The following is a 144,179-nucleotide window of genomic DNA, read 5'->3' on the forward strand; positions in this document are numbered from 1 at the left end:
CTCTCCTCTCATCAGGCAATGGGTTAGGGCCATCCTGCACCTATGTCTGGACCTCACTCTCCCTTCCACAGGTCCCCTATGACCTGAGCTCCCCACGGACCCCCAGGCCCTCCCTCCTTCTGGTCAGTCACTTGTCTGGGCATTACCTCCAGGGACCATCTCTCCAGACAGAGACCCGCTCACTGCCCACAACTGCTGGGCCTCCAGCGGCTCCTGCAGACTCTACAGAAAGCCCCTGAGTTTCTGAGCCCAGTTGGAAGTATTCTCCCAAACCTGGGCCCTTCCTCCTGGTCGTTTCTCCTACTTTGCTCAGCACCCCAAATTTACATCAGTGATACAGGACAGCTGGGGACCATGGCCCAGAGTGGCATTTTTATTTGGCACTTTTGCTTTTCATTTTTCTTCCCTTCTCACTAGGGGGAGAACACTAGAATTCTTTTTTCTGCCTTATCTCCTGGCTAACTGTTTATACTCTGCAGGGCCCAGTGGGGCTCCCGGACACAAGGGCTTTCTGTCTCCCCCGTTTCTTTATTAGGAAACAGTCTTCATTTAGCCTCCATGGCCTTCCCTGGGTTCCAATGGACAGACTCAAGCAGTTGTTAATTAGGGAAGGGAAAGTCAAAGTGTTAGTTGCTCAGTCGTGTCCGACTGTGAACCCATGGACAGTAACCCACCAGGCTCCCTCTGTCCATGGGATTCTCCAGGCAAGAATACTGGAGTTTTCTCCAGGGGATCCCTTCTCAAAATCCCTTCCTTGTCCTTCATTCCCTTCTCCAGGGGATCTTCCTGACCCAGGGATCAAACCTGGGTTTCCTGTATTGCAGGCAGATTCTTTACTGTCTGAGCCACCAGGGAAGCCCAATTAGGGAAGGGAGGGAAAGTGAAACCAGGGAGGAACAGTCCAGAGCACCCCTGGGGCAGGGTCTTATTTCCCCATCAATGGATACACACAACAACATCTTTGGGCTGTTTTGCAGATACACAAAACCCTTCCAGGTGGGAGCTGTCAGTGATTAATGATGACATGCTGCCCACAAGCAGGTAGACTCCAGACCAGTTAAACCTGAAGGCTGATGACGCTGACCCCTACTTACCTCACCACCAACCATCAGAAGAATGTTCACGAGCTGATCACGCCCTCGTTTACTGTTAATATAAAACTTATCACTATCTTCCCCAAGTGGGGACGCTTGGTATCGAGGGCATTAGCCCTCTGTGTTCCCCCCTTTGCCTGACATAGTAATAAAGCTCTCCTTTTCTACTTCACCCAAAACTCTGTCTCTGAGATTCGGTTCAGCAGTGGTGCGCAGTGAAGCTGAGCTTTCGGCATCAATTTCATCTTTCTAGACCAAGTGTAAGGCCAGTCTGCAGGAAGCCCTCTTAGCCCTTCCCCCAATACAAACTGGCAGGAGAGCTGTCTCTGGGCTCCCAGAACCCAGTGAGCATGGTCAGCTCTGAATGTCTGCCCGCCCACCCATCTCCCTCCCTCGTCTGGGGTGACTTGTGGTTCCCAGGTGGGCAGACGCAGCCCTTCACGGGGTGTGGGCACTGGGCAAGGCGAGCTGAAGGGCAGCCTGTTTCTCCTCGACCCCCAAACCCTGCCCCCAGGCCAGGGCTGTGCCCTCAGCCTCCTCCGCTTGATGCCAGGCTCAGCTCCTCCTGGGGGCCTCCACTGGTCTTCCAGATGAGGACTGCGGTTATCAGCTCCTTCACGACAGTGGAGAGAACCCAGACCTCCCTCGGCCCCTCAGAAGACACAAGTGCCCGTCTTCATCAGGGGGCCCACCTCCCGGGAGGTCAGAGTTCACCAGAGCCCTCAGCTTAAAGAGAAAGCACAGTGGGGCTTTAACAGGATCGGGCCACAGGCTACACAGACCCAGCTTTAGACTTCTGGGAGCAAATATGCATATCCATAAGCAAAAGTCAGTCGTCTAGAACGCTGACAGCCCCCCGGGACTCCTCTGGGTGACAGCGGTCCCAGACCCCACGTGTCCCCAGCCTGAGCCGGTGGGACCAGGGCAGGGCTGTTACGGCCAGAGTGGGAGCAGAGCTGGGTCAGCAGCCCGGGTCGGAGCCAAGCTGTGGGGACCTTTCCACGTGCTCCACATTCCTTCTTAGAGATCATCCACCTCTCAGTAAGGCATTGGCTTCCCAGGTGGCTCAGTGGTAAAGAATCCGTCGGCAAGTCTAGGAGAAGCAGGCGACATGGGTTGGATCCCTGGGTCAGGAAGATTCCCTGGAGAAGGACATGGCAACCCACTCCAGTATTCCTGCCTGGAGAATCCCATGGACAGAGGAGCCTGGTGGGCTACAGTCCATGGGGTGGCAAAGAGTCAGACATGACCGAGCATATGCACACACACACACACACACACACACATTAAAACAAACATTTAATTATTAGCTTCAAGTGGTGGTGGGGCAGAATGAGGTGTTTCAAACTTAACCTAACCTGAAACTTAATAATGGGTTTTCAAGGAAAAAAAACAAAACCGTTAATTAAGAAAGTAAGATGACAGATGAGAGAAACGCAATCAAGCAAGTCACCCTTCAGAGCCTCTTTTATTACCGTGTCCTCTCCAGATGCAGCCTGGAGCAGAGCTGCTGATGGGTGTGAATGGAAGGCTTGCTCAGCGTTGACCAGCACACAGCCCCCCAGCCCCAGCCTGGTCACTCCCGGGACCCCACCCAGCAACCTGCTGGAAGGGCAGTCAGGTGAGGAAGGGCAGCTGGTTGTCAGAAGTGGAGGGGCGGGGAGGGGAGCCGCCCCGGATGAACGAACAGAGGTGTGTTCACAGGAGTGGGAGAGGGGCAAGCTCTGCGCCCAGGGAGTATTTCTGCTCACTCAGACACCACACTCCCTAAGACAGGTTTATCTCAGGGGCCGTCAGCCGTGCTGAGAAAGATCCTGAGGCTGAATCAAGGCCGAGGACAAAGCGCCGACTGTAAGCAGAGGTTCCAGCCAGAGTGTGGGGTGGGGCGAGCGGCCAGGCAGATGCTGTGTTTGCGCCCTCTCTCAGTACAGAGTGTGCGCAGTGACAGCTATCCCACACACCCCCCGCGTGTCAGGGAACATCAGCGTTTTCTCACTGGTTCCTGAAACAACCTCATGATGTAGGCAGGACAGGCAGCATCAACCCCATTTTTCAGGTGAGGGAGCAGCATTTTAGAAGGTAACAGGATCTGACACATCGCTCCCACTTTTATGCGATTTTCTCGCTGCTGCCAGGAAGACAGTCGAACACCTGGTGACCAGGTTAAAACGTGGGCGATGCAACAATATTTATAACATTGCTCTCGGGAAACACAATCAATGCTCCCTAAAGAATAGCAAGCTATCCTGTCCATTCGTGTTAAGACTTGAGACAAAACATAACTAGAGGGTGAAAATTATGAATGATCATGAATATGAACTTCTTTGCAAATGGAATAGTATTTGAACTTATATACAGGTTTTTTTTTTTCAGTAAATATGTATTACAGTACTACACAATCCATGGCTGGTTGAATTCACTGACGTAGAACTGTGTATACAAAGGGCCGACTGCAAAGTCATATGTGAATTTTTTTACTGCACTGGGGGCCGATGCCCCTAACCCCCGCATTATTCAAAGGTCAATTGTAGGGCTGATTTATGTTGACGTTTGACAGAAAAAGTCTGTAAAGCAATTACCCTTCAATTAAATAAATAAATAAAGGTCAGCTGTAGCTGATGCCCCAACATAAAAGGAAATGTAAAAGAGATTGAAAATCCTCACTGCTAATTTCTATGCATGCCCAAAAACAAGGCAGGAAAAGAACCGTTTAACTAAATTAAGGGCATATATTTGAGTCACATGCTAAATGCATAGAATATACTAGAATACAATCTAGTATGGGTTAGATTAACGTATGCATGCATATGTGCTAAGTCGCTTCAGTCGTGTCTGACTCTGAGATCCTATGGGCTTCAGCCCGCCAGGTTCCTCTGTCCATAAGATTCAGGCAAGAACACTGGAATGGGTGGCCATTCCCTCCTCCAGGTGATCTTCCCAACCTCGGGATCAAACCTACATCTCCTGTGGCTCCTAAATTGCAGGTGGATTCTTTACCACTGAGCCTCCAGGGAAGCCCATTAGATTAAAGTATAAATAACTAAAATCTAAGACAGGATATGATACTTGCCATTGGAGAGACACAAAGAAAATACCATGGGAGATCACTGAGTCAGGAAATTTGGATGTAAATGTTCGGCATGATTACTGAAAGAATTTTTATAAGTATATAAAACTTACTTTCAAATTTAAGAAACCAAAAAAAGAGAATCTCTCTCTCAGTTTTAAGGATTAACTCTGACTCTCTGTGGTTTTCTTTTTCCTGGATGAGGAGGTGGGTATGAACAAGTCCAGTCTATAATGTATTCATGTCCATTTCCTGAAACCTTCCTAGGATTATATATAATGAGCATTTGATAATAAACCAATTTAGCTTGGGACTCATGGCGTGGATTTTAATTTCTGCTTATAAATTTTCAAAGGTTAGTAAAACAGCAAATAGAGCTTCTACAAATGAACACAGAAATCAAGAATTTGATGTAATTCCTTCCACCGTTAAATAGAACTGTTTTTAAACTATCCAACGGGGACTACGGCCCGTCTTATTCCTTAACTCTCCTGGAAATGAGAGACCCTCTGCTTGTCTGGAGGCCGAACTAGTCCACTCCAGGCAGAGGTGAGGGTCTTCTGCGTTATTAATTCCTAAAGTCTCTGACCATGGACACTCTTAGGAGTGACATCTCCTCCATCTGCTATGCCTTGGTGCTCAGGTCCCTGTGGGCAAAAGGGAAAAGGTCACAACTTGTTTGACTTTCACCCCATCAAGGGACTGAGACTGTGTCCTTTCCTCTCAAGTCAGGGCAGGCTTGCGATGGCTTCGGCCAAGCAGTATGTGGAAGGGACCCTGTGTCTTCTGGAACAAGGTCTTAAAAGCCAAGCTGCTACCATATGGTCCCCCGAAGCCAGTCCCAGTGAGAAGCCCAGGCAGGGGGAGAAGCCACCTGTGGACACACCGCTCAACCGTCCCGGGGAGCCCATCCTTCAAGCCATCAGCCCAGGTAACATTTGTCTGGGTGAGGAAGCAACCAAACAGTTCCAACCCCCAGCCTCGGGCCAGCCCAGATGTTCAAGTCTTTCCGAATGCGACCCCAGGCCTCCTTTCTGTGCTCCATACAGTTTCCTGACCATTTGTGAACATAGGAACGATTGCTGTCTTACCCCCACAAAGCCTGGGGTCGTTTGTTCTGCAGCGTTCAGCCAGAACACGCCCACCATTACTTCTGCCCATGTCGCTCAAACTTGTCCTGAGTCCCACCTCTCAGTCTACTTCTATCCTGACTACAGGCTTCCCAGCTGGCTCAGGGGTAAAGAATCCCCCTGCCAATGCAGGAGACACAGTAAACGTGGGTTCGATTCCTGGGTCAGGGAGATCCCCTGGAGGAGGAAACGGCAACCCCCTCCAGTATTCTTGCCTGGAGAATCCCATGGAGCCTGGAGGGCTACAGTCTGTAGGGCTGCGAAGAGTCAGACATGACTGAGCACGCATGCAAATATATACATACACACAACCCGACTATGAGTTCTCTGCCAATCCCAATACAAACTTTCCATCTTAACACACACCCAACTTTACACTAATGTTATTCTCATCGTAATATTTTCTTGTATTTATTTCCAAAATGTATTTGTAAAACCATTTTACTATCATGGGATATTTCCATTCTTTTCCATTATAAATACGCCATCATAAACATCTTCGTATGTGATTTTATGCTTGAGTTTCAGGTTCGTTTTGAAGGGTAGATTTTCAGAAGTTCAATTACTGGGTTAAAGAGGATTAACGACTTTAGGCTCTGGAGACATACTGGCAAATTTATTTTCAGAGTTATAACAATTTAGGGTGACATCAATAATCTATGAGCATGCCTGTGCTGCTCTGCCCTCTCCAGTTAAATTAAGCTTTATAATTAAGAAAAAACACTAATTTGAAGCGTAAAATTCACGGTTTTGTTTATCTCACAAATTTATGTAGAGGTGGGATGACAAGGACAGCTAGAATCGTAGGTACATCACAGCACGAGATACAAAAACAGACAGAATCTGGTTTAGAAGAGAAAAAGCAAAAGGAAGGATTGTTGAGCCCAAGGTGGGGCAGAGAGAGAGAAAGATGGTACAAAAGGAGATGGAAGAAGGTAGCAGAAGGGACCCTCAGACCATGGCAAGGCCAGATGCATGAAGAAAGAGGAAACCACAAAGAAGGATAAATTCCAAGCAGCTGTGTGGGTCACTGTGCTGAGTAAAACTCTGAGGCTCTGTCAGAGCTCCCCGGGGTCAGGTAGCGGACAGGTCTCCACGGGGTTTTCAGCTGTGTCTGAGAATCAGACCAAGGTATTGGAGAGACCCAAATACAGAGTATTTCAGAGAATAAGAAAAAAAGTTTTGATCAGCAGTGTCGTTATGATAAAATGTCCACCTTGTTTACCACCCCACGGTTTCATCAGAGAGAAGCAAGAGGACAGAACACTAGCTTTAGATAAACAGCAATAGGAAAAATATTTTCAATATTCAAAATATTCCAAATGATATTTGGAATGGGAGTGCATTTGATTCAAATACCCTTACTGTTATTTTCTGAAACAACTAACAATCCATCATCTCTCAGTTAAATGTAGCTCTCCTTGAACTAAGAAATGAATAAGAAAATTCCAAAGTCTTTTCAGACGGTGTATTTTTTGAAATCCTGCTGTTTAACGGTCAGCTTGTTGCACTGTTTTATTTATTTCTTCCCAGATACCAAGGCTGGTGATAAAAACATCTGGTGTGGGTGAGCCTGTTTTTGGCAGCAGGATATTATGTAAATAAATATCTGCTTAAAAATGCATCACACAATTGCAACTGATATCATCAGCTACCCAGTTTTCTACAAACAATATGAGATAAACCACAATTAAGTCTTCTAAACAAGAAGAGAGTGACAGTTAAAACAGTCGGTTTCATTTAAACTCTGCTCTGGACTAGCATCAGGACCCGTGTAACTCTGCAGGCTGTTGGACTTGCAGAAAGAAACAGGCTTCCCCCAGACCACACTCAAGGGCTTGGCACACACACCTCACATGTGCAAGCAGATCAATATTTTATTTCCTGCTGAGCCAGGAAACAGGCAAACGAAACACTCTACTTCATAGTATAAGTGATATTTACACATCAGGTGTGATCACTTACCTTTGTACACTGACCTGCAATATGCTAAGGTGATTCCCTTGTTATATCCCATTACATTATCATAGCAATTCTAACAAAAAGCTATTAGCATCCCCATGTTTTTTTCAAAAATAAATCCAACCACTTGCCTACATGTGGGGAGCTCAGTGCTGAGGGGAGAAGCTATACAATTGCCATTTGATGCAACTTAAAACCAATGTTTTCCTATTGTACCTGGACCTCAGACCCCACCACACCTGGGTGTTCAGACCCCACCACACCTGGACCTCAGACCCCCCACCTGGGCCCTCAGACCTCATCACACCTGGGCCCTCAGACCTCATCACACCTGGACCTCAGATCCCACACCTGGACCTCAGACCTCACCACACCTGACTCCCCAGACCCCACTGCACTTGGACCTCAGACCTCATCACACATGGGCCCTCAGACCACCCGCACACGCCGACCTCACCTCCCACCTCAGAGGGGGTCTGGGCCGAGCCTGAGGACCCCCAGGTGCCGGCTGCCCGGCCCTACCCTGCACCACTCGCTCTGCGTGACTCATCTCCAACTCTGCGTGACTGCACGGACTATGACCCGCCAGGCTCCTCTGTCCAGGAGACTCTCCCGGCGCGAATCCTGGAGTGGGCTGCCGTTTCCCTCACGCACGGTCCACAGTTACCAGGCGCTCCGCTCCCCCATGAACTCTACCACCTGCGTTTCCAGGAGCGGACCTACCACAGGCCAGTGAAGAGCAGAAGGCCCCGTGTCTGCAGGGTCTCTGGGTCCGGGGGCCTCCTGGAACACCACTCTCTGGAGAAGCCCCCCGCCCCCGCTTACACCAGCACTCCACAGGAGCAGCAAGGCCCCTCTCTCATGCCCAGAGGCGCTTGGCAGAGAGAACTGCTGTTTTCCAACCTGCTTTCCCTCCATGCGGCTGACACCCCCTCTCGGGAGACGAGGGTTTCTCCTGAGGGCCTTGGGAAAGCCCAGCAGGTGGCTTTTCTCATGCTTCGGGGCGTTGCTTGTAGGGCGGGGGCCCGGGGCGGCCCCCAGGGGACCAGTCTCTGCAGCTCAGTTAAGCTTCACAAACGAGGCTGGAGAATGGGATGCGGCAGGAAGGGGGCAGCCGGACCCAGGCCAGCGGGCAGTGTGGCTCCATCCTGGGGTCTTCGGCTGGGAGCGTGCGGCCTTCAGCGATGCTCCCGGTCAGCAGGGTCCGCAGGAGCAGACCCGAGACGAGGAACAGGGGCCTGTGATGGGACGGGGTGTGGGCGGGAAATGAATGGGGTGAGGTCCTAGCTGGAGGAGAAGCAGGAAGCCACGAGGCGGGCGTGCCTCCAGCCTGATCCCGAGGCCCCCGGGTGTGAGTTACCCCTCAGTGCAGCTCCAGCCCGGAGCCAGGAAGCTCCAGACCCGGAACCTGGCCACGTCTCCAGGGTCATGGTGATTCGGGGGAGGGTTGGCAGGACCTCACCTCTGGGCACTTCCTGTCTGTGCAGGTGAAGGAGGGGTCAAGGTCAGCAGCCCACAGACGAGCCACAGCTCTACTGGGGAGGTGGACGCAAAGGCAGGAGGGGCCTGAGAGCTTTGGAATCAAGCTCCAGCATCGCCCTCCACCGGTAACAGGAGTTTAATTGCTTAATACTTGGGCTTCCCTGGTCGCTCAGGCGGTAAGAATCCACCTGCAATGCAGGACACCTGGGTTCGATCCCTGGGCTGGGAAGATTCCCCTGGAGGAGGGCATGGCAACCCACTCCAGTACTCTTGCCTGGAGAATCCCATGGACAGAGGAGCCTGGAAGGCTAGAGTCCATGAGGTCACAAAGAGTCAGACATGACTGAGTGAACTGCACTCATAGGCAGGAGCAACCATGCACGTTTAACTCCATTGTCTCAGACCTCGGCGTGAGGGCACCCACTCCATCCTATTTCACAGGATGTAACCAACCAGCGCCCACGTTACACTTGTGTGTGTGCGTTAAGTCGCCTCAGTCATGCCCGACTCTGCAACCCTATGGACTATAGCGTGTGCTCTGCACTGGTTTGGCCCAGGAGCCCAGTCCAGCAAGCCCTGGTCCAGGCAGCGAGATCCTCGGTGGCTTGTTTCGTGTTTGAACCCCGGGTTCATGCCGGGTCAGTGCACCTGGGGAAATACGTGGCCAGGGTCCTGAGAGCCTCTCACCAACACGACTTTGTCAGCAGATTGAAACCAGACCTGCATTGTGTGTGCTTCTGTTTAAATATATGGTTGAGTTATTAACATTGAACTCAAGCCACCATCTCTGGAGCTCGTGTCTGAGTGAAGCTCAGCTAACACATGTATTTTCATAACCTCTTGTTCTTAGGATCCTGGGCAGCATTTCAGCATGATGCCTGAGGGAAATTTTAAACAGTAAAGTTATCAACCAGAAGCCTAAAAATGGGGAAAATGTGTCACTAAACAGACTGAAAAGGCCGCTTGTTTAGTGTGACAGCCGAGACCAGGAGGGAGAGTGCCTTTGTTCCCCCTCCGCTGGGACCGTGTGTGTCAGGAACTCATTCCCCACTGCCCTGGGTTACGCAGATAAATGCATAAAAGCGCTGAGACTCTTCACCTGGGGCCACAGATAAATGCTAGCACATAGGTGAATGTACAAACACAGAATCTGCAGCTACTGAGGACAGGCTGTGTGTGACGTCGGTCACCAGGTCACCTTCACGACAAGAGATGTCGTATTGGAAAAGCTCCGTGACTGTCACGCTGACATCACCCATGAGAACGGACGCTGGTCCTACAGAACCGATGCTCTGACCCTGAACATCCGCAGGAAACACCTGTGCTTCTACCAGTCGCATGCCAGCTTCCACCCAGAGCAGGGCTGGTGGACGGCTGGTGCTGGCCAGGCCCTGCCCGCACCCTCTGCCGGCGTCGCTGGTGGGGATCCACAGGTCTGCAGACCAGAGGTTTATGACACGGTGCTCAGAGAAACAGCATATAAGTAGCTGTGTCATCCACAGAACTGGGATCCTAAAAGCCCTGCCCAGGCTGGCACCATGACCCGGGTCCATGCAATGCTTGTGAAGCCTGGTGCTGGCCCAGGGCCCAAGGGGGGAACCCCATAAACGTCAACACATTGAGTGACCAAGCCTGGGCCCCCAAAGCCTGGTGTCCTGGGTAAGTGACCGTGGTTCTAGGGTGATGTGACCGTGGGCAGGCTACTTAGCCTCCCTGTGCCTCAATTTCCTGACCTAAGGCACCCACCCCACAGGCAGAAAGGGAGAACCAGAGATCCCCCAGCCTCCAGGCGGTGCGTGGAACACAGGGAGGTGGGAGATGTTGTCTGTCACCTTTTGCTGTTACAGCCCAAGTGCTTCCTCTCTTCCCATTCTGTAAAATCCCGATTAAATGAACTGTGTCTGCCATTCCTGATCTCCATCTTGTTACATTTCACACTCGGAAACCAAACATGGAGCAGTTTGTTCAGTTACGGAACGCAAGCTGAGGAGATGCCGTCCACGACAATACGCGTGCACCCAGAGGACATTGCATTCAATGCACTAAGGCAGACACAGAAAAACAAATATCATGTGGCATCCCTGATATTGAGAACCTAAAGAGGTCAAATTCATGGAGACCGAGAGTAGGTAGCTGGCTGCCAGGGGCTGGGGGAAGCAAGAAATGGGGAGAAATTGATCAAAAGGTACAAAGTTTCAGTTATACAATGAATGAGTCCTAGTGATCCTCTGCATGGCATAGCTGGCTAGAGTTAGCACTACTGTACTATGTACTTAGAAATGTGCCGAGAGGATAGATCTTATGTTAAGTGCTTTTATCACACACAGACAAATTATATTAGGAAGGAGGAGGAGAAGGGTAAGAGGAGAAGAGCAGAGCAGACTTTGGGAGGTGATGGATATCTTTGCGCACAGATGACAGTGATGGTTCCATGGGTGTTTGTACACCCAAACTCATCAAGTTGTGTACACTAAATATGTACAGCTGTTTTCATGTCAGTTTTTGTTGTTCAGTTGCTCAGTCGTGTCCGACTCCTCGTGACCCCATCTCTGTCCTCCACTATCTCCCAGAGCTTGCTCAAATTCATGTCGGTGATGCTATCCAGCCATCTCATCCTCTGCCTCCTCATTTTCCTTTTGCCTTCAGTCTTTCCCAGCATCTGGGACTCTGTGATGGGGTTAGTGTCCTTCAAAGAAGAGACCCCAGACCTCGCTTCCTGTCTCTCTCACTTTCTCTGCCACGTGAGGACACAGCAAGAAGACCACCATCTGCAAACCAGGAAGGAAGTGACCCTTGCCCAGTCTGCAGACACCCTGATCTCTGGGACTGGGAGAAATTAAGGTCTGTACCTAAGCTGCCCAGGCTGTGGTTGCAAAGGAGCAAACGACACAGGCAGTCTTGGGGCCTGTGTCCCGTACGGCACCGGCACGTAATCCTTTCCTCAGGCTCTGCCTTCTGGGAACACAGGGTTGCTTTTGAGTATTCAGATGGAGATTAAAAGATCTATCTTGCATGCTGTTGTGAGCACGAAATCAAACATGTGGAGAATGAAATCACACCCACCTGCCTAATCATTTATTGGGCATTAACCATCGACAGATATTGTCCTAAGACTCACAGTCACAACCTCTGGTCCTCAAACAACCTATGAGAGAAGCCCTGTGGACCCCTGTTACCCAGATGAGGAGAGGGCGACAGAGAGATTTGAAGAGGTTTATCCCAGGTCAACATTACAGTGAGGTCAGGAACTGTGGAGGACTTCGTACTTGGAGATCTGGCCTGGGGATGGCACCTCCTTACCCCCTCTGCATGGTAGTGACATTAGGAAGACAGACCAGCACAGGGAAGGGGTTTACAGATAACAGCTGCTCTTGCCCTTCATCTGTCTTTACAATCATCGTGTAACATAAGCTGTCATTATTTCACCATAGTTTTGTAACATGTGGTAACCCCCAAATGCATGTTTCCAGCTGTGGGGAGAATTATTCCTGTGACATCCCCTACAAGCGCTTGGACCACACTGGGAACTGAGGTTTGGAAGGAACAAAATGAATGGGCTATAGAGCATACACCATAACATTATTCTGCAAGATCCTTAAAAATGCATGAGCACCCATCCTGATAATCACTTATCCTTGGAAGTTGGTGGTTGTTTCTGAAACCCTTGCAGCATTTTGATTTGTGTTACAAAACTGAAAAGTTATTCAACTGTGTTGTATTGGGTTCTTTGTGATGGTGATTTTGCAAGCAACTTTCTGATCCCCACCGCCTCCGCAAAAAAGAAAAAAGAAAAACCAGATGAAAGTTGGCTTTGAGGATGGCACCACACTTGAGTTTGGAGCCCCTCACCTGTTTCCCATAAGGTTCATGTGCAGCAGAAGGACCGCACGAAGTGTGCAGTCCACCAACCACTTTCTTGTTCAGCATTAGAGGACGCTATCTTCACCAAAGAAAGCCAGCCATGGGGTGCGTCTTGCAGAAAATTTGGAACTGTTACTGGAGAAAGCGGTGCCCTACTCAGGTCCTGGGCCTCCCCCGGCACACACCTGGGGCACAATCCAGCTGATGCTTCAGGAGAGCAGCAGGTCCGGGAGGGAAGCAGGTGAGGGTCTCCAGGCCAGAGCTGGGGGGCCGAGTGCGGGGTCTGGGGCAGGGCAGGAGACAGCCTCCTCGGGGCAGGGAGAGAAGAAAGCGGCAGAGAGGGCACACTTCAGCAGTGGATTGGGAATCTTAGTGCTTGTCCAAGAGACAGAGGGGGAAGGGACTCCCTGGGTGATAAAGCTGGATGGAGCACGCCCAGCAGGGCGTTTAGGACAGGTGAGCGGGGATGGGAGCTGGAAGGACGAGGCTGGAGATGCAATGGGCAAGTGACATAGCCTTCCCTGGGCCCCCCAGTCATCCAGAGTGACAGGTAAACCAGAGCAGGTGATGGAGGAGGCAGACAAATAACACATGCATGATCCAGGTCCAGAATGAGGCTGCGGGCTCCCTGAAGAGCAGCTCTGAGGCTGGGGTGTCAGCCCCACTGGGGGCCCATCTGTGCCTCTGAAGAGGCGGAGGGGGCACAGGGTGGGAGCATGGGCATCCCCGCCCAGCAGTCAGCAGGGTAGGTGGGAGTGGGGAGCGGACATCAGGGTCTGCAGGAAGGCCCTGATGAGGGCAGCCTCCTGCTCAAGCCCCCGCCTCAGGCTTCTGCTCTGCAGCCTGCATCCTCTCCCAGTTTGGAAGCCGTGGATGCAAGACAATCCCACCCCCTCTGATACATTGAGGATCTCAGGCTGCTGCTGAGACCCAAGGTGGGATCCTAGGGTCTGTACCACACACCACATAAGAGACAGAGGGTCCCGTGGTTTCAGACAACCACATAACTACAGAAAGGGTTAGAGAAGGGACAGAGAAGCAGAAGGCTTAGTACACCCGAGGAAGTGGGGTGGGGGTGGGGCTGCCTCCTTCCAGGATTGTGTGGTCCTACGGGTGTGGTCCAGGAGGGGTGGACAAAGCCCCCTGCTCCCTTCACTCTGGGGTCCCAGTCACACTCAAGCAGTTAATCCCACAGTGACTCTGAGAAGCTGACCTTCACCCACTGCTGAGTTCACACTGGAGCCCTCAACAGCGTAACAGTCAGCAGAAAGAGGCACATTTTGATTAAAAAGCCCACAACCCCCTGGAGAACAGATTGTGGTTTAACAATTTCGCACCTGACCACTATTTTTCACGGGGGAAATAATGAACAGGCACATCAGGAAGAATTATCTGATGAGCACTCAGCGCCCTGTTCTAGGGAATCTGGATTCAGAAATATGAATGTCCTTGTCCCCAAACATGCCAGCTGGCAGACACCCCCATCCATCACTTCAGGAATGTTTCCTTCCAAATAAACGACCTTTCACCCTGGGCCACCTGCTTCCTCTGACTCAGGCTGTGGGGCTGGAGTGGAGGGAAATACAATCGGGGCTTAGTCTGGGTTCTCCAGAGACACACAGTGTAGGACACATTTGTCATGGAACGTGGTTCTGAGTCTCTGGAAGACCATGCTATGCTGATGGATGGATGATGGATGGAGAGATCAGTAGGATTATAAATATGATCTCTCTCTTTTTGTATGTTTATATATATATATATTTCTGGATATATAGATATATGTATAGATCTCTGTATCAAATATCTATATATGCAAGCATGCGTGTTAAGTTGCTTCACTCATGTCTGACTCCTTGCGAACCTTTGAATGTAACCCACCAGGCTCCTCTGTGCATGGGATTCACCTTGCAAGGATAGCGGAGTGGGTTCCCTTGCCGTCCTCCAGGGGCTCTTCCCAAACCAAGGATCGAACCCGTATCTCTTATGTCTCCTGCATTGGCAGGCAGGTTTTGTTTTTTTGTTTTTTTTACCACTAGCGCCGCCTGAAGTGACTTAGCAGCAGCAGCAGGGCCGCCTGGGAAGCCCCATCCACACATATCTCTGTATAATCTGTGGGAATCCCTGGTGGCTCAGCGGTAAAGAATCTACCTGCAATGCAAGAGATGCAGGTTTGGTCCCTGGGTCAGGAAGATCCCCTGGAGAAGGAAATGGCAACCCACTCCAGTATCTTGCCTGGAGAATATCGGGGACAGAGGAGACTGACCGGTACAGTCCTTGGGGTTGCAAGAGTCAGACACGCCTAGGCGACTAAACCACCACTGTATGTATCCATACCTCTCTGTGTATATTTGATCTTTGCTACTATTCTCTTCATTTCTTTTTCATTTATTCCTGCTCTGATATTTATGGTTCCTTTCCTTCTACTAAATTTGGGTGTTTTTTGTCACTGTTGCTTTTCATTGTTCTTTTTCTAATTGCTTTATGTATAAAGTTAGGTTGTTCATTTGAGAATTCTCTTGTTTCTTGAGGTGGGATTGTATTCCTGCAAATTTTTTTATTAGAACTGCTTTTGCTGTGTCCCATAGATTTGGGTCACCATGTTTTCACTGCCATTTGTTTCCAGGTTTTTTTTATTTCCTCTTTGATTTCTTCAGTGGTCTCTTGGTTATTTAGCCAAGAGAACGGCATTGCTTAGCCTTCATGTCTATGTATTTTTTAGTTTTTTTTTTCCTTAATTGATTGATACCTAATCTCTTACTGTTGTGGTCAGAAAAGATGCTTGATATGGGTTCAATTCTCTTCATCTCTGGGTATAGATATAGCTATATAGAGACAAGGATTTATTTTAAGGAGCTGTCTCATGTGATTATGGGGCCAGGAAGTCTGAAGACCACGGAGCAGGCTGGGAGTTCAGGTAAGAGCTAACACTACAATCTCCAGGCTGAATCCCCCAGGGCCACCAGCTGGAACATAAGGAAGAGTTTCTAACACTGTCTTGAGGCAGAATTGCTTCTTGTTTGGGAAATTTCAGGCTTTGGTCTTGGGTTGGACTTTAGGTCTTTCAGACTTTCAGGTCTTGGGAACTTTGACTGATTGGCTGAGGCCTACCCACACTATTAGGTTTTGGATGAGGCCTACCCAGACTATTAAGTGTAATCACCATAAAGTCAATTAATCACAGATGTTAATCACATCTAGAAAGGACCTTCACAGCAACACGAGGACTGATGCTTGATCAAAGAACAGGGCAGCAGAGCCGGGCCACACCGACACCGAAAGCTAACAGTCCCAGACGACATCAGTTTCCTTCTTCCTGGAACGTCCTTGGGATGAACAGTCATCTTTTCCCAGAGGCCAGCTGTGCTCTTGGATCTTGGACCTGGCTGTCCATGGGCCAGAGAGAACTGGGGTGACGGGAGATCACAGAGGGAGGAGCAGAAGGAGTTGGTTGCTCTGTGATGTTCTCAAGATCAGCTTTTGTCTCCTCTAGAAATTTCCTTGTGAAGGCAAATTTAGGCACCAGGTCTGTTCTCTCTAGGCATGGCAAAATGCCCCAAATTCACACAGGTAAGATGTTTTTGAATATAATTTACACACATTGATGTGCTCAGGCATCAGGTGAACTATTCGACAAGGTTTCTATGAACATTATGAAGGCACAGAACACCTTCAGCAGCAGCCACACCCCCTTCTCAGCGCCCCTCCCACCCAGAAACCGTGGGCCTCTGTGGCTTATTCGTGACTGTTGTACCTATTGAATTACGTAATATGTATGTCTGTGTTTGGTTTCTCCCAGTCAGTCTATTACTCTGAGACATATCTATTGCTTGTCTATCAGTAATTGATTCCATTTTTTTTTTGTATGAACAAGCACAGTTCAGTTCAGTTCAGTCACTCAATCGTGTCCGACTCTTTGCGACCCCATGAATCGCAGCACACCAGGCCTCCCTGTCCATCACCAACTCCCGGAGTTTACCCAAACTCATGTCCATCGAGTCGGTGATGCCATCCAGCCATCTCATCCTCTGTTGTCCCCTTCTCCTCCCGCCTTCAATCTTTCCCAGCATCAGGGTCTTTTCCAATCAGTCAGCTCCTCACATCAGTTGGCCAAAGTATTGAAGTTTCAGCTTCAACATCAGTCCTTCCAATGAACACTCAGGACTAATCTCCCATAGGATGGACTGGTTGGATCTCCTTGCAGTCCAAGGGACTCTCAAGAGTCTTCTCCAACACCACAGTTCAAAAATATCAGTTCTTTGGTGCTCAGCTTTCTTTATAGTCCAACTCTCACATCCATACATGACTACTGGAAAAACCAGAGCTTTGACTAGACAGACCTTCATTGGCAAAGTAATGTTTCTGCTTTATAATATGCTGTCTAGGTTGGTCATAGTTTTTCTTCCAAGGAGTAAGCATCTTTTAATTTCACGGCTGAAGTCACCATCTCCAGTGATTTTGGAGCCCAAGGAAATAAATCCTCTCACTGTTTCCATTGTTTCCCCATCTATTTGCCATGGAGTGATGGGACCAGTTGCCATGATCTTAGTTTTCTGAATGCTGAGTTTTAAGCCAGCTTTTTCACTCTCCTCTTTCACTTTCATCAAGATGCTCTTCAGTTCCTCTTTGCTTTCTGCCATAAGGGTGGTGTCATCTGGGTATCTGAGGTTATTGATATTTCTCCTGGCAGTCTTGATTCCAGTTTGTCCTTCATTCAGCCTGGCATTTTGCATGATGTACCCTGCATATATGTTAAATAAGCAGGGTGACAGTATACAGCCTTGACTTACTCATTTCCCAATTTGGAACCAGTCCATTGTTCCATGTCCAGTTCTAACTGTTGCTTCTTGACCTGCATACAGGTTTCTCAAGAGGCAGGTTAAGGTGGTCTGGTATTCCCATCTCTTTAAGAATTTTCCAGTTTGTTGTGATCCACAAAATCAAAGGCTTTGGTGTAATCAATAAAACAGAAGTAGATGTTTTTCTGGAACTCTCTTGCTTTTTCAATGATCCAATGGATGTTGTCATTTGACCTCTGGTTCCTCTGCCTTTCCTAAATCCAGCTTGAACATCTGGAAGTTCACGGTTCACATATTGTTGAAGCCTGGCTTGGAGAATTTTGAGCATTACCTTACTAGCATGTGAAATGAGTGCAATTGTGTGGTAGTCTGAACATCGTTTGGCATTGCCCTTCTTTGGGACTGGAATGAAAACTGACCTTTTCTAGTCCTGTGGCCACTGCTGAGTTTTCCAGATTTGCTGGCATATTGAGTGCAGCACTTTCACAGCATCATCTTTTAGGATCTGAAATGGCTCAACTGGAATTCCATCACCTCCACTAGCTTTGTTTGTAGAGATCCTTCCTATGGCCCACTTGACTTCATATTTCAGGATGTCTGGCTCTAGGTGAGTGATCACACCATCGTGATTATCTAGGTCATTAAGAACTTTTTTTGTATAGTTCTTCTATGTATTCTTGCCACCTCTTCTCATTATCTTCTGCTTCTGTTAGGTCCATACTGTTTCTGTCCTTTATTGTGCCCATCTTTGCATGAAATGTTCCCTTGGTATCTCTAATTTTCTTGAAGAGATCTCTAGTCTTTCCCATTCTACTGTTTTCCTCTATTTCTTTGCATTGATCGCTGAGGAAGGCTTTCTTACCACTCCTTGCTATTCTTTGGAACTCTGCATTCAAATGGGTATATCTTTCCTTTTCTCCTTTGCCTTTTGTTTCTCTTCTTTTCTCAGCTATTTGTAAGGCCTCCTCAGAAAGCCCTTTTGCGTTTTTGCATTTCTTTTTCTTGGGAATGATCTTGATAACTGCCTCCCGTACAGTGTCACGAACCTCCACCCATAGTTCTTCAGGCACTCTGTCTATCAGATATAATCCCTTGAATCTATTTCTCACTTCCACTGAATAATTCTAAGGGATATGATTTATGTCATACCTGAATGGTCTAGTGGTTTTCCCTACTTTCTTCAATTTAAGTCTATTTGGCTTATAGGAGTTTATGATCTGAGCCATAGTCAGCTCCTGGTCTTTTTGCTGACTATATAGAACTTCTCCATCTTTGGCTTCAAACAATATAATCAACCTGATTTTGGTGTTGACCATCTGGTGATGTCCACGTGTAGAGTCTTCTCTTGTGTTGTTGGAAGAGGGTGTTTGCAATGACCAGTGCGTTCTCTTGGCAAAACTGTGCTAGGCTTTGTCCTGCTTCATTTTGAACAAGCACAGCTATCCATTAAAAGATGCTTTCTCCTGGGACAAAAAGCTATGATAAGCCTAGACAGCATATTAAAAAGCAGAGATATCACTTTGCTGACTAAGAACTGTATATTCAAACCTATGGTTTTTCCAGGAGTCATGTAGGGGTGTGAGTGTTGGACCATAAAGAAGGCTGAGTGCTGAAGAATCAAAGCTTTCAAACTTTAGTGCTGGAGAAGACTCTTGAGAATCTCTTGGACAGCAAGGATATCAGACCAGTTAATCCTAAAGGAAATTAATCCTGAATATTCATTGGAAGGAATATTGCTGAAGCTGAAACTCTAATACTTTGGCCACCTGATGCAAAGAGCCAATCCATTGGAAAAGACTCTGATGCATTTCCATCAGATGGAGGGCAAGAGGAGAAGGTGGCGACAGAGGATGCGATGGTTGGATGGCATCACCAACTCAATGGACATGAGTTTGAGAGAACTCCAGGAGATGGTGAAGGACAGTGGAGCCAGGCGTGCTGCAGTCCATGGGGTCACAGAGTTGGACACAACTGAACAACTGAACAATAGCAACAATTCATTGTGTTGATCAATAGTCAAGGTTTCACTATTATAGAAGTCTTATAAAGTGCTTTGCACAGACACACACACACATTTCTTTTGCACACACACCTAGGAGTGGAGTTACTGGGGCAGCTTCCCAGGTGCGGCTAGTACTATTCTTGCCTGAAGAATCCCATGGACAGAGAAGCCTCGTGGGCCACGGTCCACAGGGTCGCATACAGTCCACAGGGTCACAAAGAGTTGTGCATGACTGAGGCGACTTAGCACACACACACACAAAAGTAGATTTAACACTTTGCCAAAGTGGCTGTACTGTCTCACGCTCCTGCCAACAACGTGTGAGGTGCTGGCTTCCTCAGAGTTCCTTCAGATTTGCTATGGCCACCCTCCCGTGTTGTAGACGTTATAGCAGACCATGCAGTAACGTCTCATTGGGCTTTTAGTATGCCCTTTCCTAGTAAATAATGAAGTTGAAGAGTTTTTCATGTGCTTATTGACAACTTCATATTTTCTTTCGTGAGGTGCCTGTATGCCTTTGCCTCTTAAAATTGAGCTGTCTTCTTGTTATTGATCTTCAGGAGCTCTTTGTAGGTGCTGGATAGGAATATTTTGTTTTATGAACACATCCTCACAGTCTGTGACTTGCTTGCTTATTATATCGACAGTGTTTTATGAGGAAGATTTCTTTTTTGTATTTGATGAAGTTTAACTTATTTTTCATTCCATGATCATGACTTTTGTCTCACAAGAAACCTTTTCTTACCCTAAGGTAACAAATATATTCTTCTATGATTTTTTGGCTTGTTTGTTTTAGGTTTTACATTTAGGTCTACAGTTTATTTCAAGTAGGTTATCATTTGAAGCGAATTAGTGACTGAGGTTTTTCTTTTTTTTTTTTTTAATGGGCCTCACATAAGCATATTTTAGACCCTGCTTAAAGGTATTGATACATAGCAACAATAAAATCTTTCCTCAACTTAGCTATTAAAACAAGTTTTGACAACTTGCTTTAATACACCTGGGAGCATTAGGTGACCTCACAAAATACAACTCCTCTTCTTGCATTTTTAAACTCCTCTGCATGGGACCACTCTTACCAACCACGTTGGTTTATCACTCTCAGTCTCCTGCTGTCAGAACAGCAGCCCTTCCCACCCCTCCTCTGTATAGCATAGCACATGTGCCCGTCTCCGGACGGTATCACCTCTCTTGATTGCTTCCTTTTACTATTGTTTTAAATTATGAAACTTGCTATTCATATATAAATGGATGTATATATATATATATACAATTTCAAAACTACACACACTTTGATAAAATTGGCTCAGCTGGTAAAGAATCCACCTGCAATGTGGGAGACCTGGGTGTGATGCCTGGGTTGGGAAGATCCCCTGGAGAAGGGAATGGCTACCCACTCCTGTGTTCTGGCCTGGAGAATCCCATGTACTGTATAGTCCCTGAGATTGCAAAGAGTCAGACATGACTGAGTGACTTTCACAGCACACCAATCTCAAGATCTTTTAAATTTGTACAAATATGTACCTTTTCTGGTGCTCTTCATGGCTGCCTATAGATTCAAGGTTAAGTCTGATATAATTTTTCTTTAAACTGAAGAAATTGTTTTGGTATTTCTTGCAAAGAAGTTCTGATGGGGAGAAATTCTCTTAGGTCTCATCCCTAAAAATGATTTATTTTGCCTCCAATTCTTAAAGTTTATCTACTTATTTTGGGAAAATAGGTTCACATGAAACAGTAAGGAATACATAGAGATTCCACATATCCTTACTCAGTTTCCTCCAAGGATAATACCTCACACTACTGTAGCTCAATATCATAACCCAAGTTACTGGCACAGATGCAGTTCCGATCCACAGCATTCCATCCCTACAAGGATCTCTAGTGTTGCTCCAGTTACTAAGGCCTCTCTCCTCTCTCCCTCCATCAGTGATCTTTGGTAACAACTAACCTGTCTCCCCTCTTTATAATTTTGACATTTCAAGATGAAATTATAGGATGGCACAGTTTGAGATTGCTGTGTGCTGTGAAAGTCACTCAGTCGTGTCCAACTCTTTGCGACCCCATGGACTATACAGCCCATGGAATTCTCCAGGCCAGAGTACTGGAGTGGGTAGCTGTTCCCTTCTCCAGGGGATCTTCCCATCCCAGGGATCAAACCCAGGTCTCCCACATTGCAGGTGGATTCTTTACCAACTGAGCTATCAGGGAAGCCTAATAAGTGAAAGTCACTCAGTTGTGTCCAACTCTTTGCAACCCTGTGGACTATACAGCCCATGGAATTCTCCAGGCCAGAACACTGGAGTGGGTAGCTCTGTTCCCTTCCCCAGGGGATCTTCCCAACCCAGGAATTGAACCCAGGTCTCCTGCCTTGCAGGCAGATTCTTTACCAGCTGAGCCATCAGAGATTGGTTTATCTTTATTTTTAAGGCTATTTTTGTAAGATATGGACTTCTATATACATATGGACTATATATATATATATATATATATGGACTTGACATTTGTTTGTGTATGAGTAAGGGGTGTGTGTGTGCCTGCTTTATTTTTCCTGATTGGTGTTTTCTGAGCTCTTTGGATGTGTGGGTTGACATCATCCAACAATTTTATACCTTTTTCAGCAAATATTAAATATTTCTTCTTGTTCTCTTTTCTCTTTCTTGGGCTCCAATTATGGATATGCTGGACCAATTGATATTGTCCCATAAATTAAGATGCTCTTATTTATTCTGGGTTGTTTTGTTTTGTTTTTTTATTTGTTTCTTTATTTCTTTTGTTTACCTATTGATTTGCTATTTTTTTTCTGAATTCACCTGTCCTCATGTTCACTCATTATTTCTTCTGCTGAACTATTATGCCATTAAAACCAATTTAATTTTTTGTTTCTTATAGTGTATTTCATTTCTAAAATTTCTGCTTGATTCACTTTTGTAGTTTGTGTTTGCTGAAATTCGCCATCTCCTCATCTATTCTGTACACTCTTCTGATAGATCATTTAGCTTGCTTCTAGTTATTTTAAAGCTCCTGTCAAATAATTTCAACATCTTGTCACCTACAGTTCTACTTCTATTAACTGTTTTCTTTCTTCTTCATGAGATGTTAGAACAGCGGAGTCTAAAGCAAATAACAGTTCCCTTCATAAAAGAGCTTTCTTTCTTGTGTCAGGTCACTGGCTTGGAGCGACTGAGTAAATTTGTTCTATAGTCAAGTTTGGTCTAAGCTTTTTGGCAAGTATCATTTGTTCCAGCTCAACACCAAGCTTCAGATGTGACGCTGGGCGCTGGGCTCAGGAGTTTACCTTCTGCAGTGCTCTAGGTGTGAACACTATCAAGTTGATTCACGTTTTCCACACCATGTTAGCGCTGTCTCTATGGATCTCTCTGGTTTGCACATCGACTGACATCTTTGTACGTTGTTGGGTAATTCTCTTTGCTTTTCGGGCTTTTGGACACCTGTGAAGACCCCGCTCCCCCTAGAATACTTCAGAGGGACTCCTTTCAGGTCTCCTGCTTCACCTGCAGCTGCTGTCCATGGAAAATCTGATGTGTTTGGGGAGTGGGAGGTTCCGGGTCTCTTGCTTATGCACAGCCCTTGGCAGCTGGAAATCCAAGGTGCCTCTGGCTCACTCATCTCAGGTCTCCCCTCTTTTCGTAGCTGCATCCTCGGCTTTGACTGGCTCAGAGAGACTATGACTTTATGGCTTATGCATCCTGTTTGGGTTGAAAACAAGAGTCTCTCGTCATTTTCCACTTTCTAACCAAGCAGACGTCTTCCGTGTCTCTTACCTTCTCTCTATTTTCTCTCAGTTTTGTCTCTGAGTTGTTTCTTGTTATATTCAGAGCAATCTTATACCAATATCTCATCATTTGTAACGAGTCAGCTTCTATCCTGTCCCTTGGTTTTATATGATACTTGGACATATGCACGTGTGTATGTATTTGTATCTTCTTGTTTTCAGAAGTTTTAAAGTTTGTTAGTTCTTCAAATCTACTGTCTGATAAATTTTCATAATCTTCTTTTTCTTTTGTCATACTTTCACACTCCCCTTATTTTTTAAACATATTGAAGACAATTATTCTATGTATTCTAAACCTGGTAAATAAAACATATAAACTCCATAGATCTGACTTCAAACATAGTGGTTGTTTCTGGAAATTCTCATTCATGGAGTAGCTTTTTGTTTTTTGTTTTTTCTCATCTGTTTTAGTACTTTTGTGGAAGTGAGTATGAATTCATGCTCCTTGGAACTTTTATCTGTGGGGATTCTTCAAAGATGGGGTTTTAAGAAGACCTTTTCCAGGTGCTTTAGTGGAACTGAACTGGGAGCATGGTCAACTGATGTGTTGGAACTGGGGCCTCACAGAGGGTGCACATTCCAGCCCAGGCTCCCTTGAGGACAGGCCTGTGGGTAGAAACCCTCACATAAGACCCCGGGGAGTGTTAGCGGGGATGGGGTTGGGGCCCTGCTCACCTGTAGCTAGGATGGTGGGGCTTTCCTGTTCCCACCTGCTCCTTCTGCGGACGTTTCCTGGTCTTGACCTGAAGCCTCTGTGTTTATGGGGTGGGACTGTCAGGGACATCACACTGTTCTGGCCCCAGGACTCGGCTCCGCTGACCTTCCTCAGGGCCTGTAAACTTCAATCTCATTTGCCTCTGAGACCACTTTCCTCCCACCCATTCCCCGTTCCCATCCAGGCCAACGCCCAGTGATCCTTCCCACCATGGATTTCGGCTTCCTTGTCCGTTCTTACTCTCAGGAGATTCCTTTATTTTCTGTGGGCTCAACCGTGCACCCATTTCAAAACTCTGATGAGGTGGTTACACACTCTTCTGGGTATCCACCGTGCAGACCTTCCAAAGAGGGCAGCCTGCTCTTGCCTCAAGCCACTGGGCCATTCCAACTTTAAAAATATCATGTGAAAATGATTTTCATATTAGTCTTTATCTTGGTAACTGTAAATGTTGGCATGAGTATAGATATTACTAAGTTTAAAAGGTAAACTTTTACTACATTAAAAGTTTTACTACATGTTACCACATTTCATTACTACAAACTTACTGTTTTAAATTTCAAACAAGCTCATATGATTTAAAGAACAATGCTTAACAATTATTTCTAATTTTACATTAATTGTTGGGCAGAAATATATGCTTAAATGACTAGACATTGTCTGGTGTTAATTGTGCTTGCAGGTTTTTTGTAAATGGTTGAATAAGTCTGTGCAAGCTTAATTTAGAAGGGAAGCACATAATCAAAGCTGGAATTACAAAGAAATGGTGTGAGACTGTCTGGGGTAAAATGTATCTGATAAAGTGGAAGTAACTGTGACATTCTTAAAACGTTCTGTTTTCCATTTCTGCAGATAAGTAACCTCACATGTTGTTCAGTTGCTCAGTCCTATCTGACTCTTTGCGACTCCAAGGACTGCAGCACAGCTGACTCCTCTGTCCTCCACCATCTCCCAGAGCTTGCTCAAATTCATGTCCATCAAGTCAGTGATGCCATCCAACCATCTCATCCTCTGCTGCCCCCTTCTCCTTTTGCCTTCCATCTTTCCCAGCATCAGGGTCTTTTCCAGTGAGTCAGCTCTTCGCATCAGGTGGCCAAAGTATTGGAGCTTCAGTTTCAGCATCAGTCCTTCCAATGAATATATTAAGATCTAACAAACGAACTAACAAAGCAACAGGATCGCTACGGAATTACTGAGTGAAACGCGCTCTCAGCTAACGGAAGAGATGTCTCCACGGCTGAATGTCTCCTGAGCTCAGATCCTCTTCACCTGCGCGGACATTTGTGTTGCAGGAAGGGGGACCCCTTCTGGGGCCTGAGAGTGGACTCTAACTCTTGGGAATGAATTATCAGAGGAGACACATGAGCTGACAAAGCAAGACACTATCTGGAAGGGGCGCCAGGGAGGAGAGCAGCTGGGGAAGGGAACCCAGGAGGATGTCTCTGCCACGTGGCTCGCTATCTGGGGTTTTATGCTGATGGGATTCGTTTCTGGCTTGTCTCTGGCCAATCATTCCAACTCGGGGTCCTTCCTGGGGGGGCACGCATGGCTCAGCCAAGATGGATGCCAGCGAGGAGGATTCTGGAAGGTGGTAGGACGCATGGACCGGCAATCACTCTCTTCTTTTGATCTTCCCTGGATTCTTCCGGATGGTGGTAGCTCGTTAGTCCTGTTCCCCACCAGGACCTCCCCTTTAAGATAACTCACGCAAGAGGTTACTACGGTGCTTGGTCAGGATGGGCAATTTCAATCAGTGGTTCCGCTAGCATTCTTAGGGTCACTGGCTGTATTTTCTGTAGGGAAAAAAAAAGTTTTGCAACCTCACCGACATTTCCTGGGTAACTCTAAAATACCATCTATGGGATACCTGGCTTGTTTCATCATTGCTATCCCGCCTGAGACAGGAGACAAGGCCCAGGGGTGCAAGAAGCCACGTGAAGCCACAAAAGGGAGGCAGACATTCCCCACTCAGCCTCCACCCGAGGGACTCCGGGTCAGCAATCCCGGCCAAGCTGCCCTGTGGTTGGGGAACAGGGGAGGGTGGACTTGCCCAGGGCCCCCCTAAAACCTGGGGGCTGGAGTCTCCTTCCCAGGCCCCTCGGAAGCCCAGCCACCACCAGTGGACGCAGCCTTTGCCTCGTGGAAACGTCTTCCTTGCAAGACACCAGGAGCATGTGAAATACGCCTTGATGCCCTCTGGTTTCTCTTCTCTCCTAAACCTGTGTTTCTGTGTCTTGAGTGGATGCGTGGGTGGTTCTGGGCTCAAGACCAAGGTGTAGAGCGCCACCTGCTGGGAAGGTTAGGTGGCTGCAGACCCCAGCTTGAACTAAAGCAAGGGAACCAACCGATGAGGTCAATGTATTTTCCATCGAAAACTCTGGCATGAGATGAAAAAGAAAAATACCTATGTATCAACTCGAGCCAGGCACAAGGGTTTCATTATTTGAAGATTTTGTTCTCCCTCTCTTTTCTCGCCCCTTGGTCAGATTGTGGAATTTGAATGGAAAGGAACGCCCAGTAAGGAGAAAATGCAAAGCTCGACCTGTGAATAAGAAATCATGCATGATAACATGTCCCTTTTCTTAAGTTCATTGAAAGGGGGATATGCACACTGCTATGTTTAACGTGGATCACCAACAAGGACCTACCATAGAGCACGGGGAACTCTCTCAGTGTCGCGTGGCAGCCTGGATGGGAGGGAGTTTGGGGGACAATGGATGCAAGTGTAGGTGTGTCTGAGTCCCTCTGCTGTCCCCCTGAAACTATCACAACATTGCTAATCAGTGATGTTGCTATTTAGTCCCTCAGTTACGTCTGACTCTGCAACCCCATGGGCTGAGGCCCACCAGGCTCCTCTGTCCATGGGATTCTCCAGGCAAGGATACCAGAGTGGATTGCCATTTCCTTCTCCAGGGGATCTTCCTGACCCAGGGATCACACCTGTGTCTCCTGCATTGGCAGGTGGATTCTTTCCCACTGGCCATCAGGGAAGCCCTATTAACCAGCTATTGTTGTTTTTCAGTTACTAAATTGTATCCAACTCTTTTTGACCCCATGGACTGCTGCATGCCAGGTTCCTTTGTCCTTCAGTATTTCCTGGGGTTTGGTCAAATTCACGTCCATTGAGTCAGTGATGCTATCTAACCATTTCATCCTCTGCCTCCCCCTTCTCCTTTTGCCTTCAATCTTTCCCAGCACCAGGGTCTTTTCCAATGAATCAGCTCTTTGAAACAGGTTGACAAAGTATTGGAGCTACAGCTTCAGTATCAGTCCTTCCAGTGAGTATTCAGGGTTGATATCCTTTAGGATTGACTGGTTTGATCTCCTTGCAGTTCAAGAGACTTTCAAGAGTCCTCCAGCACCACAGTTCAAAAGCATCAATTCTTCAGCACTGTCTTCTTCATGGTCCAACTCCCATCCGTACGTGACTACTGCAAAAGCCATAGCTTTGACTGTACCTTTGTCGGCAAAGTACTGTCTCTGCTTTTTAACACACTGTCTAGGTTTGTCATAGCTTTACTTCCAAGGAGCAAGCATCCTTTAGTTTCGTGGCTGCAGTCACTGTCTGTAGTAATTTTGGAACCCAAGAAAAGAAAAAACTGTCACTGTTTCCACTTTTTCCCCTTTGATTTGCCATGAAGTGATGGGACCAGATGCCATGACACTCCACTACAAAATAAAAAAGTATTTAAGAATGTGATATTTAGCTAAAGAAAGCCAGAAAAAAAGGAAGTAAACCTACAGTTTCTGAAATTATATTATTTTTCATTTTACCTTAGTTTTTCCAATGCCAATATCTCTGTTTAGAAATTAAAGTCACGCACTGCAAAAGTGCATCCAAATCCAGAAAACTCATTTCCCTGTCACTAATCAAATAGGTTTATGAGCAGAAGACACATTAAAAATATTATTCTGGATGATCTGCCAAGATGGTAGGAGCTAAATTTCAGTCTCTTTAAAAATACAGAATAGGAAAGGTCAAGAGTGAGTGCTTTAAAAATTCTATTTTCTGCTCCACTGCTGATTTAATAGACAGATTTTCAATGTGCACGTCACGGCTGCTTTCCAGTTGCAAATATTCAGGGAGGAGGCTTGACCCTGCAGGCAGCCCTTCGGTTCAACCCGGGTTCCCCGAGTCTCCAGCAGGAAGAACAGCTATGACCTGACCAGCAGGAGGTGCGGTCCACACTTCATCAAGCGCTCAGGCAGGATTTGAAGGCAGGGCACGGTCCAGTGTGGTTTTCTCCCTCGGCTGATGACACAGCTCTAGAGCAGATACTATCACCCGGGAGCAGGCTGTCTCCACCGCAGAACCCAGTCCTGCTTGTCTAGATGTTTCCATAGTAACAAGACTCCGGAGGGAGCAGACACCCTACACGGGCAGGTTCTCTCTAATATCTGAGGGTGGTGGGAGACTAGACGTCCTGCTGGCCTTGGGATGACTGAGGGGAAGCATCTCAGTGATGGGCCGGAGATCCAGGCCCCTTGGATCTTCCTCTGCCTGGTCGGGAGTGAGAGCCGGCAGCTTGCTCCGCTTAACAGAACAAAATGCCTCTGTGTGAAAACTTTCTTTTTTTTCCCCCAAAGTTGAAGCAAAGGTTGAAAAACATACAGGGCTACGGGCCAGGAGACCCTTCTCCTGCAGAAGCACACACACTTACCATGGTTTCCTATGAAGGATGCTTCTGGGGGTCAGTCATGGATTGTCCACACTTGCTAGTGACTGTTGTTTTTTGTTGAAAAGGCCTGATCACGGGCAGGCGGTTGGCGGGCAGGCCGAGGTGGGGCTTTGCCCATTGCAAGTGGGGCAGGTCCCTGACCTCTGAGGGACAAATTGGGAGAGGTGCCCGGGGCGGGGCTGACTGCCCGTGTTGGGCCTTGTCTTGTCAGTTGCCCCCCACCCTCAGGCCCTCCAGAGTCCATGTGACTTCACAACTGGGGGAGCAGACGGGTGTAAATGGACAGACAGCATCTCAGCATCCCCAGGAACACAAGGTGACCTCACCATGGGCGCAGTGACTGCCTGTACGCCCTAACCCCGGAAACCTCACAGGGAAGTTTTCTATGAAGAACTGTCCCCAAACTTTAAATGGGATTGCTACTCCAAAATCACAAGGGTTACCTCCTTTCCTCCCTGGTGGCTCAGTGGTAAAGAATCTGCCTGCAGTGCAGGAGACCCAGGTTCCATCCCTGGGTCGGGAAGATCCCCTGGAGAAGGGAATGGCTACCCACTGCAGTACTCTTGCCTGGAGAATCCCATGGACGGAGGAGCCTGGTGGGCCGCAGTCCACGGGGTCGCAGAGTCAGACAGGACTGAGCGACTTCACTTTCACCTCCTTTCTGGTTTTGCTGCATTTTTATTAACGACGGTTCTAAGAATCTGTAACGACTGCTGTGGGCTTGGGCTTTAGGAACCATAAAGCAAACCCCACTGAGTTGGGAGCTGAGGTGTTCAGGCCGCCTGGGGTGACAGCTGGGTGGAGACTGGTCAACACTGGCCTGCCCCCCCCAGCCTCACCCCCACTGAGCTGCAGGCTCAGGGGAGTCGGTGGAGAGCAGGGCCCCGCGGAGGCCACCCAGGGCTCTGTTCCCCCCAGGGGGCCAGGGGCAGCAGCCCCAGGGCTCTGTTCCCTCCAGGGCCTTCCACCCTCCGGGACCACTTCCCCAGGTAAAGACAGAGCCAGCGCCTAGTTAGCTGCTAACTCCGAGGCCATCAGACGGAGCAGAGCACATCAGGGAATGTCCCTGGCGTCCCTAGTCCTCCACCGGAGCCAGGCCGGGGGTCTCTGGAAGGAAATCCAGAGCCTGCTCACCAGCTGCCTCGAACTGCAGGACCCGGGTGATGGGGTAAATAAACAGTGTCAGCTGTTTCAATGGTTAATTTACTGTAGGCACACAAAACTAGCAAGAAAAGATGAAAAATAAAACGAAACACACTGGATTACAATTTAAACTATCCAGGTGGACATTTAATAATACTAATTTACTTATAAAACCACGCCAATCAAGAGACGGCCTTCTGTGAATGCTGAGGGTATAGTGGGGTCAGAGTTCACTTCTTCAGCCACCGTTTTTTCCCTTTTCTTTTCGTTTTTGTCACCTGAACACTCACAGTTTAGGGTGAGATAGTCTCTGAGTAGCAATCAATGCCAATTTGTTAGGGAAAAAATATTTCTTTAGAAAAAATAATATTCTTAAAAATAACATAAAGAATGAAAAACGAGGGCTTCCCTGGTGGCTGAGGGGCAAAGAATCTGCCTGCCAATGCAGGAGACACGGGTTCGATCCTCGGTCCAGGAGGAACCCACAGGCCAGGAAGCAGCTAAGCCCGTGTATCACAACTACTGAGCCTGTGCTCTGGGGCCCGGGAACCACAAGTACTGAAGTCCATGTGCCTTAGAGCCTGCGCTCCACCCCCCAACAAATGAACACAAAAAAACCCAGAGTTTTGAAAAAAAGAAAAATATGCAGGGTCTAGATTCCTCTCAAGCTGGAATCAAGATTGCCAAGAGAAATATCAACAACCTTAGATATGCAGATGATACCACTCAGTGGCAGAAAGTGAAGAGGAACTAAAGAGCCTCTTGATGAAGGTGAAAGAGGAGAGGGAAAAAGCTGGTGTAAAAGTCAACATTCAAAAAAGCGAAGATTATGGCATCCATTCCCATCACTTCAAGGCAAAGAGATGGGGAAAGTGTGGAAACAGTGTCAGAGTTCATTTTCTTGGGCTCCAAAATCAATGCTGATGGTCACCGCAGCCACGAAATTAAAAGACACTTGCTCCTTGGAAGAAAAGCTATGACAAACCTAGACAGTGTATTAAAAAGCAGACACATCACTTTGCCAACAAAGATCTGTATAATTATTATGGTCTTTCTAGCAGTCATGTACAGATGAGAGAGTTGGACCATAAAGTCAGCTGAGTGCTGAAGAATTGACGCTTTTGAACTGTGGTGTTGGAGAAGACTCTTGAGAGTCCCTTGGACTGCAAGGAAATCAAAACAGTCAATCCTAAAGGAAATCAACCCTGAATATTCATTGGAAGGACAGACGCTGAAGCTTCAATACCTTTGGCCACCTGATGCAAAAAGCTGACTCACTGGAAAAGACCCTGATGCTGGGAACGATTGAGGGCAGGAGGAGAAGGGGGCAACAGAGGATGAGATGGTTGGATGGCATCACCGACTCAATGGACATGGGTTTGAGCAAACTCCAGGAGAAGGTGAAGGACAGGAAAGCCTGGCGTGCTGCAGTCCATGGGGTCGCAAAGAGTCAGACACGACTTAGCAACTGCACAACAACAAAGACTCATCTCCCGATGGCAGAAGGCGGTCACCGTGCTCACCTCCTCTTCCTCCCAAGTCACCCCTGAAATGGATCACAAGGGGGACAGGCGGAGGCTGCCTGGAGAGCGGAGCTCTGACCTGAAGGCAGCGTGGACGGGGGAGCAGCGGTGACGCCCGGAGTCTGAGCTGTGGGTGTCCAGGGCAGGCTGGGCTCCTGGGCTGCGGGCCGCATGCCCCTCCCGAGGCCGGTGCACACTGGACAGCCCGGTCTGGTGCCCAGCGTGTCCCGGGCGAGGCTGTGCCCTCTGAGAACCGCTGGTCTGGGGACCAGCCCGCCAGGCGTCCCCTCTCCCATGCCCCAGGGCACAGCCCCCGGCAGGTGCGAGGTAGCATCAGCCTTCCCGGCTGGAGAGGCAGAGCCCCCCTGGGAGGGCTGGATCCAGGCACAGGCAGGGAGCCCTGGTCCTTAAGTCGGGCACAAAAGCCCAGAGTCCTTCGTAAAAACAAGAGGATGCTGCCATTTTCATAAAATGAACTGAAGCATCCCTTACCACCACCCTTACTGGTAATTCTGTCTCTGTCGACATCGTCAGCAGCACTTTCTCTGTGCTGAACAAACTTTGCCTAAAACTGAACTGAAGCATCCCTCACCCCCACTCTTCACTGGTCATTCTGTCTGTCTACATCGTTAGAACCCCGCTCCTGTGCTGAACACGCTGACTGCAACACCGTGACGGCTCTGTGATTCATGAAAACAATCCGAGCATGTGAGGGCAGAAACGTCATGCTATGAAAGTATGGCTTCCTTAAACCCTCTTTAGAGGCAAGAAAAGGAACTTCCTGCTTGTTCCACGATCAAAACAAGCACGCTGAATTTCTCTGAGAAAGCGTCGGGCGAGTGAAGGAAATGCAAGCGGGAGGTGTTATTAGCTGGACGGCTCTTCCTTTCCAAAGTCCCCTGAATTCCTAGAGCGTTCCTCAGGGAGGCTTGTGCGGCATGGTTGGCCTTCATCAGGCAGGTTGACCAGATTCTGGGTCACGGCTCTCGGCACCATGGCTCCCCACAAGAGGACTCCTGGAGAGGAACGGGGCGCGCTCCGGGTGGACAGGGGGAGTTACCCACCGTCACACATGTCACCGGGCCGCATCACATGACCCTCCACCACAGCCACCACCAGCACCGCCCAGCTGGCATATTTTTGTCAAAGGATTTTTAGGGTCACTAGAAAATATCCAAGAAAGAATCTGACCAAACTGGCAAATATTTGCTTCTATTTTTTTTGGTGGTGATTGGATAAGGAGGGAATTACTATGATCTTGTTGTTATTCAACAAACAAGTCTTGTCTGACTCTTTGCGACCCCATGGACTGCAGCATACCAGGCCTCCCTGTCCATCACCAACTTCTGGAGTTTACTCAAACTCATGTCCATTGAGTCAGTGATGCCATCCAACCATCTCATCCTCTATCGTCCCCTTCTCCTCCTGCGCTCAATCTTTCCCAGCATCGGGGCTTTCCCAATGAGCCAGCTCTTTGCATCAGGCGGCCAAAGTATTGAAGCTTCAGCTTCAGCATCGGTCTGATGCTTTTGAATACCGTCTATTTTACAAGTTACCCTTTCCACACGTTTTCCCCACTTAACTCCCGGAGAGAAGGGCGCGGGCAGTAAAACCGCCTCCGTTCAAGGCCGCAGATGTGGAGAGACGTCTTCCCCAGAGCGGACCGCAGCCCTAGGAGCCCTCTGTCTGGGGCCCTGCGGTTCGCGGCGGGGCCGCAGCGCCCTCTAGTGGCACCATGCCGCTCCTTCCAGGCCAGGCACAGAGCCCCTTGCATGCTTCTACAGGAAATTTGTGAGTTACGCTGTCTCATCCCATGTGAAAAACCAACGCGACCAAACATTCCTGGGCGGGGGGATTACAGCCTCAGGCGTCACCTCCAGGCTGCTTCTGAGCTCCGAATGAAAAGCTGGAGCCTCCCTAGGAGTCCTGGGGCCAAGTCCAGTAAGAACGCTGGCCAGGCGTATGTGGGGTGGGATGGGGAGGGAGGGGGGAGGGGGGGAGGGAGGTTCAAGAGGGAGGGGACATGTGTACCTATGGCTGATCCACTGGTTCATACGTCATTCATTCATGATGTATGGCAGAAACCATCACAGTATTGTAGAGTAACTGTCCTCTAATTAAAAATAAAAATTAAAAAAAAAAGATCGCTGTCCCGCCCCTCGGGCTCCTGCACATGGCTCCAGGCACAGACTGCCGGGTGCCTGCTCCCGGCATGGGGTGGCAAGCACCCCTCCAGCCGAGAGCCCCACCCCACTCCAAGTTCAAATGTTTACCTGCATTTTTGCGTGCATCCATTTTTTTTTTAAGTGATAAAACTCTATAGCCGTGTTCTGCCCAGGGACCAGAAACAATCAGTTTACCAAGTTTAAAACTGTTTCGCCCTCCAGGGGGCGCTCAGGTGTGTGTGTTATCAGGAGTGACGCCAGCCTCCGGTGGGCAGAGGGGCAGCCACGTCAGCGCCACCTACCCCCCACCAGCTGAGAGCGCATGGGACTGTGATGGTCAGAACACGACCTGAGCCGTGGTGGTCCAGTCGTTCAGCCGCATCCGACTCTTTGTGACCCTGTGGACTATACAGCCCGCCAGGCTCCTCTGTCCATGGGACTCTCCAGGCAAGGATACTGGAGTGGGTAGCCTTTCCCTTTTCCATGGGATCTTCTTTAACCAGAGATGGAAGCTGAGTCTCCTGCATTGGCAGGCGGGTTCTTTACTGTGAAAGTTGCTCAGTCGTGTCCAACTCTTTGTGACCCTATTGACTACACAGTCCATGGAATTCTCCAGGCCGGAATACTGGAGTGGGTAGCCTTTCCCGTCTCCAGGGGATCTTCCCAACCCAGGTCTCCAGCATTGCAGACAGATTCTTTACCAGCTAAGCCACAAGGGGAGCCCAAGAATACTGGGGTGGGTAGCCTACCCCTTCTCCAGGGGATCTTCCCGACCCAGGAATTGAACCGGGGTCTCCTGCATTGCAGGCGGATTCTACCAACTAAGCCACCAGGGAAGCCCTCTTTACTGTGAGCCATATGACGAAGCATGTGACACCAGGCAAGTTTGCCCCCACACTGTGTCCCCAGACCTGCCCTCTCCCCAGTACCCCCTCTTACTCTGCAACCCTCCAGGCTCAGCACGTCCCCACAAGTGGCAGAATCCACCCACCCTGCCGCTCCTCCGGGACGGCAGACCTCATGGCCTCCAGCAGCTCAGGGCCGCTGCCTGCCCTCCCGCTCCCCTGACTTGGGCCAGAGCGCAGGTGCCAACGTGCTTCTCAGTCACCCCCTCCTGACCCGCCTGGCGTCTCCTCCTCCGCCCCCTCCCAGGCGTCTTCAAATCACAGGAGGCGCTGAGGGAGGGAAGGGACTTGTCCTAGGCAACCACTCGCTTAAACACCCTCGGAGCTCTGTCCCCCTTCTGACGTCTGCCTCAGCTCGTCCCAGCTCGACTCCTGCCTCTACAGGCTCCCAGCCACCTCCACGGGGATGTCTGCATCCCAGCACACACCCAGGATTCGTGGCTCCTATCACCAACCCAGAGCCCCTGTCCCCAACTCAAAACTGTGGGACCCCCAACTCCTTTCTGTCCCTCGCCAAACTCAGCACTGATTTCACCCCCAAGATCCATGTGACATCTGCCCCCCTCCCTGCTGGTGGTCTGCGCCCACCAGTGCCAACCCCCCGCCCCGTCACACCTGTTCAAACCTCCCTCAGAGTGTGACCGAGACCAGGGCTGCCCAGATCCCAGGGAGGGGCGGGCACCCATGTTCCTGAACAATGGGCATCACATAGAGCACTGCTGACGCACGGCGGGCCCTGCCCCTCTCAGAGCCAGCACACCTGTCCACCAGGACCATCCCAGGGCCCCTCCTCTCAGGGCCTAACTCACCAGTGACCTCCTCGGGGGAACCCTCCTGGGCGGGCTACCCTGCTCCAAGCCCCCGTGTGCCTCTCACTGCAGGTAACCAAAGATGACACAGGTCTTTGAGAACCTGGCCGCTTTCTTCACCAGCTCCGCCCAGCCAGGCTCTGGCACAGACCACGCGCTCCGGAGACAGAGGGAGAAAGAAGGAACACACAGACAAAAAGCATCCAAAGGGCGAGCAGAGGTTTCTTTTTATAAATCTCCGTCTGTTATAATTCCTTTAAAAACAGGGGGAAGGAATAACAAAATAGTTGTCAGAGGTAATTTTTAAGGGGAGCATCTCTAGGTAAACGGAGACATCCAACACTGAGCACCAGGCAGCGCTGGCGCGGGGTCTCCCGTCCCCGAAAGCCTTGGAGGACGCGCAGCGGGCACATCCCGGCGTCCGTGCCCGCGTCCGCAGAGGAGGCTCCCGGGCGGCGGCTCCGTCTTTGGTCAGCACCCGGGGCTCACTTCATCTTTGGCTGGAGCAGAAGGCGGGCAAGGGTCACTGTACTCATCAGGACACTCATGTGCATGGCTTACTTTCACTTTTTATTATAAAAAAACACATACAAGAGTTTTAAGAAATGATGACTAGCGGACAAATCAGGACCAGGGCGAGTTATTAAACCCATTTTTCTCTGTACAAATACTAAAATTCCGAAAAGTGGAATATCATCAAATGTGAGACACATTGTTGGCTGTCCGTATATACAGGGCACACGGGGGGCCTGCCTGCGCTGGGCGGGGTGCAGACCCCGGGAGCCTGGACTCTCTCTCTCCTCCCGGGCCGAGCGGCGGGAGAGGCGCGCCCCGGTCTCTACCCTGAGCAGCGGCGGCCGCGCCTGCGGGGGGACGAGCGGCCCCTGCCGGCGAGGACGCTGGCAGAACCTTCGGCCTCCACTCCAGCCGCGCTTCCTCCAGGTCAGTCACTTGGGCACAAGGTCCAAAACTGGCTCAGGAACCAAATAATGGTTTTATATTAATTTCATTACAAAATGCCACTCAGTTTCAAAAAGCGACCAAAAAAAAAAAAAACAAACCACTTTCTGCAGCAAAAAAGGGCTAGGTTCAAGTTTCTGTTGTTTGACCAAGACACAAACACTCCAGTCCGAACGTCCGTGCTCACCACAGCCGGAAGGGAGGCGAGCGCGGTTCGGGGCCCGCCCCGGTCTCTCGGCCTCGGCCCAGGGGGCGCCTCCTGGAGGCCGGCTGCCCGGCGGCCCCGAGACGCGTGAAGGCACTTCGGCGGCGCAGGCGCTCAGCCTCGCCCCTCCGCGCACAGCGCGCCCACCTCGTCCAGGGCACCGAGCACCGCGGCGGGGACGCTGCGCGCCGTCTCCCTGCGCCAGGCCTCCAGGATCTTGGAGATCTCCGCCGGGTTGCTGGGGCTCAGGTCGCACAGGGCGTACACAGCGGCCAGCTGGACCCCCCACGGGATATCTGAAAAGCATTTCCACAACTGTCATCACACGAGAAAAGCTCTGCTATTCACAATCTTAATGTTAATCTAGTGAATCACTATTCATATACTTTCTGTCAGCAATGAAAACTAATAATAAAAACAAAACCGACAATGAAAAAATAGCTCATTAAGTCCTTCTACAAAGGAAAAAACAAAACACAGCCCAGTCTCGACAGGCCCCTGGTGATGCCGGCACCCCGGGGACGGCGTGCGGAGCGGAGGGCGCACGGGGAGTGCCGGCCCTCCCGGACCGCAGTCAAGCTCTCCAGCGGCAGTTCTGGAAGGACCACATCCCGCACTTAAGGTTCAAGAGAATGTGGATCCCAAAGCATCCGTCAAATAAACGACTCCATTAACCCACTGCAAGTATTTACACATGGACTTTGGAAAGGAAAAACATGAAATGAGAGCAAATGAGAATCTGCTTTTTAGTATGAAAGTGTTAAGTCACTCAGTCATGTCCAACTCTTCGCAACCCCATGGACTGTAGCACGCCAGGCTCCTCTGTCCCTGGGATTCTCTAGGCAAGAATACTGGAGTGGGTTGCCATTCTCTTCTCCAGGGCATCTTCCTGACCCAGGGATCAAACCTGGACCTCCTGCTTTGCCTGCACGCTCTTTACTGTCTGAATCACCAGCGAAGCCCAATATAGTACAACAAATACACTCTTACACGCGAGAGCACAGCGCATGATCACAGACATGGCATTTAACTGCAGACTAGAGCCAGGTTAGAGATTATGGTATGTACGAGCTCTCATCCAGCTCGAGTTTATTCAGGAGTTATTTAATTCAAGTTTAATTTAGTTCAATTTAGTCGCTAAGTCGTGTCTGACTCCTGTGACCCCATGGACTGTAGCCTGCCAGGCTCCTCTGTCCATGGGATTCTCCAGGCAAGAACACTGGAGTGGGTTGCCATTTCCTTCTCTAATTTTAGTTAAATTCACTTAAATTATTTAGTTTAAAAAATTTAGGAGTCATTTCTTTAAACCTTATTATTAACTATACACTGTTAGTGATGCAGCTCAACAAGGCAAACAAGTGTTTAAAAACGAACGTCTCAAACCCCACAGGCTCAGAAGGTGATGCTGTAGGTAGTGCTGCGCCAGCTTTAGAGTTACTTTCCCGTTTGGCTCCACGGTCATCAGAGACGGGAACACAAGACTAAAACAAAAAGCCTAACAAAGGAGTCACACGGGTGTAAACGCCACGGTGACAAGCAGGAGCGCGTGCGGAGCCGCGGCTCTGGCCTCGGGCCTAGCTGTGAGCTGGCCGCACCACCCAGCTCGGGGTCTCTCCTGGGGCGTCAGCTTCCTAAGCATAACACAGTCAGTGCCACCCGGGAGGGCCGTCCTGGGGCCCGATGCTGCACTGGGGGGGCAGGCCCAGGTGAGTCCCCATCGACCCTCCTCCTGCCAGGAAACGTCTGGGCTGGCGGCTCTGGGGACAGTCCATCAGCCACTCTCCAGCACCTCTAAGATGACAACACATCGTCCAGACGGGAAGGGAACACGGTCCAGACGGGAAGGGAACACGGTCCAGACGGGAAGGGAACACTGTCATGGGCATTATCTCAGCAGCTATGCTAAGACCAAAGAGAAAGAAGTTCTCAGTAGCTCAACCTGCCAAGCCTCACCCTGAAAGAGGAGGACAACCTAGAGGTTAAGCTCATCTGGGATGTAAACTGTGTAAACGCATTACCCCTTGATGGCGTAGCATTCAAATAAAAACGACAGACTCACGCTTCAAAGGGTCACTTTCTGAGTTTTAAGCTCTTCCCACTAAAGAATAAGACTATAAAATTACATGCTTTGCGGTATGCAAATTAAAGAACATGGGTAACGTGAAGACTGGCTCAGAGGTTTCCAGTCTCCAAGTTCTCCCGGGTACTATGTATGGACACCAGGCGGCAGTGGAGCCGCTGCTTCACACGTGTGACCCCCCCTTGTCATCAGCACACACCTTCGGCCAGGCACGTGGGGGCAGCGGGGGTCACAGGGTGGCGTGAAGCCAGTGCCGACGGCTGCTGAGACAGAATGCCAGCACCAGGTCGGGAGAGTCCCTTCCTTCTTAGGGGTTTGCTGCCCAAGGGCATGAGTGGTGACCAGGCAAACTACAGGAAGCCCACACAGGTTCCAATGCCGGTGCTGAGAACACGGGCGGAGTGCGGCCTCGTCGAAATCACGCCCGAACGGCGGGAGACACGCAGAGTACGGCACACAGTTAAGAACGCAAGAGAGACTGGATGAGAGGAACGCAAATGATCTGAAAGTAAGTATGATAAACAGAAGCTGTACCTTCATCCTGGGCGTGCTGGATAAACATACCAATCACCGTACTGATGTTCTTCACTGCAGACGGGAACCCTTCCTTCAAACCCAATTGACCTAAACGACCTAGAGGGAAACAAATACAAAATGTAAACAACCTTGGGTTAAATGCTAACTTTTCCTAAGAGTTTAAAACCTACGTGTTCTTTTGTTCGACATTATGTGTGCTGAGCTTCAGGGTCTGAAACCGGGCTGCCGCTGCCGCTGTTTAGTCGCTCAGTCGTGTCTGACCCTTTGTGACCCCGTGGACTGCAGCCTGCCAGGCCCCTCTGTCCGTGGGCTTCTCCAGGCAAGGGTACTGGAGTGGGTTGCCATGCCCTTCTCCAGGGGATCTTCCCGACCCAGGGATGGAACCTGGCTCTCCTACATTGCAGGCAAGGTCTTTACCACTGAGCCCCCAGAAAGCCCAGTGTCAAAGAAGTACACCCAGAGTTACTTCCACAGGCTGTTAAAATACTCCTTTCATCAACTACAGATCTGTGTGAGACCGGATTCTCTCCAAATACCTCAACCAGAACAACGTACAGCCGAAAGGGAACGTAGAGCAGCCACGGGAAACCAGACAGTAAAGAGGCTTGCAACAAGATACGGTTCCATTCTACTTTTGTTTTGAAACAGCTGTTTTTCATTAAAAATGCCATTTACAATGACTAGTATCATTTAATTAATTTCAAATGAACAGCCAGGTTGTTTTAAAGTACGCGTTTTAATTTCTATTACGGTCAATGACACACAATACCTGGGCTGACAAAAGCTCTCTGGGAGTCTCACCAGGACAACGCTCCCCGCCGAGCGGCCGCTCACCTGGGGGCACCCACCTGCTCCAGAGCAGGACCCCCCCTCCCCAGGGCCAGGCCGCGTGGTCTGCCCCCCTTACTTGGGAGGGGGTCCCCGAGGCCCCTTCCCGCGCTCTTGTGACCATGCTACCCTGCACAGGCACCGCTGTGTCCACACACTTTCTCAGCCCACAGGCGGCCCACAGGTCTGTGCACGAACCAGCCCACCTGCCCTGCGGGTGGAGACACGCGGGGCGGGGCGCTACGGCAGCTTCGTCACTTTGCATCCCCGGCCGGGGCTCGCTCAGTGCTGGCCACATGCACCCTGAACGCTGCGACAGACACAGCCCTCCAGGAAGTTCCTTCTACCAGGGACTCCCCGGATAATGCCTAACCCGGGAGGAAACCAGGAACATCTGGATCATCTCCCAGGCAGTCTTTCACTGAGGCTGAAAAGTAACGTAGTTCAGAGATGAGAAAGGTCAAGGCACTGTCACTCTTAAACACCTCCTTGCATTAGATCAACGTGCTAAGCGCCTGTCCGCAGCCCTGCCCTGGAGACCACCTCTGAGGAGCGTCCGGTGGGCAGTTCGCACAGCTGTGGGGCCCTGTGGCTGTGCTCCCAGCAAACACATGGGCTAGCCTGGTGGCTCAGTGGGGAAGAACCCGCCTGCCAATGCAGGAAACGCAGGCTCAACCCTTGGGTTGGGAAGATTTCCGGGAGAACAGAATGGCAACCCACTCCAGTATTCTGGGATTCCAGAAATCCCATGGACAGAGGTGCCTGGTAGGCTGCAGTCCATGGGGTCACAAAGAGTCTGACCCTACTGAGCGACTACATCATCACCACCAGGTAACACCTGACTGTATTATACTGGATCCTTTTCTTTCAATTAAAAATGCTTAATGAATTGGGTTTTAGAAGCTATCTACCAGAGTAAATCAGAGATACAATAAAAGGAACTCATGAGTCTGAGATATATGGTCTAGGACTTAACACTTATACATATGATGACTTGACAAAGACAATGGACAAATCTGTTAAAGAGATTTTCCGTGGGGGGAAGAAAAGTCCCTCCACAGAAGGAATGTGGGTGAGTCCAAGGCAGTTTGGCCACCATGAAATTCAAGTAAGAGACATGGAGGTGATCTCAGATCAAAGGCAACACTCTCCACACTCAGGGAGGCCTGGGGAGAGCTGAGGGTCATAGGGAACGTGGCCCGTCTACAGGGCAGGGCGCAGAGCTGCACAGGCACCCAGGGCTCTCTGTCACGGTTTTATACGCAGGTGTGTTAAGGAAAGGATGCATTCATTAAGACAATTCCACAGAAAAGCTGAACGACATGGCAAGACCCTGAACAGAAATCAAGCAGGCCTGGCTCCTGCAGCCTACGCACAACCCTGGCGGGAGGGACAGTGCCGGCCAGCTCGGGGCTCCGCTGACCCCGGCCGGGCCACCTCAGAACTCTCTGGGGGCAGCAAGTGCTATCACGTGGCTTTATACGCTTCTGCATCCAGCAGAGGCTGACTTCCGGCCCCGCTCTGCTCCCTTCTGACCCAGGGCCTCAGACGGGCTCACCTCTCCCCACACCCCAGCTCTGCCAGACTCTTCACTCCTCCAGAGCGATCCAAACACTCCACATGAGGCCCTGTGCTCCACCAGCGTTCAGGCAGGCTAATAATCAGGCGTGCCCACGGCGTGCGCCCACAGCGGTGTTCACACCCCAGCCCAGCACCAGACGGCCCTGGATCGCGCTGCTTTATCTCCCAAGGAGCAGAAACCCCACTGGGATTTACACATTTGGAGTTAAGAATACAGATGACTGCTGTCTTTTATGAACACATGCTGTGGGACTTCATTTATTATTATGAAGTCATACTGACCAACCTAATTATTCACTAAATTCTTTAGTAAATGTCAGCTTCAGAAACTTAAGATGCTTCTCCAACATTTTCTTCTTAGAAACGGCTCAAACTCCACCTGAGATGAGTACGCGGGAAGGACAGCCCCTGGCCCACCCTAGAGCTCGCGCAGGATCCCGCCCCGTCCTCAGACTGGGCCTCACCGGGACCCACCCCCAGCCCACCCCCCTAAGCAAGCCACTAAGCAAGGAGGGGCGGGGGCGGTGGGGGGGTGCCTTTCAGTGCCAACAGACACTCGGCGTGAAGCTCGCCGAGGCTCTCCTGGAACGACCCGGTGGCCCCCTGCCCTCTGCACACCAGCCTTTCCAGGCACGTAAGCTCCACCCGCCCTGGTCCTCCTGTGACCAGGCAGCGTTCGCTAGGTAGGCCAGTCTCTGCTATCTTCCAAAGGACACTTGCTTCCTAATTAGCCTTTCTTTGAACTACATTTAAGTAAATGTAGTTACATTATCATTTTATTATACAGTACTGTTAACTACATATTAATTATACATTATTAATTACTCCTATGGGCTTCCCTGGTGCTCAGATGGTAAAGAATCCACCTGCAATGCAGGAGACCTGGGCTTGATCCCTGGGTCAGGCAGATCCCTTGGAGGAGGGCACTGCAAACCCACCCCAGTATTCCTGCCTGGAGAATCCCCATGGACAGAGGAGCTGGGCTGGCTACAGTCCATGGGGTCACAGAGTCAGACACGAATTATTCCTATGAGATATACAACTGTATTATATGTCACTCTTAATTATCTAAATATACACATATTACTCTAAATAATATATCATCAAATCTTACAAACTATTTTCTCAAAGTGTTAGTTGCTCAGTCGTGCCCAACTCTTTGTGACCCCAAGGACTATAGTCCGCCAGGCTCCTCTATGCATGGAATTCTCCAGGCACAGAGAATTCTCAAGAGGTACAAACCTTCCTTCTTGAATCCAGAAGAGAAGCCGCTGCTGAAACCAGGGTTTCCAGACACACTCATGCCATCCCCTGACAGCTAGAAATGCAGCTACGGGCCCTTCCGTGTCCTGGCGGCCCCGCCTGGGACACTGATCTTGGGGCGCAGGAGAGCCGTGCCCTACGAAGCCATCTCCACTCCCACACCGCCACGCTTTCTTGTTCTATACTTAACTCCAAGTATATGTTGGGTTATCTCCAGTGAAAATTAGTAGATGTCCACTTTGAAACCAGGCTGTTGTCAGGACTCAGCTTATATATTTATTTACAATGTTCCTATGTTAGCAGGTGAATGTGCATAGTGCATGTTAGCAGACAGAGTAACAAAATCAGTCAGAGGTATTATATTTCTTACTGTGATCTACTTATAAGACTGATTTACATGACTTAAAAATTCTTAAACCTCATTTCAAATGGTATTGTCTTTGAATTTTAATTAAATGCCAAAGATACAGAGGATGAGACACGTTAGACTCTTTTTGACCCCATGGACTGCAGCATGCCAGGCTTCCCTGTCCTTCACCATCTCCCAGAACTTGTTCAAACTCATGTCCATTGAACTGGTGATGCCATCCAGCCATTTCCTCCTCTGTCATCCCCTTCTCCTCCCGCCTTCAATCTTTCCCAGCATCAGGGTCTTTTCCAGTGAGTCAGTTCTTAGTATCAGGTGGCCAAAGTATTGGAGCTTCAGCTTCAGCATCAGTCCTTCCAAAGAATATTCAGGACTGATTTCCTTTAGGATGGACTGGTTGGATCTCCTTGCAGTCCAAGGGACTCTCAAGAGTCTTCTCCAACACCACAGTTCAAAAGCATCAATTCTTTACACTCAGCCTTCTTTATGGTCCAACTCTCACATCCATACATGACAACTGGGAAAATCATAGCTCTGACTAGATAGATCTTTGTCGGCAATGTAATGTCTCTGCTTTTTAATATGCTGTCTAGGTTGGTCATAGCTTTTCTTCCAAGGAGCAAGAGTCTTTTAATTTCATGGCTGCAATCCCATCTGCAGTGACTTTGGTGCCCAAGAAAATAAATCTGTCATTGTTTCCACTGTTTCTCCATCTATTTGCCATGAAGTGATGGGACTGGATGCCATGATCTTAGTTTTATTTAATATTTTAAGCCAGCTTTTTCCCTCTCCTCTTTCACCTTCATCAAGAGGCTCTTTAGCTCCTCTTCACTTTCTGCCATAGGTTGGTGTCATCTGCGTTATCTGAGGTTACTGATATTTCTCCCTGCAATCTTGATTCCAGCTTGTGCTTCCTCCAGCCGAGCATTTCTCATGATGTACTCTGCATATAAGTTAAATAAGCAGGGTGACAATATACAGCCTTGAAACATACTTCTTTCCCGATTTGGAACCAGTCCATTGTTCCATGTCCAGTTGTAACTGTTGCTTCTTGACCTGCATACAGATTTCTCAGGAGGCAGGTTAAGGCTGTTTGGTATTCCCATCTCTTTAAGAATTTTCCAGTTTGTTGTAATCCACACAGTCAAAGGCTTTAGCGTAGTCAATGAAGCAGTAGTAGATGTTTTTCTGGAATTCTCTTGCTTTTTCTATGATCCAATGGATGCTGGCAATTTGATCCCTGGTTCTTCTATCTTTTCTAAATCCAGCCTGACCATCAAGAAATTATCGATTCATGTACTATTGAAGCCTAGCTTGGAGAATTTTGAGCATTATTCTGCTTGCGTGTGAAATGAGTGCAACTGTGTGGCAGTTTGTACATTCTTTGGCACTGCCTTTCTTTGGGATTGTAATGAAAACTGACCTTTTCCAGTCCTGTAGCCACTGGTGAGTTTCCCAAATTTCCTGGCATATTGAGTGCAGCACATTCACAGCATCATCTTTGAGGATTTGCAATAGCTCAGCTGGAGTTCCACCACCTCCACTAGCGTGTTCACAGTGATGTTTCCTAAGGCCCGCTGACGTCACACTCCAGGACGTCTGTGCAGTCGTGACAACTGCCTCCAATGGCCAAACGGGCCCTGACATGGCAATGGGCTGAACCCAGTTTTGTCTGCTCCCAGGAGATGAAGACATGGCAGAGAATCAGCTCATAGCAAAGACAGCCTTCTAATAATGAATAGGTTTCATCACTGATAGTGAAATAACACAGGGAATGGAGAGCAGGTTGTCAGAGATGTGGCAAAAAAGGAAAAAAATTAGTCAAAGTAAAAACTAAAGACTTGTAAGGTGCAAAGGGAGCAGCAGAACTAAAGGGTCACTGAGGTCCTTTTTAGACCTGAGATTAAAAACAATTTTGTTTCTTTAAAATATTTTTAAGCAATGATTTTAATTTCTGTATATTCAGTTTATATTGTAGAAACAAAACTAGTTCCAATTATGGAAGTACATAGCTATCCTTACTGAGCAAGTACAAAAAAAAAGGGGGGGGGTGAAAGTAGGGAAGATAAACTTATTTTATAAATCTAATTAGACTATAACTTACAGCAATTTATGTATTCTGGTATGTATATGTAGATATGTGTATGTGTCTGTATATTAAAATTAGTATCTGAGAATCAAGAGTTCAATTATAAATAAAATGTGCTAACAAGAAAAATCCTGGCTGGCTGACAAAGTTGAATAAACGTTAACGCATAAAGAGCATATGAGTAAACAGTGGAAACAGCCTGCTGCCACAGCGCCTGCTCTAACGGCTGCGAGGCCAGCGCTACAGTGAGGCTTCAGGCAGCATTTATCACTACTCCACACTGACTCTCCCACCAACACGCATCAATAACAAGAACAAGTTCAGTACAAGAGACAACTCACCGATGAGCCTCAGTACTGATGCGATGATGATATCAGGAGTGTAGGCGATGTTCGGATGTCCTTTTCTGTACTTTATCCACTTATCCATTACAGGCCACAGCTCCTTGCTGCAAAATAACAACGACAAATATAGACATGTATGTATGTGTATGAAAGTGTGCACGCCCACCATGGCTCAAACATCATGAACCTGTCTTAAAAATAGTGCATAAGTGACAATCAGTGAAGAAGAGGAAGATGTAGCATTTCTGGCTAACAACAGAACAAACACTGAAAATTCAGGATCTCAGTGCTCACAGTGGCTTTAAAAAGTCTGCAAACACCCGTGCTGGCATCTTTATTTTATTTAAACCCTTTTTACAAGACAAAGTACCCAGTATCGTCCCCAAGCTGCAGAACTGGAAGTAGCAGAGTCTGGATTCTCACGTGGACCATCTAGACATCAGGAACGCCTGTGTTCCAGATGCCTCATTTCCCAGGGAGAAGCAAGGACAGGCTGTTATTTCATAAAAAGAACTAAACCAGAGGGAATGAACCACACTTCACAGGGATTAAAGAAACTTTCTACTGACTAAAAACAGTGGCAATTCCTCTTTGCTTCTCTTTCCAAAAAGGTATTAACTTCTTACATAGTATTTATAACATTAGAAAAGTTTAATACAGACAAACAAAAGGAAAATGTAAATTAAAAGCACCCCAAATTACACAGTCAGATAACTATCATTCTTTTAATTTGGGGCTTTTCCTGCCACACACGTCTATGCCTGCATTTATGTAAAAAACATGGACAGAGTGACCAGAGGAATCAGGGTCTCAAGCAGCTTAGGCAGAGATCCTGCTGTTCGCCACTCTGTCCACTCCACTAGTGCGGGGACCCTGGACAGAGCACCTCCACTGGCACCATCCATGGTGGTCTCACCTGTCACTGGGGAGAAGGGCCCTGCCCCCAGCTCCCAGGAACAGGGGACACAGGATAGCCACTCGCTTGTTACACAGCATGAAACAGACAGTCCTGGCACTTTCTTAGTAACAGACTACAGAACACTTTCATCTCCACACACACAAATCTATGTAGTACGGCTCTTAATTCTAAAGTAGCTGTACCTCATTATATAGACGTCCCAGAATTCAACTATCTATTGCTTAACATTTAGATGTATCATCTTTTCCCAGTGTTAAGGGAAAACATGAACAAGTTTCCACAGGATATCAAGATACATACTATCAATCCTTTGGGGACTCCTTTTCAATGTCATAAGCCCCTTTAAACCAGCCTTTCTCAGTCAGGGTTGTAAGAAAATTAAGGTTCTACTTAACCACAGACAATTATAAATACTTGACTATTTTTCCATTCTCCAAAGATGCTGCATAGTTGATACACAGAGAAGTTAGTTCACTACACAAAACAGATGCCTGAGCGTCTCAGACCCCGTCCTCTCCCGAAACCCCAGTGAGAAGAGCCGCCAGTGCAGAATCCTGAACGGCCCTGCTCCTGCGGCCTTCCCACAGTGTCCGCACGTTCAGACAGTGATCGCCGCATTCCATCCACACGTACTCGCTGAGCGCCTCGCTCGAGCAGGCACAGGTCTCCACATGCCGGGGAGGCCAGGGAACCAAAGGCCCCCCGCTCATGAGATTCATTTCCCATCGGGAAAGAGACAGTAATAAGTGAAGACAATGAAAACTAATGAAAGGTACTGTAAAAAAATAAAGTGGGGGATGTCACAGCGACACTGGCATTTTACGAGCAGTTTTATTAACTCGCATCCAAATCAAAATGTGCGTTGTAAACGGTTCGGCTGCCTTAAAAGCAAAAATTATTCAAACCACAATTCGGCAATCGCTGAACGGACTACTTGACAATTTAAATAACCCAGCCTGAGTCAACAGAGCAGCCAGTACCTGATGATGTTGTCGTGCGTCCAAACCCACTTCTGGTGGCAGCACAGCAGGTCGATGGCGCATACATACTCCCAAGTGCTATCACTCAGATCTTCCCCAAACCTGGCACTGGGCTGAAATTCTGTTTTTGGACATAACTGTATGGTCAAAAGCAGCTTAGAAACCATGAAGCCAACATCTACAGGCGCATTCTAGCAAATAAAGGGAAAAAAAAAAAGGGAATTTAGAGTTTCAAATGTAAAGTATCTTCTATGGGTGATCTTAAAGCACATAATGAGCATCAGATCAATCATCACGTAACTTTAAAAGACACCCTTTGAAAGCTGGATTTTGAAGAGGGAACTGTGTTTATCTAGGCATAACAGCTGTCCTAAATGATTATACAATAGCAGCAGAGAGGCCAGATAAAAAGCTCCAGGCACAATGCAGAAGCCAGCCAGGCTAGAAAAGACTCCCCAATCCACGTAGGAATGCAAAGTTTCATTAACTCAAATCAGAGAACTAAAGTTACAAATAAAAAAATATTTAAAAAATTCTTTAATAAACTCATTCGGCCACCTTTCTGACCATATGTATCAACCTGCTTTTCCCAGAAATTCAAAAAACTGAAGGAGACTGTACTAGAGTCTTTCGTCTAGCTCCTTGTATAGCTGAGCACGCCGTCTGCGTGTTTTTCCACACTCTTGAGTGTAGAGAGTTCCAGAAGGCCTTCTCACAGCCGGCAGGGACCCAGCCATACCGCGGTTTGTCCTTTCACCTACTGAAAAGACACGTGGCTCACTTACGGCTTTAGGCTACAGTTAATAACGCTGCTCTGGGCATTCCTGCAGAAGCCTTTTTGTGGACATAAACTTGGATTCCCTTGGGTTCATACCCAGCAGTGGATTTATAATGTTCTTCTCTTTCTTCAGTTATTTTTTACTGGGTTTTGTGATTTAAACTGAACAAGAAGCTTTCAATCTCTGATGCCTGAAGAAGACTGGAATTAGCTGGTTCTTTAAAAATAAGATTTAATGTTCGGGTGACATCTATACGCCCTTCTTGTATACAAAGTTTTCAATCACCTTTTCAGCCTTTTGTAACTGAAAACTGGTTTACTGCAGCGTCCGACCCTGAAGCCAACTCTGACGTGTGTGTCTGCTGAGAGAGCAGCCGGGCCCAGAGCTGCCTGTGCAGCGCAGGGGGCAGTCTCCTCCTTCCCACCCTCGTCTCTACTCACGCCTCCTCTCGTCCTGAAAGCTTGAACATTCTTTGCTTTTCTCTTTTACAGTAATCTGAACTGTTTCATTAGCATTTTTTAAAGGCAGTGTTTTCTTTTTTTTCGTTTTCAACTTTATTACTGTTACCTTTTAAATCACATTCTTTCTTTCCTAAATTCCTTCTCAAATTTTTAATTTTCAAGATGGTTATTAAAGAACTTTGTTTCTGTGTTTAATACTGAAGACATTTAAACTATCGCAATGAGTGTGAGTCTTCCAAAAACGAGAGGTCTCTGGTAATGAAGGGTTGCTGATACTGCAATTTTACTTTGAGTTTCCATTTGTTCACAGATTGTCCAGGGACTGTGCATCTCAATCCCTGGGGAATTTTTATATAATTTTTAAACTATTTATGTCTAATTTTACTAAATCATTACCAGACAATTTTGAGTGTAGAATATTTACTTTTTAAAACTTAAAGTTCTTGTGTGGCCAAATTTACGACTGCTTTTGCAAATGTCACAGACGTGAAAAATACAGTCTTCATTCAACTTTACTTTTTGTATTGTTGATTTCTACTGTCTCTTTACTTATTTTTTAGTATCACATCTGTTGACTTCTATAAAATAGAATATGGAAGTCTTAGACTATAAAGGTATTTTTCCCCCCAGGTATTTCTCTCTCTTTTTAACAGCTTTGAGTTTATATTTTTATTTGATATGATACAGATAAAATACACTTAACTAATTTCTCCCTTCTTCGTTAATCATGGCTTTTACCACCCTGTCCTATCCAGCTTCAGCCTGAATGGGCTGGAGGAGGAGACCCCAGTGCACACGTGGGAGGATTCAGCAGGGGAGGGAGCACCTGGTCGGCAGGTGACCATGGACGGAGGGCAGAATGCAGGCTGGATGCAGGAGGGCTCTGCTTGCGGCCAAGTGACTACAATCAGAGGGGCCCTCACACAACACACTCGGGACTGTCGGGGTGGGCTGACGGAGGGCTGACTACAGACCTGCTGTTTAATACTTCCCTAACTCTTTATCCACCAAGCCCTTTCCTTTTCGTTTTATAAGAAAATTAAAGTCTAACTGACATCAGAAAGAACTAAAAAGGAAAGCACAATGGCACATAAACATTGACTACAGGCAGGAGCCACAATTTTTTTTTTAAAAGGACAGTAATACAGTCCTAACAAAGAGCAGAACAAAGTGAAAATCAACCTGTCACTGACTTCAGTGCCTCACTATCAATTCAGAACCCAGAGATTCTCATTAGAGAAGATCTATGAAAAGAACACCAATCTACACATTATATTAGCACATCAGTCACTAAAGAAAATAAAGTAATAAAAGAAAGCACACAATACTCCAAAAAACTACAAATTCCATCAACTGAGAAGAGGAACACAGATTACACTCAGAAAAATCATCAAAGGAAGGAGTTGGGATCTCAATTTTCTCACCTAAGTACCACGTGTAGAAGCAGAGGTTTGCATCTTCTTGGGGCCCTTACTTATGTAAGCGTGGGTATGGATTTCACCAGCGGCAAATTAGTATGCAAAACAAACTCTGCCCGATAAACCAGGCACAGAGGTCCACACCTTCTCCCCAAGTGTCTCATGCATACTTAATGCACAAAATGCACAAGCTTAGACTAAAATGGTATTCTGAAGGATCTAACATGAAGAATAGCTCTAAAATGCTCATGAATCAACACAAAACCAAATAGAACATCTACATAAGGTCTATGTGTGTGGTATTGCACAAAATAAAAAGAAACCTCACCTTCTCCCAATTGAGGAAGGCGCGCAAGCAGTTCAGAACTTCTCCCTTGGCGCGCTGCCTGGCAACCAGCTGCATCGCCTTGTTGATCACGGACTGAGAGAGAAACACATCACGCCACATGTTTGCAATGAACAAGGTCAGCTTCTCAGACTCTGGGAAATCTATGAGAAAGAAAACAGGGTAACAAACCTTCAGGTCTGATTAAGTGAGTAAACTACAAAGCGAGAACATATTTAACCAATGCCCCCCCCACCCCGTGCCGCCCACACCTGAAGAGGCAGCCCTGTGAGGCCGCAGCCTTAGCCGCTTCCAATCCACTTCTGTCCCTCCCTCCCGGCCCTCCCGTCCTCTCCCCCAGCCTCCCGTCCTCTCCCTCAGCCTCCAGCCAACTTTTCCCTTCGGCAGTTTCTTTAATCAAATTTGAAACACAGCATGAGTATACGCCACTGTAGAGAAGAGCAATAGACTCTAAAACAAGCGGAGAAGGCAGACTCCCTGTCCCAAGAGCCCGCACCCAGAACCCTGCCACTAGATGAGCGTCCTGTCAGGCCACCCCCTTGACGATCACAGCCTCGCTGTGGCAAAGGTGCAGGGCCCAGGACGGACGGGTCACACTGCGGACCACAGACAGACCACGCTCCACTGGGGAGAGGAAGGCGGCCCGTCCCAGTATTCTCACCATCAGAGTCCCACAGCCAGCACGGAAAAGCAAAAAGACATGCCGCCGGAAGATGGCTGCCCTGGGTCGGAAGGTGTCCAATATGCTACTGGGGAAAAGTGAAGGGCCATTACTGATAGCTCCAGAAAGGATGAAGAGGCTGGGCTAGCAGAAACGGCACTCAGCTGTGGAAGTGTCTGGTGGTGAAAGGAAAGCTCAATGCTGTAAAGAACGATATTGCATAGGAACCTGGAGTGTTACGTCCATGAATCAAAGTAAATTGGACATGTTCAATAGGAGATGGCAAGACTGAACATGGACATCTTAGGAATCAGTGAACAAAAATGGACCAGAATGGGCAAATTCAACTCAGGTGACCATGATACCTACCACTGTGGGCAAGAATCCCTTAGAAGAAATGGAGTAGCTCTCAGAGCCAACAAGAGTCCGAAATGCAGTACTTAGGTGCAATCTCAAAAACTACAGAACGACCTCGGTTCATTTCTAAAGCAAACCATTCAACATCACAGTAATCCAAGTCTACGCCCCAACCACTAATGCCAAAGAAACTGAAGTTGAACGATTCTATGATGACCTACAAGACCTTCTAGAACTAACACCAAAGAAGATGTCCTTTCCATCATAGGGGACTGGAATGAAAAAGTAGGAAGTCAAGAGATACCTGGAGCAACAGGATAGTTTGGCCTTGGAGTACAGAATGAAGGAGCACAAACATTAAGAGAATTTTGCCAAGAGAAAGCACTGGTCAGAGAAAACACCCTCTTCCAACAACATAAGAGGTGACTCTACACATGGACATCACCAGATGGTCAATACCAAAATCAGATTGATTATACTGCAGCCGAAGATGGAGAAACTCTATATGGTCAGTAAAAACAAGACCTGAAGATGACTGTGGCTCAGATCATCAGCTCTATATTGCAAAATTCAGGCTCAAATTGAAGAGAGCAGGGAAAACCAGTAGGCCATTCAGGTATGATCTAAATCAAATCCTTTATGATTATACAGTGGAAGTGACAAACAGATGCAAGAGATGAGATCTGGTAGACAACACTGCCTGAAGAACTACAGAAGGCAGTTTGTAACACTGTACAGGAGGCGGTGACCAAAACCATCCCAAAGAAAAAGAAACGCAAGAAGGCAAAGGGGTTGTCTGAGGAAGCTTTACAAACAGCTGAGTAAAGAGGAGAAGAGAAAGGCAAAGGAGAAAAGGGAAAAATATACTCAACTGAATACAGAGCTCCAGAGAATAGCAAGGAGAGATAAGGAGGTCATCTTTAATGAACAATGCAAAGAAGCAAAGGAAAACAACAGAATGGGAAAGACTAGAGATCTTTTCAAGAAAATTAGAGATACCAACATTTCATGTAAGGATGGGCACGATAAAGAACAGAAACAGTAAGGACCTCACAGAAGCAAAAGAGATTAAGACAAGGTGGACAGAATACGCAGAAGAACTCTACAAAAAGATCTTAATGACCTGGATAACCATGATGGTGTGGTCACTGACCTAGAACCAGACATCCTGGAGCATGAAGTCAAGTGGGCCTTAGGAAGCATTACTACTAACAAAGCTAGTGGAGGTGATGGAATTCCAACTGAACTATTTCAAATCCTAAAAAATGATGTGTTGCACTCCATATGTCAGCCAATTTGGAAAACTCAGCAGTGGCCACAGAACTAGACAAGGTCAGCTTTCATTCCAATCCCAAAGAAGGGCAATGCCAAACAATGGTCAAACTACCACACAATTGTGCTCATTTAGCAGGCTAGCAAGATTACTCTCAAAATCCTTCAAGCTAGGCTTTACAACCAGTCTAAACAAGTGAATTCAAAAGGAAATCAGTCCTGAATATTCACTGGAAGGATTGATGCTGAAGCTGAAACTCCAATAATTTGGCCACCTGATGCAAAGAACTGACTCACTGGAAAAAGACCCTGATGCTGGGAAAGATTGAAGGCAGGAGAAGGGGACAAGAGAGGATGAGACGGTTGGCTGGAATCACGGACTCGATGGACATGAGTTTGAGCAAGCTCAAGAGTTGGTGAGGGACAGGGAAGCCTGGCATGCTGCAGTTCATGAGGTGGGAAAGAGTCAGACATGACTGAGTGACTGAACTGAAGTGAACTGAATGGTGAACTTCCAGATGTACAAGCTGGGTTGAGAAAAGGCAGAGGAAACACAAATCAAATTGTCTACATTCACTGGATTTTAGAGAAACAGAATTCCAGAAAAACATCTACTTCTGCTTCACTGACTATACTAAAGCCATTGACTATGTGGATTCCAACAAACTGGAAAATTCTTAGAGAGATGGGAATATCAGTCCACTTTATCTGCCTCCTGAAAAATATGTTATGTGGGTCAAGAAGCAACAATTAGAACCTTACATGAACAATGGACTGGTTCACAATTGGGAAAGGGGTAGGAGAAGGCTGTATAGTGTCACCATGATTATTTAACCTCTATGTGGAGTACATCATGCAGAATGCCCGTCTGGATTAATCACAGTATGGAATCAACACTGCCAGGAGACATATCAACAACCTCAGATATGCATATGATACCACTTTAATGGCAGAAAGCAAAGAGGAACTAAAGAGCCTCTTGATGAGGGTGAAGAGTCAGAGAGTGAAAAACTTGGCTTAAAACTCAACATTCAAAAAACTAACATCGTGGCATCTGGTCCCATCACTGATGGCAAATAGATGGGGAAACAGTGGAGACAGTGATAGACTTTATTTTCTTTAGCTCCAAAATCACTGCAGATGGTGACTACAGCCATGAAATTAAAAGACACCTGCTCCCTGGAAGGAAAGATATAACAAACCTAGACTGTATTAAAAAGCAAAGACATTACTTGGCCAACCAAGGTCAGTATAGTCAAAGCTATGTTTCTTCCAATAGTCATGTATGGATGTGAGAGCTGGACCATAAAGAAGGCTGAGCACCAAAAGAATTGATGCTTTCAAACTGTGGTGCTGGAGAAGACTCTTGAGAGTCCCCTGGACTGCAAGGAGATCCAACCAGTCCATCCTAAATGAAATCAGCCCTGAATATTCAATGGAAGGACTGATGTCCTTCCACTGACTGAAGGCCAATTCTTTGGCCATCTGATGTGAAGAAGTGACTCAATGGAAAAGCACCTGATGCTGGAAAAGACTGAAGGCAAAAGGAGAAGGGGGTGGCAGAGGATGAGGTGGTACTAGATAGCATCCCTGACTCAATGGACATGAATCTAAGCAAACTCTGGGCAATAGTCAAGGACAGGGAAGTCTGGTGTGCTGAAGCCCATGGGGTCCAAGAGTGTTGGACATGACCTAGCAACTGAGCAATGACGCTGATAAATTAATGTTTAATTTTATAGGAAACTAAGTGTTTTCAAGTGGTTACATCAGTCAATATAAGTATTTGTATCCCGTTCAGCATGAAACCACATCTCTCTCACTGTCTGTGTTCTGCTGTATCTAACACTGCGGCGTGTTCAGGAGAGGAACCGGAGCATACACTCTCTGTGCTGCTTTATCTGTTACTTGGGAAACGGCGCTTCTCCGGTCACACTTCCTCCCGTCCAAGGACATCACAGGCTGTTCCCTCTGCCTGGAATTCTCTCTCTTACTTCTGTCTTCACACCTAAGCTCAAAAGTCACTTTGACAGGGAAAGCATCCCAGGCCTAAGACTCTCTCAAAGCCACGTTCCACTGTCCCTCTCATCCATTCAAGAGACACTTGGTGGGAGCACACAGTGCATTTCTCCGGCAGAAGCTGTAACAGGGACAAGGGAAGCAAAACCGGCGCTCTGACGGATCTAGCGGAGAAGAGACAACAAAGGCAAGGAACAGCCTGAGCGTAACAGAGTGGAGAGAAACGGGCACAAAGGTCCGGAGGGGAGACCGCGCTGGGTGCGTCTGAGCAAGAAGCAGAGACCCAGGTGGGCCTGGCCGCCCCCGGGGCTCTCCTCCCTGCCGCCCTCCACCGATACACCCGCTGTGCGCTCCTGTCAGGTCACGGTCACGTGTGCGCACTGCCAAGGCCAGGTCTGGGCACCATCAAAGCCTTCACGCTTATGTACACCCTGTAACCATTTGCTAATAAGTGACTGAAAAAATAAAGAAAAACAAAGTGGGCAACGAACGCAGCAGCCTCACGCACAAGTCTATACGTGGCAGGTTCATCCTGATTCAAAGATCCCATAAACATCATGGTGACACAAGGTTATCAGCCTCTGCAATCTAGCTCAGACTCCGGTACAATATTCAGTTGCGTTTGTGTATTATGTTGCTATTTAAATGGTTCCCTGACAACCTGATGTTAAGAATGAGGCACGTCTGCCCCCATCAGCAGACTGAAGACACAGCGCTGAAAGGAAAGATTCGAAGGGCAGCACTCCTTCCCGTGTCTCCCTGAAACGTCTTGTGAGCCTATGAATTCACCGCAGTTTCCGCTCCTTCCAGCCAGGGACACAGCGCAGTTAGCTGCGTCACAACGATTCCTCCCTCCTGTGCCGACCACGTCTGAGTCCAAAGCAGCTGCACAAGGAGGAACACCAGGACGCAGTGGGGAGAGACCCTCCCACACACAGCAGGGATGTACGTGCTGACCGAGGCAAGCGTCAGTCACACAAATCCTCCCTGAAAACCAGAGCGATGCACGAAAGACACACAACAGCTCAGCTGGAAACCCAGACACACATGTAAGCAGGTAAACAGCAAGCGCCCGTTTCGGAGGCGCGCGTCCCCGCCCACGCGCACCTTCCTTGAGCAGGCCGTAGCAGAAGAGGCGCGCCCGCTCCAGGTCGCCCAGCTGCCGGCAGACCCCCACGTACACCCGGCAGAGTGCGTGGATGTAATTGTGCTCCACGGACATCTTCTGATTTTTCAGCTCTGAGAGGATACAGTGAAGCAAGCTCTCTGCTAAATGCTGAATTGGGGGATAAAAAACAAAAAGACGATGTACGTTGATATTTATTGTTAGCCTACTACAGAACAGTTACAAGTTACAAAGTCAAGTCTTTGGGAAAGCTGGGAAAATAAAAGCGGCACTGTCTCAGACAGAGGCCAGCTGCCATTGTGGTAACCCGCTCAGCAGGGAAGCTGGGAGGCTCTGCGGAGAAAGGGGCCCCTGGCAGGCAGACAGTAGTTCGGCCGAGGTCAGCAGGGCTAAGGGGCCCACGGCCCGGCCAACTCCTGATGCCCATCACTACCGCCACTCCAACAAGCTATCATGTTTTGGCTTTTACTAAAATAATCTGTGTGTATGAAATCCACTCTAACTCTACCGCCATTCTTGTTTTCTGAAATGCAATATACTCTACACACTTACCCTGTTTAGCTCTTAGAATACTGGGTAACAGTTTCCTTACTCAGGAAAAGGGGTACTAAGTAACCTGATACATTCAATCACGTGAAAATAAACATCCTTCCAAAGTTACCTGCACTGCTCTTCATGCTTTCTGAAATGAACAATAAACATGTATACCACTGTGATTCCAGGCCTATACTCACAGATAATCACTAATGTTAATCCAGGGACACTGGAAGTCACTCACCCACTATCAACATGAACATGGAAAAGATAATAACCTAGGAAAGTCCTAAGAAACCCAGTATGTAAACCTACACACTTCTCTCCCCACCTCCTCTTGAAACTAAGCATTTATTCCTATTTGACTGGTGACCTGTATTGAGTGTGGGGGGCAAGGGGGGGGACCCACACACTAACTTTCTCTCAAAATTCTCAAATGTGTACGTAACAGTAATGACAGAAAGGCTCTATCACAGAGCAACTGATGCTCTGAAGACAACTATTTTGGGCCTTTAAACGTGCCAGCATCAATGGGAACTGTACAATTTAAGTCCTGACGGGCACCTTTTTTTCCCTTTAAAATTGTAACTTATCTAGTGAATACAGACCACCAAGTCCCCAGCGTCTGACCACTTCTCAGATGTACAAACTGCTGGCTAGAACTAAAGCACAGGTCCTGACTTACACGGGTGACTGTCCATCCCGGACAATAACCTTCTGTTCGGGGCCCCCCTCGCTGGCAGGAGGCAGCCTGTGTCGGGGGACGGGCAACCCCAACGCTTTCCGGGCGGAGAAGCCACCTACCTTTCTTGTGGTGCTGAACTCGTAGACAACTTCCTTCTCCTGGTCTCGCATGACTGGCTTTTTGGAGATGTTTCCCACATACACGTGACTCCGGATGACAGGTAACAGGTCAAAGGCCGCCTCCCTGATCTTTCTCAAGGCCTCCGCGATGGCTCTGTCAGGGGTCTCCGCGGTTTCTTCGGGGTTGGGGGGCGACTGCGAGGCTGGGAGAGGACGCCTGTCTTCCTCTGCGCTCGGGGCTGCAGCCTGGGGGGGGTCCCTCTGGGGGCTGCAGCCCACGCCCTTCGGGGTGGGCTCCGGCTCTGGGGACCCGCTGTCCAGGCGCAGCCTCTTGGCGCTCCGCGGAGTGCTTGCAGACAGCATCCTTTTCCCAGCTGGGTCCTGTGGAGGTCCCAGGCCTCCTGCCTTGTCCTGCTTGCCGTTGCCGCTGGAGCTGCCCCCTGCCTTCACGAAGGCGGTGGAGCTGGAAGCAATGGCTTGGAAGCCTGCAATGGCGCCCACGGGCCCCGGCAGGCCCTTACGGTCGGCCGGCAGGCCTCGTGTGAGCTGGATGTTCCCTTTGAGGATGTTGAGGGTGCGGGCCCGGGCGGACAGCTCCGGGTACATGGTGTCTAGGATCTTCACTGAGTTCTCCGGGGGCGCTGCCGCCGCAGGATGGGTGGCGGCCAGCGGGGGCAGGCGGCCAGGCACTGGGAGGGCGTGCTTTGGGGTCGCCGCACAGAACTGCAGGGGGGACGACAAGACCCTGTCCTCAGCCGGCGCGGACGACGGGGACGGGGAGGCGCACGGAGGAGAGCAGGGCCCTGGCTCTTCCGGAGGCGGGGACGTCACGGGCGGTGCCAGGGGCTCGGATGACGGGGACATCGGGCAGAGCGGGGACAGGGGCGAGGAGGGGCTGGAGCTGGAGATGAGGGGAGACGCTGGCCTGGACGTCCGTGGTGGCGTGGCGACCAGGGGCGCCAGCAGCGGGGGCAGCGGGGGCCCCACCTCCTGCCGGATCTTGCTCAGCGTGTCCACACAGCAGTCTGCGGGTGTGGATGTGTCGGCAGTGGCCAGGATGGTTTGCGTGTGACTTCTCTGGGGTTTTCCATGACCTCTTTCCCCTGAAAACGAAGGAGAGACTTCACGCTGAGTGGTTTCAGCTCCGCCCGAAGCTGGAGTCTTGACTGGCTTGTTGGACTGATCTCTGTTTGAAACCTTTGATCGATTCTTATTTTTGCCCAGTGGCTCCAGTTTCGAGTTATAATAAGTGTGATCAAATGGAGCAGTCTGCGACTCAAGGTTCTGATCATATATCTCAGAGCTGATCCTCACGCTGGGTTTAACGGGTCTGTTTCGCAAACGACTTTTATCAAAGTTACCAGTCTGCCCACTGCTTGAGATCTCCTGCTGGGTTCCAGCCGCACTGCGGCCACACGGGGGCTCCTGAAGAGGTGCGACAGCCTCTGGAGACCTCTCCACAGGAGGAACCGACAGGAAACCAGCTGCCAGCTCTTCCGGATCGGCGGAAAGGGGGGCGTCCTCCGGGGCGTCACATAGGATAACCTGGCCCACCTCTGGCATGAGCGCCACCCCATTGATGATGGTCCAGTTGTCCCCTTTCTCAATGACTAGGTTCTGATCCTTGTTGATGAGCACGTTGATGACCTCAGAGGTCACCGTGGAGATCTGACATTGAAGCCTCACCTCTCCTGGACCCGCTCCTGGGTCAGCGCTCGGGACCGAGGGCTCTGTGGGTTCTGACGGGACCTCCTCCCCACTGCCCACCGGCCCGACCGCATCCACGCGGCCCTCAGGCACGCTCTGCATGTTTTCGCGGCCAGGTCCAGCACGTGCAGGGGACCCGTCCTGCATGTGCGGGCCAGCCGTCGGCAAGGGTGAGGTGGCGGTGGTCGTGTTCAGAGGCGGAAGCTGCTGCTGGAGATGCTCTGCCGTCGCGCTCTCAGGCCCTCTTAAGAGCAGCAGCCCCGCGGCCTCCTCTGCCCCGCTGTCCTCCTGGCTGGCCTGCAGCTCCTGCCCGAGCCTGGTGAGCACCTCGGACAGCGTCTCCATGGAGCAGCGAGGGAGCTGACCCCGCAAAGGACAGTCGTCCTCCTCCGACTCCACCCACTCTTCAGAGGTCTCCAGCGCTTCCTCTTCACAGATCTGACTTCCATACCCTTCTCCTGATGATCCACTGTGTTTCAATTCCTCATTCATTCCTCTATTCAGGGTTCCTTTGCTAGAACATTCTGAAACGGAGTCCGCTGAACTATAATCTCTCAGCTGACAGCTTTCAAGAAACATGACGACCTCGGAGGTGGACAGTCTGTCCATCTCAGAGAGCGTGCTGATGTTGAAGTCCTGAAGAGCTGAGGTCAGGGAGCCCACCTCGACGGAAGGCCCGGCCTCTGCAGCCCCCACGGCCCACCCGGGGGCCCCGGGGGCGCCGCGCGGGCCCGGCTCGGAGGCGGGGTCGGGCTCGGTCTCCCCCTCGCTGCCGCTGGGCGCCTCGCTCTCCTCCACCTCAGTGTCGCCTCCGCCCGCCTCCCGGATGCCGCTGTAACAGCACGGGGCAGCACGCGGAAATGCAGTCTCGGCGGTGCCCAGGCCTTCAGGAGGCGCGCCGCCAGGACTCTCAGACTCCAGCTGCGGGCGTTCCTTCGGGCCACGCTGCACGGCAGGCTGGGCCTGTGAAAAGGCCAGAGACGCCCCAGGGCACCTGACTTCCTCTCCAGCAGGAAAACCTCTGGAGAGCGTCAGCTCCGGGGCTGGACGTCTGTTCACGTCCAGGCTGGCCGTGTGCACGTCTGGGGCTGGAAGGCCAGGGCTCCGCTTCTGAGCCTCTTGTTGCACCGCGGCGCCCGTCAGGGCCTCTCGGTTTGGGACCAGGATGTTCTCAGAAGAGAAAGAGAATTTACAGTCTGTAGGATGATGGGAATTTCCTACAGGGTAAGAACCGCTTGGAGCATCACTATCTAATCTCCTCCAGGAGGTGGGGGCTCCTGAGGCAGGGCTCCGGGCCCTGCTCTGTGCGGGGGCACCCCTCTCTCCTCCACGCTGCGCTCCACATGCCGTCCAGCTGGCCTGGGTGTCGCCGGCGTTCGCTGAGGCGGGCTCACTCCCAGCCGGCCCTGGGGGCTCCAGGCGGGCAGGCTGCGCGGGGCCAGGCCGCGCCTGCTTCGTGATCACGGACACCTGGTTGGGCAGCACGGATGCCGGGGCCCGGGGCGCAGCGGGACTGTGGTCCTCGCCGGCGAATGCGGACGCCGACCCGCTGCCCTCTGAGGACCTCGGGGTCTGCGGCGCGCCGTCGGGCTGTGAGGTCAGCCTCTCCTCACCGTCCCGCCGCAAGAGGTCACTGTGGTGCCAGGAAGCGCTTCTGCCAAAGTCTAAGCTGCTCCTGACCAAGCTGGACGGAGGCCTCGGTGATGCTGTGAAACCTGTCCCAGCGGGTGCGAGCTCTACCCTCAGCGCCTGCCTAGCAGCCAGCCCGCTGCCGGCGGCCCCCGGGAACGCTGACCGCGGGAGGAGCGCCAACCGCGGGGGAAACAGAGGCTGCGGGAGCGAGCGGGCACTGTTCAAGTCCTTCACAAAGGCCGCGCATCCCAGCGGGCCGCTCCTCTGACCAAAAGGACCAGACACCCCCAACACGGGGCTCAGAGCGGGGAAGCTGCTCTCCAGATGGCCCCCTCCCAAGGGGCACCCTGGGGACTCGGGGGGCACCTCCAGCGTGGTCACCGCGACAGCGGGCGCCGTCTGCTCTGAGCCAGGTGGGCGGGGAGGGCCAATGGCAGGGGGAATGGCGGGACCACCGCCACCCTCCAGCCCCGAGGGAGATGGGGGGCGGCCGCAGCGAGGGGAGGCGTCCGAGGCCAAGGAGCAAGACCACGCATCTCCCAGGCCGAGTCCCACAGCTCCTGGGGCAGGGGGTGCTCCTGAAACGCACCTCTGCATGGCTCCTCTTTCCTTCTCCAAGGCTCTGGGCTGTCCCTGGAAATGACCAGAAGTTGACCGCCACCCCGATTCAGACGCAGTTCCATCATTAAGCGTCCACCTGGCCAGCTCTGACTTGGGTGATTCAAGCACTGGGGACAGCAGGGTCTTCCCATCAGGTGCCCTGGGCTCACTGAGCGGCCGCAGGCCCGGGGGAGGGGGAGGCGGGTCTGACCGACTGTAAGCCGTGCCCTCCTCGCGTGCCAGGCCGCCGAACAGCGTCTCGGCAGCCTCGCCGCCCGTGGCTCTGGGACGTGTCCACGTGCTGTGCGCCAACCTGGCCTTCTCCCCGACCTCTCTGTGTCTGCCCGGCTCGTCCACAACGCCCTTCTCTCTCCCAGCCCTCAGCTCAGAGGACACGGTCCAGAGCTGCTCCCGAGCAAAGACGAACGAGGCCGCGGGCTCCCACAGGGTTGCTGCGAAGGTCCCAAAGCCGAGCGTGGTCCCCGCGCTGAGGGCCGGGGCGGCCTCGCGGGCATGGGACCGCTCCTCCCAGGCTCCAGCTCCTTCCCTCTCTCCAGATGAGCCACAGCGGTCCTGGGCCTCAGGCGGATCGTCTTCTGACACAGGCTCAGGATTCCTATGTGGGGCCGAGTCATAATCGCTGGAGTCGGCACCCTCTCCAAAGAAGGGCTCCTTAAAAACAAAGGAATTGTATCCGTCAGTTAAATACAACTTCAACCAACTACACACAGTACCGATTAAATGCACTGGACACGGACAGGCTCTGGAGGCATCTGAGGAAGGCAGGCCACCCCGGGCGCTCCACGGGTGGGTGGGCGGGGGTTGGGGAGCCAGCGCCTTCCCCATCTCTCCTCAGAGAAGCCCCCCATGCTCCCCGCATGCACACCGCGTCCCCCCGAGAGGCATCCAGGCACTGTGCACTCGCAGCCGAGGGTTCGCTCTGTGCTGACTCTGAACCGTCCTCCTCCTCAACTCGCGAGGCCCACTGCCTGCAGCTGCCCCGCTGTCCTCTCTGCCCCCACTCGCCCCTCCCGCCCCCCCTCCAGGCCTGGCTCGCGCTCTGGGGGCCGCTCTGCAGGCCCGTCTGCCCACGCCTCTCACCGAGGCTGCACCCCAGCTGCAGTTATCCCTGGACTCTCAAGTTCCCCTCCATGTAGGAACCACTCCCCTTTCCTGTGGCCCATGACCTCCACATCTGCTCCAGAAGCCCTCCATGACCCCCGACCAGCCCCTCGTCTAGACCTGCCTCCGTCACCCAGCCCCAGAGAGCCAGCGCACCATCGCCCTGCCCTTGGTCCTGCACAGCAGACGGACTGATGATGAGTAACCAACCCTGACCCAAACGGGCTCCCGCCAGAAAAGCCCATCCTCCCGAGGGTGCCAGGGCACCCTCCTGTCCTGCTTCTCCTCTACTGCAGGCGTCGCGTCCAGCCTCTGTCCTCTTCCTTCCGGCCTCACCGGCACTCCACCAGGACGCAGCCCTCCCCTTCCCCACGCTGAGGGAGTGACGCCGCCGGCCCCAGGCCTCCGCTGCACACAGGCCGCTGCACCCAGCCTGCCCCGCTCCACGCCACAGACGGGACCCCAGGCTCACAGGCGCCCCGGGGGAGGCCCACCCACCCCTAACGTGGAGCACTTCCTCCGCTGCCTTCCCGCCCAGAGGCTCTTGTTCTCTGCGCTGTTTCCACACCAGTGACTGACCCCTCCTCTCGCAGCCACACTGCAAGTCTCACCAGGTTCGCTGCTCGCTCAGCCTGGAGACCTTTTCCAAACCAGTGCCTACCAGTTAACTCCAGTGCGGCTACTGGGTCCAGGGGTCAAGAACGCAGAACACTGCTGGATCCCAAGACTCCAGTCCACAGTCCTGCCTGTCCCCGGACTCCCCCACTCTCTCCCCATCCCCACTGCGACTCAACGGAAACTTTCACGTGGAACTTCACCTTTAGGGTCCACTTCTCTGGACCCATCAACAACTCCCCACTGCCGTCAGGAGAACACGTGAAGCCCTTAAGACACACACGGGCTTGGGCCCTGGTCTGGGTGAACACTCCCCGCGTCAGGTTGGCCCAAGTTCCACACCTCTGTGAACAGCACCTCCACCCGATGCCTCCTCCACGCCCGGCTGGACGCCAGCATCCGGGGGCCTCTCCCACCAGCCCTCCGCTGGCTGCCTGCCAGGGTGAGCGCCCAGCCCAGCCCCAGCAACGCAGACTCCACCACAGCCCCCTCATGGGCCACCCCCCAAGACCCAAGCAAGGGTGACCAGACTCGGTCACCTCTGGGCTCCTGGTGTCTAGCACCGTGTCCAGAATGTAACAGACTTGCATCACGGTTCCTAAATGAAGTGAGTCAAAGGAGCCATTTATCTCTTTCTTCCTTAAGCCAAAAAGTATACAAATCTGCTCTGTCAAGACTAACTTCCTCTATATAGAATTTGGTTCTGTCTTTTCCTAGTCTCCTAGTGAGTGTGTTGCCAAGTGAAGGTTGCTCAGTCATGTCCAACTCTTTGCGACCCCTATCACTTTCACAATTCAAACAATAAAAAGGAAAGAGAGAAAAAAAGATTAACTTCCTAAGAAATCACATAAACCACTCTGCAAATACACAGAGATGATGAATTCATTGCATGAAGGTGGAGAATGCATCAACCTAAGTTAACAGGTGTGCATGCCATACATGGACTTTTCGTCTCTCAAACACTTCGGGCCTACAAACACCTGTGTAACTCACTCATTCCATGCCTGTTACGTGTCCAAAACTAAAGGTAAGAGTAAGCAACCAAGACACAGTCCTCCACAGGAGACTTAAAATATGCTGCAGATGAAAACAGTAACAATGCACCCCCAGTACAAAACGAAGACCATGACGTGCGTGTGTGTGTGTGTGTGTGTGTGTGCACATGCGTGTGTGTGTGTGTGTGCGCGCGTGCATGTATAAGATACAGACCCCGGGGCTCCGCCCTGACACCATCTGGAACGCGCTCACATGTCAGGGTGGACAAGGTGGCCACCTGGCGAGGCCCATACAAAGTGCCCACTCACAGGTGCAAGCAGAGAAGGTGAACCGCCCAGACGAGGCGGCGACACGGGCGGCGGGGAGGGCACCGGGGACAGCAGGGGCGGGGGCCGCCTGAAGAAGTCGACCGCAGCCTGGAGGTCCTCGTCGAAACCAGGGCCCTGAGCCGCGCCCCTCCATGCCACAGCCTCAGGAACTGGATCCTCCCCAGAGAGGCCGCTGTCACGACCCGCTGCTCTGCCCACGTCCTCACAGGCAGAGAAGTCGCCCTCGATCTCCATGGACAGTTCTGCCAGGCACGTCTGCACAGCCGAGGTTCGGACGGGGCTGCCACCTGCTGCAGGGAGCACCCCATCTTCCCCGGACTCGATGGATCTGCGGTTTTCTTGGGCAGGCTTTCCTGCGGGGGACAAAAAAGTGAGTATCAAATTATTTACAGTTATCAATAAAAGAAAAAAAACCAAACACCTATTTTAACAGTTCAAAATGCTTGTATTAAATCCAAGTAGAAACATTTTTAAAAGTCAACGATCCCTGCCTAAAGAATATCCTATAAGACTTAAAACACATTCCACAAAAGTACGCTTCCCTCAACAAAAAGACGACTGGCGGGGGGAGGGGTGAGATGCCTTCGGCAGCAGGCAGCAGGGCGTGCCCGCCAAGGCTTCTGTCTGTGGCCACGGTGACGGGCCTCGATGACACACTCGTTCTCCTGGGGAGAAACAGCCTTCTCCAACAAGGCGACAGGAAACATTTCTTCTTCTAAAATCAACTTATACCAGGCTTACTCCATGTAGGGCTTCCCTTGTGGCTCAGCTGGTGAAGAATCCGCCTACAATGCGGGAGACCTGGGTTCGATCCCTGGCTTGGGAAGATCCCCTGGAGACGGGAAAGGCTACCCACTCCAGTGTTCTGGCCTGCAGAATCCCATGGACTCTATAGTTCATGGATTCCCAAAGAGTCGGACATGACAGAGTGACTTTCACCTTCACCCCATGAAAGGATCTGTACAACACTCTAAGGAACCTGATTGTGTCACAGAAATGCTCTGCACTGTCACGCAACAGAGAGGTACTATAAAAGGCCAGTTCTCTGTGGGTTTTGATCTTGGTAAGTTGCAGCAATGCTAACTGTAGGAAAAACACTGTGTCCTGGAAATTAACTGGAAACAACCACTTGTCATATTTGAAAGCTGTAAAAATATATGAAAGCTACAAACACACCTTTCATAGAAACCCTCAGGGCTCTGTGGAGCAGTGGCTGATTATAGGGCTGGGGAGGGGGAAGAAGCCGAGCCCGAGACAGCTTGCAGAACCAGATGTAAAGATGGACATGCCTAAGAGGCCCAGATGGTCCCAATGACTGCACCTGGGGCAACCTGAGCAATGAGAGGAATAATACAAGTACTGGGTTGTAACGCACAGGATAAAACAAGTGTCTGTGAGACCACATTGACAGAAATAAGTGAATGAATAAGTGGAGAAAAATGGCAGTTCTTTCTTACAGAAAAATTGCAATTAATACCTTCAGGAAAATGAGGGAATGACAAAAACCACTATTCAACAAAGTAGTAATCGTAGCCCACAAGCTGCATCAGCAAAGCTCACATCAGTGGGCCAGGGCTGCAGGGAAACAGTGGGCGCGTCATGTCGCAGCATCTCCCTCAGGGTGGCCACTGAGTGAAGAAGCAACAGCAATTTCACAGGAGGAACTGGGCCGACACCGCTGCCACAAGAGGTCAAGGTCAACAGCCCCCAGGACAAGGCAGACCACACGCTGTCTCCCCAGCACACACTAGAAGCTCTTGTGGAAAATACACAGCCTCACTCTAATACAAGAGAACATGCCACAACCCACAGGCTTTCTACCCAGCGATCTGTAGTCTCCAAAAGGGTCAGGAAACAAGGAAAGATCGGTAACTGTCAGACCAGGGGCAACTAAAGGCAGAAAGAAAAGGGAAAGCATCACTCAGTCATGTCCAGCTCTTTGCAACCCCAGGGACTGGGGCCCACCACGCTCCTCTGTCCATGGAATTCTCCTGGCAAGAATTCTGGAGCAAGTAGCCAATCCCTTCTCCTGGGGATCTTCCTGACCCAGGGATCAAACCCAGGTCTCGAACATTGCAGATTCTTTACCATCTGAGCCACCAAGGAAGCCCAATGAAAGGAACCCAGGGAAGGTGACATGAGCAGGGAAACGGGGAAAGTCGGTCTCCATCTGCAACCAGCCACACACACTCCCTCTACGGGTCCTTCCCAGTTTCCATGGATGTTCCCTGATGAAGCAGCTATTACAAAATCCAAAGCCAGATGCATTCAGTGAGACCAGAAGTCACGATGGAAGGAACAGAGCTTTGTATGATTACAGATGCCCACCTTAGTTTATTACACTCTTTTGATGCGAGATTCTAGAGATTGAAAACTAAAGCGGTACAACGTCCACAGTAAACACCGCTGTTGATGCATGAAACGAAGCTCTGGAAGCTTCCCCCTCACCTGGGATGCATCTGCCGCCCTCACTGGGGAGTCTGTGTGTGGTGTTGATGCACAGCCAGAGCTCCTTCAGAAGCAGCTTTACCTTCCCTGTGGAAGAGAGTCAAGTGTTAGAGTCATGTCATTCAGCTCATTAGGCCCAAGGCCAAAACACACTCCTGGGAAACGGGGACTTATCAGGGAATGAGAGAACTAGGTAACTTAAACCACCTTCCCCTCCGTCGGCCACTGAACACAGTTCAGCCGGCTGCCGACACGGAGGCCTGTTGACTGAAGCCTGAACACAAGCCTGGGTTTTGTTTGGAGGATGTGGTGCACACAGGGCAGGACTCAGAAAACCCGACGTGCTTGTTGGTAAAGGTCGTCACCACCGTAATGCAGGCACAGGATAAATAAATCTCTGGTCTCTGCATTTTCCACAGATAGTGCCATGTGACTGGGGACTGCAGGGAGGAAGCCCAGCTAGAAGGACCAGTATGTATCACCGCTCCATGGATTCTACAAAGAAGAAACAGTATCCGCTAGGTTCCACGAGGTCATCAGAAAAGCCACCAGAGGTGACCAGGCGGTAATTAACTTAGCGGCTTCATGGGTCCTGGGAAATTCTTTAACGGCCTTAAAGGGAAATGAGAGGAGACAAACGTGGGTATAAACATACGGAGGGAGAGAGCGCCACCCACACGCCTAGACACGCAGAAGCAGCCTCCACATCTGCGAGGGGAGAGAGGGCTTTGGGATTTGGGGAAATTTTTTTCAAAGGGTCTGAATTCCTAAAGTGGTTAAGAATCACTGGCTCAAGTTGAAAGGCAAAGGACAATTGTAACTAAATGAAAGTCATATAACATTAAGAATATCACACTGTGGTTTTAAAGTGAATTTAACACTAAAAATACAAATTCCCCAAAATGTTCCAAGCAAAAAGCATTCATCAAAATATAAACATGAATAGTTTGTGTCAAATACACATAAAAAGACAAGCCACACTACTTAAAATTTAACTGAAAATAGTATTAAATACTTGTAATTTCAGGTCACCTCAAAATTCTGTTATAGCTCACTTGATGTTATTAAACAGAATCATTTCTTGAAAACACTGAAATCTATAATCTAGTTCTAGAGAGGCTAAAAAGATCAATAATAAAAATATCTCCAAGGAAAATTTTGGAACAGGACAGCCCTATTTAATGGCAAACTGCATCACTCTATAAATGAAGTCCATAGAAAGAGGACCAGGACAAATGGGGCAAACACAGAACTTGGAAAATTTGGGCATTTCCGACCTCTCCTGACCCAAATTAGCCAGTCACTGTGTGAGGTGCATCCATATTTAAGTTTCAAAATTCTATGATCAAGTTGTTTATCTACATTGTGATTAACCTACCCAAAAGCCTGCTTCAAAATACTGTGACCACCCCCCCTTGGCTTAAATGACCTGACCAGGATCCCTGCTTATTACAAATACCCAAAGCAGCAAATAAGGAACCTTAAAAAAAACAAAAACAGTTCCTTCTCTATTCTTAGAAGCTATTAACCAGAGCTGTGCCTATTCCAACTGAGCACTCCTTCATTACTTCCAGTCTGACACAAGAGCTATCCAAAACCAGCAAGCAGAAAACAGCCTTCATTGTGGCACTGGGACTTACTCGTGAAAACCCCATTTGGCTCAACCACACACCTTCCCCTGACCCTTTGATAACGTCTCCTTTATCAAACGCCAGGCACCTCTGAGGACGGCGTCTCTAGACCTGCCTGCTCCACGACTCGTCAGTGCCCACATGAACGGCACACGTCCTTGTAACTGTATTTCAGTATCTGTGCTGGCACGACTCTGGCTCAGGGCTCATTTATTATTATGGGGTCTATTCCTCCTGATAAGCCTTCCCCATCCAGTGACAGAGTATACATTTATAAATCCATGTGGGGAAAATTCCCATCTCTATGCCTTCACTGTTTGGATCCAGGAACACAGCATTTGTGTGCATGTTCAGCCATTTTAGAGCTGTCTTCACAAAGGCAGGCACGCGGCCTCCAGGTACTTCCCCACGCGTCTGACCGATCTGCGGCCATCTGAGAACGGACCGTTATCCCGTCTGCTCTGACAGACTAGTGACGACCCACCGCGCGTCCTCACTGTACGCACCAGCGCTTGCCCAAGCTCCAACACTGCTATTTTCCTTTCCCCACACAGTCAGTCACCTCATTCAAAATGAGAACAGCCTGACCTCCTTACGAGCCCTGACCGCGCCTACGTGAGCCTGCTCAGGGTGCCCAGCGTGCAGAGAGGGGATGAGGAGCAGGCGGGCCGCGTTCTGACGGCAGCGCCTGTGCTCTCTGTGTTTCACCTCCCTCAAGCTCAGAATATTTTTTTCCTACTATTATCTTGTCTTTTGTTTTTCAAATGAGGAATGGATGCTGAATTGAGATGATCCTACCATGTCCCTCTTAACCAGTTGTGGTAGTCCTGAGATAAATCCTAAGTCATAATTTGTCCATATTCTAAATTACTAATAGATGTGAGTTCTTAAAATTTTAGTATTTTCACAGCTTTATTCCTAAGTTACAGAGCTCTGAGTCTTAAAGATATGTGTGCATATCTTCACATATATACTTTTGGTACACGGTTATGCTAGTCTAAAACAATGAGACAAGAAGCAGTCCATAGTTTTTAAGCCCTAAAGCAAAAATAATAATAAAGACATCAGGTTTTCACTGAAGACCTGCTCACCTGTGAGCTATCTAGATCTTCCATAGTATTAGATCTTTAACTTTTAATTTTCTATGGCTTATTTCTCTGTTTAGGATATTCCAACAAGTGGTCTATGTCAATCTGAGTGTGTTTGCCTACAAAACACTCCATTTTATAAACATGACAAAATCTGAAATTTATAAATTCAGAAATTCTCCAAATTGACAGGTTTCTCAGTCCTGGTACTACTAGGTTTTTCTGCCTTCCTTTCTTGATCAGCTTCGCCAAAGAGTGGTCAGCTTCGGCAGCGCTGCAGAGACCCAGCCACTCATTTTAGCGGTCCCAAAGTAACCGCTCTGTTTCCCGTTTCATTCACGCATGTTTCCATCCTCATCAATTCCTTCCTTCTATTTTCCTTGCATTTCTGTTGTATTTTCCTACCTTCTTAAGTCATTCATTTTCTGGAATTCTTGCTTCATTTTCTGTAATTCCTGCGTCCTAACATCATTTACCAGGTGGCGCTAGCAGTAAAGAATTTACCTGCGAATGCAGGAGACTTAAAAAGGCTGTGGGTTCGATCCCTGTGTGGTGAAGATCCCCTGGAAAAGGGCACGGCAAGCCACTCCAGTACTCTTGCCTGGAGAATCCCACAGACAGAGGAGCCTGGCGAGCTACAGTCCCTGGGGTCGTAGAGGCAGACAGACTGAAGCAAGGCAGCACACCAGGGCGCGTGTCAAGGATTCTTCCTCTGAGGCTGCCCTGTGTCTATCCTCACATATCCTCACCACATCGCTTAAGACCACAGATCACTCACTGAATACTGTCAATATCTCAAAGATTTTAATAAATGCTGCCTTATTTTTGTTTATTTCCAAAAGTTTAGTATTTTAGCTTTTATCTTTTCTGTTATCCAAGGGCAGTTTATTATGTGTATTCAGTTATCAGTTTTTCAGGAAGGACGAAGGAGAGATTTTTATTAATATCTTTTGAAATATCTATAACCTAATCTCAGATTGTAGCTTTTTATTCAATAAATAGTCAGCTTTTAGGTATTTTTGACAAGTAATCCAAAGAATCCCCAGGATGTGGTTTAAGAGTTAATGTAAATCATCCATCCTGCAATCATGATTCCCATTCCATCTCCCATTTTGTTTGCTTTTACTCTCTATTTCTAACAAGCACACTGAAGTCTCTTATGCAGACAGATTTGGTTCTTCCCCCTAGAATATCCAAGCGTTTCACCTAATGCAGTTTTATGCCTAAAGATCAAAAGAGCAGTATTTTCTTGATGAATTGCACTGCTGATCATTCTAGATAGTTCCTTTTAATCCAAGTAAATTCATTCCTAGGTGTGAATTATTCTTTTTCATTATAAGTCGTGTTCAATTCTCGCAACTCCATGGACTGTAGCCCACCAGGCTCTGTGTCCATGGGATTCTCCAGGCAAGAATATTGGAGTGTGTTGCCATTTCCTTCTCCAGGGGATCTTCCTGACCCAGGGATCGAACCCAGGCCCCCTGCATTGCAGGCAGATTCTTTACCAACTGAAATATGAGGGAAGCCCTTTGTGTTATATGACTGCTTTCAAATCAGAATTTGCTTCAACTGAAATTTCTACATCCATCCCCCTCTATTCAATCTTTCTGTGTCATTTTTTTTTAAATATATTTCCTTTGAACAAGTCAGGGATGGACACTGTACATAAACATCATGCTCTACAGTTGGCAGGCTTTTCTACTGTAACTATCACATCAAGGTCCTGATCTGGGAAATCGTCTATCATTTCCTGATCACACTCTCTCCGGAAAGAGTAGCTCTGTGTTCCGCTCTGAGAAGTCCTAGGTGACTATCACAACATCTGGCTCTATGCTCCAAAGTCTCAGATTTCCCCTAACACCTTTTATTTCCTTATCTTTTTACACCACACACTCAGAGATATCCACGATTAAATCCCTTGGCTCATCAAAGCAATCTTCTATTTGCCCACTCAGCAACCCAGCCTTTCCAGCGGGTTCACTCCTATGATCGTGTTTTTAGTATCAGAGAACTCTGCCTCAGATGTCACAGCAGCGGCCTCTGAGGACACGACTTCAGCTGGAGACGTCCTCTCCCTGTTCATGGCCGACCACTGCTCCCTCAGGGACTGCTCTCCTCGTGCCTGGGGTCTTTCTCTCCTGTCCCTGCTCCTCCTCAGGACAGGAGCACCTCTCACAGCCAGGGCACATCTCTTCAGCCTCCATCCACAGGGCTGTTCCTCTGGCAACAAACGCAGGTCCTCGTGTCATGAACCTACAGGACACGCCTTCATCAGGAGGGCAAGCAGAGCGGGAATGGTGAGGACCCCCATGGTGTACACATACCTCACTTTCTGCAAACAGGGGGAGCTCTCCTTCCAAGCGGCACCATTAACCCCGTGTTCTGACAGCCACAGCCGTCCCGGGTCCTGCCTTTCCTAACTCACCAGAAGACTAAACTCGGGCCGCGGCCTGCGGCCAGTCTGGGTCACAGCCCGCGACAGCGTGCAGCCTGACGGCGGCAGACCTCCCACCCGTCAGTCACGCTGCGCCTCCTCGCCCCCACACCACCCCCGCTCTGGGGACGCCAGGCTCCTGCAGTCAAAGCCTGCTTTTGGAGGGCTGCTACTTCCTCTGTGACTTGGGATTTCATCACCAATTGCCACCATCTGCTTTATACCTTCCTCAATAATTGTTAGCACTTTTTAACTATTCTTTTTTTTTTTATCTGCCATCTTTAGATAAGGAATGTGAAAGAAAGACAGGCCAACACAGGACTCAGGCAGTCTTTTCAAAAGTGAAGCCGGCCCAATGCTCCTTCTAACTCATAATGTCCTTCAGAAGTCCAGTATTAACAGAGGGAAGTGTTAAACACATACTTAAGCACTGGGAATTTAACCCATCAAGCTCCACAGCGAAATAATCAGCAGATTCCTAAAGACTTCATTTATTTGGAAAAAGTAAAATAAACAATATCCTTTCCCTCACAGAGAGGATCTATCATTTAAAAAAAAAAAAAAAGATTTTACTAGTTCTAGTAAAACTAGTAAGTAGCTCTTTGATGAAAAATCAGAACATGAGACTAGCGAGCAACTACGGAAGGGGGTGAGGGTTCTATTTTAAACAGTAAGGCCTGATAACGGCTGACTCCTAAAACTGAGACGACCAAACTCAAGAGCTGGCTGTCAGCTGGTAAAGCCAAGCGCTGCCCAGCCCTCGCTTTCTCTCAGCAGCACCAGTACGCAAAAGTCTCCATATCTCGGAGCAGGAAGAGCCAAAGATACATGGAATCGTATATCAGTGATAGTGACAAACAGGGAATCAGGCCCCAGGCAGCTGAAACATGTCAACTGTTAGTCTAGCCTGAAGCCTTGAACTGTGGACTAAAAAAATAAAAAATTAAAGGAAGGAATAAAGGTAAAGGAGACTTCTGAAGAGACACTACATACCTGAACAAAACAATGTGTTTTTAATGATTTCCATTTGGAAAAAACATGGGTGACATGAAAATACCATTATTTACTTACCATTTTGAACTTATCTCTACCAAAAAAGTATGAGATAGCAGAGCAGAAATTCATAACTTTTTCTAAACTGAGAATGAAAGCACAAAGAAGGGAAGCAAACGGCCGAACGTCCTGCAACAGGTGGAAGTGGTGATGTGATCCCCGGGGTCCCCACTTCTCGTATCAGCCTCCAGCCATGCGGCAGCGGGTCCAGAGTGCAACGAGTGGGGCGCGGGGCACCCTGCTCCCGGAGGACCACCGCACCCTCCGTGGGACGTCCAGGCTTCCTCAGGTCTTCTGTCTGCCAAAAACACCCTGTGGGGCTCGGACTCCACGGTCTCCCTGCCTGCCTTTAACCACATCTATATAACTGGCACCTAAGAAACCAAGCATTAACTTGATAGACTGTAACCTAACGAGGAAACTCTACTTATTTATTGCAAAGTGTGCAAAGTATACCTCTCCCAGCCTTTTGACTCTTTCATTCACTGGATTATCTTATCAGACAGCAAGGTTACAGATCTAATGATGACAGGAAACAGGAGGTGGTTTCTTCTAACAAAAATCACTTACACGCCCTGGAATCCCTTACCCCATAGGTAAGAGTAACAAGCAGCCTCCCAAACCACTAAAAGAAATACACGGAGATTAAAACTAAATTCGTAATATACTCACTTTTATCAATGCTTCCGCAAGGATCACTTGAAATTTGTGTTCCAATATGTCTCAATTCTAAAATGTGGGGGAAAACAGTTAGAATAGTGTGTGTCAAAACAGCATTTTTAAGTAAGCATTAACTGAATACTCACCCCTTTCATTTCTCTGTTTAGAAAATTCGTCAAGTCTTTCCTGTGAAAACAGAACAGAAGCAGTGTTCACAGCGGATACAGGAGGGCAGCTGTTTAGGACGGGATGTACAGGGGCGGCCCAGGGGCGCCCCTCACGGCCCCCACGTCTCTGGGGGCCTCTGACTCTGCATGATGGGGACCCACGTGCTGAGAGAGGACACAAGCAGGCCGGAGAGAAGAGCTCAACACAGGCGGCACTGCTGTGACCTATTACCTGTGTCTTCTTAAATTCCTTTTCAAGTATTTTCTTTTCATTCCTTAGTTGCTTGAAGTCCTGAGTTTGCTTGACAGCAGCCTCTTTATTTAAAGAGTACATGAAGTAAAAGAGAAAAATAATTTACCAAATTTGTAAGTACCGTTGATGAAATACTCAAAAAACCTACGGAGAGCTTTTCTCAATTTTTCCCCAAATTTGAAACAGATTTTGTAAAGTCACCGTTCTTTCAGTATTCTGTCGGAGTCAGGAATAAAGGCAGAAACACTTTTGATTAAACTACTATCTACAAAAACGAAGAACTGTCATAGGCCTTAAGAAACCTTTCCAATCCCCAAACAAGCCAACCCAGACCCTTCAGTCAGGCAAAAGGCCACCACACAAGACCTACAGAGGAGAGGCTGTGGTGTGCTCACTCTTCAACAGCCAGCAACAACACTCCAGCGCCAGAGACTCGGAAGTGTGATTCTGCTGAGCAGTGGTTCAGGCCCTGCTCTTCAGCGGCAGGGACAGCCTTCCTGGCGTTTACTACACCGCTGTGCCTGCCTGCCCGGAGTTACCCTGCCTCAAGTCAACTCACCCCGAGTGCCATAACTTTATCACAGAAGTACTTCTAACATGTTTGTGCAGCTCCCCTGTGGACCGAGAGCAAATTCTTAACTCGAGTTTTAGGCTCTGAAGCACCGAAGGGTTCAACTATACTATGAAGAACCTGACCAGTCCTGACTGTATCTGAATATGTGCACATACAATTGCTATGAGAAGTAAAATCCTACAAACACCATAGAGACAGTCCCCTCCTGATTCCTCTAACAAACTTGTCTATTTTTTCACCTGATTTCTATGTCCTATCACTTACTAGAAACATGTTTCTGTCACATGGAAAATATATTTTTGATTCAAAAGAAGTTTGTTGTAATAGCTTCATACACTCTCACAGGCACTTTGGATCCCTTTAAAACACATCCTTAAATAGACACGTATCCCCACACACTAACAACAGAAGGTCATACTGGGAAGGAACACAGTGATGTTGTACTTACTGCCACAATGTGTTTGCAACAACCAAATCAGGGGAAAAGTTGTTACCAAAATATTTAGAGCTTAAGTCTGAAAAACTGGGCTCAATTTAGGCAAGTTAATAACTGGAAACATATTCAGCAACATCTATTCAAATTCTCAGTTCACACTCGAAATGAAAATAAACTATTCTCTGACGGACTCCCGGTTGCCAAGGGGGATGGAGAGAGAGGCAGTGGGAGTGTGGGGTTAGCAATGCCAAATGGTATATTACAGAATGGACACCAGCAAGGTCCTACCACACAGCACAGGGGACTAAACTCAATCTGCTGTGTGGACCATAATGGAAAAGAAGATAAAAAAGGATCTTCTTTTTAAAAGAATGTTTATATTATGTGAGTCACTATGCTGTGTGGCAGAGATTAACACAATGCTATAAATCAACTATACTTCAATAAAAAAAATAAAACCAACCGTTCTCTGAGGCAGAGCACTAGTGCTGTGAGAGCAGGGCCCATGCAGGGCCTCTGAGGCCGCAGAAGAGGGCAGCCCAGGCCCACGCCTGGCTGAGCGCAGAGGACCGGGGCCAGCGAGGGTCTGCAGCGCTCCGATGCAGGGAATCTCACAGAGATCTCTCCACCACGGGAGTCATGATCATCCAAATATTCTTTTGGAGTGTCCTTCCCCACTAACCACTGATTTCATCACCAAAAAAATGAGAAGGCCCCATGAGATTCAACTTTCAAAATTAAGTCCTTGACTGACTGCTGCTGCTTACACAGAACATGTGGGCCATGTTCTGGGTGAGCACGTCAAGGACCTGCACGTCCCAGGCCACGACTGTCCAGGAGCTGAGAGGAGCGCGGTGCTCAGCTTCTTCCTAAGGGTGCCCTTCACGCACTCTCCCAGGGATAAGCCGTCAAAAACCAGGACTGGACCGCCTGACTGAGAACTACAGCCCTGCATAGACACCAATCACCTCTACGAGGATGATGACCTCCATTAGTGGGGTAACAGGGTGCCAATTACCTTCCAGCTTCTTCACTTTGGCTTCTAGTTTCTTCTTCCTGATAACACAATTGTACACATTAACATGGGTAGGAAAGTTATAACAGAAAAAGTATATTACAACTTCACAATTTGTGATACTTTTTTTTAAGTACTAAGATTTATGTAACAAACCGTTAGCCACGACAAGCCACGACAAGCATCACACACCAACCACTAAAAACACCAACTGTTCAAAAGGCAGAGCAAACCACAGAAACAACAGCATGCTGTTTTCATGCAGTCTGTGGAAAAGGGATTTAAAATTCTGTTTTTCAGGCAACGCCACGCCTGGGACTCTTAGATGAGCGTGGACACATAAGCCAAGCTGAGGTGTCCAGGTGGTGTCCTGACCAGGTGAGGCTACTTTAAGGAGCACGTCTGGTAGGAACAGTCATACCACCATTTTATAGGAGACAGTAGCTAGAAAACTACACTTTTTCAGTTTTAGGAAAGATTTCTGAGTCAGAGAAGGTAGGAAACCCTCTGAGAAAGTCTCCTGAGTTACTGTGAAATAACTTTATGTGTAGTTCACAAGTTTTGTAAATGATGTGAACATAGTATTAGACTTCAAAACAGTTAACTGACATTTTGGAAGAGCCCTTTGCTTTAATGGACCAAGACACCCATTCCACATAATACGTGTTAAAGGACTTGTACAAAAAAAGGAGACAACAATTATGTTTTCTTTGTGAAAACATAACACAGACACACACATACAGACAGACATAAAAACTGTTATGGAGTTCCTTCTTTGTGCAAGCGCTTAACATACGATGGGGTATTTTGTCCTATTAATCCTTCAACATAGAATTTCCAGACATGCGGAAACCAAGGTTGAGAGACTAATTAATTAATTATGGCCAATAAACCCAAAGACAGAGAGAAGACAACACTACTCATATAAACATTAGACAGCTTCAAGGCTGAACACCTTATTTTCACAGTAATTTTTAAATACGTACTGAGCATCAGTTTTTAAGCATTCTTCTTTCACACGAGCATATTCCCGATGAGTGTCCTGATACAACTTTAGAGAACTCTGGAAAAGAAATTTTATATATTGAAATTTTTAATATATTGAAATTTACATATTGATTGACATTCACCAATGTGAAAGTCACTGACCATCAGTGATAACTCATTTTGACCTTGATAAGCTAAATCATTATCATTTAATAGTATGAAATTAACCAAATGAATAAATATGTTTAGGCAGGAAACCAAAGTACAATTCATTGAACACATTAACAGATATAACCAAACTCTCAACAGAGGTAACATGATTAACAGTCTAGTCAAACAGAGCTATAAAATTTAAAATATGCTAATTTTAAGGTAAATCCAAATCTTCATAACATTGAAAAGTTAGTATTTTTGTCTCAACCAATTAGAATTCAACAACCCTAGAGCAATCTTTGAGCTTAATAAATGTAAATTACTATTACCACTGGGCTTCCCCAGGTGGCTCAGTGGTAAAGAATCCACCTGCCAATGCAGGAGATGCAGGTTCAATCCCTAGGTCAGGAAGATGCCCTGGAGTAGGAAATGACAACACACTCCAGTATTTTTGCCTGTAAAATCCCAGGGATAGAGGAACCTGGCAACAGTCTATGGGGTTGCAAAGAGTCAGATACAACTGAGCAACTAAACAACAACAACAATTATTACCACTGTGCAAAAATATCCATCATTACACTTACTGATAACTGGGGGGAATATGTTCACACCAATCAACAGGCATACCTACAGGCATCATGGAATGGGAAAGAAACATACTGAGCCTGATTACACAGTTCACCTATACACACAGTTCCTCAACTGCCAGAGCTCAGAGAGACAGTCTTTATGACCCCTGTTTACAGATAAGGGGCCTGAGGATTCAGAAGCTGAGGAATTCTTTGAAAGCCAAAGTGAAGGATTGACTGTTGAGGGTTTATTATTCAACTCTGACTCCAGTATTAACATTTCCTCTCAGGAATGGCTGATGACATTACTTTGTCATCAGAGACAGACAAAATTCAGCACAATTGTTTAACTTTCACCACACAGATAAATATATAATACTTTCTAAACAAACAGGAAAATCAATCACTGTTAAAGAGGTTTTCCTTATGGAATGACATGAAGACCGAGAGGCCAAGTGCTATCAGGTCAAGGAGACAGGAACCAGCGTGGCTACCACTTGTCTCATGCTAAACACCTAACTATCGGCTTCAGAGTTTTTAATCTGTAAAAGCCATAAACTGTCTTCTAGAGCTCCAGCAAGAGTAACACGAATTTTATATTAAAAAATAAGTTTACAGCACTTAAAATTGTTTTATTGCAGCTGGGTTTTGAAACGGAGAACCTTATTTTTCTAAGTTTAAGTCTGAACTTTGGCATGTTATTTTACACTTATATGCTGTGCTGAGTCGCTCAGTTGTATCCTATCCTTTGTGACCCCACGGACTGTAGCCGCCAGGCTCCTCTCTTCATGAGGATTCTCCAGGCAAGAATACTGGAGTGGATTGCCATGCCCTCCTTCAGGGGATCTTACCAAGCCAGGGATCAAACCCACGTCTTCCACATTGCAGGTAGATTGTTTACTGTCTGAGCCACCACAACGACAGAAAGAAAAACAGAAAAAGCAAGCAATGCAGGGCACAAAGTCATACAAGTTCACAGCTAAAAGGTTCTATAAATCTCTCAAAAAGCACAAGCACCTAATACAGCATTCCACTAATCACTAGTGATCACTGTTGAGGACTGAGGCATCAGTCAGCTAGTTCAATGTTCTCTAAGGACAGCAGAACACTTAAGAGTCCTGACTATCATTTCTCTCTCCTTTGTTAAGATATGTAACGTCCCCTTATCCCAATGATAGTAAATAAGCAGATCTTACTGTATTCAAGATAAACCTTTGTAGGAAAATTAGCTTAGGTACCTTTTTCTCTTCTAATTCGGCTTTTAAAAATCCCAGTTCTTCCTGACACTTCTGCAGAGGAGAAATTTTTTGAAGCATCTGCTCCACTTGGTGATGCAGAGTACTATTCTCTCTAAAAATGGACAATATATTATTAAAGTTATTATGAGAAGTACCTATGGTGAATTATTAAATGTATCTACTGGCGAGTTTCAAATTTTTTTTCTAAAAACAAAAAAGAAAATAAGAATCTCTTTTTAAATGAATTCTATTTATTTTGGTATTTTTAAATACGAAAATTACTTACATATCACTTTTTATTTCTTTGACATGACTCTATTTCTAATAAAAGTACAGCAAAAGCCATCTGAGAAGCAGACGCCAGAGGCTCTCAATGCCTGGAGAACGCAAGAGTACTGGGACTGTCTATCAGGTGCTGTGGCTCTTCCAATAATAAACATATCGCCACTGCTTTAAATTAAATGACAAGCAGCTTTGTGATTCATTTTATAACCACACTTTGCCTTCTTCTAATTGGTAAGTGTAATCAGTAGTGTTGCATAAACACTACTAAATTCTAAGTAAGGTTATTTTAAATCATTTAAAATATACACAGTAAACAACCACATTAAATTGTCCAATTCACAGAGACAATAACTGATAGCAATAAGCTTCATCTCAAGCCACACGGTCAGTAAAAGTAACTGAAAAACCAAACCCTAGGCCGTAATTTGAGACCTCAGTAAGAATTCATTTAGACAATAGGAAGGAAAATGTACATCTTTTATTATGAGCACTCAAAAAAGCCTACATAATGGGTCAATTCTATGTGGCACTTTTTTGTGTAGAAATCTAGTCCAGTAAATGTCTACCCTGAATCAACTGTGAAAACAGGTAGCTTACCTTCTTGCAAACTGCAGCTGTAAAACTTGTTAAAGAAAACTGTGAAAACTTCATCTACAGGTACCAGTCTGAAGATAAAACTCCCTTTAAAACTGTAATAATCTGTGTTCAATACACATACAGGTAAGATCATAATTCCTAGAATACAACATCCAAAGTTCCACCTATAACATACGACAAAAAGCTTTTTACTGAGCTACTCCTAATTTACAACATTACCGTAAGTCAAAATATATACTTCTCTAAATTAAAAGATTCTTGATTAATTGTATGATTAATATGAAATTCCAGACAAAAGCAAAGACAAAGGAATAAACAACTAATGAAAACGACTCTGAATCCCCACATGTCCTGCCTTTCCTTTCTCAGAGTCCAGAGCACAGTTACAGGAAACAAGAATTACATACTTACTAAAATCGTATACATATATGTATCTGTATGTTTAATGAACACAGGTGGCTCAGATGGTAAAGAATTAGCCTACAATGTGGGGGAGCTGAGAAAAGAAATACAGGGAGAACATAAAATCTAAAAACCTTTCACTTTTACAATCTGCACAATTTGATGACTTCATTTCCCATCACGCTGCCAGTAAAATATTACTGAAGACAGCAGTTTCATCTTTAAGTTTCATCTCCTGTAAAACCCTACTCTCATATCACAATATAGAAATACCTATAGGTCATAACATGTCTTTATCCTCCTCTATTAGAACATAAACTTCTAACCGAGTATATTTTACTCATCCTAAATTACTGCAGTCTTTGCAAGAAAGAAAAATTCACAAAAATTTCCGATGAAATAAAATATACCCTCTGTCCTATAGAAAGAGAAACTAATAAACAAGAAGACGGTCAGAATGACACAAAAGAGTACAGAAAGGAAACTAAGCAAGGTGAAAAGACGACCCTCAGAATGGGAGAAAATAACAGCAAATCAAACAACTGACAGAGAACTAATTTGCAAAATATACAAGCAGCTCATACAACTCAATACCAGAAAAACAAACAAGCCAATCAAAACATGGGAGAAAGACCTAAACAGATGTTTCTCCAAAGAAGACATACAGATGGCTAACAAACACATGAAAAGTTGCTCAACATAGCTCATTATCAGAGAAATGCAAGTCAAAACTACAATGAGATATCACCTCACACTGGTCAGAGTGGCCATCATCAAAAAGTCTACAAACGATAAATGCTGGAGAGGATATGGAGAAGAGGGAACACTCTTGCACTATTGGTGGGAATGTAAATTGATACAGCCACTATGGAAGATGGTATGGAGATTCCTTAAAAAACTAGGAATAAAAACTAGGTCATACGGTGATATGACCCAGCAATCCCACTCCTAGGCATATACCCTGAGGAAACCAAAACTGAAAGAGACACATGTATCCCATTGTTCACTGCAGCACTATTTACAATAGCTAGAGCATAGAAGCAACTTAGATGTCCATCGACAGATGAATGGATAAAGAAGCTGTGGAACACACACACAATGGAATATTACTCAGCCACAAAAAGGAACACATCTGAGTTCTAATGAGGTGGATAAACCTAGACCCTACTGTACAGCGTGAAGTATAGTCAGAAAGAGAAAGGTAAATACTGTATTCTAAAACATATATACGGAATCTAGAAAAACAGTACTGAAGAATTATTTACAGGGCAACAATGGAGAATCAGACATAGAAAATACTTATGGACATGGGGAGAGGGAGGAAAGGGTGAGATGTGTGGAGAGTAACACGGAAACTTACGTTACCACACGTAGAACAGACAGCCAGCGGGAATCTGCGGTGTGGCCCAGGAAACTCAAACAGGGGCTCCGTATCACCCGAGAGCGGTGGGGTGGGGGGGAGACGGGAGGGAGGTTCTAAAGGGCGGGGATGTATGTATACCTACGGCTGATTCACCTTAAAGGCATGACAGAAAACAGCAAAATTCTGTAAAGCAAGTATCCTTCAACAAAAAATAATTACAAAAAAAAAGAGCACAGAATCAAGTCGCGTAAGATGCCGTATTAAACCTACAGCACCGGCACCTCAGGCTGCAGAGTAAACCACCACATACTTGAGGCACAATGAATACACACTGTGAGCAAATGCAGGTGTGTTTATTTTTTTTTTTAATCTCTATTTACCTGTAGTTGAGGCTGAAGCAGATCACCCCATTATAGGGGGGAATTCAAGAATAAGTTTTATCAATTTTTAATAAACTATTCTAATAAATTTCATAAAGTTTAGGAAACTAGCTCAATAATTTCCCTGCTGGATGACATTTGTTATTACCTCAAAAAGTTCATACCATTTCTTCCAGAAAGGATACAAAGAGCACATATTTGCCTCAGACTGGAATTAACTGCCTCTTTCCCTATTTTGCTAATTAAAGGTGTTTATGGTTTCCACACAGCTTTCAAAACCAAAGATATTACTCTTTAAGTAACATAGATATATAGTTAAACAGACGGACAGTTTCAATAAATAAAACACAAGAGGAGATTTTCAGAGGCCTGTTGTTTTAAATGTAAAAATTCAGATACTAAAGAGATTGAAATGCTATGCCTTGATTTTATTACTCCAATGATACAAATCAGGTATGATGGTGCCAACACAAACCAGTAACTGATGATCACATGTGAGTTTAGGAATGCCAGAAACAAAACTGAAACCAGTCTCAGGTTAGTGCAAAACCTAAATCGTAGCACTTGCCCCAACACTGAAGCTGGAGCTGCAGGTCAGTGAATCCCTAACAATACCTATGTGTATTGTCATAGGAGAGACTTAAGTATTAGCACGCGATGTGGCAGAACAACTGGGCACACAGTTTCCCCCCTTTCAAGAAAATACAGAGGCCGATTTGCTCCAGATGGCTCCTGAACAAGTGGGGACTCAGAGCCCAGGAACTGTCCAGTGGATACAGAAGTCCACTATGCCTCGGCAGATATTTATTACTCTCTACAAACCACAAAGCTAAGGAACAAAAGTTACCCTTCCAACACTCTGATACTCCTATAGTACACTTCTTACAGAAACTCCCAAATCTCACAGCATCATCTCAGCTTCACATTACTCCTAAACCTAAAGAACACAGGGGCTGTCCTCAGTGCAAATGAGAAAGACCGACTCTTGATAAAGCTTACAAAACCTCAGAGAATCAGAATTAACGACAAAAACAAAACATTCTGTAACAAGGAGACGAGCAGCCTTGATTTAGCACGTGTCTAGAGGAGAAGACAGCTGCTCACTGCGCTTATTAGAGGCACTTCCTGCTTTGAATCTGTAAATACCACTTCCCAAAGGATAATCATGAAAATTCTCACATTTGTTTACATTCTTAAAAATTCAAAGGAAAAAGCCAGTAAAAGGATATCATCACATTTCTTCTGATATTCTGTTAACAAATTACTGCAACAAAGAAAAGAGTTATGTTACTTTTCAATCTGGAAAACATACTATGTTTCAAGCATATTTGAAAATGTACAAGGAACTCTCAGATCCTAGGTTTCCTACAACAAATTTATCTTTAATCTATTACACATGTGCATATGCAGATACAGCACCTTAAATTCCTTAAAGGCACTGCACATATTTGAGTTTTTAATTTAAAATTCCTTTGATCTAAATACTATCTTCGCCCAAAAATTCCTGTGATTTTTAAAGGATTAAAAAAACAATCTCACACTGTGACCATGAACCACCACAAGGAAATCTATCCAGTCCTAAAGCTATGAAGGCTTTCAAGAATATTTAAAGCTCTTAGAATTTTGAACATTTCCAGCCGAGCAGAAATGATGCCCTAGCTAGCCCCTGAGCTTTGCCGGAAAGGTCTGAGAGCACTGGGAATTCCCGGTGGTCCAGGGAGCTAAGACCCTGCAAGCCACACACTGTGGCCACACACCAGAGAAGCATGCACACCCGTAAGACCAGAGGGCCCCCAGAGGCCAGGCCAGGCCCGAGGAGCTCACCTTCCCCCCAGCAGCACGCAGGCCCCGGCGAGCAACCCCGGGTCTACCCTCAGCCCAGGGCGCTACCACCGCCACCTGCTCCAGCGTGTACGTCAGGTGCGTGGAGTTGGGCCAAACGCATGAAAACATACTCACTCTGTGTTAATGATTTTTTGCTTCAAGGTAATTAATGCGTCAACGTATTCATTCAAATTCTGGAAGAAAAAAAGCTGCAGTTAGCTATTTGCTTTTATAATATAAGCTTTTCTATAACATTTATGATAAAACATAAACAGATGGCTCACTATATTATACAAACACAGAAATATGTCTACGTTGTATATAACCCCCAGGGGTACTGTGTGTGACCCCGGGCCCCCGCTGCACCGCGCAGAAGAGCCTTCTCTGCCTGGATGACAGCACTCTGACGGCAAGATGCTCTGACTGTGCATGCTTTCTCACTGTGAGAGCTCAATAAGCAGTCCTTGTTTTAGTTCACTCACTACTATTAACCACCAGTCTACACTTCACTCTGCGTTATTTCCAAAAGGACTTAATCCAAAAAGACACGTAAATTCTTAAAAACACCTAACAATGAAAAATAACATGGCAAAGACAAATAGGAATATTAAAATAGGGCCAAAAGTCAGTGAAGTTTCTTTTTACAAGGATCTATTTTATACTTTAGGGACAGCTACAAATCTGGCTCTAAATTTTTGCTATCAATTTGATGGAAAAAAATTGACTGTTCAAAATGCTCCTAATACCCAAAATTGAACAGATTTTTTTTTAAGTGACTTTTTCCTTTAATGTCTCCTTTTTTCACTGATAAACATTTCAGTAATAAGAACTTATTTTTCATGTCATCCACAAAATGTCTTTTTCTGTCTAATATTATTTTGAGAATTACAGAACAATTTCCCTTCATACTAACATGTGCATTTTCTTTGCAGTCATACATGTAAGCATTTATTGAAATAAGAAATCTACACATTAAAACAGAAAGTATGTATCATCTTATAATCACACCACCTGTCAAAAGTCACCTTTGCTTTTTGTATATATCCTTTCAGAACTGTCAGTGTATATTTAAAACATGTTTGGATGTACTCAATTCACCAGTTCTCCACTGAAGACCAGGCTGGGTCCTTTTCAGTCTTCACCGTAGTGTTAACAATACGCTGGGCAATGTATTTCCTTGCCCGGTTTCCGGGGAGACACATCTGTCTCCAAATCCAAACAGGCGCCCTGCGTTAGTGACAGCTGGGAGCACGACCATCTCAGAGCCGTGCTTTTCATTTCTCTTTCTTCATGAGTGACCCTGAGAAACTGCCCTTACTTCCTCTGGCCATTCTCAGAAAAGATTTCAAAAGCTCTTAACAGGTAAAAACAGACACCCACCAGGATGGCTGAAATCAAAATGATAGATAATAACAAGCGCTGGTGAGCATGCAGAGAAGCTGGGACTCTCCTAACACTGCTGGTGGAACAGGAAATGTACAGCTGCTGTGGAAAATAATTTCACAGCTCCTCAAAATGCTGAACAGTTAACTATATGACTGAGCAATTCCACTCCAAGGTATACACCCAGAAGTGAAAACATATGTCCATGCCAAGTTTGTACACTCTTATTTAAAGTGCTTCCCAGGTGGCGCTAGGTATAAAGAACTTGCCTACTAATGCAGGAGATGCGGGTTTGATGGTTTGATCCCTGGATAGAGAACGTATCCTGGAGGAAGACATGGCAACCCCCTCTAGTATTCTTGCCTGGAGAATCCCATGGACAGAGAAGCCTGGCAGGTTACAGTCCATAGGGTCACAAGAGTCGGACACGACTAAAACAAGTTGGCATTTAAAGCAGCATTTATTCACACTAGCCAAAACGTAGAACTAAACTAAACATCAATTGATAAACAGATGAACCATCATCTGATGAAGGAAAAAATAAAATGTGGCACAGCCATACAGCATGAGTATCTGACAATGAGCAGAAATGAATGGCACACGCTACAGCATGGATGCACACCGAAAACCTGCTAAGTGAAAGAAGCAGTTACGAAAGGCCAACGTTGTATGCTTCATTCATGTGAACTGTCCATAACAGGCAAAGCCAGAAAGACAGAAAGTAGACTAGAGATCACCAGGGGCTTGGGGGCTGGGGAAGCGGGATGACTGTTAATGCTTAATGGGCTCTTGGAGAGGGCACAGGTGCAGGAAAAACGTGTTTAACAAGTGGTAACCGGGTTTCCATAACTGTGAATATACTAAAAACCACCTAACTGTACATATTAAAAGGATGAACCTCAGGGTATGTGAATTATACTTCAACAAAACTGTTACAGCTAAATTAAAAACAGGAAAGCAAAGTAAAAGACTCAAAAGATATGGTGGTAAAGCTGAAAAAAAATGTCCTCCAAACCTCTGCCCCCAAAAAGCAGAGACATGGGAAAGAATTCAGAAAAGTAAAAGCAATCAGTGTTTCAGTGCAAGAGGTCTCACTTGCCTGATAAAGAGTCTCAGGAAAGAATGGAAAAGATAGGGAGAACATTAAACGCTGAAATTCAAGAAGAAAAACCCAGAACTGCAGCCAGAGTTGCCAAACTAAAAGGGCCTAGCACGCGGATCCAAACTGGATCCAAAGCAGGAAACAGAAGCACAGAATTTCAGAGCCTGAGGCAAAATAAGGATCCTGTAAGAGTCATGAGAGAGAGAAAACCAAAGTGACACAAGTCACAAACAAAAACCTGGACTCAGAATATCTTCCGACTCCGACAATCATCCAGAGACCTGAGAAAGGAAGCCTTTAGCATGTTGGGGGAAAATGAATTCCAAGGTAAAATTCCGCACAAGCTATCAATCAATCACGATGGAAAACAGACATTCTAACACTTGGCAGTCTCCTCAAACTCACTCCCCAGACGCCCCTGCTCAGGGAGGCAGCCAAGGACATGAAGAGAGCCCACTCTAACCATGAAATTACAGAGAGGACGAGGCAGGCATGAAGCAGAGGCCCGGGGAGCCCAGCAGGGAGCTGCGCGCCGGCTGAGGCAGGCCCTAAGGCTCAGAGGGGGTTTTCCCCCAAGGATGAAATCACAGGAGACCCGGTGGGACGAAGGCATCAAGATGAGCTGTCTAACTGACAGAGAGCTACAAGGGAATGTGGCGTCATCACGCACTGAGATGGATTATTTTTTATAACCTCTTCCCACCCACCCCCAATTCTCTTTCAAGTTCTTTGCAAGTCAATCTCATCTTCCCAGCCTTGCTTCCAAGTGCCATTCTGTAATGTCCAGAACTGTGCCAGACACATTCCAGAAACCTCAGGCTCTCTGGAGAGACACAGCTAGGTTTAAATTCCTCTTCCACCACTTTCTAGAAGGGTGCATTGGGCAAACCAACTTAACTTTCCCTGCCTCAGTACTATTTCCAATTTTACAGACAAGGAGACTGAAACACTTTGTGTATGTGTTTGGGGGTGGTGCAGGTTATGTATCTGGCTTGCTATCAGGATTAAACAGAAGGAGTCATGTAAAGCGTTTACGTTCATCTCTGATGTATTAACATTTTCAAGATTAATCCACTGAATTAAGTAAGGATATAGCTATTAATCAGGAGAACCATTAGAAAACACACAGATAAGGAAAAATAACTGCAATTTACTCCACAGTTTGGCTCTGACAGTCATAATGATGTCAACTCTGAACAGTGACCTAAGGGTCATCGCGACTACACTGAGAGGATTGATTTTTTTCACGGGGGGGGGGGGGGGGGGGGGGGGGGCGGGCGGCAGCCTGAAGGAGGGTACAGGGCAGAAAGACAGCTCAAGCCTCATCCTCCAAAGGCAGAAATGGAAAAATATGTCTGAAACTGAAAAACAAGAAGTAGCGATACACATCTATTATTTAACAATATGCAATGGTGCAAACAAAACTGGTGTCTCTTGAGAACACGGACAGGCGGGCTGGGGGCTTAACAAATTCGGTGTGTCTAGCTGTCTTTCTAAACCACGCTCACACAGAACTCTGACTTTAAAAACTTAAAACCACAAAACACAGCGCCACCCAGGGAAGGAGCACCCACTCCGGGTGAGGACAGCGCCGTGGTGGCCACAGCGCCGCGGCCCCTAACTCCTCCTCTGGCCCGGCTGGCTGCTGTCGCTGCGGTGTCCTAATGGAACAGTCTTCGGTGCTTCTCCGACCCTGGTCGCGGTCAAGGCCTCTAGCTGACGCGTCTGGGACCGGGACCGTGACCGTGCTGCGGCGCGGAGGGCGCAGGCCCCGGCTGACCCGCTCGCTCGCGTGCGCACGCCGGGCCCTCCCCGGCTGCCCAGCCTCCAGGCAGGACGCGGTCCCGGGCGGCTCTCCCTCCCCGGGAGGTGAAGGCGGGGGTGTCCCGAAGACCGCTCTTCCTCCGCGGCCCTGCTCTCCTTCTGGAACCCCATTCCCGCTGTCTCTGTCCCGGCACAGCTTCCTCTCCTTCGGGGACTTCTGCCACGGCGGCCCCTGGAAACCTCACTTGCCCGCAGTCCCCTCGGCCGTCCTAACTGCCCCTGCGTTTCCTCTGCCTCCGAGCTCAGCCCCCAGAGCAGCCCCGTGCTCCACAGCCCCACAGCACGCGGTTCACGTCAGCCAGGCCACAGCCGCCGAGGAAGAGGGGAGAGAAGCAATCCTCCGACCCCCGCCTTCCCTCAGCACAGCGGCTGCGCACACAGCGCGGGGGCGGGCCCGGGCGGGAGGCGGGCAGAGCGGACCGCCCCGAGTGAGGGAAGCGGTCCTCCTAACGCGCCAAGTACAACACACAGACGCCCAGCAAAGACGCAAAGACCCAATGACAGCGGGCTAAGTAACCTGCCTGAGTCAGCCTGTGAGCACTGACGTTCTCGGGGCGGGAAGGTTCTCGCTGACTCTGGAGCCGTCCTTCCCGCCGTGGGAGGCCTGCCACTTCCGCGGTCACTCCTCACCCCGCGGCCAACATGATGCAGACCAGAGCCCACAGGAAGGCCTGAGGCTGCCGTCCTCAAAAAGGCCTGCTCGCAAGGGCGGCCTTGGCTGGCACCCAGGAATCAGGCTTTCTGGAGGGTTCCCGCCAAGCCTGGAACCTGTAAGAGTGGTACCCGGTGGCCCAACGGTGCGACAGGGCTGCTGCTGAAACCTGCTTTCCTCCCGGCAGCCGGCGCCTGGGCACGTAGGCAGGCGCGACCACGTGGCCAGCCCACAGCAGCCCCTGGGCTGGGAATCTCTAAGGAGCCACCCTGCAGGACAATACTTGACACCATCACAACACAGGGCTACAGGAACTCCAGTCAAGCACTCAGCTGGCTTCCTCCACGTGGCACCTCGCTAGCCTTCCCTGGGTCTGCTCTCAATGCAATAAACCACTAACCTAACCCTGGATCAGCCCTCCCTGGGGATCACCAAACCCGGGTGGTTGTGGGGATTGCTACTACAGGGTGACCACCAAAGCCTCTCCAGACCTGGCCAAGTGTTCCGCAGAGAATACAAGGCTGTACTGGAACTTCCCCACACACGAGAGAGAGACTAAAGGAAAAAGGCTGAAGAGACACAAAAACGACATACAAGACACCTCCCTGATGGGACCTCGCACCAGGAGGGGGAAGCTACACCTGGCCATATTGTAGGCCCGTCGGATGGGTCTACAGATACTGACCTGAGGGAAATCGTACCCACAGAGAGAGGCAAGAGGGAAGTGCGGCACGAAGGCTTCCAGCCCAATGGGAGAGCTGAGGCTCTGCTGGAAAGCGCTCAGATCTCGAGGAAGCACACGGAGTGTGGAGTGTGTCTGTGTGTGTGTGCAGGCCAACAAGGACCTTCACGCAAACATCTTGACCAGCTGTGAATGGGATGAACAGAGTATCAGCCTTCTCTGCACTGTTCTGGCGACTTTCCTGGCAGTTCTAAACTATTTCAAAATAAACTCTTTAAAAACCACAGATCTCTCTGATTGCTGTGCTGTGGGTGATTTGGTTACATGAACAGCTCAGATCCTCTCCGACGAGCCGTTTCCTCCTCCTGTCTGCGGCTGAATGGAGTCTGGTCGAGCTCCATGAGAGCTGAGCGTGTCCCCTGAGCGGTCAGCCAGGGCCCCGGGTGATGCCCCCTGGCACAGTGGGAAGGCCTACACGTCCACCTGCGCGCACCCGCCGGGACCGCTGAGTGGCTCTGGCTCTGGGGAGGGCAGGCTCCAGCCTCGCGGGCCTCTTCCTCCCAGTCCCTCTGCTCTGGGCTTGATCAGAGACTCCATTCCACTGCCAGTCTCTGCCCGTGACACCTCCTCTGCCCACACCACTCCCCTTCCGTCTCTTCCCTCTCGTTTATCACAAATGGTTCCTCTGGCCTAGAGCCACTTCCTCCGCAAAGCCTTCAGCTTCCCCTCCTGGATGCTCCCAGGGCGCCTACTCTGAATGGCCCCTAGAAAAGGACAGGTGACCTCTGACCAACACGGTCTGAACTGTGTGGGTTCCACCTTTTACTCAGATTTTCTCAGTAAGTACTCATTGCAAGACACGTACACTGTGGTTGCTGTTTGATTCATCTGTAACCTCAACCACAACACACGCTCCATGCCTTTTCTGTTCAGGGTCATTGTTCCAACACACACCACAGGATCACAAACATGGTGGCACTCGAAAACACTCAGCATGAATTTTAACTCCGTGGGCATTCGTGATAACTACTTACATGTCGCTGTGTCTAGGGGTAAGTATGTTTCAAGTTGCAAAGAATGGAAGTTGAAACCACTGGTGATTATCAATGGAAGTCCAACACAAATTTATATAAATAATTGGCTCAAACCTGCTCCAAGGACAGCCAGACACCATTTATTCTGAATCTATTCTAGTTACATAAGCTAAACAGTATGACTATGTGCTTCAAACTCTCATCTGGATTCTCCAGAGAGTTAAAATGTTTTACTCTACAATAACTAAAATTGGTTAAAAAAAAAAAAAGCGGTGGGGGTGGAGAGGCCCTCTCCTTTACCAGAATAAAGGGGCTTATGCCAGCTTGACTTAAAACCTCTCAGCTTAAGATTTGTTTAACGGTACATAATTATCACCAGTGTGAGGATCCACACAGGTTTAGGATTTCCAAAGTTCGACAACCCATACGGACACTGGGTTCCAGATCAGTGATCAATCATTGTAACCAATAAGGATGAGAAAACAGATGAGGTGATGTGAGAGACTAGGGGAAAACGTGGTCAATCTATAAACTTCTAAATCAAGCAGCAAAAGCAATGTATCTCTGCACCCGCTAAAGAGAAAGACGACAGGGAATTCCCTGGCAGTCGAGTGGTTAAGACTCCAGGCTTTCACTGCTGAGGGCTCAGGGTCAATCCCTGGTCAGGGAACTAAGATCCTGCAAGCCAGAGGCATGGCCAGAATAAGAGAGAGAGAGAGGAGGGCCGGGAGGGGTGAGACGGGGAGGAGGACGTGCAGCCCACGCAGAGCACTGACCCATGGGGACAGAGTGCCGGCCTCCACGGAGCTCCGGACGGAGCCACGGCGCTGGCTCGGGGGCTCCTGCAGGCAGACACTCCTGATGTGCCCGGTAAACTTCTGCAAGCCCCAGGACCTCGGGGCGTCAGAGCTCACAGCAGGGTGTGCTCTCGACAGACCCCCTCTCTGAGACAACTGCAGCTGAGACACACACAGGCTGTGGTACTGCGCGATCCTGCAGAAGCCTTTCCGCGGGGCCAACCGTGGGCCTACTGACTGGCAAACGCCTGTCCTCAGCCCTCCTGATTTCCCACACGCGACTTCTTTACCTCTGTCTGTCTGCTTCTCCTGGCTTCATGACTCCGTACCCGCCTTAGTGACCAGCAGACGTGGACAGAACACGCTCCTCCCCTCTCCCACCCCCACCTCTCCCCAAGTAAGATTCTCACAGTGAACTCAGAGCCCATCTGACCTGGCCACTTCGCTTTTCCCCAGAGGGGATTGTGGCACCTGGAGGCGCCTGGCTCCATAACCAGACGTGAACACAGCTGAAACCCCTCAGGGCTCCAGTCCACACTACCAGTGTCTGTCCCATCCCACAAACAAGGGTTCCCCTGAGCATAACCACACCCATCCCTCCGGTGCTACCCGTGGCTGTCTTTACGCTACACAGGCTGCGCTGAGTGTCAGTGAAGGAGACCACAACACCTAACTATTTATGATCCTGCCCCTTTTGGAAAAGGCCTGCAGACTCCTGTACGTAGAGACCGCACAGGACGACCCCTGCGGCTGCTGGCTGGCTTGAGAACCAACAGAAGAATGTGGCGTGGCAGAAAGGAGGGAAGTGCCCAGGAGGAGACTGCAACAGCCTCTGGGGCAGCGATCACAGGGGTTCACACGAGGGTGGAAGTGGTGGGGACGGGGAGAAACGGGGGGACCAGGAGGAGATGACAGTAAGCTGATGGAGTGGATGCAGGGTGAGAGAGAAAAGCGAGGAACCAAGGGGGACATCGAGTTTCTGGCCAAGCCACCAGGAGGATGCAGTTGCTACTCTGAACGAAGACCAGCTCTTTGAAGGAGAATTGGACCCACGACTGGACGGCGTTATTTACACTCATCGGCCTCCTACACAAAAGCCTCCTGTGACTCACTGTCCTTTCAGAAGAAAAGCCAACATCCTTACGACGGTCTCCAAGGGTGCCCACAGTCAGCCTCTCTTCTCTCTAACTTCATCAGATTCCACAGGTCATTGTGCCCCCCACCAAATCCATGCGCTGACATATAGTTAGCAACAGGACAGGCACCTGCAGGGTGGCTCTCTGCTGGGTGAACAGGTCGTAATGGCACAGCCTTCAGGCTGCAATCTGTGCTCTTAGGAAGGAGACCCCAGAGCACTGCCAAGTGAGGGCACAGCAGGAAGGAATCACGAACCAGGAATGCCGCTCTCATCAGAGAGCAGATCCGCCAGTCCCTGGATCCTGGACTACCCAGCCACTGTGACTGCGAGGAGTGAATCCCTGTCACTTATAAGTCACCCAGCCAAGGCGGCCCCAAACCAACCAAGACCCCAGCGCGCACTCCACCCCAGCTACCATGCCTCCACCACGTCTTCCCAAGCACATGGGCGACTCTGGCCACCACAGCTGACCTCTCTGCCATCTGGGGTGCTCCTCTCCAAAGACGTCTACAGAGCTTATCCTCACCCTCTCTGCCTAAAGACAACCTCCCTGAGGCCTCCAGGACTCCCTACTTAAATTCTACCAGACACTGGCCCTTTCCTCAGCCTTTTATTCCCCTCCCTCCTTTCTCTGCTCAATTTATTTCCAACACATTTGTTACCTTCTCACCTAACCTGTTGCCTGTCTCCTCCTCCGACCTCCTAACATAGAGGCTCTAAGAGATGAAGAATACTTGCCTTTTCACCCACTGCTGTAACTGCACTTCCTAAAACACAGCAGGGGATCAAAAAATATTTTCTGAGTGAATAAAGAGCCCAAAGAATAAATACAACTTACAAAAGATTCAAGAGAACTTCAATCATGGACCTGGGTTTTGAGGGAAAAGCAAAAGCACATTACGAATACCTCCATGAGACAACTCAGCTCAGACAGTGAGTTTTCCATTAGTTCCCCCTCTACTTCAGAGTGCCAGAGTAGGACTTTCTTCTCTCCCTCTCTGCTCCCAGCCCTTAAAATGTCTGGGATCAGCTCATAAATGATGCTGATAAAAAGACAAAACCCCAAACCCTCAGTTTCTCTGCCGGCCTCGGGGCCTACACTCCGTGGCTTCACAGAGCTCTGCCCCTGCACCAACTGAAGCTTCTCCAGCTCCTCAGACACCTCGCTCCTTTTCACCCCAAAATCCAATCACCTGTCAAACCTTCTACCTAGGAAGCTCCTCCCACACCTGTTCCAGTCTTGCTTCTCATCATTCACATGTCCGAATATCACCAGCTCAAGGACAACCTGCCCTCCAGGCAGCCCCAGTGGGGACAAAACCACCAGTCCAATTCCTCCTTTATTTCCCTAACACTTCAAACCTTCCTAAGTCTTACGCGCACACATACACCTGATCTACAAAATGCTTAGTTCACTACTTTATTCACCACTAGCTCCCCAGTGCCCAGAACACTTGGTAGAATAGGACAGATGGTAAAGAATCCACCTGCCAAATGCAGGAGACGCAAATTCGATCCCTGGGTTGGGAAGATTACCTGGAGAAGGAAATGGCAACCCCCTCCAGTATATTCCTGCCTGGAAAAAAAATCCCACGGACAGAGAGAGGAGCCTGGAGGACTATACATACAGCCCATGGAGTGGCAAAGAGTTGGAGGCGACAGAGCCACTGAGCACACAGGCGCACACGGTGGACAGCCCCACTTTACCACTGAAAAATACTGACGACAGCAGCAAAAAGAGAGACTCCTGACGTCAGAGGGCCGCGAGAAGTCCAGCTGGAGAGGAGCACTCCGCAGGACATGAGGCAGACGCTGGCAGCGGCTCCTCTTCTGCCGGGGGCGCGCACACTTCACGCCGCACTTCAGAGACCTGCAGTGCCCGCGTGCCTTCGGGGAACGAATGACCCTCCTGGCCAACCCGCAGGCCACATGAGCACCCGCCCCCACAAGCAAGAAATACGGAAGGACTGGCCTGCACAGTAAAAAAAAAAAAACAAAACAAAACCACCACCTTCTCCTGGAAGAGATTAGTTTCCCTTGGCATTCTGGCCACCACTCATCTCTCTCGGAGTCAGCCTTGGGGGAAACATCGGGATTGGAGAAGGGAACCCTGGAGGGCCCCCCACCCCTCCACTTGCGCTGCACCTAGGAAATGAATCCCGGATTCTAAGCCTGAAGAACGCAGCGGAAAGTCGCTAAGACGTGTCCAACTGTTGCAAGCCCAGGGACTGTAGCCTGCCAGGCTCCTGTGTCCATGGCATCCTCCAGGCCAGAATACTGTAATGGGTAGCCTTTCCCTTCTCCAGGGGATCTTCTCGACCCAGGGACCGAACCCAGATCTCCCGCAATGCAGGCGGATTCTTTACCAGCTGAGCCACCAGGGCAGTCCAAGATTACTGGAGTGGGTAGCCTTTCCCTCCTTCAGCGGATCTTCCCGACCCAGGAATCGAACCAGGGACTCTCTCCCCTGCATTGCAGGCGGATTCTTCACCAGCTGAACCACTAGGGAAGCCCTAGCCGTTCCCAATACTGTGAGGGGGAGGAGGGCTTCCGCCCTACCCCTGCCCCCACCCCCGCCCCGCGCCCCACAAGGCCCGGCCCAGCCCCTCCGCGCCCTCGGCCTGAGGGACAGACACCGCACCTGCTGCAGGGAGGCGCAGCCCTGACAGCGCGAGAGGTCCGCCGCCGTCCCCGGCGCCGCCGAGTGGGTCTCGCCCGGCATCATGGTGCCGCCGCCGGGCCCGCGGAGCCCGCGCGCCTCAGGGGCCGGCGGCCTCGGCCCCGTCCTGCCTCTGCTGACCCCGCCGGGGCCGCCCGGCCCTACCGGGCCGCTTCCCGCCGGGTCCGGGCGGGTCCATCCGTGCACCGAGGTCCCCGTGGAGCCTGGCGAACGGCTCTCCGAGCCAGAGCCACCTCAGGCGCTGGAGAGAGGGACGGTACACCCGGCGCGGCCCCCCGAGCGTGCGACACCGCCCAGCCAGGACCCCGCCCCGCCCCAGCTCGCCCCGCCCCCTCGCCGCGGTGCTGGGCTGCCCGCCGCGCCGCCTGAGGGAAAACGGGGAGCGGAGGCGCGCTGCGGCGGCGGGGGAACACGGCCCGAGGAAACGGCGCAGGGCAGAGAGGCGTCGGACGGGCCCCTTCTTCCGCTGTGTAGGGTTTAGTCTTCCTTTGCCGGCTTGCTGTGTAGTCGGCTTTCCATAGACACCTAAAACCGTCGCCGAGGGGGAGGTGACCTGAGGTGACGTCACTGCAGGCGACTCCCGGCCCTGAAGGACCCCGCACCCTGACGGGCCGGTGCACGAGTTTTAACTGGAGCGGCGCGCTCCGTCAGAGTGCGCCCGGGCCCAGGCGCAGACCGGGGGACTACATCTCCCGGCGGCCCCCGCGCGCCGGGCGGACCCCGAGCAGTTCTTCCGGCGGCCGCGGGCGTGCCTGAGGGGGTGGTTCGTCTCGTTCGTTGTTGTCATCGCCGCTGACCAGTCCTTCTTCCTAGACGTCTCTCTTCGCAGCTCACCCGCCTTCCGTGTCCACTTGCCGTCCGGGCCCGCGCTCCTCGGCCTCTTTTTTTCCCCCTGCCAAGCACAGCACCTGGCCGAATCCTGGGCGACCCCGCCTCCCGTCAGTGGCCGGCTACTACCAAATCTTTTTAAAATCTCTTGAAAAGGGAAAAAAAGAGAAAATCTTCACTTTACAGCAATTCCCGGATACGCTCAAGTCCTCATCCTCTTGTTTGAATCAAAGTTTTCTCGAATATCCGCTGCCACCAGAATCTTTTTGATAATCCCTGCTTGTTGCCATCGGTTACCTTGCTCGGAAGCCTCAGACGTCGCTTCTCGACGTCTGGTTAGGAAGTCCGAATTCTTAGCGTCCCATACAAGAACTGCATGCATTAAAGGAAGCGTCCCAGACCCTACCAGCTCCTTCCTAAATCTTCAGGATGGAAATTGCAACTGAACCCTGCCCCCCCCCCACCCCCCCACCTCGACCCCGGCCACTTCCAAGAAAGTAGTCTGTTTTCCTCTCCAAACACCGGCATCCCTGACCTTGCTTGTACACGCTCTGCGGTTGAAGCCGGCTGTGAAGTGCAGGGACAAGGTGTCCAGCAGTCGCCTAGATCGCCTGTCCTTGGCAGTGAAGACACGTCTGTACTCGTCCGAGAGGCTAGTGTGGGATGTGCAGAAAACAGGAGTAGGGTTAAAAGTGAAAGGAGAAGCGAGAAAGGGGAGAGGAGCCCCTGTGGTCCTGATGACTTTCCATGTCTGCCTTCCAACCTTGGCCAAACGAGTCTTAACAGTAACTTTTTACCTAAGGTTCCCCAAATGAGTGGTGTTTGTTTTATTTTTTTCCCCCCAGGGTTCGTTAGTCGGGGAGGCACCAGCTTATGCTCCAGCGTTGGCTCCCTCTGCACTGTCCACCCGCCCGCACGACATCCCTATCCTTGCTGGAACTGGGAACTCAACTGCCGCCATCCTGTCCCCTTCACCTGCCTGGACGCCCTTCCTCCCAGCTTGGCATTCTGTAATCCTACTGTCCTTCCAGGCCGCCCGTTTTATCTCCACGACCACAATATATGTGCCCTGTTTTGTCCCCTTGTTGTTTACTTACTGTGTCATATCCTAACTCCTTTGTGACTCCATGGACTGTAGCCCACCGGGCTCCTCTGTCCATGCGGTTTCCCAGGCAAGAATACTGGAGTGCGTTGTCGTTTCCTTCTCCAGGGGATCTTCCTGACCCAGGGATTGAAACTGTGTCTCCTGCATTGGCAAGCAGATTCTTTATCGCTGAGCCGTCAGGGAAGCCCCTTTTTGTCCCTTAGCACTTTTTTTTTTTAATTAATGCCACATTTTGTCTTGGATAATGGTGTTCTTTATGTCTTAGAGGTGAGTTTTCCTTTTAAATGCTGCCAAGTGCTGTACACAGTAGGTGCTTCATGAATGTCAGAGTGAGTCAGATTTGCTGCATCTAATTGAAAATGAAAAATAATGAGTACTTCCATTCAGAAGTGAAAGTGCATTTGTTCCATCTTCTGTCTTTCTCATAAGATAGTCAAAGGTGGGGGGGAAAACAAACAAAAAAAACCAAACAAAAAACCCCCAAAAAACAGCAGCAGTCTGTTTTGTATAATGTGTGGGCAAACTTTCCATAAATGACCACACAGTAAATATTTTAGGATTTTGGAAACATACAGGTCTTTACTGCGTATGTTATTTTTTTTATTTTTGAGCAACCATCTGCAGATGTAAAGATCATTCTTACCTGGCAGGCTGTGCAAAAACAAGTGTAGTTGTAGTTCATAATGGAAATTGGTGTTGGCCACTGGTTAGAGAATGCTGGAAATGACATTTTTCCTGTCCCATAAGAATGGCCACACCTACTGTGTTATACTTTAGCCACCTGATGTGAAGAGTCCACTCATTGGAAAAGACCCTAATGCTGGGAAAGATTGAAGGCGGGAGGAGAAGTGGACAGCAGAGGATGAGATGGTAGGATGGCATCACCAACTCAATAGACATGAGTTTGAGCAAACTCGGGGAGATAGTGAAGGACAGGGAAGCCTGGCGTGATGCAGTCCAGGGGTCTCAAAGAGTTGGACATGACTTAGCGACTGAGCAACAGCAGCATTGTGATGGACACAAACAAGCATGTGTCTGCGTTGCAGAAAACGAGGAGCAATGGCTTTGGAGCCACACACCCGGCTTTAAACTCTCAAGCAAGTGATCTGTTTGAGCTGCTATTTCCTTGCAGAGGAGTAGCTGTAATTTAAGGGTAAAATGAAAAGGACAGGGCCAAGCCCATAGGCTCTACAATACAGTGAAGAGGTATTCACAGTTTAATGATGGTGTTACCTAGTTTGGAAAATAGATATCTCCATCCAACCCACATTAAAAAAATAATAAAAAAAAAAAAGAAGAGGTTTGGTTTGGGTTTTTGTTTTTTTTTTTTTTAGCAATTTTAAAATTTTGATCAAGCTTCCAAGGAAAATTGTTTTTCTGTCAGACTGTCCTAAGACCTGAAGTGATGTCTAGATTCTGGTTCTGATTTTGGGGACCCCTGTGCCTGGAGTCCAGGCAGCTGTTTAGAGAATCCAGCTATAATCTCAATTCTTGCCCCACACCCTCATCATTACCCCCCATATCCTTGGTAACTTCTCAAAGTTAATACCTTGAAGAATAACATAATTTAAAGGTTAATTAAGTTGATTGTTTAATTTATTAACATGATTCCACTGAAATGGCTAACAGGTTTTGTCTAGAAGTCAAGGCTTATATCAAGAACTCAAGTTCTTATATACAAGAACTCAAAATGGAAAGCTGTTTGTTCTTTGAATATTCTGCTATTTTGCTTCATGGAGAGCTATTCTTTTCACCTGCTGCATTTACCCATAAGCAAAATAAACTATGTTTCTTCTGTCTTTTAAAATTCTGAGAGGTGTGTTATGGAATAACGTGCAACTCTAGCAGTCTACAGTTCAGTGGTGTTATCTAATTAAGTTGTGTTAGTTTCTGCATCTGTGATGTAATGCTGACATAAGCCCACAAGATGTCTGTCTTTCCCTGTATGTGTTTTAGACCCAAATGGAATTTCCAGTCCTGTTTATGACTTACTCGCAATACTCTGGCCACCTGATGAAAAGAGCCAACTCATCAGAAAAGACCCTGATGCTGGGAAAGATTGAAGGCGGGAGGAGAAGGGGACGACAGAGGATGAGATGGTTGGACGGCATCAGCAACTCAATGGATATGAGTTGAGCAAACTCGGGGAGACGGTGAAGGACGGTAGCAGTTTTGCAGTCTATGGGGTTGTAGAGAGTCAAACATGACTGAATGATTGAACAACAACAACAATCCCTTCTGGAACAATCCCTTCAGGGAGGGGAGGGATGTTTGAGTTTTCCTTGGGGGTCAGTGGTGGGGCTCTATGCCTTTGCTTCTCTTTTTAAACTATTTATGTATTTGGCAGCATTGGGTCTTAATTGCAGCACAGGATATCTTCGTTGCATCATGCAGGATCTTTTGTTGCAGGACAGAGATTCTTTAGTTTTGGTGTGCAGATTTACTTTGCTTTGCAGCACCTGGGGTCATAGCTTCCTGACCAGGGAACAAACCTGTGTCCCCTGCACTGTAAGGCAGATTCTTAACCTTTGGACTACCAGAGAAGTCCCAAAGCCCCAGCTCATTAATCAAGGGGTATTACCTGGAAGGTTGAGTTTACTCAGAAACCTGAAGAACCAGTTTTTGGAAGACACCCTGAGGCTGGGAAAGATTGAAGACGGGAGGAGGAGGGGACAGAGGACGAGATGGGATGGACAAGAGTTTGAGCAAGCTGTGGGAGTTGGTGAAGGACTGGGAGGCCTGGCGTGGTGCAGTCCATGGGGTCACAGAGTCGGACACAACTGAGCCACTGAACATCAACCTGGAAGACCGAGTTTACACAGAAACCTGAAGAACCGGTTTTTGCTTTAAAACAAGCGTGATTTGGAATACAAGGCAAAACTGATACAGCTGATACAGATGAAGCGCACTTTAAAGGACTTCCCTGGTTGCTAAAGCCCTCTCCAGGGGAGGGTGAGGTATTTTGTGAACATCTGGCAGCTCTCTCTCCTGGTCACCTCGGACTCTTCCTGTGGTCTCCAGGATTTGCTTCCTGAAAGTTCCTACCCTGCAGACCCAGTAATTTCTGTCCCCTTCCAGCCCCAGGATCATCTACACAGTTTGGGGGGCCAGATAGCTGATGAAAATGCTAGACCCCTTGTTGAGAACTTCTGATGAATTATAAGATGCAACAGCAAAGCCTCAAACAGGGGCGGGCCTCTTGTGCGTGAGGGTCGGTCTGACAATGAGTTGCACGCTGAGAAAGTGGCCCCGCCACCTCCCAGTCCCCAACCAGACCTGCCCCCAGCTCCCCTCCCTCCCCCGTGGTCCACCTTCTCCCGAGCCTGGAGTGCAGAACTGTGTCCTCCTGCTCCCAGACTCCGCGCACCAGGTGGTCCTCCCTCCTGTGCTAAGACGCCAGAGTCCAACCGGTCCAGAGACGTTGTGGGTGACCTCTTGCTTCACCAAACACTCTCATCCTAGGCCTGGGGTCTCTCCTCCCTGTCTGTCCGTCCGTCTGTCCAGGCCCTTGGTGATCCTGGTTGCACGTGGTCTCAGCCACCCATGTTGTGGTTCACTCCTGTCTCCTATGGCTGTGATTGTAAGACTCCACGGAGCCCTAGAATAACTGCACGGTGACCCCAGGAAAATTCTGAAGGACGGCTCAAAATGTTGTTCTAACTGTCAAAGAAAGGAAACTTATTTCCGACACTTGAGAAAGAACAGCAAAGCCTTTATTTATGCCCTGGTGACAGCTGTAGGGAGCCCTGCCGGGGTTTTGCAGCAGGAGAGAGGGCTTGGGCTCCGCGCCAGCGACCACGAGGGAAGGTGGAGATTTGCAGCCACGGTGCAGGGTGGTGCGGGAGGGGGCGGTCAGGGGGTGGAACGATTCTAAGAGAAAACATCCAGCCTCGGGGGGTGGGGGCGGGGGTCCTGGCTAAACCATCCTGACAGGACTCTTGCTGCAGGCAGGCAGGGTGGTCAGACCTCTCGTAGGGGACATGGAAGATGGGGAACATGATCAGAAGTCTCCAGGGTCCCATACCCAGGGTGGGGCCTTCTGGTCCAAGTGACTGAACAGGACTCTGGCTCAAATCCGACCCGGCAGAGATGAACCCTGAAGCCTGGGGGTCCGGGCCACACTGAGAGGATGGCTCGGAGGAGGCCTGTGGAGGGGAGACCTGGCAGGCTGCAGCAGCTGCTCCGCCCGGCCCTCCACATGTCACCTGAAGCAAAGCGCTCTCTCCTGGAAGAAGCCTGGGGACCTATCTCTGTCTCAGAGCCACCACTCAGTCCAAGAACGAGGGAGCTCTGTTGAGGCCGTTCTCTGTCATGATAGTCGCTCAGTCGTGTCCTATTCTCTGCGACCCCATGGACTGTAGCTCTCCAGGCTTTTCTGTCCATGGGATTCTCCAGGCAAGAATACTGGAGTGGGTGGCCATCTCCTCCTCCAGGGGATCCTCCTGACCCAGGGGTCGAACCCGGGTCTCCTGCACTGCAGGCAGATTCTTTGCCATCTGAGTCACCAGGGCAAACCCACCAGGGCATTTCTGGATAAGGATAGCCTTCCCTGTTAGCCCTTCAAGGCTGCTGGTGGGTCCCAGCACCGGTGACAGCAAGGCTGGCCCCACGGTGAGAAAGGGAAGACAGAGGTCACCGCAGGTCACCCGTGGCACCTTCTGACCCCTGATCCTTTCAGGCAGATCCGAAGGAGGGAAGGGTCTCTGGTGGGCAGGGTCTGCAGGTAGCGGTGCTCCTTTTGAGACAGGCTTCCTTTTTCAGCTTCATGGGAATCAAAGCCGGTGCGGAGACGCAGCTTCCCCAGGGTCCCAGGGAGGCTGTCCTGCCAACTGAACGTGCTGCCGGGCGCCTCCCTTTTCCTCCCGGCCCTTCACACCTCCACTGCTGGCTCAGTCCTCACACTGGAGTCCTGCCGGCACCTCCGTAGGTCCAGCAGGTACATAAAACCCTCTGCCCCAATATTTGTTGCAAACCATGTTCCACTGGTTTATGGAGACAGAGATGGTGCCTTCCCTCCCGCCCTCTTCAGAGTCTGTGCTCTGAGCTGAGGTTTGGTCCTCGCGGTCCCCGCTGGCCTGGCCTGTATCCTTGAGCGCTCGGAGGACCGACTCTGGGAATGACCTGTTTCTGTCATGCCTGGGATCCCCGTGACCCCCGTGCTCTTAGCACCCTCCTTGCCACTGTTTAAAGGGACCATCCCTGCTAATATAACCGGAACCGCTGCTAAACTAAAGCATGTGTGTTCAACACTGCTTCACCATCATCTTCGGTTATTAAATACGAGGTCTGGTGAGCCCCACTCGAGGTTTGACATGACACTGCCCCTTGCTGTCCTCGGTCCCATCCCGGGAAGTGTCTTCAAGCCCCTGTGAACCTGTCTCTAGGCCTGGGTCCCAGGGGGGCCCTGCTCTGAGGGACACTGGGCGCCAACCTCACACGCTGCAAATTCTCACTCCACGTCAGGGGTTCCCAGCCTCACCAGCTGCTCTCTTGTGTAGTTGCTGAGTCGTGTCCAACTCTCTGTGACCCAGGGACTGCAGCCCGCCAGGCCTCCCTGTCCACCACCATCTCCCAGAGTTCGCTCAAACTCATGTCCATTGAGTCGGTGACACCATCCAACCATCTCATCCTCTGTTGTCCCCTTCTCCTCCTACCCTCACTCTTTCCCAGCATCACGGTCTTTTCCAGTGAGTTGGCTCTTCGCATCAAGTGGCCAAAGTATTGGAGCTTCGACTTCAGCAACCCTGGGCCTGGGTAATTCGGGAGAGCGGTGGTGGGGGGCCTTCCTGTGCACCTCAGGATATTAAACAGCAACCCCCAGTCTGTATTCCAGATGCCAGTAGCCCCTCACCCTGTGTCACTGTTGTGAACGCCAAACCTCTCTCCAGACCTTGCTCACATCCCCCGGGTGGAGGTGGGGGGTACAAAACCACCCCTCTTTGAGAACCGCTGCACTACCTCATGGAAGTTGCGTCTTTAATTTTCTTGGTGGCTGGAAGGGAAAACATGGAGGTGAGGGAGCAAGTTCTTTAAGACAGAGGATGCACGTCTCAGGTCAGCATCCTCAGCCTGCACCGCTTTCCTTAACGCAGCTGCTGGTCACTGTTTCCCCCTTCACTGGTGTCTTACTGGAGCCCAGACACCCTCCCCCCTTGATGCCCCCCAGTCTCCCTTCCCCCTTTCCTGGGGTCTTACCGGGGCCCAGACACTCTCTCCCCTGGACGTCCCCTGGTCTCCCTTTCCCCCTTCACTGGCATCTTACTGGGGTCCAGACACTCTCTCCCTTGGAAGCCCCCCGGTCTCCCTTCCCCCTTCCCTGGGGTCTTACCGGGGTGCAGACACCCTCTCCCCTGGATGCCCACAGGCTGCTCCCCCGCAGTCTCTCACTGGCCCCCAGGCTGCCCCTTGCAGGGTCAGTGTGGGCAGACCTGGAGCGATCCACCTCCTCCCCTCTCTCCGCGTTCACTCCCGGGGCGGTGAACCCCTCCGTCTGCCTGGCTCCCAGTCCCAGCCGACTCCACGCAGCCTGGTCCGCTGGCCTGGACTCCACAGGAGCAGGTCCCCGGCTCTGTGCGCTCTCCTGCAGCAGGGGAGAGGCGCCCTGACCGTCCCGCCGGGTTACCTGCCGCGTGTTCCCCACTTACAGGCCCGGAGCCGGCGGGGTCCCTTCCCTCCTCTCCTCTCTCCCGCACGTCCAGCTCGCGGGCAGCCGGGCAGTCCAAGCGTTTGCATCCCAGGCTCCCATCGTGCCCTCCGCCCTCCCTCACGCCTGTCCCAGTTTGCTCATCCCAGCAGTGCTTTGACACAAGAGTCGTCTCAGATTCCCCAGCCGACCAGGAAAGAGTGAAGTCACGGCCCGACCTTGCTGTGTCTGTGTTCTCACTGTCCCCCGCCCCTCCCAGACGTGTCCCGACCGGCTCCAGGCACCTCCGACCCCCTTCAAGAGGCTCTTCCCCTCAACATCTGTGGGCCCCCTCCCCTACCTCATTCACTTCTCTGCTGCAGCCCCGCTCCCCCAAGCAGAGGGTCTGCCTGGGGAGGCTGTCTAGACCAGCTTGGCTGACAGTCTTCTGAGCTCTCGTCACCCCCTGGCATGACCTGCCTGTGTGCTGATGGGTTCAGTCGGCTGGAACTGGCGCGTCGTGGAGGAGAAGCACTTTGTATTCATTCTGGGACCCCAGCACCTAGAGCATGCCTCACTTGTGCAGTTATTCAACAGGTCTCGTTGTGGAAAGAATTAATAAGTGATCAATTAACAGTTAACTAATCACTAATTAACAAATGAGTGATTAATAACAAATATCTGGATTAAAAAATATAGGTTAGTCAGATTAAAAACCAGGAACTCCACAGTTGTTCTCCATGACACTCAGCTACATGAGCTGAAAAATGCATGTCAGCAACGTGGGTGTTTGTAGCAGCTTTGTTCATACTTGCTGAGACTTGAGAGCAACTCAGATGACCTTCAGTAGGTGCACAAATAGATAAACTGCGCTCCATCCAGTCAATGGAATACTATTCAGTACTAAAAAATGCGCCTTAAGCCATGAAAAGACATCAGTTCAGTTCAGTCACTCAGGCATGTCCAACTCTTTGAGACCCCATGGACTGCAGCACACCAGGCCTCCCTGCCCATCACCAACTCTTGGACTTTGCTCAAACTCATGTCCATCAGGTCAGTGATGCCATCTAACCATGTCATCCTCTGTCATCCCCTTCTCCTCCTGCCTTCAATCTTCCCCAGCACCAGGGTCTATGAAAAGACATGGAGGAAACAAGTGCACATTACGAAGTGAAATAAGCCAATATTAGTGGGCTAAATCCTGTATGATTCTGACTCTTACGACATTCTAGAAAAGGCAAACTATGCAGACAATAAAGGCTTCCCAGGTGGTGCTAGTGGTAAAGAACCATCCTGCCAATGCCAGAGACTTAAGACATGCTGGGTTGATCCCTGGGTGGGGAAGATCTGCTGGAGGAGGGCATGGCAACCCACTCCAGTATTCTTGCCTGGAGAATCCCATAAACAGAGGAGCCCAGCTGGTTATGGCCATAGGATCACAAAGAGACACTGCAGAAGCGACTTAGTATGTATGCATGGAGACAGTGAAAAGATTGTGTTTCTGGGGCTTGGGGAGAGGGGAGGTGAATAGGTGGAGCACAGAGGATTTTTAGAGCAGTGAAAATATTTTTCTGTGTTATAGGATAATAACGGTCAGATGTCTTATGTTTGTCCAAATCCATAGACCGTTCATCACCAAGAATGAACACTCATGTAAACTATGGACTTTTGGTGATGGTGATTCATCAGTGTGGCTTCATCAGTTATAACAAATGTACCACATGGAGAGAGATGTTGGCAATGGGGGAGGCTGTGTGGGGGCGGGGCAGGGGGGGGCAGGGGATACATCTGTTCTTACCACTCTGTTTTGCAGAGAACCTAAAATGTCTAAAAGTTAAAATTTAATATATATATGTGTGTGTGTGTATACATATATATACATATATGTATATGTATATATATATATATATATGCAAGAAGTTTCAGGCAGTGGGACTCACAATAAGTCTCCGAGTCAGGGACTCTGGAGTGCAGTGAGCCAGGGGCCAGCAATACTGTTTAATTGGAGTGAGGGCAGGGGCCCAGACCAGACCATACGGAGTCTGGTAAGCCAGGGTAGAAATACTTTAGATCTGAAGTGCAGTGGTCACCCACTGGGCTTCCCTGGTGTCTCAGATGGTAAAGCTATCAAGTCACTTCAGTCATGTCCAACTGTTTGCGACCCTGTGGATTATAGCCCGCCAGGCTCCTCTGTCCATGGGATTCTCCAGGCAAGAATATTGGAGTGGATTGCCATGCCATCCTCCAGGGGTTTTCCCCGACCCAGGGATCAAACCTGCATCTCTTAGGTCCCCTGCATTGGCAGGTGGTCTCTTTACCACTCATCCCACCTGAGAAGCCCTCTGAAAACACAGATGGTAAAGAGTCTGCCTGGAATTCAGGAGACATGTATTCAATCCCTGGGTGGGGAAGATCCCCTGGAGAGGGGAATGGCAGCCCACTCCATGGGCAGTCATTCAGTTCAGTTGTGTCCGACTCTTTGCAACCCCATGGACTGCAGCACGCCAGGCCTCCCTGTCCTCCGCCAACTCCAGGAGCCTGCTCAAACTCATGTCCATTGAGTCGGTGATGCCATCCAACCGTCTCATCCTCTGTCAATCTGTTCTCCTCCCACCTTCAATCTTTCCCAGGATCACGATCTTTTCCAATGAGTCAGTTCTTCACATCAGGTGGCCAAAGTATTAGAGCTTCGGCTTCAGCATCAGTCCTTCCAATGAATATTCAGGACTATTTTCCTTTAGGATGGACTGGTTTGATCTCCTTGCAGTCCAATGGACTCTCAAAACCTTCTCCAACACCACAATTCAAAAGTATCAATTCTTTAGCACTTAGCTTTCTTTATGGTCCAACCGTCACACCCCCCGTGACTACTGGAAAAACCATAGCTTTGAGTAGGCAGCCATTAGAGGTTTTAAGAAATGGAGTGGTCTGATAAGATTTACATTAAAAACATTTCATTCTGGCTGTCATGTGGAAATAGCCTAGGAGACTGGGTATCCTTTCCTGACTTGGAAAAGAGTAATCAGCTTTGGGCAGAGAATCAAGTATGTGTTCCTCTAAAGACACGTGTAACTTAAGCAGTTGTTTATGGCTTTCACAGGAGAGATCACACAATACAATTATCTGGGCCCCTGAATGACAAAAAGATTTTGAGAAGTAATATTTTGAGTTTCTTACTGGCCTTTAAGTGGCTTCCCTGGTAGCTGAACAATAAAGAATCCACCTGCCAATGCAGGAGACGTGGGTTTAATCCCTGGGTTAGGAAGATCTGGAGAAGGAAATGGCTACCTACTCCAGTACTCTTGTCTGGGAAATCCTGTGGACAGAGGAGCCTGGTGGGCTACAGTTCGTGGGGTCGTAAAAGAGTCAAACACGACTTGGCGACTAAACAGCTACAACAAACTGGCCTTAAGAAGCCATGATTCTCAAAACTTTCTTATTTCTGAACCTGAGGGTCCAGATTGTGAGTTGGGATGGTTTTATTCTAAGATCATGAGAATATAGCACATTCCGTAATTTATCCAGGCAGGAAAGGATTGCCAAGGAGGGAAAAAAAAAAAAAATATATATATATATATATATATATATATCTTTCATTTAGAATAAGTGTTGAGCAATTGTTTGAATTTTAGATAAAATGATACCAAACTTCTTTGGCCGGAAATTTTCCTTTGGCCTCATCCTCAAGCCCTGACATTAAGAAAAATGGTGCTAACTTTAACAATACATTCCAGATACATGGTAGATGCTCCAAGTCTTGGAGATAATCATTCAACATATACTAGAGTGAAAAAATAGCTATATGTTCTTCCTTAAAAAAATAGGAAAGAGTGAACTCCAAATGCCTCTAGGACATATCCTATTGAATTGGTTGCTATATTTTCAATTGCTAGTTAAAAAAGAACTTTTGTAGCCAGTAAGGAACTTTATAGCTTTTGAGGAAAAAAATTAAATATCTGTTTAAGTGTAGGTTGAAATTTATTTGAAAATTCAGAAGTAAGATCTGAGAAGGGCTGTTGTGAAGACAGATTACATCCTATCTGACTCTGGAAGTAGAAGTTTCAGGCTGTCAAGCCCATCCTTGTTCTCAAGAACTAGGACGTCCAGTTTTTGTGGAAGGCAAGAGGCAAGGAGACGGATGATGCTTCCTTTTTCTTCGCAGAAAATGTAAATGATCTCTTGGACTACAAGGAGATCAAACCAGTCAGTTCAATTCAGTCTCTCAGTCGTGTCTGATTCTTTGTGACCCCATGGACTGCAGCACACCAGGCTTCCCTGTCCATCACCAACTCCCGGAGCTTGCACCAGTTAACCCCAAAGGAAATCAACCCTGAATATTCGTTGGAAGGACTGGTGCTGAAGCTGAAGCTCCAATACTTTGGCCATGTGATACGAAGAACTGACTCACTGGAAAAGACCCTATTGCTGGGTAAGATTGAAGGCAGGAGGAGTTGGGGGGCAACAGAGGATGAGATGGTTGGATGGCATCACCGGCTCAGTAGGCATGAGTTTGAGTAAACTCAGAGAGTGAAAGACAAAAGCCTGGCGTGCTGCAGTCCATGGGGTCACAAAGAGTCAGACACAAGTTATCGACTCAACAACAGTAAACAAACAATCATGGGGCCTTTCAAGTAGGCAAAGTGATTCAGTGAAAGTGTTGAAAGTATTAGTCACTCAGCTGTGTACGACTCTTTCCAACCGCATGGACTGTAGCCTGCCAGGCTCCTCTGTCCATGGGATTCTCCAGGCAACAATACCGGAGTGGGGTGCCATTTCCTTTTCCAGAGGATCTTCCCAACACAGGGATGGAACCCAGGTCCCCTGCATTATAGGCAGGCTCATTACCATCTGAGCCAAATGATTCAAGGCCTTGCTAAAGCCAGGTAGCTCTGCCACTTAGGAATGATTCAGTTGTAATGAACAGGAAATGTAATCTCATTTGACTTTTAAAGGCATATCTTGGCTCCTGTTAACTGGTCTGATCCAGGGTTAGCAGATCCGACCTTTTAACTCTGTCAGTGATTAGACAGGCCCTCCCCGCCCAGCCACACAGTAGGATGTGTCCTCAGGATTCTCCTCCACTAGGAGTGAAGTTCCTGCTCCTACAGACAAAACCTTGGCTCCCTAAGGTCAGGTGCACATACCTGAACTAGCCTCCGTGGCTGGGAGAAGCTTAGGTCTGGGTCACACGCCTTGCTGGACAGCCGGGCAGCCGCCCACCCGTGGGGTGTGGTGGTGTTCAGTCGCTAGTCAATCCAACTCTGCAACCCCATGGACGGCAGCCCACCAGGCTTCCCTGTCCTTCACCATCCCCCGGAGCTTGCTCAAACTCATGTCCATCAAGTCAGTGATGCCATCCAACCAGCTCATCCTCTGTTGCTTCTTCTCCTCCCGCCCTCAGTCTTTCCCAGCATCAGGGTCTTTTCCAATGAGTGACCATGGCGTGTGGGGCCAGATACTGAAATGGGCTCAGGTGCTTCTATGCATTTGAGAAGCCTGGATGCTGGCTGTCCACCCCGCCAGCAGAGGTGGAGATTCCGGGGGACTCTGTCTGACTGCACTGTCCTCTGTGGGTTCCCACTTTGTGGACAGGACTGGGAGGTAACCTCCTGGGTGGGCAGTGACTCCTTTTATTCCTCAGGTGACTAACTGTAGCAGGGGCTTTAGTAAAAGGAAACCAGGTTTGAAAGAGTGATTATGAAAGCAGCTTTTTTTTCATCTGTTCATTTATTGGCTATATTTTAGGGGACACCACCCTCCTCTGTGGCAGGCACTGTGTGCTATGCTGGGATAAGGAGATGCAGGCTCATCTTACCTTGTCCCAGGAGCTCAAGTAATTGAGAGTTAAGAGGTAAGAGTGTCTGTCATTGAAACCATACTAGAAAAAGAAGGAAGTCCTGAAAAAGGCCAATGGTCGAATAGCATTGGGAAATTGAGTTATACCTGGATATTTATTTCAAGAGGCTTATATGACCATCAAATAAAAACCAAGGGCTTGGCCCTTTACAGGCAATTATTTTTAAAGGATAAGCAAAAATGCTTGGTCAGCACTTGTTTAGCTGACTGCCCAACGATGGTTAGTTGTTCAGATTAAGAAGCTATAAAACCAGGACACCTAAATTACATCATGGCGATTTTAATCAGATTGTAGATGAAGTAGTAGAGAAGAAAACAGCAAAATGCTCCAGTGGTCCTGCATTTGCAAATCTTTATTTGGAGTGGAGAGAAAAATGATACATATAGTAAATAAATTTAAATCACATGCAAGGAAATGGATTGCGTAAAATAAGAGTAGCTGCTGTTTGTTTGAAGGTGACTTCACGTGGTAGAAAGAGGTGATTGGCAATCTAACCCTCTCCTGATCTCCCTGGCGTGTCTTTCGCAGATTAGAGGGTCTAGAAAGCTAATACGACTGTGTGTGCACATCCTTGCAGCGAGGCTGATGGATGTGAGTTAGCATCTGCCAATTAAAAGTGATCACAAGTGTTTCAGAAGAAAGAAGCAAAGGGGAGGTCATGTTTCTGCTGCTGTGACCGGGTAAGGTTTTTGTTGTTTTTTCTCCAGCTGTATTCCAGGATGCTATGACTAGTTTCTTAGCTGTTGGGAACCCTTCGTGGCAGTGACAGCTGGAATGTCTTTGGAACACTAGGAAAAGAGGTCCCGGGATACGCCAGGCTGACACGGTCCCTCTGACCCCGCACCTTCCCCACGGGGCTCCGGGGGCCGCTCCTGGTGGGTCTGGGCCTGCGGTGCTCTGGGCCGTTCCTGGAGGCCCACCCAGCCTGGAGACACTTTTCCAATTCCGTGTGCAACAGCTCCATGGATTCGTTGTTTTAAATCCTTTCATGCTTAAAATAGTTGTGGTGTCTTTCATTCCTTGCAATTTAATTCTCACTCATCCAGAAGTTGGCAGCCAAAGTCGTCGTAGGCAACAGACCCTGGGGGGCTGAGATGGTGAGATGATCTGTCCGTGGAATTTGAGGGCAGTGAGGACTCAGTCACCGTGACAGAAACTGGACCTGTGTGGCAGACAGTAGGAAAAGCTACATAAATTCCCACCCAAAGTGTCCAGGAGTAAAGAGCCTGTTGAAAGCAAGACACGGGTGGACCAAGCGGCTGCTACAACCTCGTGGCAAAATGAGGATCATAAGGTGGGTGGGTGGGCTAGCAGCTTGTGGCTAAACTGAAGATTTCAGAGAAATAAAGTGTTAAGCCCAGGTTTTTACATTCTCTGCTGTAGGCACAGTCGGACCAGGAGCTCCTAAGTCTGACAGATAGAGCTTCTTCCTGGTAGTCGTGGTCATGGCCAGAATGATCACTCTTGTTGCTGACTTGCAGAGTCAGCTGAATTTAAAGCTTTGCCAGGGCTCCTTTGAAATACAGGAACTGGAGAACATTGGTTGAGAGATTTCCTTGCTAAGAGAACTTTCTCCGTCTTTGTCTGATGAGGTCAATCTATCAACATCTGACATAGTTTCCTGGAAAGGAAAGCTGGGTCTCTCCTTGCCTGTTTCTACCTCCTCATCGCCCCTAGACTTGTAATTAGAATCAGATCCCCACATGCTTCAGAGGCAAAGAATAGAATCCGACTCAGGAAGAGAAGACATACTGATCAAAAGAATTATCATTTGTTTATACAGTCAGCCTTCTGTATCCGTGGGTTTCACATCCATGCATTCAACCAACCACGAATTGAAAATATTTGGAAAAGAATTTTAGAAATTACCAAAAAGCAAAACTTGTGCCACTCACTGGGAGCTATGTACATAGTATCTGCATTGTGTTTAGAGCTCATTGCATAGAATTTGCATTATACTTACAATTATTTACATTGTATTAAGTATTACATCTAGAGATGATTTAAAGTATACTGGAAGATATCTGTAGCTTATCTGACAAACACTACACCATTTTACATAGGAGATTTGAACATCCATAGATGCTACTGTATCCTGGGAGGGGTCTTGGAGCCAATCCCTCTTGGATATCTAGGAAGTGTTAGTCACTCAATCATGTTGGACTCTTTGTGACCCCATGGACTATAGCTCTCCAGGCTCCTTTGTCCATGGAATTCCCCAGGTGAGAGTGCTGGAGTGGGTTGCCACTTCCTTTTCCAGGGGATCTTCCAGACCCAGGGATCAAACCCCGGGTCTCCTGCATTGCGGGCAGATTCTTTACAGTCTGAGCCAGGGGTAAAGGGAAGGGAAGGGTTACATATCTAGGAGGGATTGTATTTAATTACATGAGAAGCCTGGGTAGTATGTTCTGGAATAGTTTGGCAACATGCTAAATAAACTAGAGTAAAAGGAATATATCTTTGGTTTGGGCAAAATGTATCAGATGTTCTAGTCTCTCACTTTTGATCTGTATAAACGTTTTCATTCTCTGACAATTAGTCATAGGAAATTTGAGTCTTACCATCCTATAGGGACAGAGGAGCCTGGCAGGCTACAGTCCATGGGGTCGCAATGAGTTGGACGTGACTTAGCAACCAAACCACCACCACCGCCATCATCCCTTAGGGTATCATATTTATTCAATTTGTTGATGGCATTGTGCTCATTGAATGTGGGGAGCCAGAAATATCCTATCCCGTGTAAGAGCAGGCAAGATAGACCTGATGAAAAGCTTCAGGAGTCATCACCAGCAGTGAACCTGTCGCAAGTCCACACACAGCCCTACATGGGAGGGTAGAGCAAGCTTTGTGGGTGTTTGAGACTCTACCACGGAGAAAGCAGCTCAGGGCTCGGTCAGACTCTTTTGTTTTTTGAGGAAGAATACACCACATGTGGGTATTTTGGGGAGCACTTGTAGGGAGTAGATTCCCTTATATTCTGTGTCATTGCCTCTGCTTCAGACCCCTTGGCCCCTCAATGCAGCCTTGACCCATTTATTTGAGTAACCTGAAAGACCACCAGCTTTAGAGGAATGCAAAGCAGGAGAAGGCAAGATGCTCTGATACCTGGCTTCCTAGCAGATGCAGGGCTGACCAAATGTGTTGTCAAACCTACTACAGACCTTCCTAGAGAAACTGGTGAGGCCCTTAGACTTTTGGCACAAAACTTAATGCCTTTTATGGAAATTGTTGTTCACTCACTAAGTTGTATCTGACTCTTTGTGACCCCATGGGCGGCAGCATGCCAGGCTTCCCCGTCCCTCACTATCTCCCGGAGTTTGCTCAAACACATGTCCACTGAGTCAGTGATGCCATCCAACCATTTCATCCTCTGTCACCCCCCTTTCCTCCTGCCCTCAATCTTTCCCAGCATCAGGGTCTTTTTCATTGCTCATCACATCAGGTGGTCAAAGTATAGGAGATTCAGCACAATGTTTTTTTCTAAAACATCTCTTCATTGCTACAGGATCCCAGAAAAGACCGTGGGACACTGCATGTCCTTATGATCTAACTGATTCGGTCATGAAGTGTGGCTTCCAGAACAGCACTGGGTCAAAGGGAAATGACATTGGAGAGCTTAAGCATTAGCAGGCCTTGAAAGTCAGTTAAAATTGCACAAACATTAAACCTAATTAACAGAAGGTCAGGCATGGTCTGCCAGGAACAGCCCAGGATAGATCTTTGCAGAATGACATCTCCGCTCAGGTTTGTTCCTGTTGATGTGTAGTCGAGGGAGTTTCTCCCTGGGGTGGAAATCAAGCAGTTCATGTAATGTCTCATTTTTATTGGAAGGAGCTATGGCCGCAGGTGTAGACCTTAACTGATCCATGGGAAGGCGAGGGAGTTTGGCTGCTCAGGGACTTGGAATAAGATTGGAGGCCTGGTGACAAGGGGTCTGGAGCAGAGGCACTTCTCCAGAATCTACTTCTTATAAGTGCTCCCCGAAAGTTTTCGGTAACCAGGTAGCCGCGATGACCTACCTGTGATGATCAGTTACCCTCTCCCCACACCACCTTGGTTTTCCACCAGCAAGCTGGCCGTGGTGTCATGGATGAAGATGAATAATAGCCTGGGCTTTCTTTCACAAAGCTGATCTGTCAGCCTGCCACGGGCTTCTCCGGCCAAGAGCTGACAGGGCTGAGTGTCAGAGACAGTGTCATTCCCTGGGGAGTGAGAAATGAAGTATTGCCCACAGTATCAGAAAACAAAGGATGTAAGAGCCATCAGTGATTGCTGCCACCCCCATGGGGAGCCCCGAGGGAACTCAGGATGGAAATGAGGAATGCCGGCCATCCAGTCGTCATCACACTGAATCCACCACCAACCCCCAGCCACCGGGTGGCCTGCAGAGGCTCAGGATGAGAAAGCATGGGGTTTTGGCCCCAGATAGCTGAGGTGCAGATCAAAGGGCTGGTTTTAGTGAGCCCAGACTCTTGCATCTTCCCATACAGGGGAAAGCACTGACTTCCTTAACCTGAGATGTCCGGCTTCCTTTAATTAACAATAAGCTTTTGATGTTCAGACTGCCTGCCCCTTGTTGTAAAACTTCTATATAACCTGGAAACCCCTTCAGGGGGGAGAAGTTAACAGTTAACCGTGGTACGCTGCCCACAAGCACACAGACCCCAGACCAGCTGGAACCTGAAGTTCGATGATGCTGACTCATCCTCACCTCACCATCAGCCAGTCAGAAGAATGCTCACATGTCCTCTTTGGAGCATTACTATAAAACCCCACACTCAGCCCTCCGGTGGGGACACACCGTTTTCAGGGCTTTAGTCCCCTGTGACCCCCTTTGTCTGATAAAGCAATAAAGCTATATTTTCTATTTCTCCCAAATCTCTGTCTCCAAGATTTACTTCTGTGATGGGGTGCAGAGGCGAGATTTGACTTCAGCATCCCTGTGGGGTTATGTGGTCTTCCCTTCCTACCCAGACATCCACATGCAGCTGGATGTTCAAAATGCTGGAATAGTCTATTGAGTATCCAGACAAGACATCCATCAGGGGGCATTACTGAAGCGGGAGTAATGTGAGAGTGGGTGATACCCTGTAGAATGCAGTGTTTGCTTTGAAATGGTGACTGATATTTGGTGCTATTTCCCCAAAGGCAAAAATACACGTACCCCAGACCCTTGGAGGTAGGGCTGGGTCCTTTTGTTATTACCCATAATGACCATTGCACAAAATTGCTTCCTGCTCCCCCAACTTTCAGGTTTCCTTGTTTAAAGGTTTTCATTCCCAGGTAAGAAGTGCTGCAACTCAGTTATCCTCAGGGACAGCTCTTAGAACTGCTGAGCCAGTGGCAAAGGCTAACGGAAAATTCAATCGACCGACCTAAACAGGACCCCAAGGGGCTCAAGTCTGCTGACAGTAAAGGTTTGATTGACCAGGTAAATAGCTGCAGTATTTTCTGAGTGGAGAAAAGGAAGTCATTTGTAAATAATTATATAAATAGAAATAATATCTATGGCTTTCTGCTCACTTGCATGAGTGAGCACCTTAGCGATGGCCAATGTTTCTTTCCTATTCTGTAAAGGTGGCTTAGCCAAGTCCTTTTTCCATTGCTTACCTTTCTCTTTTTATTTTACACATGCTGTGTTGGCCATGGCCAGCGTCTCAGCCTCCGGTTGCAGAAGGGGAGACTGTGACTGCTGAGGACATGGTCCTATGACAGGCGTGCTGATGGACAAGAGTGTGGATCTCTCCTCTTGTGCAGAGAAGATGGAGTTATTTTTCATTTGTATGAAGAATAAACCCATTATGTTGGGCAGGAGCTTTCTTGTCCATCTGGTGGCTGAGAAGATTCACTGTGGGGTGGTGGGCACAGGTCCGGGGCTGTCGGAATGGGTTGCTATGGCACATTTCAGGGTGCCGCTCTCAACGTCCATTCCGAACCCCAGCTGTGCCTTCCCAGGGGGCCGAGGCTGGGACGGCGTTTCTCTGCCTCCTCTCCAGTTACGGTCTGGGTGAAACTGGCTTCTGAGAAGCAGCTGTCTTCCCAGGACCGCTACCAGGCAGAAGGGCAGAGAGCTTGCCTTGCCGCCGCCGTGGCCACGTCAGCTGACACTCGGGACCACGATGCGGGCTTCTGCAGCCCTGGTCCACTGTCTAGACGTTCACTTCCTGCTCCTGCAGGGTGAGTCTTCTGGTGCCTGGAACAGGCGAAGGCCACAGGTTCCTGAAGGCACCGATTCCATCGCAATTCCCCCAGTCCTCTTTGTAGCAGAACTGCAAGACAGAAAGGACTTTGAGTTATTCCCGGGGCCCAGGCAGTGTACAGACCTCTTCTCCTTTTGACCCTCCTGGAAGCACATGATCCGTTGCACTAAATCCCTTTTTGTTTAAAATACCTAGTGATTCTTGGGCACTTCCTGGTGGTCCAGTGACTAAGACTCCATACTCCCAACGCAGGGGGCCCGGGTTTAGTCCTTGGTCAGGGATATGGATCTTCCCCGGTGGCTCAGCAGTTAAAGAATCTGCCTGCAAGGCAGGAGGTGTGGGTTTGATTCTTGGGTTGGGAAGATCCCCTAGAGGAAGAAATAACAACTTACTCCAGTACTTCTGCTTGAGAAATCCCAGGACAGAAGAGCCTGGTAGACTACAGTCCACAGGGTCGCAAAGAGTCAGACACAGCTGAGTGAGCATGCATGCGTTTATCATGCATGCAAGGAAATAGATCCCGCGTGCTCAATGACAACATCCCGAGTGCCTCAACTAAGACCCAGTGCAACCATATACGCGGTTCTCAGTTGCTAAGTCATGTCCAGCTTTCTGTGACCCCTTGGGCTGTATAGCCCTCCAGGCTCCTCTGTCCATGGGATTTCCCAGGCAAGAGTACTGGGGCGGGACACCATTTCCTCCTCCAGGGGATCCTCCTGACTCAGGGATGGAAATTGTGTCTCCTGCTTTTGCAAGTGGATTCTTTACCACTCAGCCACCTGGGAAGCCGCAACCATATATATAAATAAAAATGAATATATTTAAAAGAAATACCAAGTGGTTCTTGTGTCTGGTTTGTTAGCATGAGGGTTGACTTTGGAGGCAGAAGTGCAAAGGGCACCTGGACTCCTAAATCCTCAGCTGGTTTCTCAGCCATCTTTCTCGTTTTCCTCAAAGATCCCTCGTTCCCCCACCAACTCGAAATTCTCTCCCTCTAGTTCCGCTCCTCCTCACCACCTCCGCTTGGCTCCTGCAGGCTCCATCATCACACGTTTACACCCAGATTACTGCCGACTCACACAGCCTCAGACATCTCTTTCCACTCGTCTTTGACAGCATTGACGCATTTGTTCTCTTAAGGCAGATTTTTTTTTTTCAATTATTCTTGTTCCCCAAGAATTCTGTCGCTAAGGTCAGCTACAAGACAAAGTCCAGGTGTCATAGGACGGGATTCAAGCCTGCTCCCTCCCTCTCCCCACACATTTCCCACACCTCCTTGAAGCTTTATTACCAGTTGGTACTTTTAATCCCCGCTGGGGCTCCCAGCCACGCCTTGTGCCTGCATGCCTCACAACTCCTTCACGGCCGGAGTGCTGCCCGCCCATAACTTCATCCATCCAAACGCCGCCACCTTTGATCTCCCGGCCAAGCCCATCTCTGCCACGAGGAATCCCTAATTTATCTAGCTCGGGGGAATTGCTCTGTCCCGTAACTCCCACGGGACTTAGAATGCAGCTGGGCCGTGCCCTCCAGCCCACAGCGCGCTGTGTTGCTCTTGTTTTATCCTGGGCCTCTCTACCCTCTAACTGGAGGGCCCTCCCGCTTAGAATTCGTGTTATCACCACCTTCCAAAAAGCACATCACAAGCCATTCATAAGATGGGCTTTAATCCTTAGTGACTTCACTGACCTCAACACTGAAAGATAATGGATCGGGAACTCTGACGCCTGCCGTCAAACTTGGAAGGTGGTGTTAAATGCTTTCTTTATGTTCTAATAGCAACCCGGGCATGAATTGCGTGTGTGCTTAAAACATTTTTTGTGTGTGTGTTTTAGATTTTCTGCCCCCAAATGGAGGTACGTATATTGACTCACTTAACAGGAATCCTGCGAAATGCCCGTGTTACTTGTGAAGTATCTTGTTTCTCATTGATAAGTAGCAACATGAAGAGAATGGTGTCATTTACTTTATGAAGTGTATTTAAGCCATAGGTCCGAAATTTGAGAAAAGTTAAAGTGTTCCAACAAATTTCAAACTTGACAGATATGATCCATTGTCTTTGAACCAAGTGGTACTAATTTGGCAAAGAAAAAGGGGAAAAAAAAAAGATTCCTTATTGTTGCCAACGTATATGTTTTCAACTCCCTTATCCAAAAGTCTCTCTCTCGTTCTTTTTGAGGGGAATTCCTTTTTCACACTAAGTTTGGTGAAACTCCCATTTGTTACAGGAGTAGATTGCATGATTTCCTCATCTAAACATCTCCCCAGAGAAGTGAGGGTCCACGTTGGAAACAGCACGTTCGCCCCACTTTGGTCTGCTGATCAAGCATGGACTGAGCCCATCTGCTCCAGGCTGGGCCCTGCTCTGGGGTGTGGGGGTGGCTGGGGGGGCGCTGGGATGCTCTGTCCCCAGCACCTCACCAACAGAACAGGGAGGTGTGGCGTTGCGGGGTGGGGCAGAGATTTTTACTAGATATTCAGGAAGAGGAGATAAGCTTAGAATTCAGGGCTGGATGTTAAGAAAGGATTTTACCAAGAACAGAACCATTTGGGCCAGCACATCTCCAGGGGAGAAAACAGCTTTGGCCAAGTCACTGGGTATGAAAGTATTGGCTTTCTGAGCGGAGATGAGTAATAACACATGGCAGGAGGAAAGGCTGGTAGGGCCAAGTGAAGGAAGACAGAACAAGAGGTGGGTGGTGGGGTGCTTAAGTTACCAAAAACTGGTCTGGGCCCCAAGGATATTGTGTTGTCGAGAGTCAGGGAGGAGAAGGGTTTTGTCTAACTTGCTGGACTTCCAAGGAGGACTTTCTCAGGTGGATTTCTTTTCTCCTCTGCAGGACAGACATAAAAGCACACACAGCGTCATGGAAGCTTAATGCCGAGTTGCACACACCTCAGCACACATCAGATGTATGCATTGTGCAAACCCTGCAGAGTCAACAGCAACCACTATGGAAGCTTCTTAGGAGTGCCAGGGGCCAGCGTGGAGTCGTGCAAAGACTTGCAGCCTTAGCATGACGAGGTCACTCACTGAGACGCCTTGGCTGGACGCTTGAGCTCTGAGAGAAGACCTTTCTTCACGCTTCTCTAAGGCGGGGCAATGAGACTTCCCTTTGGTCCATGGTGTAGGTGCATGCGTAAGACCTGACCAACAAGTGGATGCTTAGTATGTGGTAGATGCTATAATATGGAGATACCTCGTGTTCACAGATTCAGAACTTGGTAATTTCTCTCTACTCCTCCACCACACAGGTGAGTTCTCACTGGGAGCGGGTCTACCTGGTTAACAAAATGCTTGCTAAAAAGCCTCCCACTTTGCCTTCATCTGGAATTCACCCCGGTGTTGGGCTGACCTGCTCACTCCTCGGAACAGAAAGGCACCCAGAAGGGCATCCAGCTCTGTGCTCCTCCCTTCCAACACAAGCGGCTGTCACATAAGGAATTCCTCCCCCTTCTCATGCCCTTGTCTGCACTTCCTGTCGTTTTCACAGCCCCTTGAAAGCCGTCCGCCTGTGGGTTTTGGAAATCATGCAGAGAGAATGTTCTCCCCTGACATCTGACTTTGCTGCCAATGCCCCAGGGGACTGCCTCCTGCCTTCACCTGCTCTGACTCTGTGTCGAGGAGTGCCTTCTGGGTTTTCTGTCTTGTGGGGCTCCTCAAAAGCACGTTCTGCTTGAATCTGTTTCATTTGGAAATTCATGGTGAGCTGAGTGTTGGGAACCCAAATTGCGTTTGGGAATGCATACCCACAGGACTGACTGTGTACCTTACATCAGTTTCCCACCCCACAGTCTCCATCAGCCTGACTTCTTCTCCAGATAGGAGTAAGCTTGCAAATAACTTCACTGCTAATCTCAGGAATTTCCCCAATAGTAATTTAAATGAACATTCATGTGCCAAATTTGCAGTGGATAGTAGTGGATGACTATATGTCCTCAAGACTCGCTGAGTCTGCTTCATCTAAGATATTTTATCATGGACTTTAAGCCATCCCAATCCCACCCCCATCTGCTTTGAAAGGTCAGCCTTAATCCAGACACCAGAAATCTCATAAATGTCCCAACTTTGCCCCACCCCCATCCGAGACAAGTCCAAGACCTTCAAGATGATATGGAGCAGCACCCTGTGGTCCTTCCCACTCCAGTGTCCTCTGCCTGCCTTTTGTCTGCGGGAAAACTTTAGCCAAAGAACAACTATAATGTGAGTGAGTCACTCAGCCGTGGCCCACAGACCCCATGGACTGTAGCCCCCCAGGCTCCTCTGTCCATGGGATTCTCCAGGCAAGAACACTGGAGTGGGTAACTCTTCCCTTCTCTAGGGATTCCTCCCTACCCAGGCACACAGCATGGGTCTCCTGCATTGCAGGCAGATTCTTTACCATCTGAGTCACCAGGGAAGCCTACTATTAAGAGACATTTCCAAGTATAAAGACAGATCAACTTAAAAAGTATCAGCCGATACATGCTTGATTTTTATCTTACAATCTATAGACAATACATTAGAATAGGGAAAGAATCCATACACCTTTTCCAAAGGAATACCTGAGACAGAAGCGGCAATAAAGTTATAAATGACAATCATCAATCAGATGAAATAATTTAGATGAAGCTTATCTCTCTTGAAGAGACGGGGACCGGGCAAGTGATCAGGAAGGAAATACAAAGTGCTTTTAACTTTGTATGAAAAATAATGTTCAGTTCCATGTTGCTGAACATGGTTCTGTTTTTGCCAAATAGGTCCTTTATTTCAAATTACTGTCTGAATGCTTTATTAAAATTCCGCTCCTGGCGGAAATGCAGAAACAGAGGAAAACAGTCAAAGGAGACCAAATAGCAATAGCTTACTCATTAAGCAAAGTCAAACACCTGTAATTCCTCCTCAAGAGCTGGATAATATTCTGGGCCACATCCTGCGAGCTGTCTTACAGATACTGAAACCTCCACCAAGTGGAGAAATTAACTCCATGATGACCACACTGCAGCCGTGATAGGAGGTGCCACAGTTCTGAGAACTGGCCTCAGAGAAACTGGAACAGACCAACTCTGGAACTGAAGATAAACTGTACCTAAAACGATCAAGATGATGATGGTCAGACCACAGATGACCAACTTCAAGATGACCCTCAGAGCTGACTGTGCTGTTTCTGCAAGCAGCCCCCTCACTGCATCTACAAAAGCTCTAGCCTACTTCTTAAATATCATTTATAACTATTATCATGTCTGAGACACACTTGAGAAACCAGGTGATATGTGGAAGAGGATATAAAGCACAGAAAATGTGAGCTAATGCCTTGGGGTTGACCCAGTAGAATCTTGCAAAGGGCCACTGTCTTTAGACTGATGCCCAATCAAGGCTAAAGTCCTATTTGAGGAAAGTCCTGCGATCCTCACTGGTGTGGGGACAGAAGAGGCATACTGCCTTCACGGCTGACTTTCATAAGCCACACTGCCTTCATCCTGCGGGGAAGTTGGGCTTTGGACTACAATCTGCCCTTCCCCGCCAGCATCCAAAATAAAGCAAATTTCCCTTTCCAGTAACTTGCCGCCTTGTTGGCTTGTGAACTGCGACCAGCCGGACCCCATTTCCAGTTACACAAGTAGAGTCCTCCTGCTCCTTGGCGAGCCACGAGCTCAGCCTTGCTCTGCCAACAGCCCGCACTGGCGGGACTTTCAAGGAGCTGGAGTTCAGCTGCTCGGATGCCCCAGTGCCCAGGTCCATCTGGTCGCCTCACTGCTTGGGGCTCTGTGTGGAAGACGTGTGTCTCCAAGGACCGCCAGGGCCTGCTGGCAGGGTCGTTGCACCACGTACGAACTCCACCGCTTACCAGCATCGTCATCCTCCATGAAGCTCCCGGTCCCTGGCTGTTGTGTTGGTGTGAAGTGCTGAATCATGGCTCCTAGAGTTATCCATCTCCCATCCTTGTTACTTTGCATGGCAAAATGGACTTTGCAGATGTGATAAGGCTGAGGATTTGGGGTAGGAAGATTTTCCTCGATTACCCAGGAGGGCCCTAGTAGTAATTTCAGGCATTCTTATAAGAGGGAGGTTTGCTAGAGAGGGGAAAGCAGGCAGAATGAAGGCAGAGTGACTTCCTGGAGTCAGCGTGAAGGCAGTCTCCCTCTTCTGTCCCCATGCCAGTGAGCATGGCGGGACTTGCCCCAAATAGGGCCTTAGCCTTGACTGGCCATCAGCCTGACGACAGTGGCCCTTTGCAAGACTCTGCTGGGCCAATCGCAAAGCTTTAGCTCACGTTTTCTGTGCTTGACACCCTCTTCAAGTATCACCTGGTTTCTCAAATGTGTCTCAAACACAGCAGTAGTTATAAATGATCTCTGAGGATGCATGGAATCATGGGATTTTATAGCTATATTTTTTTCTATCACAAAGTTCTCCTTTCTTGAGAAAATTCTTCACAAAATGCTCTCTACTGAGTCATTTATATATTTATATATAATCTGATTTTGGTCCTGTACCTTTTTTTTTTAGTTTTAGAAAAATTTGATAAATTTTCTGAAGATCTAAATTTTTCCAGGCTAGAGTACATTGTGCTAATTACTGAAATTATTTAATTAAAAAAAGACATTCTCCAAAGCAGGCTTCCAGCATTCTGTTTCCCTATGGTGCTGTAAAAAAACCCATCTCCTATCCTACTCAATATGAGAGAAACTTCCCACGATTGTAGGGACAACCAGCATTTTAAAATCTTTACCGAATGCGTGGTTTGGAGTCACTGGGAACGTCTTCCATCAACACTACCGGCAGCCCCGGCCTGGTGGGCCACCCACCCCGAAGATGTGCCTCTGGGAAAGCGTGCAGCCCTTATCTTCCCGGGCATGACAAGCTCCTTCCCTGGGTACTGCTTTTCTTCTGACGGTGAGTGGTTCTGAGCCTCCCCCAAGCACCACGTTCAACAACAGACACACAAAATACTGAGTGAGCTAGGCTGGGAGTAAGAGGCCAGAGCTGGGGTCAGCCTGAGTATCACCAGTCACTGGCCGACGGGCCGGGGAGGAGGGGGGCCACAGTGTGGGGAGCTGCAGCCGGGTGGATGGCCGACGCCGAGACAGCAGAGGGGCCACATGGACTTGGCAGCGGGGAGCAAGCGTGTCCCCTGTGGCCCAGGAGTGCTGGCCTGGGGGCAGGGGGGCTCGGGGAATCCTTGGGGTGTGTGAACAGGAAACACCCCAGAGCAACCACTGAAGGTCCTCTTGCCTGAAGGTTTAGGCACAGCTGGTTGTCACACTTGAGAGAGTTTAGGTGGGAAATGATGGATAGAGCCGAGGTCCCAAAGCCACCCACTGTTTCTGGGTCAGGCAGCATGCTCCTGACTTACTGAAATGCTTGGGCAAGTGGCGATCATGATAACAATCCTCTACCTTTCCTACTTTTATGGCCAAAATCTTTCCAAAATATGCATTACAATTTCCTGTTTTACACAGTGCATGCATGCGTGATGAGTCACTTTAGTCATCTGACTCTGTGCGACCCCAGGGACTGCAGCCCACCAGGCTCCTCTGTGCATGTGGTTCTCAGGTAAGAATACTAGAGTGGGTTGTCATGCTCTCCTTTAGGGAATCTTCCCTAACCGGGGATCAAACCTGCTTCTCTGACGTGTACCTGCGTTGGCAGGTGGGTTCTTTACCACTTGCAACTCCTGGGAAGCCCCACTTTATGCAGCACTGTACAGTAATTATAATATAAGTATAATGTACAGTAAACATACTAAGGGCTTCCCTCGTGGCTCAGATGGTGAAGAATCAGCCTGCAATGCTGGAGACCTGGGTTCAATCCCTGGGTTGGGAAGATCCCCTGGAGGAGGACATGGCCACCCACTCCTGTATTCTTGCCTGGAGAATCCCTATGGACAGAGGAGCCAGGCAGGCTACAGTCCACGTGGTCACAAAGAGTTGGACACGACTGAGTTACTGAGCAGAGCACATACAGCACGTATATACTATGTAAATACAGTTTATTGGCTGATTCTTTGATATTTGATGACATTGAAGTTCATTAGTTTCATGTCTTAGCCGATCATTTCATTCCAAACATCAGTGATGACAGGAAGCACTGACAGGTGAATGACTTCACTAGCTACAAGTTGCCCTGGATTTTACTTTTATTTTAGGAAAACTCTGATGGAGATACTAAACCTCTTCAGTTCAGTTCGGTTCACTTCAGTAGCTCAGTCGTGTCCGACTCTCTGTGACCCCATGGCTGCAGCACGCCAGGCCTCCCTGTCCATCACCGACTCCCGGAGTTTACCCAAACTCATGTCCATCGAGTCAGTAATGCCATCCAACCATCTCATCCTTTTTAGTCCCCTTCTCCTCCCACCTTCAATCTTTCTTTTCATCTTTCTTTTCAATCTTTCTTTTCATCAGAGTCCTTTCAAATGAGTCAGCTCTTCTCATCAGGTGGCCAAAGAATTGGAGTTTCAGCTTAAGCATCAGTCCTTCCAACGAATATCCCTTTAGGATGGACTGGTTGGATCTCCTTGCAGTCCAAGGGACTCTCAAGAGTCCCAACGCCACAGTTCAAGGGCATCAGTTCTTTGGCGCTCAGCTTTCTTTATAAACCTCTTACAAAGGTTATTCGGTTCATATATTCACAAAGGAGAGGAAGCTGCCTGTATCAGTCATCGCTTGCTGGTTAAAGACTCACCTCAGTCAGGGTTTTGTTTATTTTCAAAGGTGTCCCTTTCTCTCTCAGCCGCACCCCACAGCTCTACCCAGTGGAAATAAGGAGTGAAAACCACCTGGTTTTGGTGCATCTGCAGAACTCGGCTCTCTTTAAATCAGATGACAGTCTCAGGGAGAGAGTCACACGCACTCACAGATCAGGCAGAAACTGTATACTCCCAGAATAAACTGCTGGAGGGTGGGAGAAGATTTATTGGGCTTCAAGGAAAAAACGGGAAAATTACGTTATCAAGTGAAGGATCGCAACCCACAAAAAATTGGAGAACGCAGGACAGGGCCAGCCTCCTCCCCGGGGAGCAGCAGGGCTGGCTGACCCTTTGGATTTCCACGGTCACACATCCCGGACCTTGAGAAGGCTTCACAAGGAGGAAATTCTGGGGGTACTTTTGGGGCTCAGAACTTGGAAAGAGGTTTACCTAAACTCTCCTCCCTGAGGTCTGTGATCATTCCAAAGTAACAGAAGAAAGTTGTCAAGCCAAGGGAACAATTTCAACAGGCACGTCAGTGTTCAGGGTGGACACCATTCATTGCGAAATCGCAGGGACAGATGTGTGGTGGAGAATCGGAGGACCAGAGCCCTGGAAAACTGTGGGAGGCTGCTGGTTAGCGTGCTGACTTCAGGGATGAAGAACCTGCAGTCAGTGACAGAGCCAGGGCTGGCGGCCAGGTTTGGGATCACAGGCCTGTGTGCCCCCATCTCGCTGGGCCTGAGGCTCTCAGGCTGATTCAGTGAGTGGATGGACAAGGCTGGCCTGAGGGAAAGCGACAGGGCCTTTGTCCGTTCCATCTGCGTCCCTCCCCTGGCCTGCTCAGAGGAGCGGCCCTGCAGATCAGCACCCGAGCTGTCTTCTCAGCTGAGCGACAGGCAGGCCGCCCGATTTAATCAAGAGCTTCCTGGGCCGGGTTCATGGCTCATAAGGGGTCAACGTGCTCTCTGTACAGACACATGCATTATAACAGCTTCAACTGTGTCCTAGAGACAGGACTCCTTAGTGAAGGAACCTCAGGCATCATCACACCACAAAGGAAGTCAATCGATATAGAAATCAACTGACAAAAGACATAGAATGATAAATACTATAATATGTGCATGCGGCTTCCCAGATGGCTTAGTGGCAAAGAACTTGCCTGCCAGGGCATGAGACACAGAAGACCCAGGTTCAATCCTTGATTCGGGAAGACCCCCTGGAGAAGGGGGTGGCTATCCACTCCAGTATTGTCTGGAGAATCCCATGGACAGAGGAGCCTGACAGGCTACAGTCCATGGGGTTACAAAGAGTCAGACACAACTGACTATGTACACACACACACACACACACATGTTCACTCATATGCTACTTTCTATAGACCCATATAATGAATCTATTCTGTCCGTGGGAAACATGAGAGACAATAGTCTATAAATATATAAATATCTCATTAATACATTTATATTTCCTAACCATATGATGATTCAAGTGTATTGTTATAAATATTTTTTTTCACTTAGCAACAAGTTCTAAATATAAATGTGGGTCTAGACCTGCAATATCATAGTTTTTCCTTACACTTGCAAAGTATTGCATTTTGATTCAGCCTCATCCCCGCAGTTGGACAGTTTGGTTAGGGTTTCTCAGGCTCTGCACTGCTGGCATTTTGGGCTGGGACTGTCTTGGGTGTGGTAGGACATTGAACAGATCTCTGGTCTCAGGCCACTAGAGGCCAGTAGCGGCCCCTTTTAGTTGTGACAATTAAAACTGTCTTCAGACATGGCCCCAAATCTGTTAGAGGCAGACTCACCCTGGACAGAGAACCAGTGATGTATGTTTTTTTTTTTTCCTTCCACCAGCTCTCATTACACAAAGTTGCCTGAACTTCCTTATAGCTGTCTTCCCACCTCTATCCAATTCTATCCAGAGGGTAAATTCCTCAATGCTAAATTACTGTCTCAGAGCAGAAACATCCATCTGAGAACTTTAATATCCTTTTGCCAAATTTCTGTCAAAGTATCATTTTTTTTTTTAAGCTGAAAGCACAACTCTCAGACAAACACACAGTGAACCTGTGTCAAAGATCTCTTTGTCTCATTTACTGAGGCAACCAGCAGCACGGGGAGGCTGGTTCAGAAGAAGTGAAGCAACGGCGCCCCGAAGCATCTCAAGGACACTGGAGAGGGGGGTTATCAGTCATGCATACAAGTAAGCTCTAACCTTGGGCTGTAATCCTTTCCAAGGATTTCCAATCCTTTGTGCGCATGTGGACCGTTCCAAGGCTGTGAAATACCATAATCAAAAGATTGTGCATGCCAGGTCAGTTCAGTCGTGTCCTACTCTCTGTGACCCTCGGGACTGTGGCCCTCCAGGCTCCTCTGTCCACGGGATTCTGCCCGCAAGAATACTGGAGTGCAGTGCCATTTTCTCCTCCAGGGGATCTTCCCCACCCAGGGATTGAACCTGTGTCTTCTACAGCTCCTGCATTGCAGGTGGATCCTTCACCACTGAGCCACGGGGAAGCCCCAGTCAACAGGTACTAGCAGGCAAACCAAAGGTGCTTTCTCCTAAAGAATCAGGTGGATCTTAGACGACTACTGGCCAAAGTAATCCTTTAACTATTCCTGGTTTCTGATTGTCCTGCTCCTGACATTGCCTTCCCGCAGGTTTGTAAAATGCGCTCTCATCTCAGTTGACCCAGCTCCCATAACTGTAACCAGCATGAGTAGGTGGGTTCTCAATCTTTTTTTTTTTTTTTTTTACTATATTCAATCATATGGACATCTCATTACTTCCCCCCCCCCCCTTTATTTCACTACCTTTGAGGTCACGTACTGGCCATTCATGATCTAATTTATTTGTCTGTTCAGATCCTTTGTCCATTTTCTTTTAGAGAAGTCAACTTTTTCTCATTCGTTTGCAGTCCATCCATCTCTTTAGAATACCAATCATGTGTCTCTTAAAATGCTAGAGATATTTTTCTAAATGTTCCTTTGCCTTTTTGTTTAGTTTCTCCTTATTGCAGAAATGTCTGTAGGGGCTTCCCTGGTGGTTCGGTGGTAAAGAATCCGCCTGCCAGTGAAGGTGACGCAAGTTCGATCTCTGATCCAGGAAGATCCCACAGGCCTCAGAGCAACTAACCCCGTGTGACGCAGCTACTGAGCCTGTTCTCTGGAGCTGAGAGCTGCAGCTACTGAAGCCCACGCGCCCTGGAGTCTGTTCCCCTGCAGTGAAAGCCCACGGCCTGCAACTAGAGAGTAGCCCCTGCTCCATGCAACTAGAGAAAAGCCCTGGCAGGAGCCAAGACCCAGCACAGCCAAAAATACATAATTTTTTTTAAAAATTTAAAGAAATGTATGTATAATTGGATTGATCAGTATTTTTCTTATGATTTAACTCTGGGATTATGTTGAAACATCCTCTCTTAAACGTGGATAAAATACAGTTACCCTTAGTACCCACTGGCTCTGCATCTGTGGATTCAACCAACAGTGGATCAAAAATATTTGGGACAGATAGTCCAGAAAGCTCCTAAAAGCATAACTTGAATTTGCCGCACATGCCTTGCAATGCCTCACATAGCATTTGGTTGTATTTGCAACGATTTTCATGGAATTTACATTGCATTAAGTAACACAAGTAACCTAGAAACGATTTAAAGTATAGGGGTGTATATGTCTGAAAGATAAAGTGTTAGTCACGCAGTCATGTCCTACTCTTTGCAACCTCGTGAACTGCAGCCTGCCAGGCTCCCCTGTCCATGGAATTTTCCAGGCCAGAATGCTGGAGTGGGTTGCCACTCCCTTCTCCAGGGGATCTTCCCCATCCAGGGTCCCCTGCATTGCAGGCAGATTCTTTACTATCTGAGCCACCAGGGCATATGCTTAGGTTATATACAAATACTGTGCCAATTTTATATAAAAGACTTGAACATCAGTGAAGTTTACTAGCAAGAAAAAATAGTACAAGAATAAGATTATGGCTCATCTGACTCCCTTTCATAAGGACTGTCAAAATTATCATCTTAAGTATTCTCACAATTATCCTCAGAAGGATTTGCATGGGACGGGGAGTGTCCTGGAACCAGTAATCAAAGGGCATAGTGGGACAGCTGTATTTAACTACACTTTCTTTCAAAAATCTAGCAGTTATTATTTTATATTTAAATTTGTATTCTACTTACAGTTCATTTTAAAATAGAATGAGAGTTGGAGATATAAGATTTCTTCCCCAAAGAGTTAGCCAGATTTCTTGACTCCAGTTCAGCTCAGTCCCTCAGTCGTGTCCGACTCCTTGTGACCCCATGGACCGCAGCACGCCAGGCCTCCCTGTCCATCACCAACTCCTGGAGCTTACTCAAACTCATGTCCATCACGTCGGTGATGCCATCCAAACATCTCGTCCTCTGTCATCCCCTTCTTGACTCTAGAAACTTTAACAATTCATTTTTTTTTTTTTTAAAGTTCTATTGCTTATATGTGAAGCCCCTGTACAGGAGGGCTTGTTTCTGGACTGTCTGTTCTGGCCTCTAGATCTGCCTGTGTCTTGGCCCAAGACCATAAAACAAATCACTGTTAATATATAATAGACTTCTTTATCTGACAGAAAAGGTCTCATTTTAAACATCACAACATTTATTTGCAAATGATAGAGTGTCTACTTGTATGGGATTTAGGTAAGTAAAAAAGCATTCTTTATTTTTTTTCCTAAGGACAGTGATTTTTCATTTTCTTATCAAGCTATTTTCCTATTAAAAAGATATTTTCTCTTCTTAGTGAAATTTCTTCCTGTGCAATATAAGGCAATGAACCCTGTCTTAAATATTCTTACCAAAGCTCCCTTCCCTATGCCTTATTGTCTGAGAATGTTTAGGCTCAAGGTCATGGTGTGATCAGTCACTCAGTCATGTCTGGTTCTTTGCAACCTTATGAACTGTAGCCTGGCCAGACCCCTCCGCCCATGAGATTCTCTAGGCAAGGATACTGGAGTGGGTTGCTGTGCCTTTTCCAGAGGATCTTCTTGACTCAGGGATCGAACACAGATCTCCTGAATTGCAGGCAGGTTCTTTATTTTCTGAGCCACCAAGCTTTAAGATCAGGGTGGGATGTCCAAAATCTGGCCAAGTGAAGGCCCCTGGGCAAAGGAAGGTGCAGACCCTCACACGCCCATGATCACACACAGCACGACCAGACTGCACACAGCACAGAGTCTGTGAATCTTTGTTTATTGCTTATTTGCCTTTATTAATCTCTGAACCAGTTTTCTTCACACTGGGCTCCTCCCCCTCCCCCCTCATTTTTCAGAGTGGCTGGAGGAAAGGGCTTTCTGGAGCAGAAGGGTTGGAAGATGCCTGGTTAAATAAACTACTTTGGGCAAATTCCTTCATAGCCAGACTTTTCAGGCTTTTAATCTGTGAACATTCTGTGACTCTCCGAGAGCAAGATGGTCAGCAGCATTGGCACCTTCTCCAAGCAACAGACATTAGCATGCCAGTGAACACCAGCTTTCTAAGCTCTGCAGCCCAGGCAAGCCTAGTCCCCCGATACGATAATTTTTCAAGCAAAAAGGTAAAAAAAAAAAAAGAAAAAGAAATGATATCTCCAAGAGTGAAAATGAAAACAAGTGTAATTAACGATGCTCATTGACAAGAAGGCAACAGGATCCGCTCTATCTTGGAGGCAGTTTCCAGTCTTCCGAGCGAGCTCTGTGCATTCTCTGGGCGGCCCCCCACTCTCCCCCAAGGAGGCTGGAGGACAGGAGCCGTCATCCTTCTCTGCTGAGGTCGTTGACGTCCTGCAGCTGTGCGGTGGGGGCCTGCTCAGGAGTCAGCATCTGAACATCACCCAGCAGATTCCGTCAGTTTTCCTTTGTTGTGTAAAGTCACCAAAAGCTGCTGGAAAGAAAGCAAAAATGTAGTCACTCAGTTGTGTCCAACTCTGTGACCCCATGGACTGTAACCCACCAGGCTCCTCTGTCCATGGGATTCTCTGGGCAAGAATACCAGAGTGGGTTGCCATTTCCTATTCCAGGAGATCTTCTCCACCCAGGGATTGAACCCGGCTCTCCTGCATTGCAGGCAGATTCTTTGCTGTCTTAGCTCATAATCTTGCAGGTCAGAAGGCCATTCTCTGCTCAGGGTCCGACCTGGTGAAACTGGGCTGTTGGCTGGGCTTCCTTACTTTCCGGAGGCTCAGGGAAGATTATGCTTCCAAGCCATGCAGGCTGTTGGTGGAATTCGCTTCCTTACGGCTGTAGGACTGAGGACTCTGGGTCCCAGAAGCCACCCACACTCCCTGCTTTCTGAAGTCCCCGTCCATCTTTAAAGCCAGCAGCAGACGGACCCCCTCATTCGAGTCCCCTGATGCTTCCAATCTCTTTCTTCAGGAAGAAACTTATCCCTTGTATGGGCTCACCTGATTAGGTCAGTCTCACCCTGGATACTCTCCAGATCTTGAAGTCAATTTATTTTGGACCTGAATTCCATCAACAAGAGCCAATCACAGCAGCACTTAGGTTACTGTTTGAGTAACTTGCAGTCTATGTGTATACCACAGGGCTGGGGGGCTGTGGTGGGAAACTGGGGACTGTTTCAGAACTACCTCCACACTCATTGCCTTTTACTGGGGGTACCAAGACTTTGGGCTTCCCAGGTGGCTCAGTGGTAAAGAATCCACCTGCCAATGCAGTAGACGCCGAAGACATGGGTTTGATCCCTGGGTCAGGAGGATCCCTGGAGAAAGAAATGGCAACCTACTCCAGTATTCTTGCCTGGGAAATCCCATGAACAGAGAAGCCCTCGGCGACAGTCCCTGGGGTCACAAAGAGCCAGACACAACTGAGCATGCACACACATGCACACACCTGGATTGCACTGGCTTTACACATTTTCTGTGCTACTGAGATGTCCCATGTGTGACCAGGAAGATAAAAATGAGTCAGGAGAGACTTGGCTGCCTGTGTGTGTGCTGAGTTCTGTCCGACTCTTTGCAACCCCATGGACTGTAGCCCACCTGGCTCCTCTGTCCATGGGATTCTCCAGGCAAGAATACTGGAGTGGGTGCCATGCTCTCCTCCAGGGGATCTTCCCAACCCAGGGATTAAGCCCAGGGCTCCAGCATTGGCAGGCAGATTCTTTACCACTGAGCCACCTGGGAAGCCTTTGCTCTTGGCTAGGGGTAGTAGAACGCATAGGAAACCCAGAGAGCTGCCCAAGAGGCTGATGCTGACAACCCGGCAGTGTTCTGCCCGTGTCTGGCAGGGTTGCTTTCCCCACAGCTGTTTGGCCCTGTTGTTCTGGAAATGGAAAGAATCTGTGTAGGGGTCCTGAGGTTGCCTTTTCTCTGAATGCTTTAATAAGAGTCTGTTTTAAGCTTCCCTGTTATTTGTGGTTGATGAAAATGCTCAATATATCGGGGCCAATGAAATAATTCACAGCCACGGCACTGATGTCCTTTACGGGGGGCTGACGCAATTCATGTTTTGTTTGCCCTCAGAGATGCTTGGAAAGAAAGCACCCATCCCAACCCCCCAAACAGAGACCTGCTAACACAAGAAGCATCCCATGCTCCAACCCACTTTTCTCCCCAAGCTACAACCTGATCTCCTTTTCTGAGTTCTGGATCTCAAGTTTGTGAAAGTCACTTGGTAAAGTTTTCACAAAATCTAGCAAGTGAAAGATTTTAGTCAAACCAGGCTCCCTGGGGTTGGTGATCAGCTGGTTGCAGCTCCCCACTTTCAGCCAGTGTTGGCGGGGGGGAGTGCTGACCCCAGAGGATGCTACCGCACTATCCCCGCTCCCTTTGCCTTCATACCAAGCTCCTCTCTGCAGGAACCACCAGCTTCCTCGTCGGCTGGAGGAAGCTGCCGTTTCCCACTTCAGCACGAGACAAGCTGGGCTCCTGTGGGGCAGACGAGACAAGCCCGGCTTCACGGTGTCCTCGCTCCGGAGCTCCCGTCCTGGCCAGCCCTTCCGCTCTGATGTCGTTGGTACCATGAGACTGGAGACTGGGATCGGGCTCTTCCACTCAAGCAGGGCTCACTGATATCATTGAGCTGCCTGGTTTTAACTTTCCACCACCTCCCAGCTGTCTGTTTAGGAGTGCTGAAAGTCAAGCTCATTCATTCTTTCCACCATTTACTGGTGACTGAAGCAATTTCATGATCATCTTATGAGGAGGAGAAAGGAATACAGATTGGGAAGAACTGCAGGGTGATGAGAAAGAGGGATTCTAAGCTGGAAGAGAAACGCAAGCTAATAAAAGTGGAATTGAAAACATCAGCTTGTACAATCGCCCTGGTGCTGGGCTTGCTTAATGGGGCGGGGTGGGAAATCTAAATTTATCTCATTGCTGAGAGTCCATGAGAAATACAGTTTAGGGAAAGCTGGGGGGCATTCCAGGATTTCTCAACAACTTTATCTAGCAGTTTGAAATGTGGGGAGCAGAGTGTGGGGGTGGTTTAAGGGGTTATGCCATCCCCTTGCCGCTAAAGAAATGTTCCAGCCACTGGACAGGCTGTTGGGGTCTGCGCTGAGTGGCCTGTAGGACTTGCCCAGTCTTCGCTGATGGAGAAAGCAGAAGCGTTCCTGGACCACCTCTAATGCGGTGTCTTGTCCCGTCCACAGACTTTCTATTTCAGAGGAGAGGTACTGGCTCAGGAGTCAGTCACTGCGGGCGCTTTCCTGCTTGGTTTACCCTTCAGCTGCCCACGTGGGTGTCCCGGGTGCATCTCATCCAGGCAACCCGAGCACCGCTGGAACACTGCCCGTCTCGGCCGGCAGCTCCCCTCGCTGCAGCCTTCACCCCAGGAGGTGTTTGTGGGTCACTTGCATCCTCAGCTCCAACGACAGGACGGCCTCTTGACTTCCCGTCTTCTTCTGACCAGGCTGCTTCCCCTCCCCGCCCCACCCCCAGACCCCAGCATCTCTGCTGAACTTCTTGCCCTCTGAGACCTGGTGTCCTCACAGGTGCCCAAGGAGTAAGCTTGAAACCTAAAGAATGTCATGTTATGCCCCTGCTCACAGCCCCGCGACGGCTCCCCATGCCACTTGAAAGGTAACTTTAATATTCCGATGGCGGGCGGGCCTGTGTGCTTGGAGGCCTGCGTCTTCCTACTCCTCCTGCTGAGAGCACACGCTCCTTTTCTGTTCACAGACTGGGCTGGGTCCCATCCCACCTGCAGACGTTTCCAGGTCCCGTCCCTCCACCTGCAGCTGCTTCCTCCAGATCACCCCAAGGACGCACGTGTCTGTTCAAGTGTTTGCTCTCCAGGGAGGCTCCCTTCCACCCCTGACTGTAGTGGCGGGCGGGGCGGAGCCCGCAGGAGCCCCCAGGGAAGGCAGCATCTAGTCTGGTACAGGTGGTCGTGCAGAGGTTTGGTGAGAAAATGGTAAGTAACTTCCCTGATGTGTGTGTGCTCGCTCAGTCCTGTCCGACTCGTTGAGACCCCATGGACTGTAGCCCGCCAGGCCCCTCTGCCCACGGGATTTCCCAGGCAAGAACACTGGAGTGGGTTGCCATTTCCTTCTCCAGGGGCTCTTCCTGACCCAGGGATCAAACCCTTGTGCTCTGCCTTGGCGGGCAGAGTCTTTACTCCACCTGGGAAGCCCTGACATCCTTTTTACTTCCCTGATACATCAGGAAGTTTAAGCACATCTGCTGAACCCAGGTAGGTAGGTGTTCACTCCCCAGGACCCATGGATGTAAGACAGCCTGGAGCTGTGTTGTCCAGTGTGGTCGCCACTGGCCACGTTTGGCTATCGAAACATAAACTTAAACCAATTAACATAAAATACAATTTCCACTCATCTTCTTGGGCTTCCCTGGTGGCTCAGATGGTAAAGAATCTGCCTGCAATGCAGGAGGAGACCTACGTTCGATCCCTGGGTTGGGAAGATCCCCTGGAGAAGTAAATGGCAACTCACTCCTGTATTCTTGTCTGGAGAATCCCATGGACAGAGGAGCCTGGTGGGCTAGAGTTCATGGGGTCCCAAAGAGTCGGGCACGACTGAGTGATTAACATACACACACACACACAATTAAATATCCAGTTCTCCCATCACACTGTGCACATTTCAGACACTATAGTCACATGTGGCTAGTGGTTGCCTATTGTGGACTAAATGGTTTTGTCCCTCCCTGCATGCCTCCACTCCCACCCCCCACCCCCAATTCACATCTTTAAGGCTTAACCCACTGGGATGGTATTTTGAGGTGATTATGTAGAGATGAGGTCATGAGGGTGGGGCTCCTGTGATGGGATTAGTGTCCTTGTAAGAGGAAGAAGAGAATTCCTCTTCAAGAAGTTCACAGTCTACCAGGGAAGGACAGATGGGTGGATGCCATCTAATTAGCACTGGGAGATATTGGCACAGGTGCTGAGGACTTGAGCTGTGCCCAAATCCCGAGGACACAAAGGTCACAGAGATCCTGCCTTCACTGACTCTGAGCCGAGTTTTCAAGAATGGGCAGGAGCCGTCAGGTAAGACTGAGTGTAGAAATGAGGGGCTAACACTACCGAGTGTCCTGGAAGCAAATGTAAACATCAGAGGACCGCAGGAGCGCATGCCAAGCCCTGAATACTGTGTTCACTGCCTCTCATCCTCCCCCCTTTCCTTAAAGTGAAAGAGCAGGATGCTTTGGTTCTTTGGTGAGATCGACATATTCAGATGGTTCCTGACTTACGATGGATGGTTTGACCTATGATTTTTTGACTGTATGATGGCACAAAATGTCTCTATGCTCAGTAGGAGCCATACTTTGAACTTTGATCTCTTCCTGGGCTGGTGATACATATTGCAGTGCTCTCTTGTGATGCTGGCTGGTCAGGGGCTGTGAGTCATAGCTGCCAGTCGGCCTCAAAATCATGACGGTCGACAACTGATACATTGACAACCATCCTGTGCCCAGATAACTTCCAGCACAGTATTCGATAGTTACACGAGACAGTCCACACGTTATTGTAAAATAGCCTTTGCGTTAGATGATTTTTCACAACCATCTTTTAACATATGTGATCTGCTCACGTTTAAGGTAGGCTAGGCTAAGCCGTGTTTGGTATAGAGAAGAAGGGGGCGACAGAGGATGAGAGGGTTGGATGGCATCACCGATTATATGGACATGAGTTTGAGAGAGCTCTGGGAGATAGTGAAGGACAGGGAAGCCTGGCGTGCTGTAGTTCACGAAGTGGCAAAGAGTCAGACACGACTGAAACAACCTAGCATGCATGCAGACTTGTGAGTGGGGTGGCAGGGGAGTGGGAGCCGTTTGAACGTAGGAGCTTCTTGCAATCTGTTTGAGAAGGAGGAGGGGGCATGACCAGCTCAGAGATGCTGGAGTTGCTCGCCCAGAGAACGGGCTCTGTACCCACCTCCCAGAGGCGTCCGTGCTGCTCACGAGGAGACCAGGACAGTGCATCGTGCTTGTGCGGATCAGACGGCTTCTCCTTGCCCAGCCTGTGGGCATCTTTCACAGCCTGTTGCAGCGGTTCTGCTGCCTCTCCGTGTTGGGCTGGAGATGGAACGCCAGCTGGGCTTCGTGGGGAGGAAGTGTTGGCAGTGACACCAACTCTAAATTGATATTAATGTCAGGGTTGCTTTTTATAGTTTCCCTGAAGGATTTAGCAACAATAGACAAGGCAAGCTTCGTGGTACCTGAACTGGAATCAAGCTTGCATTTTTTGGACGCGTATTTAATTTGCTTTTGGCACAGAGTCCCTGTTTTCTTGGGTTTTACATCATTATGAGGTTGCATGGATACACTCTAACAAAACATCATCTATAATCAAATGAGGCTCACAGAAGAACAAAATGCATGCCAATTCCGACTAATCTTCGCCTTTATGGGAATAGCTGTTTGCTATCAGTGATTAGCCAAACATCTGTGTCAACACTTCCTGAGGTGGAGATAGAGACATTGCTAATCACCACACTTACAGTGATATTTCTAGCTCCACAGAGGGGAAAATGCTCATCACAAACAAATGTCTCAACTAACCTCTTCGGAGTAAAATCTACTCTCCTAATTACTTATGGTAATTGAAAGAAACAGACATTTGCATGGGATGCATATACGTGTGTGTGTTTGTGTGTTGAGCAAATACATTGTTTCATTTCACACTAAACTTTCTAAGAAAATGACCTCTAGTCACTCTTACGGGGTCATTTTAGGGAGAAAGACATTTTCTTTTCCCCACTGCACAGAGGCAAATGGTCTCAACTACACCTCTAACCCAGGCATCACTCAGCATTTTCTGGGTTGAAAAGAGTGCTCTTTGGGGATGGTTTATGGGATTAAGGATGACAAAAATTCCAATAATTGAATTCATTGTAAAACAGTCGACATCTGCACTTCATCTTTCCACACATATGCAGCAGCTCGCAGTGTTTGTTGTGAGGAGTGTGTTTCTCCTGGTGATCACAAACACACAGCTGCCAGGCAAAGCCTCCCACCGAAGTTCATGCTTGGGACTGTGAGGGCGAGGGGTACTGTGTGAACCATAGCTGGGGCAGACTGTTGCTCAGTCGCTGAGGTTGTGCCCGACTCTGCGACCCCACGGACCGCAGCATGCCAGGCTTCCCTGTCCTGCACTATCTCCTGGAGTTTGCTCAAACTCATGTCCCTCGAGCTGGTCATGCTATCTGGCCATCTCAGCCTCCCGCCCTCAGTCGTTCCCATCATCGGGGTCTTTCCCAGGGAGTTAGTTATTCGCATCAGGGGGCCAGACTATTGGAGCTTCAGCTTCAGCCTCAGTCCTTCCAATGAATATTCAGGGTTGACTTCCTTTAGGATGGACTGGTTTGATCTCCTTGCAGTCTGAGGGACTCTCAAGAGCCTGGGAGCTGCCTTTTTGCATGCGGGCTTCGCCTCTTGCTGAGGCTGCACTCTGCTAATGATCTATGTGTCTGAGTGCGAATTCCTGTCCATGTGTGTGATCTATTGTGTCCACTGTGACATCCGTTACTGTCATCCATCTGCAGAGTTGCCCCTGCAGGAAGGTATGGAGAGATCTGAGCACATGGGCAGCTGGACAACTTTCTCAAATTTAGAAGCAGCCATAGGTGGAAGTGATGGAAACAGGACACGCTGCCTGGCTTCGCGGGTGAGCCTAATGTCTCTCCTCTCTGTTTTCCTGAGCCAGGGAATTCCATGCCAAGGGGGGCAATTTCTAAGCTATCTGCATCGACTGAAAGTGCCCATTGATGTGGACTCAGCAACTGTCTGTTTTGTCAGCTGCACCCTCTGCAGGCCTGGGAGGCCTCCCTAACCCTCCGAGGAGGCCAACGCGAAAACTTTGAGTCATCGGATCAACTCTCTTTAAACCTAGAGACAAATTCCTGGAGTTTAATAAAATGAAGTTTTAAATAAAATGAGCTTTTCCTCTTAAATGTTTGTCCCTATTGAATCTGGCTTCCTCTTAAGACCCTGAACTGTGGTGTGGGAGAGAAGAGGATGGAGAGAGAGGAGCCCTTGCCATTCCAGCCCCCGAGTCCAGGGGGTCTTTTGAATTAACAGCGCTAATTGGATGGAATCCAGTTTCAGATTTGAGCTCACTCTGGACAAGCAGTCTTGTTTCCTCAAGTCTGCCTTTTTGTTTCATAAAAGTTCACCTATGAAGTATGTTGTGTGTGTGTGTGTGAGTCACTCAGCCATGTCTGACTCTTTGTGACCCCATGGACTGTAGCCCGCCAGGCTCCTCTGTCCGTGGGATTTTCCAGGCAAGAATACTGGAGTGGGTTGCCATTTCCTTCTCCAAGGGATCTTTCCAACCCAGGGATTGCACCTGGGTCTCCTGCCTTGTAGGCGGATTCTTTACCACTGAGCCACCTGGGAAATCCCACGAGGTGCGCTATCATGCAGCAAAACCAGGGGAAGCCGCTTGAATACATCTCAGGAGAGTCTGTGGAAGGCTCGCAAGTCTCTTCCCAAACCGGTCCTCCCCGCTTGGGAGAATGCACTTAGACTGAAATCATCTTATTTCCAGCTGGTGTGCCTTCAGCTCCTGCCATCTCAGGGTCAGAGAACTCTTAGCCCAACGCTCTGGGTCTTCCCTCCTTGTGCTCATTAAAAACGCTTAGGTTTTTCTGATTTGTCATATTTAACCAGGAAAACCATTCCCTTTACTGAGAGACTGAAAACTGACAGCAGAGGGGACTGGTTTCTGTTTTATTTCAAACCTGGTGAATCTGGAAGCCAGGAGGCAGGATGAGCAGCCCCCGGCCTCTTGCCTGGACGACTGTCCACCGCAGCACCAGCGCCCTAAGTGCCTGCGTTCCTACCTCGCGATGCAAGTGCTAAGCAGAAACTCGGTTCAGGGTCTCACGGAAGCAGATGTGTGAGTCAGCTCCAAAATGACAAGGGGTCAGAAATGTAGCTGGACAGGACACTCAGATGCTCAAACAGGTTTCCCTGAGACGGATGCACTTGATGTTTTTCTCAATGATGTTATCACCCCTCACATCACCCCCGGTGGTGGGACTCCTGCCCCCAGTTGTATCTGTGACTTCACTGGATGTCACTGGGCAGCAGCCCCTCCCCATTACTCTGTAGGAAGGGCGGGGCGACTATGCCCTGCGTCAAAGTGCCCCCCTCATTGACCCGTAGCACCCACCACCCCCTTACTTGGGTTCTCACAAGATGAACCTCACATGCCTATATCTAGTGCTCTTTCAGAGTACAGACTTGTTACTGCTTTGAAATTCTTTCTTCAGAAAGTGCTATTTATTGCTCACAAACTGGTGGGCATAAGAAAACACAGTATTCTTTTTTTATTTTTAATTAATTCATTTATTTTAATTAGAGGCTAATTACTTTATAATATTGTAGTGGTTTCGCCATACATTGACATGAATCAGCCATGGGTGTACATGTGTCCCCGATTCTGAACCCCCCTCCCACCTCCCTTCCCATCCCATCCCTCAGGGTCTTCCCAGTGCACCAGCCCTGAGCGCCCTGTCTCATGCATCAAACCTGGACTGGCGATCTGCTTCATATATGGTAATATACAGGTTTCAATGCGATTCTCTCAGATCATCCCACCCTCTCCTTCTCCCACAGAGTCCAAAAGTCTGTTCTTTACATCTGTGTCTCTTTTGCTGTCTCACATATAGTGTCATCATTACCATCTTTCTAAATTCCATATATATGCATTAATATACTGTATTAGTGTTTTTCTTTCTGACTTACTTCACTCTGTATAATAGGCTCCAGTTTGATCCACCTCATTAGAACCGATTCAAATGCATTTTTTTAATGGATGAGTAATATTCCATGGTGTATATGTACCACTGCTTCCTTATCCATTCATCTGCTGATGGGCATCTAGGTTGTTTCCATGTCCTGGCTATTATAAACAGTGCTGCGATGAACACTGGGGTACACGTGTCTCTTTCAATTCTGGTTTCCTCAGTAAAAACACAGTATCCTTTCTTGCCAAACATGTGGGTTCATTTCAACTTGTGGCAGGAATGTAAATTACTCGCTTTTGAATGAACTGAGATGGCCCTGCCATTTTTAAAGGTGAGGAAATTTTCATTTGGACTCAGTTTGCTATGACAGAAACATAAAATAACAGTTTATTCAGTTGAGTGTCAAGTAAGAATTCTGGTACTTTGGGAGATTATATTTAAAACCCTGGGACTTTGGAGAAGCCTGGGGTGAGCTGGTTGAGGGGAGTTGCCTGTCTGGGAGGGGTGTGTTTGAGCTGATGGCTGAGAAATGAAGGGATGAAGAGGTGGAGGGGGTGAGATGGGTGTCTGAGGGAGGGGAGAGCATTCATGGTGTCTGTATCCACTGTGGCCCGACCCTGATGCCTGTCAGCATCCATTCAGGAGTCAGCCTGAGGGATCCCGGCCTGTCCTCCAGTCCCATGTGCCGACATCCGTGTACCTGCTGCAGCGATGCTGTGGTCCCGCATGGTCTCCAGGGCCCCAGGGAGATTTAGCTGCTTCTGTCCTGGGCACCCTCAGGCTTCCTAGATGGTAATGTGGTAAAGAACCTGCCTTCTGATGCAGGAGATGCAAGAGAACGCGGCTTTCATCCCTTGATTGGGAAGATCCCCTGGAGAAGGAAATGGCAACCCACTCCAATATTCTTGCCTGGAAAATCCCACGGACGGAGGAGCCTGGTGGGCTACAGTCCGCGGGGTCACAAAGAGTCAGACATGACTGATGACGGAGCACGCAAGAAGCAAAGAGCTCCTGGCCATCCTCTGAGGCGTCCCCCGAGGGCCCAGACCCGACCCGCTCTCACCCGCGTGCTGTGTGAAGCGTGTGCCTGGCTCTCTCTGCTCACCGCTCCGCATCTCTGCTTCTCCTCCAGGCTGGGCTGTGAAGCCTCTGTCTCTGGGTGCCCTTGCATCTACTACAAAGCGTAGCACATAGTAGTGCTTGGCAGACCTCAGCCAAGGGAATGGAAGGAATCCCCATGGGATGCCACATCGTCGAGTCTCAAGGAGTCACGTGGTGGAGAGATGTGAGCACACTTATCCCCGAGCAAACCTTGTCGACATGAGGACTTGGCATCTCATTAATCCCTTCTTGAAAATAACCGTGTATTTTACAACTCACTGATTTTCCCAACCATTTCCTTTTATTAGGCTCTTCTTCTGAGACGGAACCATGACTCACTTCTGGACAGAAGCGATCCGTCCCTTCTTCTGCTGGTTTTTGTCCCCCCGGCCCCCCAGGGGCACTAGCTTCTTTTCATCTCGTGTCTTCTCTGCTCCCCAAGTACAGGGCCACTCACATCTGCTCACACAGCCTCTCCCTGTGATTTTCCTCTTTCTCTTCCACCCAGTCCTCTCCCTCTCCCCTCCCACATCCACAAACACTCACATCCCTCTCCCCTGCACTTAGGCCGTCTGACTCCACACTCTCCGGCTAGCACTCCCCCATTGCAGCTGGAGGGAGCCGGCTCATAGTTTGGGAGAGTAGGTCACCGTGGCTTGTCTGTGCAGCTGGGCTTCTGGCAGGGCCCCGGATCCACTAATCCCACCCTCATGGTGGAGCCCTAGGTTTAGTCTCATATCCATTTTCCAGGCTTGCTCACCATCCTAGTAACATGACACATTCACAGTCAAGCCCAAACACAAGTCACCTATAGCCCGTAACCCAGCACCCACTTCCAAATGTCTTCCTGCAGGTTCTGTAACCCCGGTGGGGGCCCTGGACTCATGGAAAAGACCCTCATAGGTGGTGGGAGTGGCTGCCTTGTAACCTTGGTAACCAGTGATGATGCGGTCTGGGGACTCAAGCTTGGCTGAGTGCATGGGGCTATTCTTGGGATGATGGGCAGTGCCTGCCACTTCAGGGCAGCGGAGCCTGGCATGCTGGCCTCTTCCTGGCCACACCTGGTGACGGCACTAGACACAACTAATATGGAATTTGATGGGTGAAGCAGGACCCGGAGATTGGGTCCAAACCCGAATGTCCAAGGCATGCCAGAAGGGAGTTGGGGATTAGGTAATAGGGAGGGGAAGGGGATAGTCCAGGACTGGACTCTCTGTCCATCTGTGGTCACCAGCAGTCATGGTTGGCTGAGGTCGATGTGGAGGCCAGGCCAGAGCTGTCAAAATAGCGTCTCTGCTTGAACACAGACCACGTAGGCATGGGGTGTCAGAGCAGAAACTGACTTCCAAGCTAGCCTAGGATTCACAGGGTCAACCAGTGCCCAAGGTCACAGAGAGTTGGGTCCCGTCTCCAAGCTCCCCTTCTTTTCAGCGGCCTTTTCCCTACTTTTAAAAAATGTTTATTTCTTTGGCCCCACCCAGTTTTACTTGTGGCACTCTGGTTCTTTTTTTTTTTTTTTTTTAATTGCAAGATATTTAGCTATGGCACATGGGATCTAGTTCCCCAATCAGGGACTGAACCCAGGCCCCCTGCCCTGGGAGGGCAGAGTCTCAGCCACTGGATAACCAGGGAAGCCCCCTTATTTTTTTTTTTCATTGCCACAGTGCAGACAGGCGAGCTTGATGCAAGGGCCATGCTGGCTGCCCCTCTATGCGCTTCACAGCTGCCCCCCATCAATCTCGGCTGGGGCTGTGATACGGTCTTGTGGCTGCTGGAAGCTTCACATTCCAGGGACCCTTCGAAGACAAGAACAACTCATTTGCAGCACCTGAGCACAGTGAGCAGGCAGTCAGCCAAACGGCATTGCGTCTGAGCAGATGCGGCGGGAGGGTCTGCTTACTGCTCCCCGGACCCCCTCCGCTGCCTCCAGCCTGTCAGCTCAGAAGCTGCCCTGCTCTTTTCCGAGTGCATCTGCATGGCCCTCTTGGTTAATCCAGGGGTGGGAACCTGGTCATCTAGAGAATGCTGAGTCTTTCCTGAGGGTTTTTGAGCAGGAATTCCCCAGTCTGGACGCTGAACCACAGGAGCCAAGGGCACTCTGGGTGCCAAGTTTCCTGCCCTTTGGAGGAATGGGCTGGGCTCGCAGTGGCCCAGTGAGAGAAGCAAGGATGAGGTCCTGAAACTGGGGAAGCCGGGTGGCATATACATCTGGGGATCAATGCCCTCTGGGGTTCAGAACCACCATTCCACTTTCAGAGGTTGGCTGTTCAACTCTTGCTTGGATTCCATTGATCAATTAATTGATGTTTTGCTTATTCTCATTCAAGGCAAGTTTTCTGTTCTTGCCACCAAAGGAGTTCTATTTAACTAGGAGAATTCAATTCTAGGCTCTAAGTACTCATTAAAGAGAACTGTCTTCATAGCATGGAGGTAAACCCAACAGAAGTCAACTCCCTTGTTGTAGGTATAAAAGTGGCAGATCCCAGGCTTGGGGCAGAGAAAGTAGAAGATGAACTTGGGACATATTATTGTGTCAGAAAATAAGAAAAATGGTGAAAAAAATGAGATGGGTCCTTGGTACAAGGACACAGAGCACAGATGCCACCGGAAGGAGGTCTCAGCGAGAAACTTCTGGGTCAGTTTTCACTCTAACACCATTAAGGATGGTGATGGATTTTTTGCAAAAATCCCTGTGTCCATATCAACAATAATTGCTGTTGTTTAGTTTCTAAGCCATGTCTGACTCTTTGCAACCCCATGGACTGTAGCATGCCAGGCTCCTTTGTCCATGGAATTCTCCAGGCAAGAATACTACAGGGCTATGTCCTTCTCCAGGGGGATCTTCCCGACCCAGGAATCAAACCTACATCTCCTTCTTGGCAGATAGATTCTTTACCCCTGAGCCACCAGGGAAACACCCCACAATAAATAGACACACAAAATAAGTAGAGGGGAAGATGAACTCTTACCTGCTGTGGCATGATCATTCAGCCGATAAAGTGGAGGGAGAGCTGGATTGAAAGGTCTTGACTTGGTGGCTGTCACTGCACAAAGCGGTTCGGGCAAGAGTCGCCAGTGATGCTCAGGAAGTCATCAGTGATGCTCAGGAGTCATCAGTGATGCTCAGGAAGTCATCAGTGATGCTCAGGAGTCATCAGTGATGCTCAGGAAGTCATCAGTGATGCTCAGATCTCAGGGGCGGGGATGGATTTGGATGAGGAGCAGGATGTTGGCACGTCTTAACCTGCCTCCTCACAGTTACCTTGTTCAAAATCAGGGAAAAGCTAGCCACTATGGAGTGAGAAATTGGACCACACAATCAGTGGCTGAGAAAACCCTGCCTCAGCATCCAGGGCAGACCACACCCTGTGCTCTGGGTGTGATGCATGACATTCAGCGTCCCTCTCAAGGGGAGCGGTCCAGCTCTATGTGAGCAATCATTGGCACACGGCCCATTCAAGCAAGACGGGTAGGATTCTGAACTGTCTCAGGTGAAAGGGGATTGGAAGATGGGATAACCGGATGCAGAAAATGGTCCTAGAACGGACTCCTTTACTGGAGGGGGGAAATGCCATAAAGGACATTACAGTAAGACCCCTGCAAACAAACTGCAAGTTGCAAGCTTTCAAAGATGCGAGTGTGCCCCTGCGTGCCAGCTGCTGGACTGCACTACTGTACTTTTAAAGGTGCTGTGTGTAGGATTAAAG

At 48.8% G+C, this 144,179-nt stretch overlaps 1 protein-coding gene and 1 long non-coding RNA gene across 3 annotated transcripts; both read right to left on the reverse strand.

Moving 5' to 3' along the window:
• Nucleotides 1-35,330: 35,330 nt before the first annotated feature.
• On the reverse strand, nucleotides 35,331-95,192 carry ICE1 (interactor of little elongation complex ELL subunit 1). 2 transcript variants are annotated; one of them, XM_043887260.1, is made up of 20 exons: nucleotides 94,865-95,192; nucleotides 83,747-83,805; nucleotides 83,017-83,051; nucleotides 79,643-79,661; nucleotides 78,761-78,872; nucleotides 76,800-76,876; nucleotides 75,817-75,854; nucleotides 73,768-73,850; nucleotides 73,515-73,554; nucleotides 73,381-73,437; nucleotides 66,503-66,589; nucleotides 64,034-64,407; nucleotides 57,054-61,664; nucleotides 55,697-55,865; nucleotides 50,266-50,426; nucleotides 47,280-47,470; nucleotides 45,378-45,484; nucleotides 38,906-39,004; nucleotides 36,439-36,587; nucleotides 35,331-35,626 (listed from the first exon to the last, which is right to left on the reverse strand). In XM_043887260.1, exons 1-20 carry the CDS (start codon nucleotides 94,946-94,948, stop codon nucleotides 35,612-35,614), a joined length of 6,567 nt encoding a protein of 2,188 aa, XP_043743195.1. In that variant the 5' UTR covers nucleotides 94,949-95,192; the 3' UTR covers nucleotides 35,331-35,611. The 2 variants fall into 2 exon arrangements, with proteins under 2 accessions (XP_043743195.1, XP_043743194.1); XM_043887259.1 differs by having other exon boundaries at nucleotides 35,331-36,587.
• A 5,322-nt stretch (nucleotides 95,193-100,514) lies between these two features.
• On the reverse strand, nucleotides 100,515-104,003 carry LOC122683759. The gene is made up of 3 exons (XR_006337809.1): nucleotides 103,820-104,003; nucleotides 103,165-103,416; nucleotides 100,515-102,828 (listed from the first exon to the last, which is right to left on the reverse strand). It is a non-coding gene; the product is annotated as an uncharacterized LOC122683759 (long non-coding RNA).
• Nucleotides 104,004-144,179: the final 40,176 nt, after the last annotated feature.

The sequence above is a fragment of the Cervus elaphus genome, chromosome 25, assembly GCF_910594005.1.
Source record: "Cervus elaphus chromosome 25, mCerEla1.1, whole genome shotgun sequence".
Lineage (NCBI taxonomy): Eukaryota > Metazoa > Chordata > Mammalia > Artiodactyla > Cervidae > Cervus > Cervus elaphus.

Excerpts from the sequence above, each read along its gene's own strand:
- ICE1 (XM_043887259.1), bottom strand. The coding sequence starts at position 94,948 with ATGATGCCGGGCGAGACCCACTCGGCGGCGCCGGGGACGGCGGCGGAC. Across the intron at positions 73,438-73,514 it reads TAAACAGAGAAATGAAAGGG|AATTGAGACATATTGGAACA; the intron begins GTGAGTATTCAG and ends CCCACATTTTAG. Across the intron at positions 36,588-38,905 it reads CCAGCACGCCCAGGATGAAG|ATATCCCGTGGGGGGTCCAG; the intron begins GTACAGCTTCTG and ends AATGCTTTTCAG.